This window comes from Schistocerca piceifrons, chromosome 3 (assembly GCF_021461385.2).
Source record: "Schistocerca piceifrons isolate TAMUIC-IGC-003096 chromosome 3, iqSchPice1.1, whole genome shotgun sequence".
Taxonomy (NCBI): domain Eukaryota; kingdom Metazoa; phylum Arthropoda; class Insecta; order Orthoptera; family Acrididae; genus Schistocerca; species Schistocerca piceifrons.
The window spans coordinates 845902814-846009961 of record NC_060140.1 but is presented as its reverse complement, the minus strand read 5'-3'; the positions used below and the strand labels follow the sequence as shown (position 1 = coordinate 846009961).

The 107148-nt window shown below is 42.8% G+C and overlaps 1 protein-coding gene across 2 annotated transcripts; it reads left to right on the top strand.

Moving 5' to 3' along the window:
• The first annotated feature begins 11352 nt into the window (after positions 1–11352).
• LOC124787957 (COP9 signalosome complex subunit 1) lies at positions 11353–106878 on the top strand. Of its 2 annotated transcripts, none has more exons than XM_047254962.1 (11): positions 11353–11560; positions 12116–12205; positions 33670–33851; positions 38115–38247; positions 38333–38530; positions 43321–43398; positions 49851–50086; positions 74099–74204; positions 77754–77972; positions 84774–84908; positions 106382–106878. In XM_047254962.1, exons 1-11 carry the CDS (start codon positions 11528–11530, stop codon positions 106460–106462), a joined length of 1491 nt encoding a protein of 496 aa, XP_047110918.1. In that variant the 5' UTR covers positions 11353–11527; the 3' UTR covers positions 106463–106878. The 2 variants fall into 2 exon arrangements, with proteins under 2 accessions (XP_047110918.1, XP_047110917.1); XM_047254961.1 differs by having other exon boundaries at positions 11543–11674.
• Positions 106879–107148: the final 270 nt, after the last annotated feature.

Sequence of the window (107148 nt, the reverse complement as noted above, 5' to 3'; positions counted from 1 at the left end):
AAGGATACAGGATACAACAAGCAGAGGAATAAATTTGTTTAAATGAGGTCGGTATGACTATAAAGTGGCAAAAATAATAGTTAAAATCAAATAATAGAAAACCCAGGAGGGAATAACAATATAATCAAAAGGACAAATTGCTACTCATCGTATAGAGGAGATGTTGAATCGCAGAGAGGCACAAAAAACAGACTACAACACACGTGTGCTTTCGGCGAAAAGGCCTACTTGTAACACAGAAAACACACACCCATTCTTGTAAGAATAGCTCAGACACACATGATTATTATCTCTGGCCACTACGATAACATATATATGGTGATTTAAATGAACATGGGGATTCCCAAAGTCCGACAAATGTTTCGAGTAAATGAAATATTTTAATTGGAATAATTAACGAAGTAACAAGTTGTTTTAGTATATATTCGTTTTTTTGGAAACGGAACAATGGAACGGAATGTTAAAATATGCTTGAAAAGGTCCAGCAGAGCTCTCTCAAATCTCTCAGTGATCGAATGAAGTGGTACCCTGGTGCACAGAGACACAGTGTGAAAACTGAACATCATGCCTGTGTTGGAGATTCGTAGGTCTTTGAGATGTTCCACGAAGTCCGTCGTGTTGCGGATGTGGTGAACGCACTTTCCCACATATGGCGCTAAATATCTTCTTACAGTACGTGGCTGTAGGGTAGATGGTGCACCGATATTGCCCACGATCAGACAAAGCAGTACACCCTCTTTATGGATCTTGAATAATCCACGTAATCTGGATGAAACTGGTGCCCTAGCTTTCAGTTGCTTGACAACTTTTTCAGGCCACCTTGTTTTCCTAAGAACAGCCTTGGCTATTTGTTCACTCTTTCGATGGGGTCATTCTCTTGTGGATTGTAAGCAGGGTTCTCTAGAAGTCGACAGATCTTCAGGTCAGAGTTGGTCGTCTGCAGTATGAAGGTAGAAATCCCCTTGTCCACTGGTAACAACACTAAGTTTTCATCTTCTCACAAATTCTTAAGTACCATCTTCTTGTCTCTTAAGATTTTCGATTTCGGCGGCATGGCCCTGGTTAGCGCTCCACATGTCTCTCTCCGAATCTCTTGTGCAACACTTGATGGTAGAGTGTTGACCACTTGCTCCACAGAGGTGATGAAGCCACAAACCGGTAGGTATTTACCAGTTCCCTACAAATGACTGCAAACTTGAGACTCCTTCCGAGTACCTTTAAGGTGGCGTCGTCTAATGTGCGACCACTCAGATTTACCACCTTGTGGGTTAATGTATTTGTTGCATATTATTTTTCAAGCAATCAAATTTCGCCAGTTATCGAGCTATAGCACTGTGTTCGATGCATGCCACAAGTGACCATGATGTACCGTCCATCCTGTCCCAGTCCTCTGGTGCTAAGTGGTTTCCCGAGCACAGATGTAGACATAGTAGCTCTCTAGAGGTGACGTCCAGTGCATGCGCATTTCACAGATCCTTTCCCTTACCAGAGCAATCCTGTTAGCCGCCTTAGATGTATATGATGTTTAATTTTGTCAAATGCAGGCATCACACATCCTTCTCTGTATCTGAGCAAGAAGTTAAATGAGCTCGCTATCCTCTCTTTGCACTGTAGGAGATTGTCCAATACCTTCATCTTCATGCACATTTCCTCTCCATAGAGTCTTGCAATATAATTCCTTAGACTTTCCTGGCGATTTGTTGTCATTAGGCAGAATTTTGTAGAGGGCATTAGGGGGATAGCTCTAGCGTTTGCCTTACGGCTGAGGAGAAACCTCTGAAAATCCTAGCTAGAACTGCTGGTGTTGACACTTTATGTATTATGCTGGGATTGATTCCTACGGTATTTCTCTTGTTTTCAGCGATGATACTGGTCTTGTTGGTTGAATTCCTCCAACTCTTGAGGGCTTCTCAGAACGTTGCCTCTGCTGAGCACCTCGAACGTGTGCACTGCTGTGGTCAACATTCTGGATGTTTGTCATGGATATCTGATGTTGTTTGTGTCTCACGGTGTTGAAGGTAGCCCTCTATTTGGGAGGATGATGAGACGAAGTTGATGAGCGCCGGTTTGGTACACTCATGACTCTGTTGGCTGAGAACGGTGGTTTGCCTCCCTCAGTAGGAGGCAGGCAGCCCACATCTCCACACAGAGCGCCATCCTAAAGTTGGACTCAGTCTCTACTAGGTCGGCATCGACGCTACTGCGCCGGTCGTCTTCCTGCCTGATGGTTGATGTGCTGCCAGCTGCTACTGCGATGTCTTGCCCCTTGCTATAGGCCAACGCTGACTGCCTGGACTCTGCACTTGGCGGTCGGCTTCCTCCTCCTCTTCTCTCTCTGATGGAGGCGGCTGCTGTGCACGTGGGAGGCCGCTGCAGGCTCACCACAGCTCACCACCAGGGGCGAAGTAACGAGTTTTCCGAGTCTTCTTCCTCTTTGGTGGAATTTACGCTTGGTTTGACCGGCTTCTGCCGGTTTAATCTGGGCTGCACTGGAATTTTGCGACGTGTGGCCCGACACAGCGGACATTTGTCGCCATTTCTTCTTTTTTTTTTTTGTCACAATGCGCGGCTGTCATGCCCTCTCGAACACATCAAGCACCACAGGGCATTGCAGCAAAACTTAGTCACATTGCGTTCTCCCTGGTGCCTGAAGCACTGGGGCTTATGGTCAAGGCCAGGAGACAGAGCTTCCACTTGTATCCGGGCGTCTGGGAGCTTCTGCAGCGCAAAGATGTATTCTGCCATTTGTGTTGCCACTACAAACAGCGGCGGTTTCCGCCAGTTTTTTCCGGTTGTACAGCTTGACTGCTGTTCTTGAGACCAGCACGCAACAGTCATTTCTTGGCTGCCGCCTCGTCACATATCCAGGACCATCTGCAGAGGAGCATCTTGGTCGTCTTTTCACGCGTCTTTGATGGCATCTTCTTCTTCTCATCAGGCACTTCCAAGATGTGGGCGCCCATAGCACTCTTGGGTGCACTGTGATCGGGCATGCTCGCTGCTCGAAGCGCGATTGTGGCATCAGAGTCCACAGACCCGATACTGATCTCGTATTTGCAGCAGATGGCTACCTCATCGTACACTTCTGTCCATTGCACCATTTGTAGTGGGACACGAAATTGAAGAGTCACCCATCCACCAGTGTCAGCCCAGTTTGCAGGTGAATATAAGTTTAATTTAGTGTTTTGTTTATGTATTTTGTAATATTTGTAATGTTTGTGAATTATCTAAAGTTTTGTATTTATTTTTATGTTTCATGTACGGAGAGGGCGACACAATGAACGGAGACAGCATCTTCACTGCCGGGACCAGAGAGAAAATTGCTGGCCACTATATGTCGTGGGTCGACAGCCAAAGAGCAACAGAAGATCCTGAAACCGAGTTGTTGCGTTGTGCTTCTAAAAACTGAAAAAATAAGAATTTGTAATGTTTCTACAACAATGACGTCATAGAAAGTTTAATCATGTTGTAAATGTTCAGTCCTATCTTGTCAAGGCTCATGTTCACGTCTATATGTAGTATATATGAAGATAATAAACTAGTGTATACTACAAAAGTTTAAATACATGTTCCAAGAATTTATTTATGAAGAATTATATTAAGGAAGAAGTATTACTGATTTATTTGATAAGATTGGTAATTTTTGACAATGTTCATCGCGAGTTTGAGTCTTAAAAGTTTATTCAATGTGGTTTTAATATTTATTAAAGCAGATAACTTGCATTAATATAATTTCTGAGAAGAAACAAACGACATCTAAATTGAATAAAGTTTGCGCAAACCAATTGGACTGAGTGACGTAATTCTACATATACGACTCAAATGATGATGTTTTAATTACAGTTTCGTTCAAGAACCATTCAGAGACAACTTTAAAAGAATTTAAATAATTTTGAAGTGTTTTGTAACTGACATAGGTGACGATTAGTCTGCACATGGTCATATGTCAAAACAAAATCATTTAAACAAAACTTACGTCGTTACACTACACATTGCATTTGATGTATAGACGAGGGACAAGTATGATATCGTCATCTGTTGTCTGTCGATCGCAAATCTCGATGAGCTGCACGACTGAAGGCTCAACTGCTCAATCAGCTTTATTCTGTTCACCTCGTCCGACAATGCTGTGGTACAAAACACAACAGATTTTCTTTGTGTCGTGAAAACTACACCAGACAATCTGCTCTTCACGCTCACCACAGCACAACCACTCTGTCACAGCTCTTTGTCAGCCTTGCTAGCATAGCGCAGTGCAGACACAATACCTCGCTGACTCAGGCTGAATTGTCCCTTTGCTGACTGGAACCATATCTATGCCTGGGTGGTGCCTGGCGTTCACTACGCCATCCGCGACCCCTGCGGCTGTTTCTTTCAGTCGTCAACCTCTCCAGGCGTTCGCTCTTCCGTCTGCGCCCATTGCAGCTGTATTCCGCGATGGTGACCGTCCCATGGCGTTTCGGATCAGGTTTACACCCGCCAGGCGCATTCCTAGCACTACGTTGACTCTGCAGATGTTCCTTATGCTTTCGCGAGCTCTGCAGCTTTCTCTCATGGCCATGTCATCCTCCCGGCAGTCTGAATTTGGTATGCGACTGCGAAATGCGCTTTCTGCGGTATCAGGCTGATGTTGGAGTTACATATTATGTCAACTATCGCTGTAGCAATCCCTTGTGGTGGTAACCGCAGTCTAGTGTTCCGTATTATGGATGCTCCCAGTTTGTGCGATGCCTGAGGTTTCAAGTGGTTGATGTTCCCCATCTCGTCCATGGCTACTGCGGCTGTCTCCCAAGGAAGTAGTTGCTGCCTGGTGCTTCATATGAGGTTTGATCCTGTTAATTAGACTACCATTCACCTGAGATTCTTTACCAAAGAAGAGAACTTCCATCCATTGTTTCTGTAGTACTTACAAAGCCGGATTCCACTCCACACTGATCTAGTATTCTGATTTCCAACTGATCAGGTTCTCAACCATCTCGATTTCAATAGATTCATTGATGACAGTACCCCAGAATCAGGGGGTTTGGTTCAAATGGCTCTGAGCACTATGGGACTTAACTTCTGAGGTCATCAGTCCCCTAGAACTTAGAACTACTTAAACCTAACTAACCTTAGGAGATGACACACATCCATGCCCGAGGCAGGATTCGAACCTGCGACCATAGCGGTCGCCCGGTTCTAGACTGAAGCGCCTAGAACCGCTCGGCCACTCCGGACGGCCAATCAGGGGGTTTGAGCCAGGGTCCTGGTTTTGTCATAATTCCGGGTGTATTCAAGATTAAGGCAATGTTCTGCTATTGCTGATTTAGTGGCTTGTCGTAGTGTCATATGTCTTTGCTGTTCCTTACATCTTCCAGCCACAGTTCTGGTGGTTTGATCAATGTAAGACACACCTCATTCACATGGTATATTGTAAATACCAGATTTTCTTAATCTGAGATCATAATAGGCCATTCCGAGAAGCGCCCTGATCTCGCTGGGTGGGAAGAACACACTTTTCATTTCTGAACACCAAACAGTGGGTAACATGCAACCCCAACAGCAGTCTGATGCTACAAGAATTCAGAACGCCAGGAGGATGACATGACCAAGAGAGAAAGCTGCAGCAGTCGTGAACAGCACAAGGAACGCCTACAGCTTCATGATAGTGAGGAACGCCCATGGAGGGCGCAGATCTAATATGGAACGCCAGGTGAGGCAAGAGCGAACGTCTGGAGATGGATACGACCGCAAGTAACCGCCATACTGGACGCTCACGGCACAGTGAACACCAGGCACTGCCCAGGCATCAATACAGGATAGCAAAGCAACCAGTCGCAGTTACTACATCGAAATAGCGTGCTGGGTACTGGTAGTACACCCATTCCTACGAGATGACAACGAATTGCGAGAAAAGTCTAAGAAATTATTTTGCAAGACCCTAAGGGGAGGAAATGTGCATGAAGATGAAGCTCTTGGACAAGTTATGAAAATGCAAAGAGAGGATGGTGAGCTTGCATAATTTCCTACTCAGATGCAGAGAAGGAGACATGGTGCCTCTATTTGCCAACATCACATATATCTAAGGCAGCTAACAGGATCAAGCATCGTGCTAGTAATGCTCTGGTAAGGGAAAGGATCCGTGACATTCGGCCTAGACTGGACGTCTCCTGCAGGGAGTTATTAAAGATCCATAACGTGTGTGTACCACTTCATCCGATTGTGAGTAATATTGGTGCAGTCACCTACCCTTCGTAAAGAAGATGTTTGTAGCATATGTGGGGAAAGAGTGTCCACCACATCCACAACTCCTCAGACTTCTCAGAATGTCTCAAAAGCCTACGAATCTCGAACACAGACATCATGGTTAGCTTTGACGTTGTGTCTCTATTCACCAGGGTACCACTTCAGAACACACGATTTGATCAGTGAGAGATTTGATGGAGCTCTGCTGCATCTTTCCAAGTATACTTTAACGTTAACTTACTTCCTATGTGAAGGCTAAATCTATGAGCAGACTCGAGGAGTAGCGATGGGTCGGCCCTTATCTCCAGTAGTGGCTGATCTCTTTATGGAGAAATTCGAGGATGATGCTCTTACAATTGCTACCTACCAGTCGATGTGTTTCTTCAGATGTGTTAATGACACATTCGTCGTCTGACCATATGGATGGAAAAGACTGAACTCAAGACATCCCAACATTATGTTCTCCATAGAAATAGCGAATAATGGTCAACTCCTGTTCCTGGATGTCATTGGGAGGAGGAACGCATGGGGGAAATTCAGCCACAATGAGTATAGGAAACCAACTCACAATGGCGTGTATCTATAGGTTGACTGCTGCAACCATTCAACGTAGAAGAACAGGGAGCTCGGAAAGATTGTACACCGAGCCAAGACAGTGTCTGACACAGGCAGCAGGCAGCTTCACAACAGAGCTACAACATCTTCAATGTGTGTTCATGGACAACAGATATTCAATGAGAGATATCTGCAAAGCATTACATGCCACCAGGCGACCTAATACAGAAGAGGAACAAGAAGAAGAGACTAGGAAGGTAGCCTTTCTACCATCAGGGCCTGTGTTGGCTATGATCAGCAGCACCCTGAAGAAACATGAAATCAGAAGTGTGTTCTGCCCACCCAGCAAGATCAGGGCGCTTATTGGAACGGTCAAGGACAATCTGGATTAAGAAAATGTGGTATTTACCTTATACCTTGTGAATATGGTACGTCTTACATTGCTTGAACCACCAGAACAGTGGACATACGATGTAAGGAACACCAAAGACATATGAGGCTACGACAGGTCACTGAAACAGCTGTAGAAGAACATTGCCTTGGTCTTGAATGCACAACGAATTATGACAAAACTAGAATCCTGCCTCTGGCCCACATATTCTGGGATAGTGTCATCACTGAGTCTATTGAAATCAAGATGGAAGAGAACCTGATCAACTGGGAAACAGGATATCAGCTCAGTATGGCGTGGAATCCGGATTTGGAACTACTACAGAAACACACAAAAATTTTCTTTCTCTGGTAAAGAATCTCAGACGACCAGGGACGTAATTAACAGGATCTGACGTCGTACAGAGCACCAGGTGGCAACTGACTCCTCTAGAGACAGCTAAAGTAGTCATGAAGGAGATGGAGAACATCAACCATCTGAAACCTCAGGCACCGTTCAACCTGGGAGAAGACATAATACAGAACACCACAGCAGCTACTCCCACAAGGGATTGCTGCAGTGTTCGCAGACATAATATGCAGCCCCAACACCAGCCTCATGCCACATAAGCACGTACTGAATTCAGAATGCCAGGAAGAACACATGGCCAAGAGAGAAAGCTGCAGCGGTCGCGAGCAGCATAAGGAACGTCTGTAGTGCTACGGCAGTGCTCATGGCGGGCGCGAACCTAACACAGAGCTCCATGGGATGGCCACCACTGCAGAAGACAGCTGTAACAGATGCAGACAGAAGAGCGAGCGCCTGAAGACGTTGACGACTGCAAGTAACAGCCACAGTGGGCCGGAAGATGTAGTGAACACCAGGCACCTCCCAGGTATAAATATGGGACCCGCTCAGCAAAGAGCGGTGTTCAGACACAACCACTCATCTAACGACCCACTTTCCGAAGTGATCGATAGCATAACCAAAGTATTCGACCAGGGACACTGCACACTTGCAGTGCTCCTGTGTTAACATGGGTATACCAGAGAAAGCCATCAGAGTAATCAAAGCGTACATCACAGAACTGACCTGCAGGGTGCATGTCGCCACCCATAATTCTGAAGCTTTCACCCCACAAGCTGGTGTCCCTCAGGGTTGCATCTGGTCCCCAGTCTAGCACATCCTACACACTGCTGGCATACTTACCATGAAGACAGAATACGAAACAATAGGTCTCTACATAGGCGATACAGTCTGTTCTTGCACTGAATTACAGATAACAACAATACAATGTAAGACATACTTGTTCTTCCTCTGCCTAGGCAAGTGGATGATCAAATGGAGGAAACTACCTAATCTCACAAAAACACAGATAGTCCTTTTCACACACAGACACCTAACCAAAACAAGACAATAAAAAGAAGACGACATTCACCTAACACTATGGGAAACCCCCTTAAGCCAAAACGATGCTGCCAGATGGTCTGCAATCCATCTTGACAAACACCTGGAATGGAAGACTCACCTAAGTCGCCTCCTAAACAAAGCTAGACTCCAACAAGTGCAAGATTCCGACAAGTGTACGGTCACTTCAGTGGCTGCAATACAAAAAACGCACTGCATGCCTATGAGACTTTCATGCAACCAGTCCTGGCATATACTGCAGCCCCCCTGGGAGACATACATGCATCAATAGGAAATAGACTTTACAGCACAGAAAGGAGATTCCTTCATAGCGTTGCAACACTCTCCCAAATCATACCCAGCACTGAGGTCTACCAAAAAACAGTGTAGAACCCCTCCAAATCAGATTGGCCAGATTGAGAACAAGGTATGGAAAACATATATTAAACAAAAGGCCCAACATAGAAGGCCACATTGCCACCAACCAAAGAATGCAACGAAAACCTGTGTTCAAGTACGTCATCCTATCCCTCACACTAGCCCAGAACACCACTACAATGTACCCACACCATCCTGGAACCTCTCACTGCAAACACTACAACCCACCACCCCTCTCCCTCCCACACATCTACATGAGAGAACAGGTGACTGAAAAACACACACACACACACACACGTACACACAGAGCACCATGGCCACAACAATCTCAAGACATTGCCAAGGACGACTCAAGGACCAATCACAGTCAATCAACTCTGAGTAAGTAGTAATTCATACACCTCACCTCTGTACAAACACTTTACCTGAACTCCATACACTTTTGAAATGTCCTAACTCTTCCTTTCTCCTCACATCACTCTCCATAAGCACTATACTACTGTCAATATATTGTAAGTAATGTACATCAAAAATATTTCAGTTAACTACATTCAGAAAATAAAGAAAGTGCAAAATAAAAATGTGATATTTGTAAAATTTTTATAGTAATGCCTTAATAAATTGCATCAAAAATTATAATATAGTCTCAATTAATTATATTGTAAATTTATAATAGTCTCTAAATGCATTATGCTCTATATTGCAAGAAAAAGTAAATAAATGCAATAAAAATAAATTCTAAAAATCCAAGGGCTGAAAAGGGTAAACAACAGCCCACTCTGTCCCCTCCTCAGAATAGAGTATGAGAAAAAGAAGCAGAGAGATCAGTGTCTGGGAATACCTGAGGAAGACACCAAGTTACGATGTCAAAATATCATACTGGGAAGATGAGGACCACTGGCAGCATACCCGATTGTATGAGATGACAATGAGTCACTGGGAATGTCTGAAAAATTGTAAAGATGCAGCTCTTTGCTCATTGAAAATTTCACATTCTTTTTGTTTGCATATGTAGTAACCCGTGAGTATTTCTTTAAGTAAAACATTTCTATGTGAACCATCTATAAGCCTACTACTTTCTTCTGTATTTGGAAAATTACACAGTGAATAATCAAGTGTTGTGACTCACTATTTGAACAAGAAATTAGATATTTCAAGTAACTATTGTGAACTTATTATTAACAAAACGAGATCAAACAAGGGAAAAACCAATATTGATGTCAGAGGTGGTATGCGAACAAGTAGGACAGTCCCACCATGCTCTGTTACAAGTGGCAGTAATATGAGGTTCCTTACGCAAGCTTCCTAAATCTCGTTTTCTTTTATAAAGTGTTCGATTTTCAAACAAATATTTTTTTCTTTAGTTTACCAAGAGATTCTAAAGGGAACAATAAGAACTGTTAGTAATTATTTTAAGAATGGAGAAAAAGAAGTTGGCTGCATAGTAGGGAGGTATTGAGAAGAATAGTAGAGCAGAGATAACTATTAATTATAATTAGAATAAACTGTATAGAGTACTTATTAACAAAGGAGAGAGAGAGTGTCTTGTAAAAACAGTCTTAGAAGGATATATAGCATGACGGTTGGGAAAGAAGAGATTTCAGATTCTGAACAATGTCCTGGAAGGCAGAACATACAGCAGCATTAAGAAGGAAGTGATGGGCTGTCAGTAAAGAGAGAATCAAAGAGGCTGCTAACCAGGGCCAGTTTAAGCCTCAAGCAACACAAGCAGCCACTTGGGGTGCCAAGCTGAGAAGGGAATCAGAGGCGCCTACATGAAAAATTTCTATACGGGGTGCAACTTAATTAGCAGCGAAAACTGGCATGAGTGAAAGCACGCCCCAGGGGTGAGGGGAAGAAGGGCGCCACATTGTATATCGTATGAGCGGGAAAATGTTCTCGAACTGGCACTGCTACTAACATAGTAGAAAACTAATAATGATGATGATGACGAATAAATGTTAGTTGTTGAAGTTCGTATGAACTTTATTTCCTCTGTAGTAAGGGACTACGGAATTTCTCTTAACTGTATAACTCTAATAAAGCATACCTATTTACAGGTTACAGTTTTTGGGTATAAACTTTTTTGTCTCTTTCATATGCGTTAAAGCTTCACTATTTATTTTCTGTAATGTTAGGTATGACAACTTTATATTGTTGCCTGAAAAATGTTAGTTCCAAAGTTACGTGACTAAGTGGTCGATAACCAAGTGTGTGTTATGCTTGCATTTTGTTTCTGATTATGAAGATAAGTGATTCAGTGAGAATAGCAGTATTTGCTTTTCGATTTATAACAAGAAATATGTTGACTTTTGCTTGGTTACCGTATCGCTCCTAGTTCACGTTTACACGCTACTGTGACACAAGAACACCTCGATCATCTGTCACTTCTTTGGAATCTGTAGATAAAATCCACTGCAACATCAATAATATTCTCGTTGCTTATAATTTAGCAACAAGTTAAATTAATTCAGAATATGAACAGTTATGTAACATATTCTGCTGTGAAAATTTTGTAGGAGGACCCAGTGATAATCTTCCAAATAAGTTGAAGTCTATATCTTTGATCAAGTGTCCGCAGTTTACATCAAAATGCCGCTGCCGATGCAGTCAGCTTTGTACCAAGTGAGTGTGGAAGGGGTTGAGAATTGACAGAAAAGAGAAGTTAATTGTTTTGTGAGAAATCTCGAATTTTGTTTTGCTATGCGGCGCCTCGCGAAGTATTTCAGTGACAGCCATGCAAGTATAGTTCGTGATTTTCAATGAAAATCTTAATATGATTTGATAATAATGTGTCGTAACCTCAAGAGGCAGTATGTCATTCGTCTATTTGCATACATTGAATTGTTTTATCAGAGTTGTATCGTCGTTAGTAATTCTTCACGCTTGCGTAGTACAGAAAAGTGCAGAGAGGAATCGATTTGGATATAAGCAGATCTCTAAGGCAGTAAACGCAGAGCTGTAATATAAACACATACTATTAGAGATTGGTGCTGTCAGTGAAATGCGTGTTTTTCTTTCGAAGAGAGATGTTGTTTTTGTTACTATTTGATTTTCTTTGGTCATAATTAGTAAACTCTGTGATCATAACTTTGACCGTGTAGCGTATACTATGAGGTTAATTATCACTCATCGGTGTTGGATAGAGTCTATTTAATGTTGGGAGTATTTGGTTTTCAGAGTCCTGTTGAGCCAATGCAAGTAGATGCACCTCCGGAGGATAACGATAATAATGAAGAGGAACCATATATTGTGGAAAACCCAACGTTGGTGAGTAGTAATACAGACTGCTGATTTGAAATTACGTCATCTATATAAGGGCGTGTATAAAGTATATGGAATATAGCGTATACGGTATTGCTGGTGTGAGTAGAAATGAAAAATGTAAGTTTGATTTTGGTCCAGCTGTTTTATGCTGCCCAGTGGATAAAAATAAAGAAGACTGGGTAGTATTACTGTCAGGAAGTTGTTCAGAAACATGTTAACCAACACTGGCATTAAATTATACTTTTTAACTGGGCTGTTATCGTTGCCATTAGCTCCTTTATGCAATTGAAGGTATGGATGTTCATCTTTGTCCTTTGGCACATTGTTCTCAACAGTACTCTATCTCGGCATAAGACACTCTGTTGAGAGATTTGGCACATGCTCTGCTCATTTGTGATTTGAATGTGAGCTTGTCAAAAACAAGTAAGGTGTTTTCGATTGAGCCTGTAAGATGTTATTAGTATTAGATGCTGATATGCAGTTCTACCTGCATTTGTTTACATATTTTGTTGGCATATGGTTACACAAAGTATCGGAATAGCAGTAAATCTTAAACATACTTAAATATATTTTGAAAGTGAACAATGGTTTACAGTGTGTGTGTAATTTCCCAAACATGAAAGCCAAAGTCATGCTGTTGACAGAAATAAATTGTATGGTATATTTGTCCCTTATTCTTGTACCTCAGCAATTACCGATAGTGTAACAGTGATTTTCTTGCCTCAGTTAAAGGTTTTGGAATAAATGCTATTGTGACATCCCAGTGTAGGAGGCAAACAAGCTGTAGTATGTAGTGCAGTAAAGGAAAGTGTGACTTAGATTAGATTTACTTTCATTCCAATTGATCCGTAGTGAGGTGGTCCTCCAGGATGTAGAACATGTCAGAAAAACAACAGTGCATGACAAATATTTACAACTCAAACAAATAAGCTATTGTACCATTCCACAGGTCCCAAGTGGAATGATAGTCATTTTTTAATGAACACTATGTGAAAGAATCATTTTACAAATACTAACGCACTGAATTTAAAATATGAAAAGTTTTTTAGTTATTTATAAGGTAATAAACGTGTAATACAACTACTATAATATCTATTTACAATGAACACATTACTGCACTGAAATTCTGCAGAAGTTATATTGTACTTATATATATATTTCTCCCACGTGGAATGTTTCCCTCTACACACACACACACACACACACACACACACACACACACACATACACACACCAGTTGGTTCTTCTGAGAAATTCATCAGTGGAGTAGGAGGAGTTGGCCACCTATAAATCCTTTAGGCTTCTCTTAAACCGAATTTCATCGGTTGTTAAGTTTTTTATGGCTACTGGCAAGTTATTGAAAATGCGTGTTTCTGAATAATGCACACCTTTTTGTACAAGGCTAAGTGACTTTAAATCCTTGTGAAGATTATTCTTATTTCTAGTAGCCTATTGATTCCATAAATTGAGCTGTTGGTTTGAAAAAGTGATATATTTTTAATGAGAAATTTCATTAAAGAATAAATATATTGGAAAGCAGTAGTTAGTCTCCATAGTTCCCTAAACAGGCTTCTGCAGGATGTTCTTGAGTTCAAACCGCATATAACTCCTACTGCACGTTTTTGTGCCCAGAAAACTTTAGCTCGGTTTGGTGAATTACCCCAAAAAATAATCCCATATGACATTATGCATAGTATGCCAGCTTTTTCATTTTTATATCTCCTATGTCTGACACAATTCGCATTGCAAGTAGAGATCCGTTAAGACGCTTCAGCAGTTCTGTGGTGTGCTTTTCCCAGTTGAATAATTAAATACACACTTTGATGCTAAAATGATGGTTTCTCGAGCAATCTCACATTCACAGGAATTGGGATGAAGAATAGTAGAAATTACAGCATCTATAAAGTAAGGTTAGGGCTATTACTGAATGAGGTGGCACATTAATTCCCTGGAAGATTTAATTATTCCCTGATTGCCAAAAACTGATTATGGCAAATGCTAGAATGGCTTTTGAAGTTTTAAGAAATACATGCAACAAGAGACTAACGAATTATCTCACTTATTTACACACAAAATATATAGAATAAAACACTGCTGACACTTTGCATCAAATTATATTTCTGAGTAGATACTCTGTGCAGTGAGGCAACAATCTTAAGTAACAATTTGACCAGTAACTGGTGCTTGTGCAGTATTATTTTTCAATAAAGAGTAAAATAAGTGTTTTAGAATGTAGATATTTCTTTTGTTCAAAGTATCCATGATTAATTTAATATGAAAATGTCCATTTTTAAAAGTCGTATCGATCCCTGAAAATGAAAGACCAGTAACAAAATCTTGTCTATACAACACGAAGTTATAGTTGAACAGAACAATAGATGTTTCATTAGGCTACATGATAAGGGCATATTAGATCTGAATGTGCACAGAACAAAACATAAAATTTGTAACAAATGTTGTGTAACTGTGTGTGAAACTGTGTAGATGACTGAAAAGGCTTTTCTGACAATTAAGAACATGCGAATCATAATATTAGTACTGGAATCTGGGGGCAAATATTGTCATTGTTCTGTGCACATTATATTGTTAGTTACGGACGTTGTCTGCAGTCTGCATGCCTATTTTGTTTTTCTGCATGTAGGTACTTTCCGAGGCCACTTATGTACATGAGGTCTCTAAAGTAGACTGCAAAATTTCTGTCCCTTTGATTTGACAGAGCTATGAAAAACCTAAGGCGAAACAAGACACATACAGTATGTGACATTTCCTCAGAAATATTGAGAGACTTGGGAGAAACCATACTTGACAAAACTATTCTTAGTATACAAGATATGAGACAAGTAAAATACCATCCTACTTAAAGGTGAATTTCTTTATCTGAATTCTAAAGAAGACTTGTGCTGACAGTTGAGAGTAGAACTGAACCATCAACTTGATAAGTTATGGTTACAAAATACTGACACATATTTTTCATAAAAGAAGGGGAAGACTGGTAGAAGCAAACCCCAGGGAAGATCAGTTTGGATTCCAGACAGATGCAGCTACACTCGACGCAATACTGACCATATGACTTATTTTAGAACATAAATTGTGAAAGGCCAACATACGTTTATACTATTTGTACATTTAGAACATGATTTTTGACAGTGTTTACTTTAATACACTCTTTGAAATTCTGTAAACAGCAGGCATAAAATACAGGGAGTGATAGGTTATTTACAGATTGTGCTGAAACTAGACTCCAGTTCTAAGAATCAAGGGGAACAAAAGGAAATTACCAGTTAAGCAGGGACAAACAGGATTCATTCTGTACATTGACTTAACAGTAAAAGAAATCGAAGAGAACTTTGGAAAGTTCAACAAGAAGAAATAAAGGCTGATACTTTGCTGATAGCAAACTGGCCAGCTTTAGGTGATATCACTTTCTTGTCACTGTCTGATGAATCGGTTGCCATGTTGTATCTGTCACCTATAGATTGCATTGATGAGGTTGTGGAAGACTTCTCCAATACAGTTGTGCTGCTGGAACTACTATTTCCCTTTCTACAGGCCCACACCACTGCTAGCTGGTGTCGTGATGGACCAGAGACATTGCAACAGCTATTCAGTATTGTTGAAGGGCCCAGCAACGTCTTGAGTGACATCCTTCATGTAGACCTTCATTATCTTTAAGCAGCTTTGTGCTAGTTCACACTATCTAATTAAATGTCTCCTCTTTCAGAAGATATGCCACTTCATTCCAAGTGTTGGCCAAGCTCTGCAATCTTCTAACCGGCAAAAATCAGCAACTGGTCCAGGTCTCATCCTAATGGTGGTATTTGTACCAGTGTCTGTTCTTGCTAAACACCTTGCAACTCACTATGCAGCAGCACTGACACCAACTGCTTACTCAGCTACCTTTCAAACGCATAGGCAAAAAGTTGAAGAAATCTCCCTACCATTCACCTACCCCACCCCCCTCAGTTTTGCCAAATTACGTAATACACCTTTCGCTGATTGGGTAAATGCTTCAGGCTTCACATGCTACAGCTCCAGGCTGTGGGGTGTGATTCAACTCATAATCAGATGATACAACTTCTGAATGTTACTTGGAGACTTCATCGATTCATGTTCTTCACCTGTATTTGGCTAGGTGTTTTCCCTTTGCAGTAGCGAGGTAGTATCATAGCCCTAATCATTAAATTACGTGAATCCCCCAACATCCATTCAAAGGTATTGGCCATTTACCTCACCAGTATTCTTAGCAAACAGGTTGGAAGGATGGTAGCCTGACAATTACACTGGGTTCTCAAGTCACAGAGGCTTTCATTCCCCTGTCAGTGTAGTTTCAAAAGGAGGGACGATCTATTACCAGCCATCTGATTAGGAAACAACAATCTGACAAGTCTTTCTAAATTCCAGCACCTCATTGCACTCTTTTTTGACTTACATAATGCAAATGGCAACACATGATGGTATGATATTTTTCTTACCCTCTGTGAATGGGATTTCAAAGCTCGGTAAAGATATTTGTCAGAGAGCTAGTACATCACTCAGATCCCTACAGGTTCTAGAGAACGCCATGCAGCTGGGCTCTGTACTGAATGTCACACAACTGAATGTCACACACTTCCTCATGATCAATGGGCTTGTGACATCCATCAGACAACTTTTCTCTCCTATGTCCTATGTTGGCGATTTTCGCATTTGGTATAGCTCCCAGTCTTTGACATTGGCTGAAGCTCGTAGGTGCCATATATGGGACCTCTTCTTGGACCCTTTCCCCGTGACTTCCACCTTTCTCCCCTAAAAATGCGAGTTGTGCACTACTGGGTCTCCTCTTTGCTAAAAAGCTGACTTGACGGCCGCGTATTCGTCAACTAAATACTAGCTGCATGTAAACGTTTAACTCTCTCTCAGCTTCATCTTGGGTTGCGAATCACGCTAGTCTCTTCCATATTTACTGACCCCTGGTCTCGTTCCGATTGGATTATGGTTGTCATGTTTATGGCTCAGTGGCTCCTTCAGCTTTGGAATTGTTGGACCCAGTCCATCATTCCGGAGTAAGACTGTTCACTGATGCCTTCTGGACTAGACCCACAAACAGTATCTCTTCCAAAGCAGAGATCCTCCCTCTTCAGTTCCAGTGATACCAACTCTTGCTCACTTAAGAAATTACCATCTGAGATTTTCCTAATCACCCAATCAATCAAATTCTTTCTGTATACAATGGGCATAGTCTCCCTGACACCCACCCTCGGGTGGGATTACCAGTGGGAATGTGCCTGGAGGCTGTCTGCCGTGACCTCCGCCTAACTTCCTCAGAAAGTGCTCCACACACTTCCCCACTTGGTTAGTACCCAGACAACATATTAGGACCAATCTACTTCAGGGATCTAAAGTTTATTGCCTCTATGAATATGAGGGTGCTGCTGTAATTTTTGCTGGTGGCTCTAAAACCACAGATTGTACAGGATGCGCTTTTACATTTCCTGCCAGTCAAGAAGAATATTTGTTGCCAGGAACACTTAGTATTTTTACAGCAGAGCCCCTAACAGAGGCCTATGTTTATTAAACACACACACCTCATCTGTATTTTAATTTGTAGGGATTCAACAAGCAGTCTTCAATCTGTTGTTTGGTGTTACTCTTGTCCCTGTGATCTCTGCTATTTCTGACTGCCTGACTTCAGCCATACTGCTCAGTTCTCATTTTCTGGGTCCCCAAAACTTGGGTTCCCTAGGGGGTGAACTGGCTGACAATTTGGCTAGAGAAGCAATTCTCACCAGCATTCACTTTGATCATCTTGGGTGTGAATTTGCAGGTGCAAACAAAACCTCTTATCACTTGTAGATGAAACATCTGGTGGTCTACTGCTGCTTCTAATATACTCTATACTGCCAACGAGACTGCTGATGCCTGGCACTCTCCTGCTGGCTGGCACTCACTTCCATTCCTCCTGGAAGGAATCCATTTTCTTACATCACCTTTGCATTGTCATATTAGATTGAGCCATAGTTTCATTTCATGCAATGAACCACACCCTGATTGTGGTTACAGGATGTTATGGACAGTACCTCACACCCTGGTGGAATGTGCCAAACCCCCCCTCCCCTCCATTCTCTATGTCAATGCTAAACATAGTCTTCAACAAGTAAGGTGGCCGAAGCTTTGCATGGAACTTTCACATGGTCCTAAGGACACAGTTAACCCGCTGTCACTTCCTCTAGATTCTTGACATGTGCCGGGACCTTGAAGTGGTTTACACCAACTGCTCGATGGCTGATGGTCACATTGGCTTCACATATGTTCATGGGGGACATATTGAACAGCACTCCTTGCCAGATGGCTGCAGTGTTTTCACTGCAGAGCTGGTGGCCATTTCTTGTGCTCTTGATTGCATCCACTCATGCCCTGGTGAGTCATTTCTTCTCTGTACTGACTCCTTTAGCAGTCTACAAGCTATCGACCAGTGCTACCCCCGCCATCCTTTGGTAGCGACCATCCAGGAATCCATCTATACCCTGGAATGGTCCAGTTGTTCCATGGTGTTTGTGTGGGCCCCAGGCCACATCAGAATCCCAGGAAATGAACTTGCCAACAGGCTACACGGAAACTGCTTCTGGAGACCAGCATCCCCGTAACTGACGTATCATTATTATACCACATTTTTCAGATTTGGGAGATGGAATGGCGTAATCTCAGTACGCACAACAATTTGTGACCCATTAAGGAGCCTATGAATGTGCGCAAGTCCTCCAAGCGGGCCTCTTGCAGGGATTCTGTGGTTCTCTGCCAGCTCCGCATTAGCCATACGTGGCTAACACATGGCTACCTACTTTGTCGCCAGGTCCCACCTCGGTGTTACTGTGGCTCACATATGACTGTCATCTACATCTTGCCGGACTGCCCACTTTTAGCCCCTCTGCAGTGGGCTTTTAACCTTCCCAGCACCCTACGTTCGGTGTTGGACGACAGTGCCTCAACAGCAGATTTAGTTTTAAGTTTTATTAGTGAGGGGGTGGTTTAATCGTACCATCTAAGGGTGGCCATTTAGCCTTCTCTCCAAGGCCACCACCATTCTTCCATTTTAACTCTGTCACACTTTCTTTGCATTTGTTTGTCTTGGTGGTTATCTTTTCCTTACATGTATTCATCCTGCCTTGTCTTTATGGGTTGTATTGCAGAGTAGCTGGCTCATCCTCTTTTATTATTGTAATTAGCCAGCCCAGACCATCTGCTCTAGGTTTTTAATACCTTCTTCTACTTTTCCTTGTGGTGTATGTTTTCCCCATTTTCTGTTCATTCAATTTCTTTTTAGGTGTGGTTCCCCATTCCTTTTCCTCCTTTTACTTTCTCAAACCTACTTTGGATGTTTTTGTTCCTTGAGCCTTGCTTGCGTCAGGAAAAAGTGACTGGTGATCCTGTAGTTTGGTCCCTTTATACCCCAAAGCAATCTCCCAACTAGAAGGCATTCTATACCTTTAACTGTCTTCCGCCTTAGTCAGGTTGGTGGGGGTTGGATGCTGGTGGGGCTTCTCCTGCCGCACGTGAGCCCTGGGAGACCCCTTGTCTGCTATGACCTGTGTTCTTAAATTATTGCTCAGTTCTGGTATCATTATTGCTTCCAGTACCTTGATTTTATCACTGCTATGTACTTTCATTATTCAATCTGCTTTCTGGTGGATGTCACTAACTTTCGATGAGCTACCTGTTGACCAAGAGACTGATTGCATCTCTGTTTAGTCCCTTAACCCCCAACCAATCAACAGCGACACAGTAAGGTGCATGTGTCCATTGAACCTTTTTGAGAATACATGGTAACTGCACATTTTCCAGGTGTTTGGAACACCCAATTACTTCCAAATTTATGATAAAACCTCTGTTGCTTCACATTATCTGCACCTATACCATTGAACTTCACTGTTGAGCTCTACAAACATTTCTCCTTGTCCATAATTTTTTTATGATGTGACCAAAAGAGGAGTTGTTGGTGTTCTTCAGTGAAAACATTTGAGAGAAAAAAATTCTGTCATTTCCCAGTTTGCTGCCATTGTAGTCAGTGAGCAATTGTATGAGTGAGTGCATTTCAAAAGTATTTGGCTGCTTTTCAGTTTGGTAGAGAGAGATTACATTATAATTCATCAAAAATTTGTCATAATGCTCTTTCTGCACTCATTTAATCTTAGTCCTATTTATGCTTTTTAAAAAGAGGAGAGTCTGAAGTATGTGATGAAATTCTTTGTCCTCACAGTAACTTTCTACAGTGACCATTGAAGCAAAATGGATCTTTCCCGTGTGTCACAACCTTGTTCACTCGTACATGTTTGTGTGTTGTGAGGTGCTTTTGTTGTACTTTTGCCATTTGAGTGTTCACATATTGCAGATTTGGTGATAAATTTTTGATGCTGAATATTTTTTGAATGAAGGAAAACCACACATTATCATTGATGAAGGGTCTTCAAAACACGCGAAAGTTATTTGGGGTGTATGCCAAGCAAATGTTCTTGACTCATAGTTGTTCATGACACGTATTATTGGCAATGTTAAAAATATCACGTACAGTCCGTCTCTGTATTTCAACATGTTAATGACATTGGCTACATTTTGTAAGGTTATACATTGTAGAAAAGTGTGGAATAATAGAAGTCATTCTGACTAGACAGACAAATGTAAATAATTTAGGAGCAATGGTAACAACTCGCTGAAAAGTGGAGGCAGTAAGTCTTCCACAGGTTTTGTTATATGCCTTTTGATGACTCTATGCCTCTAATATTAACGAGCTGTTACCCTTGCCTGTAAATTATTTACATTTTACCAGGACTTGCCAGCACCATGTGTAATACAAATACTTAAAACTAACAGACTGATCTACTGCAGCCTTTGGTCGGTGGTCCAGCCTGGCTCCTATACTTCCCACCTTTTTATTCTCTTTTATATTTGCCATTTTTAATGTTTTCTTTCCTAAAATTTTATTGTCTTGTCTGAGCTGCTCGTTTTCATGGGGTAACAGAGGGTGAGTAGTGCTGGTCAGATGCAGAGGGTGCTTCTCCCATTGCAAACCATATCTGGGTGACTTCCCAACTGCATCCTGGTGGAGCGACTCTCCCACCTTGCTCCCTCTCACTCCTCTCCTACTTCTCCTTGCTTTTACCTCTTTCTTATTATACCCTGGTTGCAATCGGGCTTCTCAGGATTTGTCTTTTTTATGCTTCCTCTGACGATCCGTGGTTCGATATGTATAGGATGAAGGGACTGGTGACCTCGCAGTTTGATCCCTTTAACTCAAAAACACCAGCATACTAATCTTTTGCCAGAATTGGGTCATCCATTTGTGAGCCTCCGGGTGTCTGTATGTAGGTTTGCTTGGATGTTGTTAGTTCCTGAGTTCCTCTTCAAACTGCACCGGAAACAATGGCCGTTCAGATCCAATTGGACTCTGCAGTAACAATAAGCAATCTTTATCTCCCACCAGGCTGATCTCCCAAGCTTCCTGCTCTTCTTAAACTTCCTAGACAGTTCGTTACCTCCTCTTTTGCCTCCTTGGGAATTTTAACACCCATAACCATCTATGGAGTGGTATTGTGACCACTAACTGGGGCAAGACTGTTGAAAACTTGCTGGCAGCAATTGATCTGTGCTTCTTCAACATTGGAGCTCTCCCACACTTTAGTGTGCACACATCACTTTCTTGGCCATTGATCTGCCCATCTGTAGCCTTGGATTCTTCCCATCTGTTCAATGGACAGTTCCTGTGCTTCTTCAACATTGGAGCTCTCCCACACTTCAGTGTGCACACATCACTTTCTTGGCCATTGATCTGCCCATCTGTAGCCCTGGAGTCTTCCCATCTGTTCAATGGACAGTTCATGACAGTTTGTGTGACAGCAATCATTTTCCCATCGTCTTATTTTTGTCAGCATCACTCACCTGGGTGCCTTCCCAGGTGGGCTTTGACTTACCCAGGTGAGCCTTAACTAATACGGATTGAGATACCTTTTCGTCGGCTGCCATCCCAACTGCTCCATCACATGACGGAGTTCGCCAGACTCCATCCTTTCGGCAGCTGCTTCGGCATTTCCTTCTTCTACAGGTTCTCCCCGATAGAAGACTATCCCTTGGTGGACCCCAGAAATTGTTGCAGCTATTAAGAACTGCCATTGTGCCTTTCATCACAACAGACAGCATCCATCTCTCGACCACATCCTGGCCTTTAAATGGGATGCTCAGACCTGTTATTTTCTTAAGTGCGAAGTGGATTTGTTGGGAATGATATGTTGCTGCCATGGGGCAGCATAATCCCTCTTCATGCAGGTATGGTGAAGTATCAGGTCCATTTTCGGCTGCCATCCTCCTACAGGTGTTCCAGGAATTTCCCTGAACACTATTATCCTCACAAGCTTGGACTCATATTGCTGAGAATTTTACTCAAGATTTCACCCATGCCTCAGTGTTTGCTATGTGCCTGTATTCCATTATCTCAGATACCATCTGGAATGATTCCCTTTATCACAGACTGCGAGGAGCAATACACAGAGCGCAATCTTGGACTTTCATTCATGGCTTCCATTTTTCAGCTGCCAAGACCAGCATTATGCATTTCTGTCGTTTCTGTACAATCCATCCCCAACCATATCTGTACCTTGATGGCCAGTTCCTCAATGTGGTGGACTGGTCTTTGATACCCAGTTGACATGGCTTTCCCATCTTCAACTAAAGCAGACGTGTTGGTCACACTTTCGAGATTTTCAATGTGTCTGCAACACCAATTATAGTGTGGACCACTCTACTCTGATACTGCTCTACACAGCATTGGTTCAGTCCCATCTATGTTACAGGAGTCTCGCATAGAGCTCGTCATCACCTTTTACATCGCGGGTGCTGGATCTGATACATTTCTGTGGGTTACGATCATCAACTGGTGCCTTTTGGACTAGCCCCATGATCAGCCAGGTTCTGCACCAAAAACAGTTGATTGCTTATGCATTATGCATCTGCTGCTCCCAGGAGCACCCGAACCACTGTCTCCTCTTTCCAGGTACAGAGATCAACTTCCCACAACAGCAGCCCAGGTGTGGGGGTTACAATCACCATCAACATATTGTCCCTTTTTTTCTCTTCCCCCATTCACAGCTCTGTCTTGATCTGTCACAAGGTCTGAAAGCCTCAGCTCATTCTGAGGCCTTCCACTGCCAATACTTCTCCATTCTTGGTGTGTTTTGGTTGCCAGTCACGCAAGCTTTGCTTACGTTCGTAAGGATTGTAATGAACTCTGCTCCCTGTCAGGTGGCTGCAGTCTTTTCAGTGCAGAGTGGCTAACCATCTCTCGCCCCCTGGGTTATATCTGTTCCTGCACCAGTGAGTCCTTCCTCATCTTAGCAACTGTTTGATAAGTTTACAAACTCATGAAAAGTTTTACCCTTGCCATCCCTGACCATCCAGGATTCTCTTTTTGCTCTTGAACTGTGAGCACGCTCAGTGGTCTGTGTGTTGACCCTGAGTCACGTGGGGATCCTGGGGAATGAATTCACTGACAGGCTGGCCCAGTTGGCTACCAGCAAGCTGCCTCTTGAGATTGGTATATGGAATCAAATCTTCAGTCAGTTTTATGCCATCAGATTGTAAGGATTTGGAATACAGAATGGTGTACTTTGACTTTGCTGAGCAAACTACGGGTGGTAAAGGAGATCACAAATTTGTGGAGGTCCTCCATGTGGGTCTCTCACAGTTAAGCTATCATTATTTGCTGACTCCGTATTGGCCACACTTAGCTGACTCGTGGTAATCTCCTCCATTGCGAGGATCCACCACATTGTCATTGCAGTGTCTGTTTGATGGTGGTCAACATTTTGCTGTTCTGTCCTAACCTAGCCACCTTGCAGCGCATTCTTAATCTTCCTGACCCACTGCCAGTTGTGTTAGCAGACAATGCCTCAGTGGCTGACCTAGTTTTATGGTTTATTTGTAAAGAGTTTTTTCTTGCCACCCTCTCTAAGGCAGAGTGCGTCAGCCACATTGGCCCAATGAGAGTTTGGCAGGGTGCCCTGTTGCCTCCTCTGCCCCAAATGGGCAGTGGCTGTCTGGGCTTCGTGGTCCGCCCCAGTGCTGCCCTACCCACTCTTTTGCTCTTCTTCCCCCTTCTCACATGTTCTGTTTGACTTGGTACTTTTCCTCAGTTTTCATGTGCTTCTCTTGCCTTGTTTGTGTCACTAGTTTTTCTGGGTATTGGTGGGTGCGGAGATCTGGTAAGTGGCAGGGAGTATGGCCTCCATTTCACTTTCTGCCTTGGGGGTCTCTGGCTGCTCCCTGGATGGGGCACCTTGCGTGCCTTTTTTTCTTTCCCCCTTCTCGTCTTTCTTGTTCCCTTCCCTAGGCTGTGTTGATATTAGGACCTTAGGATTATCTTTCCTCGAGTTTTGCGCACTAGGCATGTCTTTGTTGGGTGGTTTTCTTTAATTGCCTGTTCCAGGTAGGAAGGACTGATGACCTCATAGTTCAGACTCTCTAATCATTAAACCAACCAACCAAGGCCATGGTGCAATTCGAAGGCAGGCACGAGGATTGGTTCATGGCCTGTGGTGATGTTGGGGCAAAAAGACCTAAGATGGACTGCTGTGTGAATAAAGCACCATGGTAGAGGTAAGGTGAAAGGATGAATTTGCAAAGGAAGTCAGCCACTATGACGAGTTCAGCCATGTTGGCAACGGAAAGTCAAAGGACAACATAGCCTGTCCATAAGTTGGATGACTAGGTCCACAGTGCAGTTCTCATGGATATTGTTATCATTAGCTGTGTGCAGCTGTGGTCTGAAGTTTTCAGTGTGTGGTTCAAATATCTGACGAGGCACTGTGCACGCATCTGAACCCGTGTCAATGAAGTAGTGTAAATCTATGGGATGGTCAAAGAGATACAAGCATCCTTTGGAGGATGACTTTTTTGTAGAAGGGAGGCGACTTGGTGAGCCAGTGCACCCAACATGGTTCATGTTTGTCATTTGTTGTAACAGTAAGGCTGCTGGCAGTTGCAAGCAGCTACATCATACTGCACTGGCTACAGTGAATGGGAATAAGATGGCACAGCGTTTGCTGCAGGTGGTGTGGTGCCATGTGCAATCAGCATTCAGTGCTTGGAGAGGGGCCCCATTACGTCAGCTTCGCTGTCTGGTTGGGTCGTGGCGGTAGTGGTACCTGAATTGATGTGCTCCTGTGCTGTATCACTAAATAAAACCTGTCTTCTAGGGTGAGATTTTTGTTTGACAGATTCACTTTGTGCACAATCATTGAGAGCTCTAGGCGAGGTGGGAGTTTGACAACCGCTAATGTTGGGTCCAACATATAAGCAGAGTCCACAAGCAAACATTATCGATGCCACAGTAGTGAAGGACATCCTGCAGTGTGCTGCTCATCATAAATCACGTGTCATATCTGTTGCTCAGGGGTGTGTACAATTAGTTGTAGTAGTACTGTTTTTGTTGCATCATACTTGTTGTGTACCAGCGGTAATGGAATAATGTTATTGATTATTCCTACATGTTCGGTAAGGTGGCATATTTACATCACAAATTCTGAGTTATCATTCACAATTCCTAGCAAAGGGAATTCACACTTGGCCATCACTAAGCATAATGTCATTTTATAAGACCAGAAAAGTGGGAGTTTATATTTTGGTGTAGTTTTATATTGTCCTGTGAGGTTGAGAAGTAGCTGCACTGCCTGAACTGAAATCGTTGTTTGTGCCATGATTGACTCTGGGAACATGGCGACAACATTGCACAATGGTTGTTTGTACAAAACAGTTGTGTTGAATGTCAGCGATGGTGTAGCAGTAGACATGGAAGACACTGTTGGTACCATATCCGTTTGCATAAAAACCAAACACGAGTTGTCCTCGAAGCTGGTCAACATAGGGTCAGCATGCAAGTTCACTAATAAAGACTCCAATGGTGGGCATTCTGAGTTACAGTCATTGTCTCTTACAAGGCAATGCTCGTGCAAGCTTCTTGTACAATATTCCGCACTGTTGTTTGGTGAAGCCAATGAGAACACTGGACCGTAGCCACTGATGATGAATTCAGAGCAGTAGAGCTGTGAGAAACAGTGATCACAGTAAATTTTGTCCATTGTTAATGCACAATAAAGTAATGAGAAATTGTATTTTTCAAATAACTCTGCAACCACTGCAGTCACAGTCACCAGTGTGGGTGTCTTTCTCTGTGTAGTGGAAAGTAACACATCCATAACATACAAGCACAAGTATTACTGATTTAAACATTATTCATGACCGCACAGTACAGAAAGCCACATTTCTGTTGTGTTGGTAAGCACAAACTGACTGTCCAAAGCACAGATGCTCCACACCTTCACTCGGATACGTTGCTCAGTGATCTTCTTTGACTAAATGTCCCCATTTTGAGCCAATTTTCATTTTGTACTCATTTCTTAGTATTATGTCCGTAACTTCTAATCTTGTTAGCAAATTTCTTTCATATAGAGCTATCTTAACTAAGTCATCTGCAAATCTAAGTATCTTTATGATACCTACACAAATTCTTTTCACTTGTTTGATGCATATTCTATGTGGATGTTGAATAGGGATAGGAACAGCATTCTACTCTAGCAAATTTTGGGATTATGTCTTCTTTTTGGGCATTTCTTATCTTTATCACCACCATTTGTTCTTTGTATAGCATCTTTATTATTTTTCTGTATCTTTAGTCTAGTTTAATCATTTTAGAATTTCCATTAGTTTGTTTCAGTTGAGTGTCGAATGTTTTCCTGAGGTATACAAAATCCAGTTAAATTTTCTGTTGAACGTGAAACTTCCTTCAGTTGCATTGTGAAGGCATAGGATAGCTTCCTTGTGTTGCTGCCCTCACAGAACCCAAATTAGTCTTCAGCTAAATTGGCTTCAGTTTTTCAGTCTTGTTCTAATGCATCACTATATTATTTTTGTTAATATTTTTGAAGTGTGACTTAGTGCACAAAGCAATGTGATCTTCACATGTGGTTGCTTTGGCCTTCATTGGAATACTTATTGTGGTAATTTTCATGTTGTTGTTGTGGTTGTTGTTGTTGTTGTTGTCTTCAGTCCTGAGACTGGTTTGAAGCAGCTCTCCATGGTACTCTATCCTGTGCAAGCTTCTTCATCTCCCAGTACTTACTGCAACCTACATCCTTCTGAATCTGCGTAGTGTATTCATCTCTTGGTCTCCTTCTACGATTTTCACCCTCCACGCTTCCCTCCAGTACTAAATTGGTGATCCCTTGATGGCTCAGAACATGTCCTACAAGCCAGTCCCTTCTTGTCAAGTTGTGCCACAAACTCCTCTTCTCCCCAATTCTATTCAATGCGTCCTCATTAGTTATGTGATCTACCCATCTAATCTTCAGCATTCTTCTGTAGCACCACATTTCGAGAGCTTCTATTCTCTTCTTGTCTAAAGTATTTATCGTCCATGTTTCACTTCCATACATGGCTACACTCCATACAAATACTTTCAGAAACGACTTCCTGACACTTAAATCTATACTCGATGTTAACAAATTTCTCTTCTTCAGGAACTCTTCCCTTGCATCACCAGTCTACATTTTATATCCTCTCTACTTCGACCATCCTCACTTATTTTGCTGTCCAAATAGCAAAACTCATCTACTACTTCAAGTGTCTCATTTCCTAATCTAATACCCTCAGCATCACCTGACTTAATTCGACTACATTCCATTATCCTCGTTTTGCTTTTGTTGATGTTCATCTTCTATCCTCCTTTCAAGACACTGTTCATTCCATTCAACTGCTCTTCCAAGTCCTTTGTTGTCTCTGATAGAATTACAATGTCATCGGCGAACCTCAAAGTTTTTATTTCTTCTCCACCATGGATTTTAATATCTACTCCGAATTTTTCTTTTGTTTCCTTTACTGCTTGCTCAATATACAGATTGAATAGCATCTGGGAGAGGCTGCAACCCTGTCTCACTCCCTTCCCAACCACTGCTTCCCTTTCATGTCCCTCGATTCTTAGAACTGCCATCTGGTTTCTGTACAAATTGTAAATAGCCTTTTGCTCCCTGTATTTTACCCCTGCCACCTTCAGAATTTGAAAGAGAGTATGCCAGTCAATATTATCAAAAGCTTTCTCTAAGTCTACAAATGCTAGAAACGTAGGTTTGTCTTTTCTTAATCTAGCTTCTAAGATAAGTCATAGGCTCAGTATTGCCTCACGTGTTCCAATATTTCTACGGAATCGAAACTGATCTTCCCCGAGGTCAGCTTCTACCAGTTTTTCCATTCGTCTGTAAATAATTCGTGTTAGTATTTTGCAGCCGTGGCTTATTAAACTGACAGTTCGGTAATTTTCGCATCTGTCAGTAACAAATTTAGCAGCCTGCCTCTGAATTGCTTTGATTTCTTCCTTTAATCTGACCTGGTGCAGATCCCAAACACTCTAGCAGTACTCAAGAATAGGTTGCATTAGCATTCTTTATGCGATCTCCTTTACAGATAAACCACACTTACCAAAATTTCTCCTAGTGAGCCAAAGTCAACCATTTGCCTTTCCTACCACAATCATCACATGCTTGTTTCATTTCGTATTCCTTTGCAACATTATGCCCAGATATTTAAAGAATGTGACTGTGTCGAGCAGGATATAACTAATGCTGTGTCCACACATTATGGGTTCGTATTTCCTACTCATCCGTATTAACTTAGATTTTTCTACATTTAGAACTAGCTGCCATTCATCGCACCAACTAGAAATTTTGTCTAAGTTGTCTTATATGCTCCTATAGTCACTCAACTTTGACACCTTACTGTACTCCACAGCATCATCAACAAACAACTGCAGATTGCTGTCAGCCCTGTCCAACAAATCATTTATGTATATAGAGAATAATAGTGATCCTATCACACTTCCCTGGTGCACTCCTGACTGTACCCTTGCCTCTGGTGAAAACTTGCTGTCAAAAACAACATACTGGGTTGTATGATTTAAGAAGTCTTCGAGCTGCTCGCATATCTGTGAAACTATTCCATATGCTCTTGCCTTCTTTAACAACCTGCAATGGGGCACCATGTTAAACACTTTCCAGAAATCCAGAAATATGGAATCTGCCTGTTGCCCTTCATCCATAGTTCATAGTATATAGTGTGAGAAAAGGGGGAAGCGAAGGTCTACACAAGTTATTCTTTCTAAAACCATGCTAATTCGTGGAAATAAGCTTCTTGGTCTCAATAAAATTTATTTTTTCCTTTATCTTATTGCATCATCATCAGTGGCCTGTACTTCTAATGGGAGATTAAAGTACCATCATAAAGGAACTTTCTTTGGTAAATGTGAGAGCCTGCTTGGTGCACACCAAAGTAAAAGAGGGGTTCGTCAGAGGCACTTGTCTGCACACTAAGTCTGCTGTTGAGCCAGGTGCTATGCTTGATGAGTTTCCTCCATCAACTGCGGTCTTCGGCAAGCTCCTCCCATTTGTCGAAGTCAGTGTTAAAGGTGTTCATATTGCACTTGACGCGGTCTTTAAAGCACAAAGCAGGACTTACATGGCGTGTGCTATATCAGTCACTAAGTGGTGTGTGTCAGGAAATATAGGAGTGGTCCATATGGTGTAAGTATCCTAGCCGTCACAGGTGATGTTCCTAGAGAGCGGCAGTGGTACTTGGTAGATTCACAGTATTCATGACCATCTCACTTGTCACTTAGTCCCTCCATGTCATGCCTGGAATATTTCAGATGTACAGCAGATGAAAACTGCTGAGCTTACTATCTTGTTTGGCATATGCTGTCCAGGTCTCAGCACCATACAAGAGGGTACGCATGCAGCACACGTGCTTGGTAGACGAGCATTATTGTGGTTGCTGTAAGGTGTTTGTTTTGCCATACTCTTGTGCGGAGCTTCCCTGAAAGTGTTGGACGCATTACCAATTCTCGCATTTATTTTCTCATTTAGAGAAAGGTCTTGTGATACTAGTAATCCAAGGTAGCATAATTTGTAGATTGTATTCAAGAAGGAGCTGTCTAATATTATGGCAGGCATATCTTTGTCTGCTTCCACCTCACAGTTCTTTCATGAGTTCGTGCATGGCACACACGGGGTCCGAAGCTATTGCAGCTAATTCTTCATTCCTTAGCTGCATTTCCTTCTCCCTGCCCCCTCCTTCCCTATCCCACTCCATTGCCACCACCTTCCGCTCTCCTGGTGTTCTGATTTATGTCGACGTGGCTATTCCCCTGGTTTCCTGTATTGGTTGCAATTTTGTTCCTTTTGCCTGTTCTTTCACCATTTTGGCATTTCTGTCCCCACTTGAGGTTTCACCTCCACTTCAAACTTTCGTGCTTTTAGTGTGAGCCATATTGGGAAGAACTCCCTCCCTAGCATCTACAGTGTGGATTCCTCTCTCCCCTACCTTCCCCTCTCCCATCCCCACTGTAGCCCCCTTCCGCCCTGCTAGGTCACCAGCATGTGTAGCCAATCCATGTGGTGGGGCTGTTATGTACCCATATGGCTGAGCCTCCTGACAACACAGGGATCACACTACTGATACCTGAGCTGTTCCCTCCCCTATGCCAAGGAGTGGTTGCTTGTCTTCTTGGAGCATTGGAACTCCCAGCAACAGCCGCTGTGCCAGACGGCCCTTGCTGTGGCTGGGTGGCACACATGGGGAGAGCCTCTGGCCAGAGTGGGTGGTATCAGGGCGGATGCTTGGCACATGAAGCGTATCAAGCTGCAAAAATATGGCCATTCTCACACAACTGTCTCTTCGAATGGTGAAGGATTCTTATATGCTGCCTCATATGACCTGGCAGCCTTCCCTTCCTTGGTAACTAGTTGTTCTAACAAGCAACAAAATTTTTGTAAATTGAATTTCTTTGTCTTAGTTACTGAAATCAGATAAGCTCACCACTTTCAACATTTTACTAGTCTCTCACTGGTAGTCAATGATAGTTATAGGACACCATTAGATAAGTGATTGAGGTAAAATTCATTTACACTGTAACAGTTTCTTTATTAAACACTGTTATTCAATTAGCCTATGAAAAACTACTAAACTGGCTAGCTTTGTACAATTGAAAGATAAAACTGGTCAGATTTTATGTTGATGAGTTGCTACTGGCGCAGTGTAAGGCATCATTCGCCGACAGTGTATGACAGCAGGCTTTTCTTTATTGTCACTCCATATAACAAAAGTTTGGGCCCACAGTACTCTTCTTGAATATTAATTCTTCTTGATGACAATGTACTGTCCCCATTTACAACCACATAATATGTCTGGCTGTGTGTTAAAAATCTTGCAGTTTATTCCTCACATTCCCGCTCACCGCGTTTGCACTAGTTCAAATGCCTCTATCAATTCCCTCCACCAACTACTTCTGCCCGACTACCTGCCCAGCGACAATACTCCTTACCTCAAAGGTATTCTTTGGCTCTATACAATAACAAACTTCCCTGACTAGGCTTACATATTATGGGATCTTTCACTTTTGTGAAGCCTATTTTCACAGAAACAGGCATAATTGGTGAAACAAAATGAATAAATCATAATTACGTTATTATTTCATTTTCCTCTTTTATATCAAAGTACTCAGAGAATATCTCCAAAATGTTGTCAAGAGTTAGAGGTTCGCCTTGTGTAATATAAAAATAAACATAGATTATTAATATATTTTTAAAACTGTTGTGTTACACAAATTATGAAGTAAAATCTTTTACAAAACCTTTCTCATGTTAATTGAACACAACTTGATCCTGTCCTACTGTTCCATCCCACTTCCACAGCTTTGAGCTAAATGTTATCCATACTGTCGCCAATTTGCCCAACAACCACAAAAACCATGGTTCAGAGTTTTAATTACTTTTATAAGTCACATCCACATCAGACCTCTAAGGCCGAATACATCAACAAAATTTTTTTTCTCCCACTTCCAAGATAGTAAGTCCTACAATGATATGGGATTTCTCAGTGTGATACAAGAAAGAACTTAAGCCATACACATGCAGATATGTTTAACAAGGAGATCACATGTGATCAACCATAGTCGTGTTGAAGGAACCATCCCAGCATTTGCTTAAAGTGCTGTAAGAAACCCTAAATCAGGATGGTTGGACAAAACATGAACTTGACTTGCCTTCTAATCTTACTTATCACCCTTTCTCTACCCTACCATGGAACTAATAGCACCAGAAGCTGTAATGGCTTCTTGCTGTTTTGTGTCTTTGTCAACAGCATTAACAAAGAGAGGTTACCAGCAGTGGAATTGGCTTTGTGAAACCATTTATACAGTGATGTAGGTTAAGATCCAAGGTATCACACCCTGCAGTAACCCACACTGGTGAGCCCTTGTTTGCAAGTAACCAACGAAAAAATATTTCAGATTTTAACATTACACTGTACAGCTTTAAAAATTGTAAAGCAATCAGAATGTTGCCATAGTGTAACGGTTATCGTCCATTCCTTACACAGGAAGGATGGGGTTCAGATCTTGTCAGCTGCATTGAAATTTTTTAAAAATGTTTCTCGAAATGATTTTGGTTATCATCCTTGTTGAATTAACTGGTTTAAATGTAATTTTTTATTCCTATTCCATTGTTCCGTCATTTTAACCAGTGTATTAACTGTTTGAATTACTCTCATTTTACCTTCGTATCATTCTTCTTCCACTTGGAATTTTTGTGCATGTGAATTTAATTATTGTTATTTATTGATTTCAGTATAATTCTTCCCTTTTATCATATATGCTCTTCCATGTGATTGCATTCGTTCTTTTTATTCCTCATTTTGCTGGAACTGTGTTTTATTCAAATCCCTTCTTTCATTGTAATCTTCATCTGTGTTATGTTCTGCATGGTGAAATAAGAACTTATTTTAAATGTTTGGTGATTGTCATCCAAAAAAATATGTTCCTTGGAACAAAAAATACATTTTTCAAAGTGTTGCACAGTCAGTATGAACAGATTATTTAATCTTTTTTAACCCATAAATTGGCATTTTCAAATGTTTAAATATTCTGATAGATAAAATAAAAATAATGAAATTAACATGCACAAAAGTTCCAAGCGGACAAAGAATGATAGGAGATAGAAATCAGAACAGTTGGAACAGTTAATACGCTGATTAAAACGATGTGACAAAGAAATAGAAATTTAAAAAATTGCTTTCAAACCAGTTAAATGATCATTAACATCACTATTTTCCAAGGCTGTAGAGAAATTCTGAAACATTTTTTCACTGATTAGTTGCAAATGGGGGCCCACCAGGGTGGATGGCTGCATAGTGTGATACCTAGGACCTTAACCCACATCACTGTAGATGGTTTCAAAAAGTTCATCCCACAGTTAGGGACCTCTCCTTGTAAGGCCTGAAATTCAGAGCTTAATGAGCAGTTGCAAAACTGTTCAACTAGTTTTTTTGTGTGTTGTGTACATATTATTGTAATAACATTATTTCTACAGGACTTGTGTAATATACTTCATTTTCCTTTCCCTTAGGATCTTGAGAATTTAGCAAACAGTTACACTGGGCTTGCACGCTTGTACAGACTGATGTATATAGCAGACCACTGTCCATCTCTGAGAGTGGAAGCTCTGAAGATGGCAATCACATACGTTATGTGCACATACAATGTAGGACTGTATCAGCAGCTGCATAAAAAGCTTCAAGAAGCACTTGGGTAAGAAGCCAGTGTGTTGGCATTTTTTTTACTAACTCTTTTATTTCAAAAGTTAATTTCTGTACAGCAAGAAACATTCGGTACGTTATACCTATTTTTGTGGCTTTAGTAGCTTGTGAGTTGGAAAATTAAATTTTGTTCATCGGGAGTATTTTGTGTCTTTCTTAAAGTAATGACTTGGAACTAGTTCAATAGAATTAGTTAAAATAAAATGAAAACAATACTCTTTTTTGAGTGTGTACTCACAAAGTGGTGGCAGAACACACACATAAGACTGTTGTGATTGGCAAGCTTTAGGAGCCAGTGGTTCCTTCTTCAGACAGAAGGGTTGAAGGGGAAAGAAGAACGGTGAACAAAAAGGACTGGAGAGGTCTAGAAAAAGTGGTAGATTTTGCGAAAGCCACCCAGAATTGTGGGTCAGGGAAGACTTACCATAGGGGATGAGAAGGAAAGACTGATTGTTGGAGACTGCATCAGACGAGATTTGAAAACCTGAGAGCTTAAAGGTGGAAGACAGGGTAATATACAAGACAGAGATTACTATTAAAACATCGTGCACAAGTTAATAAGGGTGAGAAGCTAAGTGCATTGTACGCAACAGAGGTAGGAGGGAGTGGTGAAAATAGCTGAGAAAGACAATGAAAGATGTAGAAAACTAAAACAGAGTGAAACAGAGTAGTTATTGTGAAGAAAAGCTGAGACGGAAGAAATTACTGTAAGTTAAGGCCAGGTGGGTGGTGAGAACTAAGGACATGTTGTAGTGCTTGTTCCCACCTGCAGAATCCTGAGAAACTGGTGTCTTGGGGGAAGAATCCAGATGACTCATGTGGTGACAATGTCATGTTGTAGAGCATGCTCTGCAATAGGATATTGAGAGTTGCCAGTATATACCCTCTGCCTATGCTCATTCGTCCTAATTGATAATTTGGTGGTAGTCATATGGATGTAGAAGGCTGATCAGTGTTTACATAATAGCTGGTATATGACAAGTCATTTTGCAAGGGGCTTGCCCTTTGATAGTATATGTTTTGCCAGTTGCAGGGCTATTGGTTGTGGTAGGAGGGTGCACAGGGCAAGGCTTGCAGCAGGGACGGTCACGGGTAGGAGCCATAGAGTAACGAGATGAGTGCAGAAGGAGAATAGGGTCTGACAAGAATATTGTGGAGATTGGGAGGGCAACAGAAAGCTATTCTAGGTATGGTGGGCAAAATTTCAGACAGAATAGATCTTATTTCAGGGTGTGATTTTAGGTCATGGCCCTGTCAAAATAGCTGATTAACGTATTCCAGACCAGAATAATACTGAGTCACCAATGGTGTGCTCTGAAGCTGTTTTGTTGAGGTATCAGCAGTACCAGGATTGGATGTGATGGCCCGGGAAATCTGCATTTTATCTGGGCTGTGGTGAAGGCTGAGGTGAGAATGATGGTGTATTGCCATAAAGTGTCTGCATCCAAACAAATATATTTGCCTTGGATGCCAAGGCTGTATGGGAACATTTGACATGGAAAGGATGGCAACCGCCAAAATGTAAGTACTGTTTGTTGGTAGCTTTAATGTGGACGGAAGTGTGTAGCTGGCCTTTGGCGAGGACAAGATCAACTTCAAGTAAAGTGGCATGGGATTCAGAGACTCTAGGAATTTTAGCAGGTCAGCCTCACCACGATCCCATATGGCAAAGGTGTCCTCAATGTATTTAAACCAAACCAGAGGCTGAAGACTTATGGATCCCAGGAAAGCCCGTTACAAGCAAACCATGAAAAGGTTGGCATGGAAAGGAGCCACCCTGCTTCCCATGGCCGTATCCCTGATATGTTTGTGTGTCTGACCCTCAAAGGTGAAGTAGTTGTTGGTAAGTATGAAATTAAGGGTGTAGGAAGGATGCCATAGGTTTGGAATCAGGTGGGTGCTGAGTGGGGAAATTTTCAGCAGCAGACAGGCCATGTAGTAGGGGGTGTTGGTATAGAGGGAGGTGGCATCAGTGGTGACAAGCAAGGTGTGTGGTGGGAGTGGGATGGGCATGAATTTCAGATGATCTAGGAAATGGTTGCTATCTTTGATGTACGAGGGGAGTTTTTGTACTATGGGTTGCAGGTGTTGATCAGGCAGATCTACGTTTGGTGGGTGCTTTGAAGCTAGCAACTATAGGATGGTCAGGATGATTGGGTTTGTGGATCTTATGAAGAAGGTAAAAGGTGGGGGTGCATCGTTTGGGTGGGGTGAGAAGTTCTGTTGATAGATGCGTTAGTCCTTGCGAAGGTCCTGAGGTTTTGAGGAGGGACTGCAGGTCAGTTTGAATCACAGTGATGGGATCTTGATGGCACACTGTATGTAGAGGTGTCAGACAGCTGGTGTCGAGCTTCACTAACATACTCCTTTCAGTCAAGTACTATGTAAACACTGTTTGGCCTTCTACATTGGCGTGACTGCCATCAAATTAACAATTAGGATGAATGGGCATAGGCAGAGGGTATGTACTGGCAACTCGCAATATCCTGTTGCAGAGCATGCTCTACAACATGACATTCGTGACGGCGCCTGTTTCATCGCACGTGCCATTTGGATTCTTCCCCCAGACACCAGTTTCTCGTAACTCTGCAGGTGGGAATTAGCACTACAACATGTCCTTGGTTCTCACCACACACCTGGCCTTAATGTATGTTAATTTCTTCACTGTAACTACTCAGTTTTAGTTTTCTACATCTTTCATTATCTTTCCCGTCTATTATTCGCCACCCACTCCCACCTCTGTTACGTACAATGCACTTAGCTTCTCACTCTTATTAACCTGTGCATGATGTTTTAGTTGTAACCTCTGCCTTGCATATTACCGTGTCCTCCACCTTTAAGCTCTCAGGTTTCCAAATCTTGTTTGATGCAGTCCCCAACAGTCTGTCTTTACTTCTCATCCTGCATGGTAAGTCTTCTGACCCACACTTCTGGGTGACTTTCCCAGAGTCTTCCCCTTTTCCTAGACCTCTTCAGTCCTTTTCCTTCAACCTTCTTCCTTCCCCTTCAACCCTTCTGCCTGCAGGAGCAGCCACTGGCTCTGAAAACTTGCCAATGTGTGTGTTCTGCCACCACTTGGTGGGTAGATTTTTATTTATCCAATTAATTAATTTCATCTATAATTGATTGTTTCAATTGTTATGTCTTTTAGTGTGCTTTTTCCAGGTTGGGTGGTTGTAGCTAGATTCATTTTATCCACAACCTTTGACTGTATTCAATCATACACTGTTTTAATGTCAATAAAGAAAATAATGTATCACCATATTGCCACACACAACTTTCAAAGTATCTGGTATTTCTGAACCATATATGGACATCCTTAAAATGTGGTGTGTAAAGTTTTTATTTATGTTTTGTGGTAGACCTTGCTCTTTTTAAGTGGTGCAAAATTTTTAGCTGGCATTGCTTGAGAGATTCGAAAGACTTACTGAAAACCCTAAAAGAGAACCTTATTGTAAGACTTACATTGTTTTAAAGTGTAGGAAAGCCTTTTTCCTTGTTTGGAACATTCTGAATAAATTTGCAGCACATTCTGAACATCCCTAATTAAGAAAATTTTCAAACTTGGTTGTTTACAGCAGACAGAGTGATTATATTCATGTTAGTTGCAGCATTTATGTTAAGGAAGCAAGTATTAAAAAAAGAAAGATTGGTACTTACCATAAAAAGGACACGTCAAGTTGCAAACGTGCACAATTAAGACTCTTACATGAAGATTTGGGCCACCGCCTTCATAAGTAAAACACACACACACACACACACACACACACACACACACACACACCCCTCGCACACACAAGACTGCCAACTCCAGCTTTCCAGCCCGAGATGTCGGTGTTGACAGTCGTGTGTGTGCGAGGTGTGCTTGCTCATGTGTGTGAATGGTATTTATCTCTCTTTTACTGATGAAGGCTGTGGCCGAAAGCTTTATGTAAGTGTCTTCTAATTGCATCTATCTGCAACTTGACATGTCTTGTTTAGGGTAAGTAGCAATCTGTCTGTTCCTACACTGTTAAAAAAACTTGGTTAGTTTTGTTGTGGTGGCAGGCATTTACACTCCAAGAGGAATGCTGGATGAAGACGCAGTCAAATGTGTGGTTGAGATACATGAGGAGAAAATACTAATGACAATCATGCAATTAATAAACACTTAGGATTTGTCATAAGTTTTTGCTTAACAAGTTACTTGTTGAATTTCTGCATCGTGTTCATCACATCGGATTTCCCAGATCAAATACAGAAAGTTTTCTTACAGAACCACTGGAGGTTGTCCAGGAGGGCAGAGTCTGCCAGATATTGCAGGTGGTGGCGCACAATCCACATCGCAAGATTTGCCGACACTTGATCTTGTGTGGGTTGAATCAAAGTCAAAAAAGGCTGCACTGAAGGTATTCATTTATTTTCTTTTAAATTATTACACTTGCAGATGTGTTCTACACTAGTCTCATTTTTTTAATTTCTGTGTTCTTACAGTTGGAGAAACTGGATACAGACTTAAAGAACTACAAATCGAATTCAATTAAAGAGAGTATAAGACGTGGCCATGACGACCTAGGAGACCATTACCTAGACTGTGGTGATTTATCAAATGCATTAAAATGTTATTCAAGAGCCAGAGACTATTGCACCAGTGGTAGACATGTGGTCAACATGTGTCTCAATGTTATTAAGGTCCTAAAGCAATTTTGTTACATTATTTTATTTTTAGATGTTACTGTCTACCTTGTGAATTGTTTGCCAGTGTAGAACTTGCCAAATAGCTTCACTGTGACATTAATTTTGATTGCTAGCTATTTGCTCTCCTGCTTGTCCTGTTGCTGCCTGATGATGATCAGGAACAAACTTAAGTTGTGTAGTGGCTCATCTTAACTTTATAATTGATTGCCACTGTTCTGCAGTTTGCTATCCTGTATAAACTTTTTTATTATGAGAATGTTTCAAGTTAAACTGTCCCTGCTTCACACAGTCAAAACACTAAAATCAGTTTAGGCCAGGGAAGGAGATTATTAAGCCTAAAAGCAAAAACTGAACCAAATATTCTTCATGACAGTTTGGTGGAGATGCAGTGGTCTCTAAACACCCTGCTCGACCGACATGTGATATTAACACATTAACGTGGCCCCTCTCTCTGACACCATAGCGCCAAGATTCTTCACAGGAAACAATAACCCAGAATATACTCTTATGCTTATTCAACATGATGTTATGGAACAAACTGAATCTTCATCTTTGCAAGGAATTCAGACTTACACTACTCGCACATCTGTCTGTAAAGTTTATTTCTCTACCACGTGGATCTTGAAATAAAGTAATGGAGCACTGCACACTCAGTTATATGTTTCACTGTACACCTTAACAGGATAAGAAAGATATTACACATTCACTGAGCACACCTTACTGTGACCATTCATCATCAGGAGTAAAACTACTGAAAGCAAAAAATGAAATGAGGCAAGACAAAGTGCATAGCATACATGTACTTGTTCCGGTGGGACATGGAGTCTTCACTGTGCAGTTCCTTTTCTGACCACATTAATCACAGATATGCAATCAACTTCAGACAAAACTCTGCACATGAACTGCATCTGAAAGCTAACAGCTATTTGATTTTTTTACTTCAGCATATGGAGGAAGCACATGTTAAACTTCTACTGTGTAATCTGTGCATTTCCTTGGCAAGCTCCTGAGACGTCAGTCTTCATCCATCACCTGCTACTGAGTCTCCCCCCCCGTGTGTGTTCCCACCACCTCCTGACGTGCTGGTGACTTTGGTGTTTAGCATCCTTAAACACTAACAACCACCACCACCACCACCACCACCACCACCACATCCACGGTATACTTGAGCCATCCACATGTTAGGTCTTTAATATTTCCTCATTATTGCATCTGATACCACTTCAGATGTTTCTACGTTTTTCTCAGACATCAGCCTTCAGTAATCAGTTATCACAAATTTTATTCTTATTTTACTGGTCAGAGAAATAACTATCCACTGCACCATTTTCCCTCCAACCCACTGAACTTGGACAGGGTGGCACGGTGCAGTGGTTAGCACAATGGACTCCCATTTTCAAGGATGATGGTTCAATTCTGCATCCAGCCACCCAGATTTGGATTTTCAGAGATTTCCGCAAATCACCCCAGGCAGGTGCTAGGATGATTCTTTTGAAAGGGTATAGGAGATTTCCTTCCGCATCTCTGAAACAATCCAAGCCTGTACTCCATCACTAATGACATCTATGTCAATAGGACAGTAACCTCTAAGCTTCCTTCCACCCAACTTGGATGAGACCACTTACTTGGCTGAGAGGTGTCTTCACTGTGTCTTTGAAACTTCTGTAGACCTGAAAGTCAACTACTCAGAATGTTCTCGAAGCTCTTGGAGGCCATCCATGTGGCTGGTTTCCAGTCACAACCTGACCACATGCCCATCCCTCCTCCAAGTGAGTGTCTCCTACATCACACACTGCATTCTGTTGCTCTGCTGAAAATGAATACAAAATTGGCTTCCCTTGTGCCCCCTGTAGATTGTTTACTCTTCACAGTAGCGTGGAATGCGAAAAGACTGGGTTTCTGCATTTCAGATGTGTCTGCATATATTATATCTGGATATTTAAGAGCTGCATCAAACCAGTCTCAGGACTGAAGACCACAACAACAACATTTAAAAAAATCTTTCATTCATTTGTAATAGATTTTGATTGCAGTCATGCCTGCTTTCAAATTAAATTAATGTTCTTTAGTTGAAATAAGCTAACTTACTGAGAAATATGCAAGTAGAAAACTCATAGTGAGAGTAACAGCATACATTTTACCAGTAAGCATCTGTGTTTTACTGTGTGTTAGTTATTAGAAGAATTTTAAACACAATTTTTTATTTACATGTTTTACATGGTATTACACTCCAGAAACAAGTGAAAGTAGATGGTTTCAGTGATGGTGGCTGCTGCAGAATTTAGTGACTAGAGATGTATTATTTAGAAGTTAACTTCGTGTGTAATAAAATAACCTTGAAATATCCAAGAATGTTTTCTCAAGTGTAGTTTCTCTAAAAAGGTTACTCTTCCTGATAAAGGATGTGCTAATAGACTGTGTGAACTCTGTCTCCCCTCAGCAGAAAGGGGAAACTTGATGACCAAAATACTACAGAATGAAAACAACACAACACAGCTTCAGCATGGAATGGCAGTAATCTGGTTTGAGCCTCATCTTGTTCATTTCACTAGTGCAAAAGTTCATTGTGTTGGGACTGAAAACTTTGAATATTGATCAATGTTATTCAAAAATTGACAGAACACCACCGTTTTGTAGTTTGACTTTGTCATCGTCACACATTTACTAACTTTAAATTGACTTGTTGGATAGTCTACACCTTCAGTGACAGTTTGTGACAATAACTGCCCTAAACTTCATTCCACAAATCTGTCTACAAAAACACACAGGGTCAGTTTTAATATTTTGTGCAGAACAAGAACAAGAATAGAAAACACAACCACAATGTGAAGACTGATAAAAGCAATTTATATTTGCAACAACGAAAGAAGTCTGTGAAGACACTTGACACATGCATGGTAATGAGAGAGATGATGTGGACAGGTGAATTATTCTGATGGCGGACAAGCTTTTATATTTCTCATTCCTTAATTTAATCTGAAAACATACAAACTTGCATCAAATTGTTTACCCACTACTTTCTATGCACAAACATTTCTACATAACAGTTAGTAAATTACAGAAGATTACAGAACTATTTTTTTCTGTCTACACTGGAAATTGCCTATTTTGAGTACAGTTGCCACATACGAAATTATGACGTTATGCAAATTCTTAGTGACTTAATTGATTAATGAAGGGTTCATTTGGTCTAGAAAAATAGTGACAATGAAAGTATGGTGTCCAACTTGGGAATTACACAGGTAAAACAGAACAAAAGGCAACAGCAATTTTGATTGTACCTATACTTCTATACTAATTATCTTTTAAGTTAAATAAGATTTTCAAATCTCATCCAGTACAGTCCCCAACAATTAGTCTTTCCTTCTCTTTCCTTCTCATTCATTCTGGTAAGTCTCCACTGACCCACAGTTCTTGCTACTTTTCTGACACCTGTTGGCAGTAATCCTTGGCGTGTGTTCTGTATTGCATGGCGCACTTTCTTAATGGTCTTGCAGTAACAATGTGCGTTGATTGTTTGGCCTCGTGGTAAGAAATCAATCGGCAAAATGCCTTTTTCTGTCCCAAAAAAATGGTGCACATGACGTTTTGAGGTGTCAAGATTTGCTTAGGCTTAACCTTCGTTGGGGGTGAAGTGTGTCGCCATTCCATTGATTGCTGTTTCGTTTCAAGGGTGTCGTACGATACCCAAGTTTTATCCCCCGTGAATACCAGAGAAAGAAAACCACCGCCTTCTTCGTTGTAGTGTGCCAAAAACTGAAGTTTTGTGTGTTGTTCAATCAGAATTTTGGGTACCTAACATGAGCAAAGTTTTCGAAATTTCAGTTTTTCAGTAAGTTTCATTAATTAGTGATCATGAGATTTGTGGAACTTCCATAGCAAGGGCACTACGTGTGAACTTGTGGTTGTGCTTAATCTTCTCTTAAATTGTGTGAACCAGTTCATCAGTAACCACAGATCGGCGTCCACTTCGTTCTTCATCGTGCACTTGATCACATCCTTCATTGAACAGTCTAACCCATCTTCTAACCATTGAATCACTCGTAGCATTTTGTCCGTAAACCATGCAGATTTGCCGATATATTTCTTTTGGTTTAACTTTCTTTGCATTTAGAAACTGAATCACAGACCTGATTTCACATGCGGCACATTTTCAATTATGGCTGACATTATAAAGAAGCACTACAAAGCACATGTCGGCAGCAGCAATCTGAAAATGGCATACATGTCTTCTCCATGAGTCACAGTAAGTGCCGCGCATGCTCGGAACTGCGATTGTAGCGCTGCCGCGAATAGAAATAGAAACGGAACTTACTTTGTGGACAACTCTCGTATTTCTAATAAGGATTGACCACTTGAGAAAAGTTTATATTAATTATCTGATTCAGGTTTCATTAAGGAAACTTATTTTGAATTGAAGTACTGTTACATGTCATTCTGATAGTGTCCATAATAAGAATTCGGTCCTTCCCTGATTTGGAGCTGAAAAAGGCTAGAATATCTTGTTGGTGACATTGCCTTTGCTAGTCAGCGTGGTAGCATTGGACCAAAATTCATATCCGAAATAAATAAAAAATATATAAATGCAAGTTGAGAGAGTGGAACTTGTGTTTCTCATTCTTTCTTATTGCATAAACAGAACCCTATTGAATAACATGTTAAGAAGTTAAGTTTTAAAATATGCAGTCAGACCATCATTATGCTTACCATGCTTTCTTAATCACCTAGTTAACTGTTGTAGAGTTTCTCAGGTATGTTGTTATAGTAAGCTCTTGATCCAACAGGTGAGTGTCTATCTGCAGAACTGGTCCCACGTTCTGAGCTATGTTAGCAAGGCTGAAGCAACGCCTGACTTTACAGAGGTAAGCTTCTGCAGTGATATAATTTTTGTATACATTAGATATACTTAGGAATTTTGTGAAATCACTGCAAAACAAGTTGTTAAAACTGTGGCTTCCCACACACTACTGTTACGATTTTCCTCAATATCTTGCTTGGTTTGCATTTTATGGATCAAACCAATGCAACAGTGTTATTTAATTGTTTTCACCACTTTTGCATTGCATTACATCATATTCTAATGTAGCAGTTTCATAAGTTATTGTTCCTATGTTATCAATATGCTTTCTCTGTATTTTTCATGCTTTCTAGTTCTAACTTCAAAAAAAATTTGTTAACATACACTCCTGGAAATGGAAAAAAGAACACATTGACATCGGTGTGTCAGACCCACCATACTTGATCCGGACACTGCGAGAGGGCTGTACAAGCAATGATCACACGCACGGCACAGCGGACACACCAGGAACCGCGGTGTTGGCCGTCGAATGGCGCTAGCTGCGCAGCATTTGTGCACCGCCGCCGTCAGTGTCAGCCAGTTTGCCGTGGCATACGGAGCTCCATCGCAGTCTTTAACACTGGTAGCATGCCGCGACAGCGTGGACGTGAACCGTATGTGTAGTTGACGGACTTTGAGCGAGGGCGTATAGTAGGCATGCGGGAGGCCGGATGGACGTACCGCCGAATTGCTCAACACGTGGGGCGTGAGGTCTCCACAGTACATCGATGTTGTCGCCAGTGGTCAGCGGAAGGTGCACGTGCCCGTCGACCTGGGACCGGACCGCAGCGACGCACGGATGCACGCCAAGACCGTAGGATCCTACGCAGTGCCGTAGGGGACCGCACCGCCACTTCCCTGCAAATTAGGGACACTGTTGCTCCTGGGGTATCGGCGAGGACCATTCGCAACCGTCTCCATGAAGCTGGGCTACGGTCCCGCACACCGTTAGGCCGTCTTCCGCTCACGCCCCAACATCGTGCAGCCCGCCTCCAGTGGTGTCGCGACAGGCGTGAATGGAGGGACGAATGGAGACGTGTCTTCTTCAGCGATGAGTCGCTTCTGCCTTGGTGCCAATGATGGTCGTATGCGTGTTTGGCGCTGTGCAGGTGAGCGCCACAATCAGGACTGCATACGACCGAGGCACACAGGGCCAACACCCGGCATCATGGTGTGGGGAGCGATCTCCTACACTGGCCGTACACCACTGGTGATCGTCGAGGGGACACTGAATAGTGCACGGTACATCCAAACCGTCATCGAACCCATCGTTCTACCATTCCTAGACCGGCAAGGGAACTTGCTGTTCCAACAGGACAATGCACGTCCGCATGTATCCCGTGCCACCCAACGTGCTCTAGAAGGTGTAAGTCAACTACCCTGGCCAGCAAGATCTCCGGATCTGTCCCCCATTGAGCATGTTTGGGACTGGATGAAGCGTCGTCTCACGCGGTCTGCACGTCCAGCACGAACGCTGGTCCAACTGAGGCGCCAGGTGGAAATGGCATGGCAAGCCGTTCCACAGGACTACATCCAGCATCTCTACGATCGTCTCCATGGGAGAATAGCAGCCTGCATTGCTGCGAAAGGTGGATATACACTGTACTAGTGCCGACATTGTGCATGCTCTGTTGCCTGTGTCTATGTGCCTGTGGTTCTGTCAGTGTGATCATGTGATGTATCTGACCCCAGGAATGTGTCAATAGCTTCCCCTTCCTGGGACAATGAATTCACGGTGTTCTTATTTCAATTTCCAGGAGTGTAGTTTAAGTAATTGTATTGCACTGTTTCTGTTTTTGCATGTTGCATTGGTTACAGTTAAACATACAGTTACAAATAACAATAACTACACCCGATAATCGTTCAAATTACCATACAAATTACAACAATTAAAAATAAAAGAATGATGGGTTACCAAAAGCTACATAGCTGTATGAAGGTGAAGGTGCTTTATTCACAAATACTGGTTTCACATCATTATAGACGCTTTGTTTATCTGTTAAAAATACAAATCACTGTATGAAATTCTTGAAATAGAGATACATAATCATAGTGTTCACATAAAACAAGAAACAATGATGAGTACTCACAATAGTTACATTCATCTGGCTCATTCAGCAGGCATGCTTCGCACATTCTTACAAGTATCTTTTGGGTGTACTCAATTTTATTATGGCAACCCACCATTGTGGTTTGACTTTTAACTTGGATAACTTCCCAAAAGCTGGGACACTGCAGTTGTCAGTCTACATTATGGAAATATGACCATTGTGAGTACTCATCATTGCTTCTTGTTGAATGTAAATATTATGGTTCTGTATTTCTACTGTTTCAAAAATTTCATACAGTGATTTGTATTTTTGACAGATAAACCCGAAGATGCATCTATACTGATGTGAAACCGGTAGTTGCAAGAAAGCACCTTCATACAGCCATGCAGCTTTTTGAAACACTTAGTCATTCTTGACTTTTGAATTTTTGTAATTTTTATGATAATTTGAACAGCTATTGAGAGTTCAGTGGAATTATTGTTATGCATAATGTGCCTGAGCTGTTTTTGCGCTCGCCAGAAAGTTATGTTAAGAATTTTTTATTGATAGAATTATTGTCTTTTCTTCGTTTATGTGGTCAGTTAAATGTTACTGTTACTTCTGATTCCTAAGTAGCCATTTCAAATAGCACTACTGTTTTATTGTAATTATGAAAGTAAAAATTTTCTTGTTTATGTACAAAGTAGTGTTCACTTAAAATTGTCTCTGTTCCACGTTTCAGCTTTCTGGTGTTTGGTTGTAATTTCATTATCATAATGATCATTATAGTCATTCAGAAGCATTATTTCCTCCGTTAGTTCTACACAAATCTCCGTAATAGTTGCAGGAGCAGCTAACATCCATATGAAGAGGGCATCACTCTTTCTTTGGAAATAATTCTTACGAAGTGGCATTTGCCTCAGTTCAGGACCTTCTCAGGACTTCACATTTCTCTCTCTCTCTCTCTCTCTCTCTCTCTCTCTCTCTCTCTCTCTCTCTCTTAACTATTTCTGCTAAAATCACTCTAGCTTATGTTCCAACATCCTACAGAAATTAGATTGCTTTGATGCCTGATGCAGTTCCTTATACTTCAGTGTGCCGCCACCGCCGCCCCCCTCCCCCCCCCCCCCCCCCCCCCCACCACCACCACACACACTTTTTTTTTTTCTCCAAGTCTACGAAAAATCTAATACCAATTTTACATGTCTTATTGTGTTCATTGATGATAGCATTATCTAGTCTGTTGACATCAGTTGTCTTATCAGTAAATTCTGGACTCTCAGCTCTCTGAGACTGTGTGTGTGTGTGTGTGTGTGTGTGTGTGTGTGTGTGTGTGTGTGTGTCTGCTGCTGACAAAGGCCTTAATGGCCAAAAGCTTTAATTGTGTGAATGTTTTTATTGGGCCTATTGCGACTCAGCATCTCCACTATATGGTGAGTAGCAACTTTCCTTCTCTGGTATTGTTAAATTCTGGACACTTGTAATACAGCAGAAGTTTAGATTCCAAGACAGCAACAGGGTTGTATTTATTATATTGTTGTGTGTTGCTTCCCAGTAATCCATACTTAATGACCAGTTGCTGGTGCAACTAGGTGCTGACTAGTCATATCTGCCCAGTTATACAGTTTTTGAAAATATTGGTTGCCCCTACGTTGTATTTTGAATTGAGTCATTAGCTTGCTTACTTTTTCTGCATCTGTCCGTAACTTGTCAGGATGCACTTCCCATAGTTCTGCATCTTTATTACTCTAGCCTCAATTTCCATCACGTTGGCGACACAAAATACCATCCTAGAGGCACTACATTTCAGTTGACAAAAGGTTCTTCCAGAATAATTCCTTTTCTTATTGAGTAATTTTATTTTGCTTGAATGCTGTATAAAAAATGACTTGCCTCCTCCCTGTGCTTCCCCCACTTCAGGTGGTACAGGCAGAGTGATTTAAATTGGATGAAAAAGGTAAACAGAAAGCTGTATAAAGGAATGAAGCAAACAATCTAAAATTCTTGAAATCTTCTCTCATTGACAGAAGTGAAAATTTCAGAAAAGAATGTACCATGTGTCTTTTCTGAGAATCTTCACACACATTTCCCTGCTATTTTGGCAGATCTGCATCTACACTAATACTTTGCAGACCATACTGAGGTGCATGGCAGAGGGTACTTTCTGTTGTGCAAGTTATTAGGGCTTCTTCCTGTTCCATTTGTGTCTGGAGCAAGGGAAGAATGATCGCTTAAGAACTTTTGTACACTCTGTAGTTAGTCGAAGCTTGTATTTGCGATTTCTGCTGGAGTGATACATTGGATGTTGTACTATATTTGTAAATCCTTCACTTAAATAAATTGTTCTAGAAACTTGGGAAGTATGCTTTCAAGACAATTACTGCTTATCTAAAAGCATCTGCCATTTCAGTTTTTCAGCACCTCTGTGGTGCTCTCCCATGAGTCAAACCAACCTGTGATCGTTTGTGCTGCTGTTATTTGTGTACGTCCAGCGTTCCTACTGCGTTTTGGTAATATCCTACCAATGAACTGAAGTCTGCCAGCAACTTTACCTACAACTGAGCCTTTGTGAGCATTCCATGTCCTATCCCTGCAAACAGTTACACCAGGAATTTTTATGGGGTGCCTGATTCCAGCTGTTATTCATTGTTATTGTATTCATAGGATATTATTATTATTATTATTATTATTTTAGTGAAGTGCAAAATTTTATTGAATATGTGCAGCTTCTTCCAGATAGTAATTCATTACACATAATTGCATCATCCATGAAATCAATATTTTCATGCATTTCATTATATAACAGATCATTAATGTACACTGATGAGCTAATACATTATGACCACCTGCTTAATAACTTTTCCATCTTTGGAACAAAATACATAACTGATTCTGCATCAGGGATCACACAGTTTGTTGGTAGGTTTCTGGAGCCCATGCACAGGTCATGTAATTTGTGTAAGAAATGGGCAACTGATCTGCATATGTGATGTGGTGCCTGGCAGCAACCCAGATGGGTTCCATAGGATTAAAATCGGGTGAATTTGATCACTGAGACACCAATGTGAGTTCACTATAATGCTCCTCAAACCATTGAAACACAATTCTGGCTCAGGGACACATGCGATTATACTGCTGAAAGATGACATCTCTGTTGGGCAAGACATCAAACATGAAGGGATGCAGGTGGTTCGCAGCTGTGTCTTCGATTATTACCACAGGTACCGTGCAGCTGCAGAATGTCTCCCATAGCATAGTACTGCACCCACCAGCTAACTTCTGTGGCACGCTGCACACGTCGAGCCCCCACTCACCTCGATGACGGCGTTTGTGGAGATGACCATCAGTATAGTGTAGCAAAAACGTGATTCACATGTAGAGCTGACACATTTCCATTGATTGATGATTGAAACCCGATAGTCTCGTGCCCACTGCAGTTGTAATTTATGATGTCATTGGGTCAATGTGTGAACATGTAGGGGTGGTCTGCTGTAGAGCTCAGTATTCAACAACATACAATGAATGGTGTGCTTTGAACACTTGTGCATGCACCAGTATTATGCTCTTTTGGCAGAGGTGCCACAGATCAGTATCTATCCTACTTTATAGAGCAGACAAACCTCCAAACTCCACATTCTATGAAGTCGTGCATGTCCAACCATTTAACGCCTAGTGGTAGTTTCACTGTCCGTGTACCTGTTTCTGTAGATGCTCACGACAGTAGCACATGAATATACAACCAGCTTCACCATTTTCAAGATATTCGTTAACAAGCTCTGTGTAATAATAATATGCACTTTGTCAAAGTCGCTTACGGCAATGGATTTCCACATTTCCAGCCCAGATCTTCACTGGGATGGTTTCCCATCTGTTTCTGCTCTCTGCGTACACACTTCTGTTACCACGCCACATGGCCGCAATGCCACCAGGCGGCATCAAATGTTGTGGTGGACAGTTGTCATAATGTTTTGCCTTATCAGTGTACAACATGAACAGCAAGTGTTCAAACCCTTTCCATGGGCCACTGAAGTTACTTCTACATCTATTAAGGACTCATGATCCAAGATAATCCAGATAATCCCTACCAAAAATCTTCAGTGCAACCTAAATTTCACTTGATATGGATTGCACATATCATACTACTGATGATAAATGTAGGTGTGCTACTGAGTTAAATGGTGTTTATATCATTTTTGTAACTTGTAGGAGGGGCTCACTCTAACGGATAGTGTTCGTATGTTTTTCACATTGTTTCTATGCATTATTTGCCCTCTCCAGTGTGTCATTGTGTATCTTTGCTATTTTCTGACTTACAGCTTTTTCTGTTTTTGTACTATATGTAATGTGTAATTTATTATGTGATTGACAACATATTTTACCACATTTGTGGGAATGTAAATATATTGATAGTGTATCTTGAAGTGAAACCCTGATGTTGCTCATGTAGGTACACGGCAAAGATAGCAATCAGACGATTCTCACCAGGCTGAAGTGTGCCTCTGCTCTAGCGGAACTGGCCACCAAGAAATATAAGTCTGCAGCGAGACACTTCCTGCAAGCAAATTTTGATCACTGTGATTTCCCGGAACTGCTGTCTGCCAGCAATGTTGCAATGTATGGTGGTTTATGTGCCCTCGCTACCTTTGATCGCCATGAACTTCAGAAGAATGTTATATTCAGCAGGTTTGTAACAAAGGATTTTTAATACAAAAGAACTTCATTACTGTTGAAGCATGGGTACTATTTACACAATGTAACTTGGCAGTTCATGTGGGTGGTACTGGGAGCAATCCCTGCCTTCCACCAACATGTCTTTCACAGGACAGGCAGCATATACGTAAGGGGAAACGTGTGTTTCCATGAAAGTGTAGGTGAAAGATAATGATCATGTATTGAGTTTCTATAAGTGAAACAGAAATCTTGTTGCTACAAATTATAAAAATACTAGGATAGAAATTTTGTAGCAGAAATGAGTCAATACTGGCCAACTTGTAGCAGTACAACTGCACTCAGCACCCGCCACAAAAATTGCTGAGCTATATTACACGAATGAATCCTGTTTAAAATGTAATAACTACAGTGAACTGTATGAAGATAATCTCAAGTGTCAACTTTTAAGGTAATCGATCTGTGGCAAATGCACAATCAATATTTATAGATTTGTAAAAGTTCCAGCTCCCAGTCTGCCTTTCTTCCAGAGCTAAGAGGGAAAAGATACATTTAGAGACTTGCAAATGCAATCAGTTTTTGCGTTAACTGAACAGTGCTGAAAGTAGAAATTAGATGATGGGATAAAAAGAAATGTAGAATTGTTAAACCTAGTTGTTATGGCATCGTTGTTGTTGTTGTGGTCTTCAGTCCTGAGACTGGCTTGATGCAGCTCTCCATGCTACTCTATCCTGTGCAAGCTTTTTCATCTCCCAGTACCTACTGCAACCTACATCCTTCTGAATCTGCTTAGTGTATTCATCTCTTGGTCTCCCTCTACGATTTTTACCCTCCACGCTGCCCTCCAATACTAAATTGGTGATCCCTTCATGCCTCAGAACATGTCCTACCAACTGATCCCTTCTTCTGGTCAAGTTGTGCCACAAACTTCTCTTCTCCCCAATCCTATTCAATACTTCCTCATTAGTTATGTGATCTACCCATCTAATCTTCAGCATTCTTCTGTAGCACCACATTTCGAAAGCTTCTATTCTCTTCTTGTCCAAACTATTTATCGTCCATGTTTCACTTCCATACATGGCTACACTCCATACGAATACTTTCAGAAATGACTTCCTGACACTTAAATCTATACTCGATGTTAACAAATTTCTCTTCTTCAGAAACGCTTTCCTTGCCATTGCCAGCCTACATTTTATATCCTCTCTACTTCGACCATCATCAGTTATTTTGCTCCCCAAATAGCAAAACTCCTTTACTACTTTAAGTGCCTCATTTCCTAATCTAATTCCCTCAGCATCACCCGACTTAACTAGACTACATTCCATTATCCTTGTTTTGCTTTTGTTGATGTTCATCTTATATCCTCCTTTCAAGACACTGTCCATTCCGTTCAACTGCTCTTCCAAGTCCTTTGCTGACTCTGACAGAATTACTATGTCATCGGCGAACCTCAAAGTTTTTATTTCTTCTCCATGAATTTTAATACCTACTCCGAATTTTTCTTTTGTTTCCTTTACTGCTTGCTCAATATACAGATTGAATAACATCGGGGAGAGACTACAACCCTGTCTTACTCCCTTCCCAACCACTGCTTCCCTTTCATGTCCCTCGACTCTTATAACTGCCATCTGGTTTCTGTACAAATTGTAAATAGCCTTTCGCTCCCTGTATTTTACCCCTGCCACCTTTAGAATTTGAAAGAGAGTATTCCAGTCAACATTGTCAAAAGCTTTCTCTAAGTCTACAAATGCTAGAAACGTAGGTTTGCCTTTCCTTAATCTTTCTTCTAAGATAAGTCGTAAGGTCAGTATTGCCTCACGTGTTCCAGTGTTTCTACGGAATCCAAACTGATCTTCCCCGAGGTTGGCTTCTACTAGTTTTTCCATTCGTCTGTAAAGAATTTGTGTTAGTATTTTGCAGCTGTGACTTATTAAGCTGATAGTTCGGTAATTTTCACATCTGTCAACACCTGCTTTCTTTGGGATTGGAATTATTATATTCTTCTTGAAGTCTGAGGGTATTTCGCCTGTTTCATACATCTTGCTCACCAGATGGTAGAGTTTTGTCAGGACTGGCTCTCCCACGGCCGTCAGTAGTTCCAATGGAATATTGTCTACTCCGGGAGCCTTGTTTCGACTCAGGTCTTTCAGTGCTCTGTCAAACTCTTCACGCAGTATCATATCTCCCATTTCATCTTCATCTACATCCTCTTCCATTTCCATAATATTGTCCTCAAGTACATCGTCCTTGTATAGACCCTCTATATACTCCTTCCACCTTTCTGCTTTCCCTTCTTTGCTTAGAACTGGGTTTCCATCTGAGCTCTTGATATTCATACAAGTCGTTCTCTTATCTCCAAAGGCCTCTTTAATTTTCCTGTAGGCGGTATCTATCTTACCCCTAGTGAGATAGGCCTCTACATCCTTACATTTGTCCTCTAGCCATCCCTGCTTAGCCATTTTGCACTTCCTGTCGATCTCATTTTTGAGACGTTTGTATTCCTTTTTGCCTGTTTCACTTACTGCATTTTTATATTTTCTCCTTTCATCAATTAAATTCAATATTTCTTCTGTTACCCAAGGATTTCTACTAGCCCTAGTCTTTTTACCTACTTGATCCTCTGCTGCCTTCACTACTTCATCCCTCAAAGCTACCCATTCTTCTTCTACTGTATTTATTTCCCCCATTCCTGTCAATTGCTCCCTTATGCTCTCCCTGAATCTCTGTACAACCTCTGGTTCTTTTAGTTTATCCAGGTCCCATCTCCTTAAATTCCCACCTTTTTGCAGTTTCTTCAGTTTTAATCTACAGGTCATAACCAATAGATTGTGGTCAGAGTCCACATCTGCCCCTGGAAATGTCTTACAATTTAGAACCTGGTTCCTAAATCTCTGTCTTACCATTATATAATCTATCTCATACCTTTTAGTATCTCCAGGGTTCTTCCATGTATACAACCTTCTTTCATGATTCTTAAACCAAGTGTTAGTTATGATTATGTTGTGCTCTGTGCAAAATTCGACCAGGCGGCTTCCTCTTTCATTTCTGTCCCCCAATCCATATTCACCTACTACGTTTCCTTCTCTCCCTTTTCCTACACTCGAATTCCAGTCACCCAAGATTATTAAATTTTCGTCTCCCTTCACAATCTGAATAATTTCTTTTATTTCATCATACATTTCTTCAATTTCTTCGTCATCTGCAGAGCTAGTTGGCTTATAAACTTGTACTACTGTAGTAGGCGTGGGCTTCGTATCTATCTTGGCCACAATAATGCGTTCACTATGGTGTTTGTAGTAGCTTACCCGCATTCCTATTTTCCTATTCATTATTAAACCTACTCCTGCATTACCCCTATTTGATTTTGTGTTTATAACCCTGTAGTCACCTGACCAGAAGTCTTGTTCCTCCTGCCACCGAACTTCACTAATTCCCACTATATCTAACTTCAACCTATCCATTTCCCTTTTCAAATTTTCTAACCTACCTGCCCGATTAAGGGATCTGACATTCCACGCTCCGATCCGTAGAACGCCAGTTTTCTTTCTCCTGATAACGACATCCTCTTGAGTAGTCCCCACCCGGAGATCCGAATGGGGGACTATTTTACCTCCGGAATATTTTACCCAAGAGGACGCCATCATCATGTAATCATACAGTAAAGCTGCATGCCCTCGGGAAAAATTACGGCTGTAGTTTCCCCTTGCTTTCAGCCGTTCACAGTACCAGCACAGCAAGGCCGTTTTGGTTAGTGTTACAAGGCCAGATCAGTCAATCATCCAGACTGTTGCCCTTGCAACTACTGAAAAGGCTGCTGCCCCTCTTCAGGAACCACACGTTTGTCTGGCCTCTCAACAGATACCCCTCCGTTGTGGTTGCACCTACGGTACGGCTATCTGTATCGCTGAGGCACGCAAGCCTCCCCACCAACGGCAAGGTCCATGGTTCATGGGGGGGATAATGGCATCAGGTGTGATAATATTTTGATATTTGTAAGGCGTTTCTGAGGGATGAAAGGGAAAAGGGCAAAAGAAATGACAGCAAGGAGACATTATTTATAGGAAATTATTTTTGGGTCTTGTATTGTTATTGTGCAAATAGGTTTCCAGTTGGAATGGATTTTTAACATCAGCAACGAAAACTGTTAAAGGTTAAGTACACTGAGAATTGAGTATTAGATTTGAAATATCCTTCAAAGTGCCTCTGCTACATTTGACATTATTTACTTTACACAACAGTTTTTATCTCGGGGTATTAATAACTACTTCAGCTGTATGTAGTCCTTTATCATTGGATCACTACAGTTGGTGTGTGCGCTAAACGCCACATCTTTAGGTGAACATATGACTAAAACATCAGAGTGGAAAAGCTTAGACACTTTCTACCAAATATTCGTTGTCTATCAGAACAAAACACTGCTGAAAGGCAGTTATGACGGACAATGAATGTTGGGTAAAAAATTTCCAAGTTTTTTCGCACTAATGTTTTGCTCATATGTTAACCGAAGATGTGGCTTGCAGTGCCACGAAACCGGTAGTGATCAAATAATAAAGGACTAAATACAGCTTAAGCGGTTATTAATACCCAAGATGACTATTCATAGCTGTGGTTGCCCTATCTACAAGGTTGTCTACGCAACAGTCTTAGTTTTAGCTTCTACTAAATAAATACTTTATTTAATTTAGGTGGACTGTGCCAAAATATAATTTCATAAGATAACAAAAAGGGAAAATATCCAAACCCAAGGAACACTCTTTGCCTTAGTTTGTGAGAAAAGACATGTATCGGTAGATGGTGGTAGGATATTACAGGGTGTGTCAAGATGAAAGGATGATTTTTAATCAATAATACCATGTTTATTACACAACATTTTAACAAGTTTATTGATTCAGCATCTGTTTAAGAGTACTAAAATGTCCGTAAAACATCTTATGATTTGAAAATGACACAGTGAGAGTGGTGTCTGTTCCTAGCTGTGCACTCTTGACTCTTTCCAAAGGTGTCGCACACACCCAAACTTCTTTTGGTATGCTAGAGTGTTCCTGGCAAATAGTACCTTGACATTTTCCAGTGTATAAAATAACTAACACGAAAAAGAAAGAAAAAACCAAATGCTGAGATCTGATATTGATAATTCTTTGAGTCAGGCAATGTTGCCATTGTGAGAAACTAATGACCAGGGAATTGAACACTCAATGAAGTCATCTTTTTTTTAAGTGTGTAAGCTACTGCCCTACCTTACTGAAACATGGCCCAGTTATGTACTACTGTACTTAACAATTCCACCTCTCAGTGTCACTTTGTCAGTGTGAAGAAGACATTCATACATCACTTCATAGGTTTTGTCTGTCTGGCAGCAAAAGTTCTGATTGCTAACATAACCAGATAAAAGGAAATGAGTTTAGCCACTCATCATGAGAACTAAGTCTTCACTTGATTAAATTGCTGAACCATGACAATTCTGTGATGCCAAAGTCTAATTTATAATAAAATATTTGCTGTACACTGCAATCAGAGAGGTGCACATCAGAAGCGAGTTTACAAGCTGGCTGGTATTAATACCCACCACATATCTCACTTGCCAATCTCTTCTTGTGCTCTGAATGACTTTTGTTTTAGGGTTGAACTTGTTGCTCTGAATTATTTCACCCATAGCAGAACATCAACAAAAGCAAAACAAGGATAATGGAATGTAGTCTAATTAAGTCGGGTGATGCTGAGGGAATTAGATTAGGAAATGAGGCACTTAAAGTATTAGAGGAGTTTTGCTATTTGGGGAGCAAAATAACTGATGATGGTCGAAGTAGAGAGGATATAAAATGTAGGCTGGCAATGGCAAGGAAAGCGTTTCTGAAGAAGAGAAATTTGTTAACATCCAGTATTGATTTAAGTGTCAGGAAGTCGTTTCTGAAAGTATTCGTTTGGAGTGTAGCCATGTATGGAAGTGAAACATGGACGATAAATAGTTTGGACAAGAAGAGAATAGAAGCTTTCGAAATGTGGTGCTACAGAAGAATGCTGAAGATTAGATGGGTAGATCACATAACTAATGAGGAAGTATTGAATAGAATTGGGGAGAAGAGAAATTTGTGGCACAACTTGACCAGAAGAAGGGATCGGTTGGTAGGACATGTTCTGAGGCATCAAGGGATCACCAATTTAGTATTGGAGGGCAGCGTGGAGGGTAAAAATCGTAGGGGGGGACCAAGAGATGAATACACTAAGCAGATTCAGAAGGATGTAGGTTGCAGTAGGTACTGGGAGATGAAAAAGCTTGCACAGGATAGAGTAGCATGGAGAGCTGCATCAAACCAGTCTCAGGACTGAAGACCACAACAACAACAGCAGAATTATGTTGTAGGATGGAAAGTGCCCTCTTTGACCTATATTGAAGTGCTGGCTGAACTGTTGCTGTGTTGCAAAGCAAGAGTCATCACATTTATAAATGTTCTCACAAAAGGTGCACTGTGCTTACACAAGCAGAGCTCCAAGGCTAGTGAAACGGCATCATGCAGGCAACAAACAATGTGTAACAGTGCGGTAGTGGACATGTTGCATAATACATGAGGTCTTATTAATTAAATACCCTCAGGTCTTTTTGCCCCACACTGTACTTGGGCAAATATTTTTGTGATTGTCATTTGTGGAGATTTGATCCATACCTTATGGAAATGATTTAATGGGATATTGTAGGCACTTATGAAAAGTATTTTCAGGACAACTATAAGTTACTGTTCTTGACAAGTTGTGACTAGTACATAGGTTGATCCTTGTCAAGGAACAGGACTTAAGAGAATTATAGTCCTGGCAGCGAAGAATATTGATGCATCCTAGTATACTATTTAGTAATGAGAGTTGGACCCTCTTTAAAACTGCTCGTTCAGTGGTACTTGATGCCTTAGAACATAGCTCCACCAGTAGGAGTTCTCGACATAAAATTTGCTGTCCACTGTTACCGGTGTGCCTCACTGGAGTGTTAGTTCACCTGCAGTGTTCTAGTAGCACAATGAACATGCAGAATCTCTCTATCTGCCACTGTCAGCAGCCCATTTAACTTTTGCCTGCCGCAGTGGGCAAAAATGGGTTCATCTGTTGTCAGAGCTTTAGCTGAGACACAAAGATACTCAGTGTGGCAAGGCTGTAGTGCCACATGAAATAATAATAATAATAATAATAATAATAATAATAATAACAGATAAAACAACACCACATAACAAACCTGACATCATACTCACCAATAAAAAGAAGAAATTAACACAACTAATCGAAATATTCATACCCAATACAACAAATATACAAAAGAAAACAGGAGAAAAAATTGAAAAATACATCCAACTGGCTGAGGAAGTCAGAGACATGTGGCATCAGGATAAAGTTGACATCATACCAATTATACTATCAACTACAGGAGTCATACCACACAATATCCACCAGTACATCAATGCAATACAGCTACATCCAAACTTATATATACAACTACAGAAATCTGTAATTATTGACACTTGTTCAATTACCCGAAAGTTCCTAAATGCGATGTAACGTATACCATACAGTTAAAAGGAAGTCACGCTTGATCAAGGTCCGCGTCACCTTCCATTTTTAACCAGACATAACGTCTGAGACAAGGAAGAAAGAAAGAAATAATAATAATAATAATAATAATAATAATAATAATAATGGCTTCACTCCAAGGACACCACAGAGGAGTTCTCCAACATTGCAGTGGACCTTAGAAAGAGGTGACTAAAATTTTATGGACACAGCAGACGTCATGGACAAAGGTGTCCATAGACTCAAAGTGTACTAGTGGGAAGTGATGTCAGAGAAAACAGCACCTAAAGGCCAAAGTGGACTGAAGAAAGGAAGAGAGCCTTTAGTGAACAAATGGAGTAGTACTGGAAGAACAAGTAGTCATGAATGTTTTGTGTGATCTGATAAAAGGCCTGTAATGTGTGTAACAACAACAACAATAATAATAATAATAATAATAATAATAATAAAAGTAGTTGTAATCAGTGTGTACAATCACTCTTTGAAGTGACTTCAGTTCTGGATACACCCTTGAATGTGTAGGCGGTCTGTTTGTGTACCATGTTGAGAGGGTAATTGCAAGAAGTGGTGGTGGTGGTGGTATTGACTGTATGTTTTGTCAGACTGGCTTCTTTAACACAAGCGTGTCCCGTGTATGCTAAGGACAGAATGTGTGAAGGCGATGTAGTTTTTAACTTGTGTTGAAAGATTGTGACGTTTCTGAGATAATTCACTTGCAGTGTGTAACATAGGCAGTGGCGTTCACTGGCTTTACTGATAATGGCTTGTTGACTAGACTTTGTTGCCAACATGTATGGGGACAATGAGCACAGAGGTGGTGCTCGTGGCAATGTAAACACAGGTACTACTTCCAACCAAACATCAGACACACATACTTGTAGTCACAACTATTGAAATGACTAAAATTCTATTTTCAAAACTCATTCATTCAACAAAATAATCAACATGAAGAGATTTTTGTACAGTATTCCTCGTCTGTGACTGTCCTGCTTTGGGCTAAATCCAAGTATCGCTTACTGCAGTTTTCAGTCTGACATATGCACTGCTGTAGCACTGTCTTCTCTTGTCAAAGAGTGGTGGGACTCCTTCAGATAGGAGATATGTGATTAAACCAGAGCAGTGGCAGTGAAAGCAACTGGAAATGCAACTTCGATTGGTTCATGGAGGAGCGCACTCTCGATCACATTAGACTTATATCCTGGTGGACAGTAATACTAAGCTCCGCGCTATTTGTTCCACATGGTACATGACATGAAACATGTTCCACTCTGCCTGTGACCTCTGCAGCAGGCCGCTAGAGTTTGTTGGACTCACTGTCTGGTGAGCCAGCCGTGCTGTGTAGTTAGTATTGTTTGAGGGAAGTCTAGCTTACAGGAGTTACAACTCGGCCACAACAGTAACTATGTGAACACAGTTTGAGAGAGTACATTTTAATAGATCAAATTATCATGCAGCGTACTAAACAGGAATAACTGATGAACAAATTGAAGAATGAAACTTCCTGGAAGATTAAAACTGTGTGCCGGACAGAGACTCGAAACTCGGGACCTTTGCCTTTCGCGGGCAAGTGATCTACCAACTGAGCTACCCAAGCATGACTCACACCCGGTACTCACAGCTTTACTTCTGCCAGTACCTCGTCTCCTACCTTCCAAACTTTACAGAAGCTCTCCTCTCATTCTAGAAACATCCCCCAGGCTGTGGCTAAGCCATGCCTCCGCAATATCCTTTCTTTCAGGAGTGCTAGTCCTGCAAGGTTCACAGGAGAGATTCTGTAAAGTTTGGAAGGTAGGAGACAAGGTACTGGCAGAAGTAAAGCTGTGAGGACGGGGCATGAGTCGTGCTTGGGTAGCTCAGTTGGTAGAGCACTTGCCCGCGAAAGGCAAAGGTCCCGAGTTCGAGTCTCGGTCCGGCACACAGTTTTAATCTGCCAGGAAGTTTCATATCAGCGCCCACTCCGCTGTAGAGTGAAAATTTCATTCTAGAAACATTGAAGATTAATTATTACAACAGTAACTGAAAAGATGAGGCACAGATAAAAGTATGATCATGTATAACATATGACAAAACTTGAATAAAGAAAAGTGATACTGAACTCTCAACAACATGGAATAGGTATCAACTGTTCTGTTAAATGCCGATGGCCCAAACATGTCAAGTATGGCATTTTTTGCCAATGAGATGTTCAGAATTGAGGAAAATAACTTGAGTAGAAATAAACAATCAAGTGCCAGTTTAATCCACATATGCAGCTACTAAAAATGTTTATACGCGCGCGGCAGCGCGCGCGCGCGCGCGCACACACACACACACACACACACACACACACACACACACACACACACACACACACACACACACACAAGTTTTATTGGTTTAAAACCTTGCCAGTTGCCAGGAATCAAACAAATTTAAAAATTGTTTTGGTTGTAGACTCTACTTACTGCCTTTCATCAGTTTTCTGCTGACATCTGGAAGGGTCGTCTGTGTGCACATTTGTCAAGTAGTCCTGCATCTGGTATTTGTCCTTTTTGCCTATTTTCACTTTGATTTGCAGCACTACCCGTTTCTTAATGTAAAACAAAACTGAACATTGCACCATTGTCACACGTAAATGTAGCCTAGCGCCCCTTATTAAAGATACAAACCACTTCTTTCTCAGAATGTTCACTGTACCCACCCCATACCACCTGGATCCCTATTCATCACTGTTGATGCCACCACCCTGTTCAGAAACATCCCCCATGATGATGGCCATGACCTTGCTGCTACCGAACACTACCTCTCGCAATGTCCTTCGGACGCCAAACCCACTAACTCATTCCTCATACGTCTAACTAATTACATCCTCACACATAATTACAGGGTGGCGCACGGAATGTGTTACCAATTGTGAATGTATGCTTTCCTGGTGTATACAGATGGCGAAGAGTTCTCGGGCTTCCAGCCGGGTGGCGGTGTCTTCAAACTGTGACGTTTCGACGAGTGACATACTCGTCATCTTCTGGCAAAGTGCCGAGACTTTGTGGATACCGGCATCCGCAAAGTCTCAGCACTTTGCCAGAAGATAACGAGTATGTCACTCGTCGAAACATCACAGTTTGAAGACACTGTCACCCGGCTGGAAGCCAGATAACTCTTCGCCAGCTGTGTTACCAATTGTTTCTTTAACAATTTACGACGCACATTAGATATCCCGCTGGGATCTCTACAGTAGTACCAGCAGAGCTTGGAAAAACAAGTGAGTTACAAAATGACTTGTAATTCACGATACTGCCACTAGGAGACTAGTAAGCAGCAATGGCTGACAATGGAAGACTGACGACACAGCAACGATCGGCAATTGTGTTACTTTTTCATGAAACGAAAAGCCTTGTTGTGACTCAGAAGTGTTTTCGACAACAGTTTAACACACGATGGGTCCCTTGCAAGAAGACCATCCACAGGTTGTATGATAAACTCGTACAGGAAGGAACAGTATTGGAAGCGAAGCGACCTCGGCCTAAGCCTTTTTGTTCGCCGGAGACTATTGAAGTGGTAAAAGTTGCTGTAGAGAGAAGTCCTGGGAAATCGTGTACAAAGGCAGCAGTGCAACTGGGAATAGCCAGACGCTCTGTTCAACACATTCTTAAGTGACCTCCATATGTACCCATACAAGATGACCTATGCACAGCTCACTGAAGAACACAAGCAGCAGAGACTACTGTTTGCTCATTAGGCATAGGATAGGGAAGAAATGTTTTTGGTTTTTAGACAAGGCGCATTTTCATTTAGATGGTGTGGTTAATAAATGAAATGTATGCTTTTGGGCCACTGAAAACCCACAAGTGCTTCATGAACAACAACATTATGCTCCGAGGATTACAGCGTGGGCAGCAATTTCCAGTCACGGACTTATTGGACCCTTTTTCTTTGAAGAAACTGTGAACAGCGAGTGTTACTTGAGCATGCTTTGCAATAGCTTCATTCCACAGCTTCTTGCTACTGCCTTGCCCTTCAACACACAGTGGTTCGTGCAAGATGGAGCAAGGCCACATACTGCAAACACTATGATGGAGTTTTCACACGAGCATTTAGACATGCAGATCATTTCACTCGGGTTTTCAGGTCGCTTCAATGATGGACAAAATTGGTCCCCCAATAGTCCAGACCTCAATCCATGTGACTTTTTTCTTTGGGGGTACTTAAAGGGAAAAATTTTTCCAAAATGTCTACGTGATTTAATGGAGCTCAGAAGACTTAGTCTTCAAGCTTGCAGTGAAATTATGGAAGACATGTGCCATAGGGTAATCACTTACTTCAGTCCCCCTGCGGGTCCGGGGATTAGAATAGGCCCGAGGTATTCCTGCCTGTCGTAAGAGGCGACTAAAAGGAGTCCCTCCCCCTCAAGGGGGTAGTTAGCGCCTGCATCTGGAGACGGACAGTTCCATGACCTCTATTTGCGGTCATTTTGGTTTTTCACTTCTTCTCGTTTCTTCCTTCCTTTGGTTGGTTCCTTTCTTTGCTCTTCTCCATCTCACTGTCTTCCTTACTCTTTCCCTTGTCTTCTTCTCCTTGCCTTCTCTGGTCTCCGCCTTGGCATTTGAGACAGTCTGTCCTCTCTCTCCCTCTCTCTCTCTCTCCTTTTTCCTCTTCTTCCGTCCTCCCTGTGCGCGCCTGAAGGCCGATCCACGCATTGGCACGCGTAGCCGGTGACGGGGTAACGCGTAATTCCCCGTCCTTGGTAGACAAGTAAGGCACGCACGTACCCCTGGTAAAGGCCAGGCCCAGGAAGGGGTGATTGCCTGAGCTGATACCTTCTGACCATGCCAATTGGTCCCTCCGTCTGTTTTTCGGGAGGTGTGACCTGAGGTGTAAACATTCACCTAAGGCGGGAGTGCCCTCTGAGAGGGTCCCCACAAGGAAGGAGCGTGCCATTGGAGACGCTGGTAATCATGGGGGATTCCTCCGCAATGGATTTCTCTTCTTCTTCACTCTTGACTTCTGCCCAAAAACGGAAACTTGACCAGCCACCAGTGACAAAAGTACTACCGCCTGCCCCACAGTTCCTCGTAGTTTCTCGATCTGAGGACGGCAAGGATTTTTCCTCTGTCAACCCTTTCGTTATCCAGAAGGGTGTAGATGCCATAGCCGGATCTGTCAAGTCGTGTACCAGGTTGCGTAATGGTACCTTGTTACTAGAAACAGAGCGCCTTTCAGGCACAAAAACTGCTTCGGGCCACACTCCTGTACACGTTCTCTGTCCGGGTGGAGGCTCACCGCACTTTGAATTCGTCTCGTGGTGTGGTATATACTCGATCACTCGACGGATTGACTGACGAGGAGATTCAGTCTTTCCGCGCTGAGCAGGGCGTGACGGCTGTCCATAGGGTCATGAAAAAGGTCAACAATGACCTTGTACCGACCCGGACAGTTTCCTTGACCTTTGATAGTGTTCAGCTGCCGTCGCGTATCAAAGCGGGCTACGAGGTTATTTCTGTTCGCCCCTATGTCCTGACACCTATGCCCTGCTACCAGTGTCAGCGTTTTAATCACACTCGCCAGTCTTGTTCCAATGCGGTTAAATGTGTCACTTGTGGCAGGGATGCCCATGAGGGTGACTGTCCACCTCCGTCTCCTCGTTGTGTGAACTGTCAGGGTGACCATGCAGCGTCCTCCCGCGACTGTCCCATGTACAAGGAAGAACGCTGTATCCAAGAAATTCGGGTCAAAAAGAAAGTGTCCACCTCGCCTGCTCGCAAGCTATTTGCTAGTAGGAAGCCCACGAAAATACAGTACTGTCCTCCTCTCCTTGGACTACCAGGGAGGTGGCGACACAAACATGCGATCTGACCTTCAGCACCACGGTCGTCCGTTCGGCCAGTGCTAAGATCACGCGGTCGACGTCTCCTCTTCCTCCCGTCACCCTTCCAACACAAGCACCTTCATCAGCTTCTGCCAAGACGAAGACCCAGAAGTCAAGAAGGAACCGTCCCGTGCAGACTTCCTACGTACCTCGAACTCCCAGCCGTCGACCAGTACTTCCACTAAAAGACCTTCCAAGAAGGCTCATAGGAAGCACAGTTCTCCTTCTCCACCACGGTGCATTTATTCTCCTGCGCCACCCAGCGGTTGCCGCCCCAGGCCGTCATCCGTTTCGCCTGGCCACACCGCTGGTAGCCAAACATCTGGCCGTCCACCGGCGGAGGAAGCTCCTCCTCCCGGCCATCTTAACGAGATGGCCGATGAACCTATAGAACCAATGGACAATGACTGTCCGCCTACTGATAGCGGCGGCAGTACTCGCTCGAAGCCAGGCCCTCAGCGACCTTCGAGGTGACCCCTTCTTTCATCTTGCTTTTCTTCTCACGATGGCACTTATTCACTGGAATATTTGCAGCATTCGCTCCAACCAAGAGGGCTTGAAGTTGCTGCTCCGCTTGCACCGTCTGCTTGTCGTAGCCCTCCAGGAAACGAAGCTACGCCCATGCGATCACATTGTCTTGGCACACTACACCTCTGTGCGTTTTGACCTACCCCCTGTGGTAGGTATTCCGGCTCATGGAGGGGTTATGTTGCTGGTCCGGGATGATATTTACTACGATCCCATCACATTGCACACCGGCCTGCAGGCAGTTGCCGTCCGAATTACTCTCCCCACTTTTACATTTTCTATTTGTACCGTTTACACTCCACCGTCGTCTGCCGTTACCAGGGCAGACATGATGCAAATTATTGCTCAGCTACCTGCACCATTTTTGTTAACTGGAGACTTAATGCCCACCATCCCCTTGGGGCTCTCCAGCATCCTGCCCAAGGGGCTCCCTGTTAGCAGACCTTTTCAATCAGCTCAATCTTGTCTGCCTCAATACTGGTGCCCCTACTTTTCTTTCGGACACATCTCACACCTATTCCCATTTAGACCTCTCTATATGTACTACCCAACTTGCACGCCGGTTTGAGTGGTATGCCCTTTCTGATACATATTCGAGCGACCACTTCCCGTGTGTCATCCATCTTCTGCATCATACCCCCTCTCCGTGCTCAGCTAGTTGGAACATCTCCAAAGTAGACTGGGGGCTCTTCTCTTCCAGGGCGAACTTTCAGGATCAAACCTTCACAAGCTGCGATAGTCAGGTCGCACACCACACGGAAGTCATTCTCACTGCTGCTGAATATTCCATCCCTCACACTACTTCTTCTCCACGTCGCGTACACGTCCCCTGGTGGACCGCAGAATGTAGAGACGCTTTACATGCTCGTCGACGTGCTTTACGCACCTTTAAACGCCACCCTACAGTGGCGAATTGTATCACTTATAAATGATTATGTGCGCCGTGCCGCCGTATTATTAAAGAAAGCAAGAAAGCCAGCTGGGCTGCTTTCACAAGCACCTTCAACAGTTTTACTCCTTCTTCTGTTACCTGGGGTAGCCTGCGCCGTCTTCTGGCACTAAGGTCCACTCACCAGTTTCTGGCTTGACTGTCGCGAATGACGTCCTTGTGGCCCCTGAGGATGTCTCCAATGCCTTCGGCCGCTTTTTCGCAGAGGTTTCAAGCTCTGCTCATTACCACCCTGCCTTCCTCCCCCGAAAACAGGCAGAGGAGACTAGGCCACCTAACTTCCGCTCCTCGAATCGTGAAAGTTATAATGCCCCATTCACCATGCGGGAACTCGAAAACGCACATGGCTGATCACGGTCCTCCACTCCAGGGCCTGATTCTATTCATATTCAGATGCTGAAGAACCTTTCTCTTGCGGGTAAAGGTTTCCTTCTTCGTACTTATAATCGCATCTGGATTGAGGGATATGTTTCCGCATGCTGGCGCAAGTCTATTGTTGTACCAATTCCTAAGCCGGGGAAGGACAAGCACTTGCCTTCCAGTTATTGACCCATCTCGCTTACCAGCTGTGTCTGTAAGGTGATGGAGCGAATGGTTAACTCTCGTTTGGTTTGGCTGCTCGAATCTCGACGCCTGTTTACCAATGTACAATGTGGATTTCGTAGGCGCTGCTCTGCTGTTGACCATCTGGTTACCTTGTCGACCTTCATTATGAATAACTTCTTGCGGAAGCGCCCGACCGCGGCTGTGTTCTTTGATTTGGAGAAGGCTTACGACACCTGTTGGGGGGGTGGGCATCCTCCACACCATGCATACATGGGGCCTTCGCGGTCGCCTCCCTCTTTTTATTCGTTCCTTTTTAATGAATCGACAGTTCAGGGTACGTGTGGGTTCTGTCCTGTCGGACACCTTTCGCCAGGAGAATGGGGTGCCACAGGGCTCAGTTTTGAGCGTCGCTCTCTTCGCCATAGCGATCAATCCAATAATGGATTGCCTCCCAGCTGATGTATCAGGCTCACTTTTCGTGGACGATTTTACCATCTATTGCAGCGCGCAGCGTAGGTGTTTCCTGGAGCGCTGTCTTCAGCGTTCTCTTGACCATCTTTACTCCTGGAGTGTCACCAATAGCTTCCATTTTTCTGCCGAGAAGACAGTCTGTATTAACTTCTGACGCTACAAAGAGTTTCTCCCACCGTCCTTACGACTCGGTCCCGTTGCTCTCCCTTTGTGGAGACAACAAAATTTTTAGGTCTTACATTCGACAGGAAACTTAGCTGGTCTCCACATGTCTTATTTGGCTGCCCATTGTACCTGTTCTCTAAATGTCCTCAGTGTTCTCAGTGGTTTGTCGTGGGGAGCGGATCGAACCATCCTACTTCGCCTATATCGGTCGATCGTCCGCTCAAAGCTGGATTATGGGAGCTTCGTATACTCCTCTGCTCGGCCATCCATCTTACGCCGCCTCAACTCCATACAACATCGGGGTTTACGTCTTGCGATCGGAGCATTTTATACTAGTCCCGTCGAGAGTCTTCATGCTGAAGCCGGTGAATTGCCACTGCCCTACCGGTGCGATATACTGCTTTGTCGGTATGCCTGTCGGCTACTGTCAATGTCCGACCACCCGTCTTATCGTTCCTTTTTTGACGACTCTCTCAGTCGTCAATACGGGTTGTATGTCTCTGCCCTGCTGCCCCCTGGAGTTCGCTTTCGTCGCCTCCTTCAACACCTTGATTTTTCACTCCCCGCAACCTTTAGAGTGGGCGAGAGCCACATGCCACCTTGGCTCCAGGCTCAGGTTCGCGTTCACCTTGACCTCAGCTTGCTCCCAAAGGAGGTTACCCCCGGTTCGGTATACCACTCCCGTTTTGTCGAACTTCGTTCAAAGTTCATTAATATGACCTTCATTTATACAGATGGCTCTAAGACCAATGACGGGGTCGGTTGTTCTTTTATTGTCGGGGCACAAAAGTTTCAAATACCGGCTCCATGGCCATTGTTCGGTCTTCACAGCTGAGCTCTTTGCCCTCTACCAGGCTGTTCTTTATATCTGTCGCCACCGACATTCTGCTTATGTCATCTGCTCCGATTCCCTGAGCGCCATCCAGAGCCTCAGTGATCCGTATACGGTTCACCCTTTCGTGCACCGGATCCAACGCTCTCTTCAGCAGATGGTGGACGACAGTTCTCCGGTTAGCTTTATGTGGGTTCCTGTCCATGTCGGTATCCCTGGGAACGAAGCTGCAGATGCCGCGGCCAAGGCTACGGTCCTCCAGCCTTGGACAGCTTCTTGTTGTGTCCCTTCATCAGATTGTAGCAGGGTCATTTGTTGGCGCATTTTATCACTGTGGCATGCCGATTGGGCTGCACTTACGGACAACAAGCTTTGGGCCTTGAAACCTCTTCCCGCGGCTTGGACATCCTCCTCACGCCCCTCTCGGCGGGAGGAGGTAGTTTTGGCCCGGTTACAAATTGGACACTGCCGGTTCAGCTATCGCCATCTGCTGACGGCTGCGCCGGCGCCGTTCTGCCCATGTGGGCAATTGCTGACGGTCTGCCACATTTTAATGTCCTGTCCGGATTTTACTACACTGCGTCTTGATCTTGGCCTGCCATGTACTCTCGATGCCATTTTAGCGGATGACCCAGGAGCAGCTGCTCGCGTTCTTCGTTTTATCAACTTGACCAACCTGTCTAAGGACATTTGATTATGCTGTTTTTTTAATCCTATGCCTGTCAATCTTTTATTGTGTTTTCCCTTTTAGTTGCTGTTTTAAACTTGTGCCTCGCAGTGCATTCCTAACGTAGTCTGGGCGCTAATGACCGTTGAAGTTTTGCGCCCTAAAACCACACAAAAAAAAAGAAAAAAACTAACTACAGTGTTCATTTGAAGGAAGTTAGGAAACGAAATGGACATATTGAGCATGTGTTGAGTTAGAACAAATATCCATGGACGGCTCTTCATTGTAGTATATGATCCTTTCAGATTGTATTGACAATAAAGTTTATATTCAAAAACAAAATGGTAACACATTTCGTGCGTCACCCTGTACATTTCCTATTTACCCGAGTATAAGTTAACCCAGAATGTAAGAGGAGTACTCACATTTTTTTTAAGTTGCTTCTGAAGAATTTTATTTTTAACATATTCTGACTAATTACAAACTGTTTTATCATGAAGTATCTAAGAAAGATTCTAAACTTATTCTGTTTATTATTTGTCAATATTTAAATTGATACAAGGGAAATGAGATAAACAAAAACAAATGCTATAGATTAATTTTTATCTTCACTTCCTTTTTTGGTTACTATCTAAGCCAGTTGTAATGACCTGGCCTATATCTAAGCCAGTTGTAATGACCTGGCCTATTTCGGTCTGCTACACTTCAGGATGGGTGAAAGAAGCTGCAAGGGAGAGGGCAGACTTGCACCAGGATGTACCATCAAACAGTAATTGTATTGACAGCCTTATACTGCACTCCATCTGTCCTCACGGCCGTGCTGTGTGCTTGCATACACAGCCGATCACAGAATGTGCTGATGCCCCAATCCGCTAGTGATGTCCATTGTCCTGGATCGCAGGTGGCAGCTACCACCATGCCAAACACCCCACCAGCCGGTGATGCAGTGCGTGCCACCAGTGGCAAGGAACGAGTGTGACCAGCACAGATCCTCTGGAGTCTTGCCATCTACCCACCCGCTGCACTTAATAATTGCTGTCCCCATGTTGTGCGCTTGGGTGCAGTAGCCAACACCAGATGTCTACTGCCGAGCAGCAATGCCTGGTCATACCCCCCACCTCCCAGCCCTATCCCAACAGAGCCAGGACCACCTGTGAAACCAGCCATTTCAAACATAATTTCTGCACATTTTATGTGGGCATGACCACCAACCAGCTGGCTGTCAGGGTAGGTGGTCACCACCAAACTGTGGCCAAGAGCAGTGTTGACCGCTGAGTGGCAGGACGCTTTGCTAAGTGCAACATGGTAGAGTTCAGTTGTTGCTTCACAGTTAGTGCCATCTGAATCCTTTTCCTCCCCAGCACCAGTTCTTCTGAACTACACAGTTGGGAGTTACCCCTGCAACATATTCATTTTTAAAGTTCTCAATCTCCACTAACCCTCTGCATCTATACATTTTGCCCTACTATCTCCCCTTCCTCAGTCCTAACACCCTCCCAGTCCATTCCTCTGACGTCATCTTGTGCCACATGAGCTCACAATCTCCTTTGCCTGTTTTTCGCACCTGCCCCTGCGTAACTGCTGCCCTGTCCTCCTGCATTCCTGTCCTGTACACATGCTGCCTTCCTCTGAGCTGTTAGCCAACCTTACCCAACCCCATCCCACTTTCATGCCTCTTTTCTCTCTCTACCCACCCCACCGATCACAAATTGTCACCCCAATCTACTTGCTGAGCTGCAGTCACGGCATTGTGTGTTCAGTGGACACAATGTAGAGTACTGCAAAGTTGTAATTCGTTTTTGTGCATGCCTGTCGACAATTCAGCAGCTCCACTATTTTATGAGTTTTCTCCTTCACTCCAAAATTATTTAAATAGAGAACATAGATGTTTGTTAATGGTCTCCCCTTATCCTCACTACAGGTGAATTTATCTCATCGTAGTGTTTGTAATTTGGCTTTCATTCTTAACCTCCACAATGTATCCCTCTTTCCTTAACAAGGAAGGAACATATAGTTACAAAAGTTAAGATAGTATGTAGCACAGTACTTCTATACTTACCTCTGTGCAGTACTAAAACGTCTGCTTCATGTTGGTACGTACTGGCCAACAATTGTTTCATTATGTGTGGTCAGTGCTGCCAACTTATTTGCTAGATTCAGTGTTCACTTTATCTGAAAATACTTACTTCCTTGCTCTATACTTCTCTTATGCAGTATGTTACAGTTTGTCTTTTACATAAGACAGTTTGGGGAAAAGCGAGCAGGGTCCTCTAAAGACGTGTTTAAGGTGGCGAAGTGGAGGTAGGGGGGCGGGAGGAGGTGATTTGGAGGATGAATGGAGAGTAGTAGTGGAGCTAGAACCTTTTTTAAAATAATTTTTCGGGTGATGTGTTCACTGACTTCGTGCAGTGTTTGGTCTCCAATGTTTATTTGGTCAGTAAGCAGCTGTTTGCTGTGTATTAGTTCTCTATGTATGTATGTAGAAGTTTTTTGAAATGTAAAGGTACGTTTTCAGTGGGTGGTATTGCTCACGTACATTCCTATTACACTTGGCCTGTGATATGCTTGTTTACGGTGATGTGCAACTGTTGAGTAGTTTGTACTGTATTTTCATGGCCAAATATGTTTGTTGTAAACATAAAGTTCTGCCAGTGTCCCAATGTAAATATTGTCAAACTATCTGCAGTTGGTCTTCATAGATACCAGTTTGTTAGTATTTCTTTAGTTTTGATTTTAGATTGAGACTTATGCTTACAAAACAAACATGAAGTGTAGGTAGGAATTCCAGGCAGGAATATCAACAATGTAGGGAAAGACAGATTGCTACTTACTGTAAAGCAGACATGTTAAGTTGCAGGCAGTGTAATTAAGACACTTACATAAAGCTTTTGGCACAGCCTTCATGAGCAAAAGAGAAACGCACACCATTCATACACACAAGCAAGCACACGTTATGCACACATGACCGCTAACTCCAGCAGGCCCGAATGCTGCTCTCTGAATGTTCCATATGCAGTTACTACAACTTGGCACTTGCTAAACAAGAGTATGATATAAGCTCTACAGAGTGATGATGCAGTGACTCTGTGCGCACTAAGAAGTGTACTCGATTTGAGCTTCAGATGGAAATCCCACAATTCTCCATTGTGACCGTATTTCATAATCAGTGCATGGTGGTGGCACCTCCCAACTCCCAGGAGGCGTGGGTCAAGACTTGTCTGGATTGGTGCTGCTGGCTTGGACATGCAGCATCTTTGCAATGGTTGGCTGATGGAGTGACATTATTGATGACTGACAGCACCATATTCCTTTAAACGACCCCCCCTCCCCCCCAGTGGAGCACAACAGCAGGGATGGAACACCCATCTGCACCCTCGGCGTTCATCCTGAGCATGACTAGAAACCAGCAGTCTGCAGAAATACTTCCAGTGCACGTCTCCTTAGTCGATGTGGAAACAGAAGCCTTCTGATGAATCAAACTTCGCATCAGAACACACTAGTAACTGCGCGCAGCTGGTGCCTTGGTGCAGCAGAACGTGGCCAATCAAAGTAATTCTGAGTGGGAGTAGCCTGATGCTTCATACATGTGGCCCACTATGAAGTCATTGCCGCCTCAAGCTATGTGTCCATACCTGACCATGGAAAATGGCGTCTGGCTAACTGTTTCGTCTGGAAGAAACCATAGTGATCCTTGTGTAATGGTTTGAGTACTTTCCACTGGAGGGACTGAGGAACTATTACATGAGCATTGCCACATGGAGGGGGAGAACGCCTGGTTGCACCAAGATGGCTGTATGGTGCACAAAGCAGTGAAGTATCACAGGGTCGTGGATTCAGTTTGTGCTAAGAGGCCACCCATGGCAAACAAAGTCAAGAATACTGCTTAGCAAAAAGTCTGCAGAAATACTTCCAGTGCACGTCTCCTTAGTCGATGTGGAAACAGAAGCCTTCTGATGAATCAAACTTCGCATCAGAACACACTAGTAACTGCGACGATAGGTCTGCATTGGAATGCTTAGTGGTAGGCCAATATGTCAATTAATATTGGTAACTAGACAATAATAAGGCCCAGTCCTGTAACTACTGCACTTGCCAAGCTGAGGCAGGCTGAGAGGAACCAAACAATGCTGTTAGTGGCCTATGGTCCATAATTAAGTAAAAACAGTGTCCATATAAATACTGATTTAACTGGGTAATCCCATAAATGATGGCCAAAGCCTCCTTTCCCAATTGGCAACAACTTGGTTGTGCCTTATTCAGTGTCCTTGATGCAAATGCAATCAGCCTGACCCCCAAACTTGCTCACTCTTTACTACAGAAATGGCCGGACCTTGCATGTCAAACTCAGTAATGCCTGCTATGCCCTGAGACTCAGTTATGGACAACAGTTATCAAGTTTTGGTTCGGAAGCTTCATAATATAGGACCAAATGCGTGCAGGCCAAACATTGACACTGATAGCATAGTGAAGCATCACATCACTAGAACTTTTGAGCCGACAGTGTCTTGTTAATCCACACAACTCTGACCGATTGTTTATAAGATTGCCCAGGCTGCTGTTTAAGCCAAAGGAGTTCATGTCTAGTGGCTGCGACACGTACTTGGGCACTAGTTCATCATACGGGACTTCGGCAGGAAGAATGTCCAGGAATAACTTAACCACCAAACAATACACTTCTGCGCCTAATGTAGAAAAGAAATGATAAATGCATTGGTGACTGATGGCATTGTAGGTGCAGAAATGCACTGTAAGCTGGGCCACATATGCTGCTCATTCTTTGCCTTGACTCAAAAATGCTTGTAGCTTAGATGCTTGAGCCACTTGTTGCATTGGTTGAACTCGAACAAGTGTGGGTGGCAGTTGTGCTGCTGCTGCTGCTGCTGCTGCTGCTGCTGCTTAAGCTTGTAAAATGCCTTGAAGTGTTGTAATAACTAGTCAGTGTGTTGCCCTGTTAACTAAACAGTTTGAGTCAGTGACAAGTCTGGCACTGGAGTGAGGGCAGATATGATATGATATGCACTATTAGTTAAATAACTAACAAAAACAATGATGGAATAAAAAGCAGCTAATAAATTACTACAGCAAGCAGCAAGTGCCCAACTAGTTGCCTCTGTTATGTTTTTTCATAGGTGTAGTTGAATTCAACACAGTTAGTGAAGTAACACAATTCTGTACTTAGTATGGAAAGAAACTTACCTTTTATAGCTCTCCATTGCTGTGACTGAAGTGAACATATATAAAATTATTTGTAAAGATGTAACTGTTGATTTCAAAGTACACAGAGTAGTAGTGTGATGTGGCAAGTCTGCAGATTTAAAACTCTGAATGTTCTAAATGCAATTAGCTACAACAAGTGTCCACTGTAAGAGAAAGAAGACTCGATCTGAACATCAGACAGACATGCCCCTTGTGGCTATATTTCATAACCACTCGTGGCACCAGCGCCTCACATCTCTCGGGAGGTGTATCTCGAGTCTCGTCCAGATTGGCACTGCTGGTGATGCCGCACGGACATGTAGCATCTTTGCAGTGGTAGACCTGGTGTGACATTAACTATGATTGATGACCCTGCAGAAAGCATTGATATTACTATTTTCAACTATTTTTTTATATTCAATCATTTGCAGATGGACAATACTGTCAACATTACATCAAATGAGCACAGAATGTGGATTGAGAATAAACTAAAGAAAGATGAAAGGAATTAAGAGCAGTACAAATGAGAGCCACATAGTATATGAAATGAAGGAATTCTTGGAAGCAAAGTAACGCATGGTGGGTGAAGCATAGATGATACAAGAAGTGGACACGCACAGGAAAAAGGGCATTCGTTGCTAATGTAGTTGTACTAGTATTGAACACTGGCTTTAATTTAATGAAGAAATTTTTGGGGATTGGTGCCTGGAGCACAGCTTGCTATGGAATTGAATCTTGGACTGTGGGGAAAACCAGAAAATAAGGTACTTGAGGTGTTTAAGATCTTGTGTTAGATTAGTTCTGAAAATTAAGTGCACTTTTTTTGAGATAATAAATGAGACATTTGGATAATTTGCAAGGAAAATGTGAAAACACTGACTGTATGAAGGTACAGGATGATGGAAAAAATCTGTAGACAAAAGTTTTGTTTCTGAATTGCAGTACATTTATCTTGCAGAACTCTAGTTGTACACAGGCTAGCTGTATTGTATTATGGGAACACAGCGACCATCTGGTAAACCGTTGTTTTTGATTTATTTTCAGCCTCAGGTCTCACAAATTTGTGGGATAAACAATAAAAAGTTGTACTATTTAATAAATAATAGAACGTCACCCGAAGTTTTCTTAAGTTTAAACACAGTTATGTCCAAACAATGTTAGTTGTCAATGAATGACAGTTCCTCTGTCCCCTCTCCCTGTTGAGATTAGTGTACTGTATCTATTTCTGTGGACGAAATTTCATTGTCTAACTTGTTTTTTTTTTATATTTACAGCTCATTTAAATTGTTCCTTGAATTAGAACCTCAGCTTAGGGATATAATTTTCAAGTTTTACGAGTCTAAATACGCATCGTGCCTGAAGCTCTTGGATGAGATAAAGGTAAGACAATTTTAATTCCTGAGATGAAGTACTATTTAATGTGCAAATAAATTTCAAAAAATATGAATAGTTGCTTTTACAAAATAGAACCATCTGCTTACAAATTGCTAAAACAAGAATAGATGGAGTAAGGGTCATAGGCTTAATAAATTTAGAAGTGAAGGTAGAAATGGGTATAAACATCGACCTTAAAAGCAAAATAAGCCAGTCTAAATAGAGACTCCATTAGGAAACTGCAAGAAATATCAGTTGAGTTACACAAACAGCTGTAACCAGTCACTTTTTGTTGATGTTTGTGCTACACGTTTCAGATATTATGTCTCTGTCATTTCTATATATTAACTGAATATGTACAATTTTTGTGGGTAATCTGTAGCACTGTTTCCAGCAGTCATGGGCTGGTTTTGGAGTTGCACCTACGCGCCCCCCCCCCCGTCCGCCCCCCCCCCCCCCCCCCCCCCCGCCTCCTCTCTCTCTCTCTCTCTCTCTCTCTCTCTCTCTCTCTCTCTCTCTCTCTCTCTCTCTCTCTCTCTCCCCCCCCTTCTCTCCCTCCCTCGCTCTCCATATTTATACATTTCCCTACTTTCCTCCATCTTTATTTTTTATGTGAACAACTCCCACCTCCTGAATCATTTTATGAAATGTGAAGATTGTTATGACCACACAGTTTCCAATGCACAGGGACACAAATGGGCACACTGCACGTGACAGTCCAGTCGAAAAGAGTATCTCGAGAACAAAATGAGGTATCATTCTGCCGTCAGTTTTAAATAAAATTTATATATATTATCTACATTTTACATGCAGCAGCCTTTGGGCAAAAATCGACCATATGCAAAGTTTACACAGTGTATTTCTATCTTTGCAAACTTTTTCAAATTTTGTGCAATGCTTTGCTTAGTTTGATGCAGCACAGTAACTGTGCTGAATAATGAAAATAATTCAGACATTTATTGAGTGAAGGTACAGGCTGTAAGGCGTGCAAAAATTTTTTTTTAAATTGGACAATAAGTATTTCTTAGTGGCCAAAACACACACTCAGCACAGGCAGCAGCGTTAAACGAGCAGTACAGGGACAACAAAGCCACTCTCAGCGCAGAATGTATAGAGCACTTCTGTAGGAGTCAGTGTTAAATTTTGTAATTAATAGTTAACATTGTGAGGAATAAAATAAAGTGGAAAAAATTTTGCTAGCAGCGGGATTCAAACCCGAGCTGACAAATTACCAGTCTACATTCTAAACTACTCGGCCATGGTGCTGGGAGGACAATGGCTGCTCCAAAATCCCTCATACCCTACTCTTGTACAATCCTTTACACACATCTACATCTACATTTATACCCCGCAAGCCACCCAACGGTGTGTGGCGGAGGACACTTTACGTGCCACTGCATTACCTCCCTTTCCTGCTCCAGCCGCATTTGGTTCGTGGGAAGAACGACTGCCGGAGAGCCTCCGTGCACGCTCGAATCTCTCTAATTTTACATTCGTGATCTACTCAGGAGGTATAAGTAGGGGGGAAGAAATATATTAGATACCTTGTCCAGAAATGCACCATCTCGAAACCTGGACAGCAAGCTACACAGCAATGCAGAGTGCCTCTCTTGCAGAGTCTGCCACTTGAGTTTGCTAAACATCTCCATAACGCTATTCACGCTTACCAAATAACCCTGTGACGAAACGCGCTGCTCTTCTTTGGATCTTCTCTATCTCCTCTGTCAACCCGACCTGGTACGGATCCCACACTGATGAACAATACTCAAGTATAGGTCAGAAGAGTGTTTCGTAAGCCACCTCCTTTGTTGATGTACTACATTTTCTAAGGACTCTCCCAATGAATCTCAACCTGGCACCTGCATTACCAACAATTAATTTTATATGATTATTCCACTTCAAATCGTTTCGCGCGCACGCTCCCAGATATTTTACAGAAGTAACTGCTACCAGTGTTTGTTCCACTTCTTTATATGTATTCACAATACATTACATTTGTCTATGTTAAGGGTCAGTTGCCACTCCCTGCACCAAGTGCCTACCCACTGCAGATTTTTCTGTATTTCTCTGCAATTTTCTAATGCTGTAACTTCTCTGTACACTACAGCATCATCCATGAAATGCAGCATGGAACTTCCGACACTATCTGCTAGGTCATTTATATATATTGTGAAAAGCAATGGTCCCATAACACTCCCCTGTGGCACGCCAGAGGTTACTTTAACATCTGTAGACGTGTCTCCATTGAGAACAACACACTGTGTTCTGTTTGCTAAAAACTTGTTAATCCAGCCACACAACTGGTCTGATATTCTGTAGGCTGTTACTTTATCAGGTGACAGTGCGGGACTGTATCGAACGCCTTCTGGAAGTCAAGGGAAATAGCATCTACCTGGGAGCCTTATCTAATATTTTCTGGGTCTCATGAACAAATAAAGCGAGTTGGGCTCACACGATCGCTGTTTCCTGAATCCGTGTTGGTTCCTACAGACTAGATTCTGGGTTTCCAGAAATGACATGATGCACGAGCAAAAACATGTTCTAAAATTTTACAACAGATCGATGTCAGAGATATAGGCCTATAGTTTTGTGCATCTGCTCGACGACCCTTCTTGAAAACTGGAACTACATGTGCTCTTTTCCAATCATTTGGAATCTTCCGTTCCTCTAGAGACTTGCGGTACACGGCTGTTAGAAGGGGGGCAAGTTCTTTCGCGTAGTGCTGAAAGGAAAATACTGACCTGGCACTGCAAGCAACATGGCAGTGTCAGGGCTGGCAGGGATGACATCACATCAAAGCACGTGCAGTTGAAAACAGACAGCAGAATCCCTTCTCCGAGTTGTTTGAATTGTGGCTGGGTGTCATTTCAGCACTCTACACTGGTTTCTAGCTATCACAGAGAGATAACTAGAAAACATGTTTTTGTCCAGTGGCGTAATTTTAGTAAGATTTCCAGCTGCCATTCAGAGAGAAATGCTTTAGCACATGATTACCAGTTGCTGCTGCTTGCCTCACTAATCATATTTACTGTGCCTCTCCTAATCGAGGATTTGAAGTGATGTTTCCTTCCCTTCAACACAGTCCATTCATTTCCTCTTCTAAACCTGTATTTATTACCTACCAAGTGCAGTGAGTCAGTAACAGAACCAGTGGACCTGCATCCAGGAGGAGTGGGATGCAAAATTGTTAGGCTGTCCAAGTTTAGGTTTTTAACGGTTTCCATAAATCACTTGAGAGGAATGTGAAAATAGGTCACACCAGTAGGGACACAAAACATGTCTAAAGATAATATAAAGCTAATGAGAGAGAGAGAGAGAGAGAGAGAGAGAGAGAGAGAGAGAGAGAGAGAGAGAGAGAGAGAGATATGCAAGATATTATGCCATTGTATATTAACTTCAGGTGGTGTAAGTAATTTTGTGCTGTAGTACAAAAAAAGTTTCTCCATCTACATAGTTAATGTTTTTCATCAAATTGTTGCTTTAGTCCAGTATTACAAAACTTATTACGCAGCATTTCACTCAGATCTTCCAGATTAATTCTTTTTTTCTTTTCAGGATAATCTCCTTTTGGATATGTATATTGCACCACATGTGAATGCATTATATACACAGATACGCAACCGTGCACTGATACAATATTTCAGTCCTTACTTGTCTGCAGACATGCATAAAATGGCAGCTGCTTTCAATACTACTGTTTTAGCCCTAGAAGATGAACTCATGCAGTTGATTCTTGACGGACAAATTCAAGCTCGCATTGATTCACACAACAAGGTAAGAATTTTTTATCCCCAAGTTTCTGCTTTACATAGTTTTTTGTTTGTACCAACATCACTGGAGCCATCTGAGATACTGCTTTTTTCTGTTGCCGGAATCAAAGTAAGATTTCTAAGACTGTGCCATGTGGTGGTAAATTAATAGTCGGCATGTTAACATTTATTTAAGCAATCTGAAACTGTGTAGGTGCTGCAGGAATGTGTGTGTCTGTCCAATCATTTGAACATGCTGTTCAACAAAAGCCTTTGGCCCCTAGAACAGGTCATTTGCATCTAGGCTTACTATATTTATCCAAGTATGAGACAATCATGAATTAAAATGACCCCCGTTTCTCAGGAGGCTCCTTGAGAAAAATTTATTTTTAATATATTATGACTAATCAAAATTACAAACTTTCATGGACATAAGGTATCTGCCTAAAAAGTTTTCTAAACTGGTGCCACTTGCTCATTGTTCACATTGCGATAATACAAGAAAAACCAAAATAAACAAAAAGAAATGGTACATGTTAATTTTTTGTTCACTGTCATTTGTGGTATCACTGTTTTTGGCCATCATTCTCTTCATCCTAAGAAGTGAGCTGTGAAACTTAAATCTCCGTTGTCACAAATATTTGGCTATTTCTTCTAAATATGTTGTGGTTTCTGAGGTTGTGGTTATGGTGGGACCTGAGAACACAGCCTTTCTTCGCCCTCTGAACAGATAGTGGATTTTGCTTCTATACTGACATGAGAATGATAAATTTCTCTTGCTTCCAAACATATTTTCTGCCCACCGCTCTCTCATTGACTCTGTAAAACCCGCAGCTGACATAGCTATTATCATTCCCGCCATACCTCATGGTGAGTGTCAACAAAATTGATGCATGAAATATGTATTGCTGTGCGTAAGCAATAGTGAAATGACGGTGGCAATGTCTTCTAGGACGCAAGTCGTATGCAACAAAAGCAACTAATATATTCACTCCTGTGATCTAGTTACAGCTGTTGGTGTTATCTCCACAACATGGTTTTTCGCTATAATTTATTCTTGGCAATAACAATTGTAGTTGGTGTAATGTGATTTGTTTCATTTGTTAGTCATTTAATTCTGGTTTATTATTTTTATCATTATTATTAGCCATTTGAGTGTCACCTTGTAGTTTTCAAGCTGATTGAAAGTTCATTATTTTGTTCTCCAGTATTCTAATATGTGAACAGTGACTGAATTTCTGATTTTTAACCCACTGTGAAAATCATGACAGCTTCTCATAACCAAATAAAATATTGACTTGGTTTCAGAATAAAGTAATGGTTTTTGAAGAGCAATATTTTCACTTTTCAATGTTTACTTTATTAAAAAACAGCACAAATGTATGTGTATGGTATCGATAAATTTGACAAGTTTTATTGCAGACCTGTTAAAGTACAACAACAGTTTGTAAGTTAATAGAATTTAATGCTATTTCCTCCTGTGTTTCACAAAAGTGTCAATTTTTAAGCAGAGCATTAGATAGTTGTAGAGGCTAGTTCATAGCTTCTCATGTATCCCTTGCACTAGTGCCAAGAGTCAGTTGTCACACAATTGTTCAGACAAGTTCGGTACTGTATAAAGTTCTTTGGCATATTGGGAAATCTCGAGCCTATTTAATGAAAGCATTGCTATGCCCTAAATTCAGAATTCGTAAAAATAAATGTGTACAAAACCTCATTAGCCGAAGTGTTGTGTGTAAATGTTAGATGATCAACGTAATCTATTAAACAATGTAAAAACTTTGACCTCAGCAGCTATACTTAATGTGTGAATATAAGGTGACCTCATATGTTTCGAATGATGAATTTGGGGAAAAAGCTTCATCTTATAATTGGGTAAATACGGTATCTGTATATCTTCACCCATAGCTAAGTATCACCATGTTCATTGTCATTGATTAAATCTTGGATTGAATCTTTTACTTATTTACCCATCTGATTCCATAGGACAAAACTGAGGAGCTATTCTCCAGGGTTATGAAGAAAATCAGTACAGGAAATTAACATCAGAAAAATTAATAATAGATCAAATAAAACTCACATGATCCCATGCAGATGACAACTTTCTGAGTGTATATTAACATAATCAAAAAAGGAACTCAGAAGTTTGCCTACATTTTTCAAGAAACTGCCTGACAGAATAGTAGCAGTGTGCAATGAAAGTTCTAAAATTTAGACCTGAAAATGTGAAGATTACTGCTTAAATTCTTTTGGTAGCTTACTGAAAATGGATGCAGCAGAATACTGTACACCTTCCTGCCATTAGCCAAGGTAGTGTGGTACAAATGCAGATTAGATTTCTGCCTAGTATTACGTAAATGAAAGATGCTAATTACTGGGAATAATCTCATATTCTTAACAACAAATGACTTTAAAGCAAATATATATCAAGAGGCCGATTTTAAAATTGATACTGCAGGACAAAGAGGTTGCTTGAACTGCCCATTACTGAGTAAAAAATACTTCGTGAATTGGAAGTTACCCCAGAATATAATGCCATGTGTCATAATCAAATGCAAGTAAGCAAAGTAGACTTACTGCAAATAAGTAAATATAGCAGCTATCCAGTTTTTATACAAGATCTTGAGTATGGGCTTTCCATGACATTTTACCATCTCCACAACCAGTAATTGAGATCAAGACTCAGTAATCATTTGCCCATTCTGTGTAATCAAAATGTCAGTTTTAGCAGAGTTGTGTGTTAGAATCTGTAAAAACTGAGGCATTTTGTGATTTAGCATCCATTTATTTTCTACAAGCCAAGAACTTGTCATTTGATACATTACTTGTGTTGGACTCTACATTCTTCACTACCAAGCTAGTGTCTTCGGAAAACAAAACATTAGAAGCACCTGCCACATTAGAAGGAATATCGTTTATATACAGGGGAGATAGAAGTTACACACTCTGAATTCAAATCGTCATTAATGTACTTACAATGCACGCGTGCGTGCACGCACACGCACACACACAAACAAATAGATACTGAAAATGTCTTCTATATACTGCCACACATGCCTCAACATGTTTCTCCATGTTAGCTAGATGGTTACTATACCTATGTTGAATATTTCATCTTAGATGTTGTAATTCAGTTACTCAGTTTTGTGAGAGTTGTAATAGACCTTCCCCCCCCACCCAATTAACCATAGGTCTTGGCAATGGTGGGGAAGCCTGTGTGCCTGAGCAATATGGATAGCCCTACTGTAGGTGCAACAACAACACAGGGGTAGCTGTTGAGAGGCCCGACAAACGTGTGGTTACTGAAGGAGCCGCCTGGTAGAATTTTGCACATAGCGTAACTTAATCATAGTTAACACTATGTTTGAGAATCATGAAAGAAGGCTGAACACATGGAAGACATCTGGAGATACTGGAAGGTTTCAGATTTATTATGTAATGGTAAGACAGAGATTTAGGAACCAGGTTCTAAATTGTAAGACTTTCCCAAGGGCAGATGTGGACTCTGACCTCAGTTATTGGTTACAAACTGTAGATTAAAACTGAAGAAACTGCAAAATGGTAGGAATTTAAAGAGATGGGACCTGGATAAACTGAAGGAACCAGAGGTTGTAGAGTGTTTCATAGGGAGTGTCAGGGAACAATTGAGGAGAACAGGGGAAAGGAATACAGTACAAGAAGCATGGGTAGCTCAGAGAGATGAAATAGTGAAGGCAGCAGAGGATCAAGTAGGTAAAAAGATGAGGACTGGTAGAAATCCTTGTGTAACACAAGAGGTATGCAAGTTACTTGATGAAAGGAGAAAACATAAAAATGCAGTAAATGAAGCAGGCGAGAAGCAATACAAAAGTCTCAGAAATGAGATCGACAGGAAGTGCAAAATGGCTAAGGAGGGATGGCTAGAGGACAAATGTAAGGATGTAGACACACATCTCGCTAGAGGTAAGATAGATAATACCTACAGGAAAATTAAAGAGACCTTTGGAGAAAAGAGAACCACTCGTATGACTATCAAGAGGTCAGAGCGAAAACCAGTCCTAAGCAAAGAAGGGAAAGCAGAAAGATGGAAGGAGCATACAGAGTGTCTATACAAGGGTGACTTACTTGAGGGTAATGTTATGGAAAGGGAAGAGGACATCAATGAAGATGTGATCGGAGGTATTATACAGCGTGAAGAATTTGACAGAGCACTGAAAGACCTAAGTAGAAAGGAGGTCCTAGGAGGAATCAGCATTCCGTTAGAACTACTGATAGCCTTGGGAGAGCCAGCCATCTGGTTGCCAAGATGTAAAAGTGAGTCTAAATACCTTCGGACTTCAAGAAGAATGATAATTACAATTCCAAAGAAAGCAGGTGCTAACAGACATTGGGGAAGATCAGTTTGGATTCCATAGAAATGTTGAACACCTGATGCAGTACTGACTCTTGTCTTACCTCAGAAGCTATGCTAAGGAAAGGCAAACCTACATTTATAGCATTTGTAGACTTAGAGAAAGCATTTGACAATGTTGACTGGAAAATTCTCAAATTCTGAAGGTGGCAGGGGTAAAATACAGGGAGCGAAAGGCTATTTACAATTTGTACAGAAACCAGATGGCAATTTAAGAGTTGAGGGGCATGGAAGGGAAGCAGTGGTTGGGAAGGGAATGAGGCAGGGCTGTAGCCTATCTCCAATGTTATTCAATTTGTATATCGAGCCAGTAGTAAAGGAAACAAAAGAAAATATATAGATTACGAATTAAAATCCAAAGAGAGGAAATAAAAACTTTGAGGTTTGTTGATGACATTGTAATTCTGTCAGAGACAACAAAAGACTTGGAAGAGCAGTTTAACAGAATGGACAGTGTGTTGAAAGGAGGATATCAGATGAACATCAAGAAAAGCAAAATGAGGATAATAGAATGTAGTCGAATTAAATTGGGTGATGCCAAGGGAATTAGATTATTACATGAGACACGTATAGTAGACAGGTTATTTGGGAAGCAAAATAACTGATGATGGTTGAAGAAGAAAGGATATAAAATGCAGACTGGCAATGACAAGGAAAGCATTTCTGAAGAACAGTAATTTGTTAACATTGCGTATAGATTTAAATGTCAGTAAGTCTTTTCTGATAGTATTTGTCTGGAATGTAACCATGTATGGAAGTGAAACATGAACAATAAACAGTTTAAACAAGAAGAGAATAGAAGCTTTTAAAATGTGGAGCTACAGAAGATTATTTCTATATTAGATGGGTAGATCACATAACTAATGAGGTGGTACTGAATAGAATTGGGGCGAAGAGGCATGTGTGACACAACTTGATTGGAAGAAGGAATCAGTTAGTAGGACATGTTCTGAGGCATCAAGGAATCATAAATTTAGTACTTCAGGGAAGCATGGAGGGTAAAAATCATAGGAGGAGATCAAGGGATGAATATACTAAGCAGACTCAGAAGGATGTAGGTTGCACTTAGTTACTCGGAGATGAAGAGGCTTGACAGGACAAATTAGCATGGAGAGCTACATCAGACCAGTCTTTGGACTAAAGACCACAACAACAACAACAACGACAACATCATATACATAATCCTTCAGATGTTCACAAAGAAAAAGAATCTGGGAATTGAGGCTGCTATAGCTAATGTGAAATAATGTCCCCCACCCCCTTCCCCTCACCCTCCACTTCCCCCAAAGAATTCACCCAGTATCATCATGGTGCTATTCCCCATCATGCTACAGCCAGCAGTGTTGTTCGTAAGCCTCTGACAATGCTAACAATTGCATGATTGTGTCCTGATAAGTCAGCAGTTATATTTTCCAAGAAAAAAATTGGGCCTACAATTATTTCGCACAAAATCGCACACTGAACTTCAATCTTCAGTGAATGTAATGGGTTCTTGTGGAAAATGATTTTTCTGAATTGCAGTATGAGTTGTTCTGGATGCACTTAGATGAAATCGTGTTTCATCAGAGTAGAAGTCGTTATAAACACCTATCACTTTTGCAAATAAAACACAAAATCCACTGACAGTAATGTAGTCTTTATCCTCTATCATGTTCTTGAAACTTGTGCACAATGTGAGTGCGATATGAACAGAGTTTCGGTTTCTTTGTAGTTCTGTGAACATTTCCATAAGATATTCCAGTTTGCTGACACAGTTTTGGTATAGACTTTTTTGGTGACCTTAGCAAAGATTGATGTATATTTTCTGATGAGGTCTCATGTAATACCACAGGTCGGCCAGAACATTCGTATTCATTCACACTACCACTTTCTCTGAAAGGAGTGATTATTTGTGAAATTGTGTATTTGAGTGTAATTAGTGTATTTACATTTAACCCCATAAAGAATTGCAGCTGTCTCAGCTGTTCTGCTCGGGCCTTACACAATTGCCACACTTGTATTGTTTGGTTAGCCAGATACCTTAATAACCTGTCCTATGCGTGTACGTTTACAATTATGTATATTCCAATAATGAATTAGTCTGCTTGCACAAGCGATGTAGTGAATGCTGTGCCTGGTCTGTTTGGTGAGCGTGTTCAGGTGTTCTAACATCTACATACATGTACACTCTGCAGGCCACTATGAACACCTCTGTACGTGCTATACGTGGTCTAATCTTGTCTTCATGATCCGAACGAGAGTGATACGTAGGAGGGTTGTAATATATTCCTAGATTCATTTCTGTGTGTGTGTGTGTGTGTGTGTGTGTGTGTGTGTGTCACTTCTCTCTCTCTCTCTCTCTCTCTCTCTCTCTCTCTCTCTCTCTCCAATGATTCTGTGTCCTCCTTTTTTATTCTCACCTTGAGATTATATATAATCTGTTTAATTGTTTTACAGATACTTTATGCAAAAGAAATTGATCAGAGGAGTACAACATTTGAGAAGTCACTGGCTGTAGGACGCGAGTATCAGAGGAGGACCCGTATGTTGATTTTGCGAGCAGCCATGCTGAAGCACCAGATCCATGTTAAAGTCAGTATCATTACTTATGTTGTTTTCTACAGTCTATTACGCTTGAGATAAGTACTTCATAATAACAATAAGGCTTACTCTGTTTTCATACAGCAAGCACATAATGTTCTCTATTTTGATTGATTTTGAGGGGAAGTATTGTTTGTTCTGCTGAAATGGGTATGTCAACCGTAATTAAGATTATTTTCACAGAAAGTGCGCATTTTAAAACTTTTTTCCACAAGAGAACAGAAGATAGAAGTAAGTAATGAATCCAATTTCTCTGCTCACACTTCCTCACTTACTGGGAGCAAAGTTGAGTATTTGTTGTGTTTGTTACTAATGCAGTAATTCATGTTTTCTCCATAAATTATGCTGTACAGAATCTTAACCGTTTGATGCGGACATCAGGAGGCTCCATTAGTTCATGGGCAGTTCCTAAAAAAAAAAAAACTGAAAAAAGTGATTATTTTCTGTATTTTCATCATCACTAGCAGACCAAAACTCAGATGCAGGTTCGGAGATGGCTATGCACAGGAAATGGCTGTAGTTTTTATGATGTATTCCTAAGATCCCAGTCTTGTACAACTTTGAAAATTTTCCTCATATCTGTATCTGTTTTAGAGATATAAAGATTCAAAGTTACGCTACATGTACACTTAAAACCTGGTGAGAGGCAAAAATGTAGTTCATAAAGTGATGTAGCACGGTGAACTAGGCAATAAAGTGACTACTTTATCATATGTGAACCCCATGTTGTAGTACTGAAGCACATGCAAAAATTTTTTACACATAAAATCCAATCTGAGGTGTGAAATTAGTTTCGTGTTATTTCAGTTTCACATAAGTAAACTATCTAAATTTTACTGACCAATACATTGCTTTTCATAAAAGGTACATGTCCCGCAGCAGCAAGGAAAGGAAGGGAACCAGCAGAAAAATGCTTCTATCAGAGCACAAAAAACACAAGTGTGTTCCTGTTTATTTAAAAGACTGTCTGAAAAGTGGAGAACCAGCTGCCTCAGTCTACATTCATCAGCACCTTTAAAAATTTTCCCAAACATTTTAACATGTGAACATTTTTTTTTCTTAAACTCCCACAACTCCCCTGACTCATTCATGCCCATTAGTGCATCATTGGAAGTCCCTCATACACTTGCTCTGTCTCTTCCTGCTAATATGCCATTCCTTCCTTCCTATTACTGCTGTCTCTTCCTGCTAATATGCCATTCCTTCCTTCCTTCCTATTACTGCTGTCTCTCTCCTCACTGTCATTATCCTTCCCTTCCTTGTCATTGTCATATGCTCTCTCTCTCATTATCACTGGCTCTCCTCCATTGCCATTTTCTGTTTCTCTTTATTCCTCGTCTACCCCATCCCCACTATTCCTCGTCTACCCCATCCCCACCCCGTTCTGGTAGTGCCTGCTTCAATCTTTTCATAGCAGTGTTGCATCATGGTCAGCTATGTTCCACTGCCACTGTTCCCTCTCTTTTTCCCACACTGCCATTGTTTCCTGTCTAATATCTTCCAGTATCTATTACTTTTCTGTCTCTGCCACTGCTACTGCTACTGTTTTATCCTCTCTCAGCATAAAAAACTGCAAATGTGTTCGCATGCCAAAATTTGTGGAAAAATTTTTAAAGGTGCTGAGGAATGTAGAATGAGGCAGCTGGTATCCCACTTCTCAATAAGTCTTTTAAATAAACAGGAACATACTCGCATTTTTTGTCACTGTCTGGTATTACTTCTTCAAGCTCAAGTAGGTAAGGCCTTCACATTTTACTCGTGCCCTTTATTGGATAAATATATGTGCAATTTATAGTAGTCACATAAAAATCATAAGCAAGGACATTTAACATGTGCAAACTTTGAGAGGAATGTAATGATGCCATCTGCAGTGTAAATAATGCAGAACATAACATAGGTATTTGTATGACACTGAAGAGCACTGCATGGGGAAAGTTTGTGTTTATGGAATTCCAGCATTGTGCTGGTAAAAGGATCGGCAGCTGTTTTCAGTGTTACTATTTATCATTAGTAAAAATGTAAAATATAAATATTAAGCTAGATAAACAGTGTCTTGACATTCTGTATTTCAAATCACAGTAGTTCACTGCAGTGGTGACAAAATACCTGAGTGGTTCTGAAATGATCAGTGAATTAATGTTTGTGCATTTTGACGTATTAACAACTGTTCAACTTTGAACCTTTCGTCCTTAACACAGTGCCTACTATAGATTGTCACCCATTAGTTGAATGTGGTTGGAGCATTTGAGAGGCTCCATCTGTGTTTGTGAGGCCTCACCATAGCACAGCATTAATATACTTCCGCTAATTTTCAACAGTATCCTTTAGTGTAATATTCGGTATTTGGCAGTAAGAATTTGACAGTTTATATGGCTTTTACACAAGGTTCAAATAGTATGACTGTATGTTTGCACAGTAAGCATAAAGTTCTTTTACAACCTTTAAAATCCTTTTAAATTCACAAAAGTGGTTTTAAAACACATCTAAAATCGACAGAAATGATTTTGAGATCTTCTAAAAGTAATGGAGACTCTGTTCCCATCACTTTGCCTTTGGATCCCTATTTGTCACTGTGGATGCCAATTCTCTATACACCAACATCCCTCATGCCCATGGTCTTTCTGGTATTGAACACTACTTCTCTCTTAACATCCTTCATACTTCAGGTGTACTACCTCATTCCTCATACACCTTAGTAACTTTATCCTAACACACAACTACTACTACTTTGAAGGAAAGGTATATAAACAAATCTGTGAGACAGCCATACACACTCTCTTATCCCAATGTGTTTACGGGCCATCTAGAGGCTAGGGCCTTAATCGTGTGTGCACCTTCCTAGATGTTGACCATCTATGACAGCTCCACCCATAACTCTGTCCACATTAAACCACCAACCACTGACAGTACCTGCATTTCGACAGTCTCCATCCCTTAAACACAAAATTATCCCTTGCATACAACTTGGCCACCTGGGGATGGCATATCTGCAGTGGCAAGAACTCTCTTACCCAGTAGGTTGAAGGTCTCACAAAGGCCTTGACAGGCACTACCCCCCAGACCAAGACCACAAACAGATTTTTCGTTCCATATTCCCACATGCCCCCAGTCCTCCCATTGCCCCTAAGAATGAGCTACAAGGGAGCACAATCTTAGACACAAAGTACCACCCTGGACTGGAACAACCGAACCACATCCTCCATCAGGGCCTTATCTATCATCATGCCCTGAAATGAGGGACATCATTCCCAAGATCCTTCCCACCCCTCCTATAGTGGTGGTCTTTCACCCATCCAACCTCCATAACATCCTATTCCACCCCTATGCTACTCTAAATCAAATCCCTGTGGAAGACCAAGGTGCAAGAACTGCCCAGTTCAACAACCCAGCACTTCCTATTCCACTTGTCACAGGCTTATTTTTCCCCATCAGATGTCAGGCCACCTGTGAAAGCAGCCATGTCTTGTACCAGCTCTGCTGCAGTCATTGAACAGCTTTTCATATTGTTATGATGATCAACTGGCTGTCCACCAGGATGAGTGCCCATTCCCAAACTGTAACTAAGAGCAAAGTGGAGCATCCTATGGCACAACATGCAGCTGAACATAACATGCTTGATTTCAGTGGCTGCTTCATAATCCGGACCATCTGGCCCCTCCCTCCACCACCACCTTTTGTGAACCCCGCAGATGGCAGTTATCGTTACAGTACTTGTTTCCACTTATGAAATCATTCCGGCCGCAACTTTTGGCGAGCTACTGTCCCCACACCCTCCACTCAACAGTTTCCACCCCCCTATGTCCTACCACTTCCTCCTAATTCATGTCCCCTCACACTCATTGTGCACTGCTCTGTGCGAACGCACCCACCAATCTTTTCCGCTTCTCTGCTCCTCTCTTTTTCTGCTGCCTATTCCAACCCCCCCTCTCTCCCCCACAGCCTCCAGACATTGCCCATAGCAGCCTTGGTCTGCCACCATCCAGTCCTTGCACACTCTGCCAGGCAGTGCTCACTTCTCTCTCCCTCACATGTACGGAACTCTCTCTGTTCTACTCTGGATTGCTGTTTTCGTTTGACGCAACACAGTTACAGTCTGTGCGGAGATAGCGGTCTCCTGTGCGCATACTTTGCGCAAAAGCTCAATGTGTAACAGTCTTTTTGATGTGCATGTCTGCAACTGTGTGTCGTCCTTATGCTGAGTAGAACTCTATCCTTTCCATAATGTTGCTGATTTTCCAATCTGGACCTTAGATTGTTTGGTTTTAACAATAGATATTTGATTTAAAAACATTTATAATTCCATTAGTAACCACTGCATTGTATTGAATGCATCCACAGGCACTGTCATAGTTGTTCACAGCTTTCTGGGAGCTGTGCCATGCTACGGCCACCATAGCTGACTGCTGTACTGGGTCATATTGTAAATCGCAAAAAGATATTGTGTTTGAATTTGGGCTCCTCATTCTTTAATTTGTCCGGCTCCTCTGTCTTACCTTTAAATAGCTCCCATTTCTCTAGTATGCCCAATTTCATTCCCCTAGGTGCTACATGTAGAATTTTCAATATTACCTCCTACATGTTTTGTACTTTGTGAAGGAGGGCCTTAAGCGATCTTATTGTTCAGGCTAATGTGCTCCTTAAATGTAGTGCTAAAATTACTACTATTTTGGTCTATTGACAAGACTCAGTTCAACTTAATACTGTAATATTCTTCAGCATCTTAATTAAAACATGCAAATGCTTTACCCATAGTCTGTTCACAGTAATTGGCACCCTTTTAAAAATGCACACCTCAGAATTTCTTTTGAACTCAAAACTAGATGAAAATCAATCCTTTGTACACTAGCAGTCGATTTGTCTCAAGCTTGCTTCGCCTCCTGTCCGTCCATCATCCCCCCCCCCCCCTTTACACACACACACACACACACACACACACACACACACACACACACACTGAAAAACTTACGTTGTGTAACTGACAGACTGTTGGAGTTTCTGAGCCTTTCATGATTTGCAGCCAGTTATCCAAAATTGCTCTTCCTTTAAAAGCATCTCTTCAGAAAATTTTTGATGTTACTTTGACTTCTAAAGGCATGCTGAGTATTTTTGTAAAACTATGCATGGCAATGTGCAATCTCCTATTCCCAAAGAGTTTGTTGACAAGATTGTTGAATTACCAGATTATTTTGTCATGTATTATGCTATTTGATGTACTGTATCCTGTTTATAAGTCACCCATGTACAGATAGCATGAAATGTTCTCTGTATGTCTGTTTTAATTGTTATCACTTTTGATAAGTGGAAAGGAACTAAGGAACTGCCCAGAGCTAATAGAGTCCTAAAAACTTACATGCTAACCATTTGTTAAATACTATAACAAAGCAGTGGGAATGAATCTGGCACTCAGATTCCATCTGGGACACTTAGAAGATGAAGATCAAATGATAAAATTTAGATCTTGTCAGGCCTGAGTTTCTCCTGGTGTATACGACATTCAAATAACTTACAGGAATGCTTCCAGGAGACGTCATCAACAACCACCAATATTTAAACAGGATCATACCTTGCCATTCTTGAAGTAAAAATGCAGTGCATGAGCTGAGCATAAATGCCACACTTGCTCAAGACAGTCAAGCAAATCTGATGTTGCAGAACATTGTCTTGTCTCCAGTCATCTTATGGAATATAACAATAATGGGTCACCAGCATGCACTTCCAGCTGTTGGGATAGTGTTATTAAAGAAGCTGTTGAAATTAAATTAGCAATTAATCTTGTAAATAGATTGTAGTTTTGTTTAAATTCTGAATTGCATCCTCGTCTTTCCCTTGCTAGAGAGAGAGAGAGAGAGAGAGAGAGAGAGAGAGAGAGAGAGAGAGAGAGCGAGCTTACTGGAGTTTTTCTGAAAACAGGTTTAAAATTCCTTTACCCAGCACTTATTTGCTGCAATTTTATCTTGAAAGTGGCAGGGTGTGCTCCTGTTGAAATTTGGGCAGTTGTCAACAATGTCACCATGCTGCATTCCTGTAAGTTATTTGAATACAGGTCTTGTTGAACAGATGACACAAGAAGGAAAACTGTGCAGTAATAAATTATGTAAACATACAGCTGTTGTTTGCGTGGAAGTAGACCAACAGAGTGTTGTTGTGGAGAATGCAGATTGCCCCAGAGTGTACACTTCGTTCACTTGAGACAGAAATAATTGGTTTACTAGTTCTGTAGCCAGCAGATTATAGTTTTAACATGGTAGCTTTAGTCATAAATGACCAGATGCATGTTGTGTAGCTATTTTTCTTAATGCTGAATGTGATTCGTATGGCAGTATCAGCTGGTTCTTCGCGGTATTGATACCACTGTAGTAGCAACCCACCGAATGTTCCATGCTATAAATTCTTGAGTCATCTCTGTCTTCATTGTATGACCTGTCTCCTCGTTATACTCCTAATCTTTTTAATTACAAGGTACTCCTAATGTTTTTAATTACAAGGAAACAGATTGGCTGATTGGAACTTACCTTCAGGGTTCAGAATTCGAAGTACAGCTGAGAGACAACATTAAAGTAGGAGGAGGATGTTGACGACAGGTGGGCCGCTCTCGTCCTGGGCTCTGAGTGAGCTGCCCCTCCATTCTAACCTTCTTCAACCTACCCTTCTTTCCTCCATGAGTAAGAGACAAACAGTTCTGAAACCTAGATTTTTTTTTTTTACATCCATAGGTGTCTACTGGCAGCAATTGGAATTTCACCTACTCAGCATAAGTACAGGCCAGTTGTATATTTGGTTATACAGTAGTAGCATGTAATTCTAGTGTAATGGTTTGTGGTCTTAATTAACAATTAGTTTCTAAATCTACTATTATACCCCACAATTCACTTTAGGGTTCCTGAAGAATGCTTTGGCTGAAAGCTTATTTTTATAACAGTCTTTTCATTGTGCCTGGCAGCAACTGAGTAGCGTTCTATCCTTTCCATAATATTGTTAACATTCCAACGTGGACTTTGCATTGGTTGAGTGAGGGTTTTGTAAGGCATCCGATTCATGGAGAAAAAATATTTCCTTAATGTTATTCCAATGATTCAGTCTGGCATCGGCTTTTCCCCATGAATATTTTCATGTGGTTCTCTTTGACATACAGACAGTTCGTGGTTCTTAGGTTTACATTTTTTATTTTTTATTAATTGTGGAGCAGAAGTATAACAGGACTTTCCCTAGATTTCTATACTGCATTGCATGTTACTTTTAACCTGTAGATAGCTGGTAGTCTCAGAACTAAGAGTTGATCGTCTGTAGGTCTTCATTACATTTCCTGCCATTGTGGCATTCTTACATACAGTGTTGTTACCTGTCAAAATTCTCACAAAGACACAAAGGAATTACAGACATTGGCTGCAAATGGGCATTGATTGAAGACCACGGGAAAGTTGAAGATTCATGCCGGACGGGGATTTCAGCCTGGATCTCCTTATGAATCAGACCTGAATTCTGACCTTATCCACACACTACTAATGTAGTACACTTGCCCATTCCCCGCATTCCTTGCAGCATTTCACTAATGCCTGTAAGAGTTCGAGCCTAGCAGAACTTCCAGTGATATTCATCAGTTCTTGCGTGCATAAGATCTCTAGCCATGACAGCACTGACCCACATTTTGCAAATGTTGTTTTGCTTACACTGTAGATGTTTGGCTGAAAAGCCCTTACACAACTTCTATATAGTCCAGATCCTCTGTATGCAATTTCTATATTTTTGGAGCCATTAGGAAAGACATACATGGCTGTCAATTAGCTGTAGATGAAGAGGTTCGCATCCAGGTAGTCATGGTTCCATAGGCAACTGCAAACATTTTTCAGTGAAAACACTATCTTGTCTCATAGTGGGATAAATCTATTAACAGTTAAGATTATTACTTTTCCTTCCTTTTTTTCTGTAAGTCTCATTTTTGTTTGACAACTGTATATGTGCATGCTGATGTTCAGAGGAGAGGTGCTGCATTTGCTGTTAGAAGAAAAAACAAACTTTAAAGATAAATGTTTTATGGCTATTTTGGATAGTTTACAAGGCCACATCAACATAGGAACACATCAAATATTTTTTGCACTAACATATAAACAGTAGATAATATTACAAAATACAACAATTCACAAATAACTTTCAAGACACTGTAACTTTTCTTGTTCGTCACTACTGCTGTTTACCTTTATTGGTACGTGAACCAACAGATATGTAAAACACTGCCATAACAACCCCCTTTTTACGGGAGGCTCCTTGGAAAGATAAAATTTTTAATGTATACTGACTAAGGAAAATTATGAATTTTTGTCGACTTGAGGTAGCTGGGACCACCATGAAACAAATATGAATAGTGCGCAAGCACGAGTCTCTACGAAAGGAAAGTTCAATGCTTTACAGTATGACCCCGAATCGTTCCCTTCCCTGCCTACACCAGGGGAGGAACGGCAGTCTAAATTACCTAGTGAGACGTATTCCTCTCGATTTCTGGTTTGCAGCCGAACAGATGGGGACTCATTTCTGACCACAAAGCCTCAGTTTTTTGTGGAAAATTTAGAGGACAAATTTGGAGAAGTTGAGGGCATGTCTAAAGTGAGGTCTGGAGCAATCCTCATACAGACAGCATCCCCAGCACAGTCACGGGCATTGCTTGCCTGTGACAAGCTCGGTGATGTTGCAGTCTCCATACGCCTCATAAGAGCCTCAATATGGTTCAGAGATATATTTTTCATCAGGACCTGTTGTTGCAGTCTGATGACGAGCTCGGTGCAAATCTGGAACGCCGCGGTGTCCACTTTGTATGACGTGACTTCAGGGGACCTAAAGATAGTAGGGTCGCCACCAGCGCCTTCATCTTGGCTTTTGAGGGAGACACCCTGCCCGAGAAGGTCAAGGTGATGATATAATGATGTGATGTTAAGCCTTACGTCCCTCCTCCCATGTGCTGCTTTAAGTGCTGGAGGTTTGGTCATACGTCATCGAGATGTGACGCCAACCACACCTGTCAGGATTGTGGACGTGCCTCCCGCCCCAACGTCCCGTTTTCGCCGCCCCCTGTTTGTGTCAACTGCAGACAGAAACATTCACTTTGCTCGTCAGACTGCGCGGTTTATCAAAAAGAATGAAATATTATGAAGTATAAGACCTTGGACAGGCTGCTAAACGCAAGTATGACTGACTTCACTCTGTGCATATTTCATCGACGTTTGCTGCAGCAGCTTCGATGTTGCCATCCCTGGGGACGAGCCCCCAAGGTCAGCCACTTTTTGTGGGCCCTCCAGCCCAGCCGTCAATTCCTGCCCCCTGCTAGTTGGGGGAACACCCTCTTCTGTTGCTCCCCTGTTATCAACATCGGGAGTAACAACCCCTCCTTCTTTGGGAACTTCAGTCCCCACCTCTGAGCCGGAGAAGTGCCCGCCTCCTCCGGCTCCCCTCGCGCGGAAGGGATCTCTTGGTGCCCTCCCTTCCACAGTTACTGCCCCTCCAGATGTCAGCCAGTGGCTGAAAAAGCCACCACCTGAGGGCCATAGGGCTTCCAGGTCTTCCTCGGTCCATGAGACTGGGTCGGAAAAGCCCACCCAGCCTGATAAACGGGACCCTACCAAAAAGAAGAAAAAGCAAAAGGAGAAGGACATCAAGACAGAAAAGTTCCACTGCACCTGAAGATGATGTAGAGCATCTAGCGTCCCCTCAGGAGCTAGATGTTGCTCGACCCGCAACTCCTATGGAAGTTGATCAGGCTACTTCGCAATCGGTGGCGGTGAGCACTTCTAAGGCATAACCTATCACCCCCCTCCCAGGTTCTTTCATGTCTTCAGTCGGATACTATTATCCTTCAATGGAATTGCTGTGGTTTTTTCCACCACCTTGCTGAGTTGAAACAGCTTTTGTGCCGCTTGCCTGGCCCTACAGGAAACATGGTTTCCTGTTCGGCGGACCCCCACCCTCTGTGGCTACCGGGGTTACTATAAGAACTGCGTAGAATACGACAGGGTGTCTGGTGATGTCTGTGTTTATGTTCTTGTCACTGTTCCTAGTGCCCCATTGCCACTTCACACGGCTCTCAAGGTGGTGGTGGTTAGAAACCGGGCAGGAGTGGAGCTTACCATCTGTTCCCTCTACCTCCCCCCCCGCCCCCCCCACACCCACCCCCCACCCCCCGTATAAGGTTGTCCCTCTTGCCGACCTAGCTGCCTTGTTCGCCCAGCTGCCCCCCGTCATTCCTCCTTTTGGGGGACTTTAATGCCCGCCACCCTTTATGGGGTGGGGCCCAGATCTCGGGCCAGGGTAGGAACGTTGAGGCTCTCTTGGCACAGCAGGACATTTGCCTCCTTAACACTGGTGCTCCCACATATTTTAGCTTGACTCATGGCACATATTCGGCCGTTGACCTCTCTCTTAGTAGCCCACGTTTTCTTCCATACCTCAATTGGAGGGTCCACGATGACCTCTGTGGTAGCGACCACTTTCCTATCCTGGTTTCTCTTCTTCAATCCCAACCCCCTGACCAGCTGCCACGATGGTCTCTTCGTGGAGCTGATTGGGCAGCCTACACCTCAGCTACTATGGCCATCGCTCTGCTTCCTGGTGACGTTGATTTGGCGGTGGACGAGGTCACTATGGCCATTGTTTCTGCTGCCGAGGCAACTGTCCCCTGCTCTTCCAGTACCCTAAGGTGTAAGTCAGTCCCTTGGTGGACACTAGAGATTGCAAAAGCTATCCGGGACCACCGGCGAGTTCTGCAACGACACTGGCGTCATCCTTCCCTAGAGAATCTGGTTGCCTTTAAACGGCTGCGGGCCCAGGCTCGGCAGTTAATCTGGCGGAGCAAACAGGACTGCTGGGAACAATACGTTGCCACCATAGGTTCTCGCACCTCCCCATCTCAGGTATGGTCGCGGGTTCGGCGCATTTTTGGCTTTCGCTCTCATGTGTCTGTCCCTTGCCTTTCTTTTTGGGGTACACTTTGTACTGACCCAATCGCCATCGCCGAACATCTGGCAGAGTACTTCACTCGTATTTCCGCGACAGCAGGCTACAGTGCAGAATTCCACGCCATTAAAGAGCAGGCTGAGCATACGCAGTTGTCATTTCACACGCACCATTGGGAACGATACAACGCCCCGTTTAGTGAATGGGAGTTCCAAAGTGCCCTTACAGCTTGCCCCGATACCTCTCCAGGTCCAGACCGAATTCACAACCAGTTTCTTCGCCATCTCTCGGCGCACTGTCAGGGTGAATTACTCGCCCTGTTAACCGCATCTGGACTGAGGGTGTTTTCCCAACTCGTTGGCATGATAGCTTTACCATCCCAGTGCTGAACTTGGTGCAGATCCGCTGGTGGTTGATAGCTATTGCCCTATCAGCCTTACCAACATTACGTGCAAACTCCTGGAATGGATGGTGAGTCGGCGGTTCATGTGGATCCTCGAAGCTCGGGGCCTCCTAGCCCAGCAACAGGGGGGCTTCTGTGAGGGCTGCTCAGCGATCGACAATTTATTCTCGCTAGAGTCAGCTATTCATACAGCTTTTACTCGGCGAGAACATCTAGTTGCTGTGTTCTTTGATCTTCGGAAGGCATACAATACCACCTGGCACCATCATATCCTTGCTACGCTGCACGAATGGGGCTTACGGGGTCCACTTCAGATTTTTCCACGGAATTTTCTCTCCAATCGCTCCTTTAGAGTTAGAGTTGGCACATATTTTAGCTCTACCCATATTCAGGAGAATGGTGTCCTGCAGGGCTCAGTTCTCATTGTTCCCCTCTTTTTGGTGGTGATTAATGGTCCTGTGGCAGCGGTGGGCTCATCGGTCTGTTCCTCTCTATATACTGATGACTTTTGTCTTTATTACAGTTCCCCAAGCATCAGCGTCGCTGAACGGCGGCTGCAGGGAGCTATCCGTAAGGCACATTTTTGGGCATCCAACCATGGTTTTCAGTTCTCAGCCTCTAAGACCCGAGTGATGCATTTCTGTCGTCGTCGAATGGTCCACCTCCATCCAGAGCTCTACCTTGCCAATGAACTCATTCGTATTGAGGAGGCGCATCACTTGCTTGGCATGCTGTTTGATGCTCAGCTGACTTGAACACCTAATCTTCGCGAGCTTAAACAATGGTGCTGGTGGCACCTCACCATCCTTCACCGCCTCAGCCACACCGTTTGGGGGGCTGCACGAACAACCCTCTTACAGCTCTATAAGGCCTTAGTCCAGTCCTGTCTCGACTACAGGAGCATGGTGTAAGACTCAGCAGCACCTTCAATGTTGCAGATCCTCGACCCGATTCTCAATTGTGGTGTCAGACTGGCGACAGGTGCCTTCCGCACTAGCCCAGTGACTAGCCTTCTTGTAGAAGCTGGAATCCGTCCCCTACGATTCTGCCAACAATAGTTGCTTGCGTCATACATCGCCCGCGTCCGTGCTTCGTCCGACCACCCAAACTGCAGGCTCCTTTTTCCATCTTCTGCACTCCCCTCCACACGATGGCGGCCTAGGTCGGGTCTCCCGATCGCGGCCCGCGTTCGTTCCCTTCTCTCGTCACTCGAGTCCTTTCCCCTTCCTCCATCCTTCCAGCTCTCTTCTTCTACCCTTCCAAGTCCTCCGTTCCACCTGCCAGTCTTAGTCAACAATTCCTGGCTCTTGTTGCCTTGTTTCGCAGTGCAGATGTAGTCTACATCGATGGTTCTGTGGTCTATGGATGCACTGGGTTTGCTTTCATCCACGGCGACTACATTGAGCAGCATTCCCTGCCGTGTGGGAGCAGTGTTTTCACTGCGGAGCTGGTTGCTCTTTATCGTGCACTCGCTCACCTTTCCTCCTGCCCTGGGGAGTCATTTGTCATATGCAGTGACTCCCTGAGTGGATTGCAAGCACTCGACCACTGTTTTTCTCGGGACCCTTTGGTGTGCGGTATTAAAGATGCTGTTCCTGCTCTCGCAGAGTGTGGTCGTTCAGCGACGTTTGTGTGGACCCCGGGCCACATCGGCAGTCCAGGAAACGAACGTGTCGATCGGTTGGCCAAGCAGGCCACCACTTAGCCACCCCTGGAGCTTGGTCTCGTGGAAAGAGACCTCCGGTCAGCCCTATATCGCAAGATTCGCGATGTCTGGAGCTCTGAATGCTCTGTCTTGAACACGCCAAATAAGCTCCGCATGGTCAAGTCGTCCACAGCCGTATGGAACTCCTCCTTGAGGGGCACGCATAGTGACTCAGTTGTTATCTGCCGTCTGCGAACTGGACATACGTGGTTGACCCACAGCTATCTCCTTCGTCGTGAGAACCCTCCCAAGTGTCGCTGTGATGCACGGCTGACCGTGGTCCATGTTCTGATGGACTGCCCCCTTTTAGCCCCCTTGCGGCAGTCCTTTAATTTTACCAGCTGCACTTCCTTTAATTCTCAGTGGCGATGCCTCTATAGCTGACTCAGTTTTACATTTTATCCGTCCAGCTGGGTTTTATCACTCGCTCTAGTGTGGGCGCTCTCGCATGATTTCTCAGGCTACACCCACTCCAGTGACTTTTAATTGTGGCATGGGTACCAAAATAGTGTCTTTTATGGTAACAAGTTGTGTTGGTACCTCTATCAACACTCACCAGCTGGAGGTTCTTCTTTTGTAGTTGAGAGGTTGACCTTTTACCTGATCCATCAACCACTGTAGTCTGTTTTACTCTAGTCAACTATTTGCTCTGCTCCTTTTAAGTGTCCTCTGTTTTGTGTTACTGCAGTGTTCATTTCAGCTCTGTACCCGTTGGTGTTCCCTCCCTCTGGGTGCAGAGGTTACGCTTTTACTGTATAGGCCTTTTAGAAGTTTGTCTGTTTGGAACAGGGGACTGATGAACTCGATGTTTAGCCCCCATCAAACCCCAAAGCCAACCAACCCTTCAGGAGAAGTTAAGATTTTAAGTAATTTATTGCTTGCTGATGGCTCGGGAATGGAGACAAGTTTTAATTTTTTGATTAATTTTTATTTTTACTTTTTGATCTGCTTTTGCTTATGGTCATTAGAAAGGTGTTCTTTACACAGAGGAATGGTTACTAACTGTGCTCCCCTGATTATCGCGAGATGCTCAGTTGCTCAGAAAACAAGAAAAGTAAAATACGAGCCATATGTCTTCATTGTTAGGTTGCTATGACTATTGATTTAAGTATGTGTATTCTACCCGTGCCATATACAAGCAACCCAGCAGGCCAAGTGAGCCCATGTGAAGGCAACAAGTGCCAAGTGTACATCTCAGATCGGCTAAGCTCACTGAAAACAGCAGAGATTTGGCTCAGTGGCTCAGCATGTGCTGATAATCCAACTGGACTGGCAGAGTACACCAGTGCTTCTCTGAACATCAGCATGCACATATACAGTTGGCAAACGAAAATTAGACTTACGGAAAAACAGTAAGTAAAAGTAATAATCTTAACTGTTAATAGATTTATCCCACTATGAGACCAGACACAGTGTTTTCGGTGAAAAATGTTCCTGGATGCAAACCTCTTCGTCCACAGCCAATTGACAGCCATGAATGTCACTAGTCATGGGCAAAGCTAACTATGGTACATTTCAGTAAGTTTCTTGATGGTGATCCATTTACCTACACGCATTTCCTTCCCCTTCCCCTCCTTTCCCCTTGTTGCTCCTTTCCCCTCGCCCTCTCCTCTCCCTCTCTTGGTGTCCTTGCTTACGTTAGCCCCCGCTATCCTCCTGGTTCTGTTGGTTTTACAATTCGGCTTTGTTGCATAATCATTTCCTCCTTTTGGCATTCCTTGGTCCCCCTCTGGGGTTTGACCTCCATTACAAAATTTCTCCTCTGTAGTGTGAGCCATTTGGGGAAGAGCACCTTACAAAGTGTCTCCGACGTGCGCCCTCCTACTACATTCCACCTTTTCTTTCACATCATTGTCTGATGCTAGGGTGCATAGCCAGCACGGTAGCCAGCCCGTGTGGTGGGGTCGCTATGTACCCTTTTGGTTGAGCCCCCTGAACACAAAGGGATCACACTTCTGATACCTGAGCTGTGACCTCCTCATGCATGCCTTGGAGTGGTTGCTTGTCATCCTGGAGCATCGGAACTCCTGGCAATGGCCGCCGTGCCAGATGGCCCTTGCTGTGGCTGGGTGGCACCTGTGAGGAGAGCCCCTGATCGGAGTGGGTGGTATCAGGGCGGACGCTATGCAAATGAAACGCATATGGGTCCAGAACTCTGGCTGTTCTTCTGCAGCCGTCTCTCTGTGTGGAACTGATTCCTCAAGTGCTGCTTCTCTTGCCCCTTCGGCCTTCCCTTCCGTGGCTACCCCCTGGGAAGAGGGTCAGGACTGTCGGCTAGGGGCGAAACCTTTCCTCTGTTATCTAGTTTGCACCAGGACTGATGGAGATACTTTCACCAATACCAAACCTTTATTCTTTGTGGAACACCTTGAAGACAAGTTTGGCGAAGTGGACTCCCTGAGCAAGATGCGGTCGGGTTCGTTGCTGATCAAAACTGCTTCAGCTGCCCAATCTGCGGCCCTTCGTGCCTGTACTCATCTTGGCACAATTCCTGTGTCCATTACCCCCCACCAGTCTCTAAATATGGTACAAGGTGTGATTTTTCACAGGGACCTCATCCTTCAAACTGATGAGGAATTTCGGGACAATCTCGGACAGCGGGGTGTTCACTTTGTTCGGCGTGTTCAGAAGGGCCCTAAAGACAATCGCATTGATACTGGTGCCTTTATCCTGAAGGGGATACCCTCCCTGAGAAAGTTAAGATTATGGTTTATCGATGTGATGTGAAGCCGTACATCCCACCTCCTATGAGGTGTTTTAAGTGCTTGCGTTTTGGACACATGTCTTCCCGCTGTTCACAGGCCCCTCTATGTGGTGACTGTGGACGTCCACTCCATGAGGGGAGTCCCTGTGTTCCCCCTCCTGTGTGTGTAAATTGTCATGGTAGTCATTCTCCACATTCACCAGATTGCGCAGTATATACGAAGGAAAAGAAGATACAGGAGTATAAGTCCCTCGATCGTTTAACTTACACAGAGGCCCGTAAGAAATATACACGTCTTCACCCTGTGTCCATGACATCTAGTTACGCCTTGGTTACATCTTCACCCCTTCCTCCCCCTTCCTTACCCCCATCCCGGACCCCTCTCCTCCCCCCTCCCCTGCAGCTCCCACGCCTTCTCCTCTGGGTGCTGCTCCCCCTCCCCAGCCGGAGAAGTGTCCCACTCCTTCGGCATCTGCCGGTCAAGGGCGCCTCTCCCGGGATGCCCCTTCCCGGCACCTTCCAGGTCAAAGGTCTGCTGCCGCGCGACGACCACTGAGAGCCGCGGTCTGTCGGCCCCCAGGTCGCCCGGTCTCTTTCTGTTCCTGATCTTGCTGCAGCTGGCTCCTTTATGCCACACAGCCCTCCTCGATCTCAGCCTGAAAAGAAGAAGAAACATAAATCCCGGGACAAAGAGCCTCTGGTGTCACCGGAGGTCCCTTCCCCGACTTCACAATCGGATTTTGACCTGTCGTTCATGGATGTCGCCCCCCTCCTTGTCGGTGACGGGTGGGGACCCAGCGGTATGACTGCCTTTAGCGGGTTCAGCCCCCATTTAAATCATCGTTCTGTGGTTCTCCAATGGAATTGTAATGGATACCATCGTCACCTTCTGGAATTGAAATCCCTTCTTTCTTCTTACTCTGCAGCTTGTGTGGTTCTCCAGGAATCTCATTTTACTGATGCTCACTCACCGACCCTCCGTGGGTCCTGTGTTTTCTGTCGAAATCGGGTCGGACCCCTGCGGGCTTCTGGTGGCGTCTGTACATTGGTCCGTACAGACATTGCTAGCACATGGATTCCTCTTCAAACTACACTGGAAGCGGTTGCTGTTAGGGTCCACCTAGACTCTGTGGTCACAGTTTGCAATCTTTATCTCCCTCCTGACAGGACTCTTACACCTGCTGCCTTAACTGCCCTTCTTCAGCAACTTCCTCCTCCCTTCCTCCTCCTTGGGGATTTTAATGCTCATCATCCCTTGTGGGGCAGTGCCTTTCCATGTAGACGAGGTCTACTTATTGACCAGTTTATTGCAGACCACGACTTGTGCCTTCTTAATGATGGCTCCCCTACTCATTTCAGTGCCAGTCATGGTACCTTTTGTGCCATTGATCTTTCTCTTTCTTCTCCCTCTCTCCTCCCTTCATTACACTGGTTGCCACATGACAACCTTTGTGATAGCGATCATTTCCCGTTGATTATCACGCTCCCTTCCCGCTCCCAGATGGACAGGTTACCTCATTGGTCTTTCCAACGTGCCGATTGGCCTCTATACACTGCACAGGTCGTGTTTTCTCCCTCTTTGTCGGGTTGTATTGATGACGTCCTATGTGACGTGTCTGATGCGATTGTTCGCGCTGCTAACCTTGCTGTCCCGCTCTCATCTGGACCATTTCGTCGCCGGCAAGTCCCATGGTGGAGAACGGCCATTGCCACTGCCATCCGTGATTGCCGTCGAGCTTTGCAACACTTTAAGAGGCACCCATCCGTAGCCAGCCTTACTACCTTTAAACGCCTCCGCACTAAAGCCCATTATTTAATGAAACAGAGCAAGCGGATATGTTGGGAACGATTCGTTTCTTCCCTTGGTTCTACTGTCCCTCTGTCACGGGTATGGGCTACACTTCCCAGATGGCCTTTGTACGTACCCATTAGTTCTTGCAGAACATCTTGCGACCCATTTTGCAGTGGCATCAGCATCAGCCTCCTATCCGGCTACTTTCCTTCGCCAGAAACAGCAGGCTGAAGCTTCCACCTTATCTTTTACCCCTTGTGACTCAGAATCGTACAACGAACCTTTTACTGAATGGGAATTTCTTTCTGCTCTATCTTCGTCTCATGATATGGTCCCTGGCCCAGATTCCACTCATAAGCAACTGCTTCAACATCTCAGTGCTCCACAACGGCAACATCTTCGGGTGTTTAACTGTATCTGGCTCCAGGGTGACTTCCCTTCTCAGTGGAGGGATAGCATCGTGGTTCCTGTCCGTAAGTCTGGTAAGAACCCCCTATCTGTTGACAGCTATCGGCCAATTAGTTTGACCAATGTTGTTTGTAAGTTACTTGAAGGGATGGTAGCCCGTCAGCTCAATTGGGTCCTCGAATCTCGGGATCTATTGTCCCCTTACCAGTGTGGCTTTTGAGAGGGATGGTCTCCAATCGATCATTTACTTTGCTTGGAATCCGCAGTTCGGCAGGCTTTTTCCCAGCGCCGCCATTTGGTTGCAGTGTTTTTTGACCTTCGCAAGGCATATGAGACGGCCTGGCGCCATCACATCTTACTTACCCTTCATCAGTGGGGTCTTCGGGGCCCACTCCCGATTTTTAGCCGCCAGTTCCTGTTCCATCGGTCATTCAGAGTTCGAGTTGGTACTGGTATTAGTTCTCCAAGGACCCAGGAGACAGGCAGCCCACAGGGTTCTGTCTTGAGTGTCCTTCTTTTCCTCATTTCTATCGATGGACTTGTGGCCTCTGTCGGACCTTTGGTCACCCCTGCCCTGTATGTGGATGATTTCTGCATTTGGGTTAGTTCCTCCTCGATGGCATCTGCAGAACGGCAGCTCCAGGGGGCTATATGGCGTGCTTCTGCGGGCTATATGGCGTGCTTCTGCATGGATCCTCTCACATGGGTTTCAATTCTCTCCTTCAAAATCACGGGTGGTCCACTTCTGTCGCTGTACTATGACCCACCCCGATGCAGAGCTCTATCTCGATGCACAACTATTGCCTGTGGTCACACAGTTTTGTTTCCTGGGTCTTCTTTTCGACAACAAGCTCACTTGGCTGCCCCATATCAGACTTCTGAAGGTAGGATGTTTCCGTAAACTCAATGTCCTTCACTTCCTTGCCCACTCCTCTTGGGGTGCGGACCGTACCCTCCTTCTCCATCTTTATCGTGCTCTAGTTCTGTCTCGCTTGGACTATGGTTGTCAAGTTTATGGTTCAGCTGCTCCTTCCACACTGCATGTGCTGGATCCAATACACCATCGTGGTATCCGTTTGGCTACCAGTGCCTTACCTACTAGCCCTGTTGATAGTCTACTGGTTGAAGCTGGGATCCCCCCCCCCCCCCCTTTTCTGTTCGGCGGTCCCAGCTTCTGGTGTCTTATGCACTCGCTATCCGTTCCTCTCCCACTCATCCTTCCTATTCTATCCTGTTCCCAGACCATGGACGTCGCCCACCCGACTCCCGCCCTCAGGCGGGTTTACCGGTTGGGCTCCGCCTTGCGTCTCTTTGCTGTGATTTTCAGCTTCCTTCTTTGTCCTGTCTTCCTCGCTCCCTCCCCTCCACCCCCGCTTGGTTAGTTCCTCAGCCTCGAATTGGGATGGATCTCCGCCGAGGTCCGAAAGATCCCATCCCCCCGGTGGTGTTCCGTTCCTTTTTCTGCCAAATTTTATGGGAGTTTCGGGATGCTGTTGTTTTTTACACTGATGGCTCTAAATCTGCTGATCATGTGGGGTATGCCTTCACGTCCTCTGTTGGAACGGAAAATCATCTGCTGCCACCTACATGTGGGGTGTTTACTGCGGAATTAATGGAAATTTCCCAGGCTCTTACCTTTATTAAACAGTCCCAACACAACCGCGTTTTGTTATGTACGGACTCAATGAGTGGCCTTCTTGCTATTGACCGGTGTTTTTCGCGCCATCCCTTGGTCTCTGCCATCCATGACCATCTCGCTGATATTCACCGTGCTGCTTGTTCCATTGACTTCCTTTGGGTCCCTGGCCATGTGGGTTTCCCGGGTAATGAGCTCGCTGATCGTTTGGCTGGGGGAGCAGTCACTTACCCCTATTTTCTTTAACCCGTCCTGCAGTGGATTTACGGCTTCACATCAAATCCAACTTTGCACAGTCATGGGCCAATTCTTGGGAGGCTACTCCCCTGTCTAATAAACTTCGTGCGATTAAGATGACACCAGGACCGTGGCGTTCTTCCTTTCGCCTCTCCCGAAAGGACTTGACCACACTGTGTCATCTCCGCATTGGCGATACCAGGCTGATCCATGGTTTCCTTTTGTGTGATGAGCCACCCCCACTTTGTGGTTGTGGAGTCTTCCAGTCAGTAGCCCACATTTTGGTTGCATGCCCCCTTCTTTTGGCTCTGCGTGATAAGTACAGACTCCCCCACACTTAACCTTTGATGTTGGCTGACGATTCCCGGATAGTCTCTCTGGTTGTCGGTTTCCTCCGGGAAAGTGGTTTTTATTCTCAGTTTTAAGGTTTTTAATCTCTCTCTGCTGTTGGCAGGGCGGTGAGTGTTTGGGTGTCTCCCACTGTAAGCAGTGTTCGGAGATTCCTGATTCACCTCCCTGGCCGAGACCTTCTTTTCTTCCTCTTTTACTCTGTTTTTACCCCCCCCCCCCTTTTTTTTAAAAAGGATTGGTTGGTCTCCTTGTTGGGTTCGTTCTCTTGCTGACTTCTCTCATTTTGTTTTTACCATTGACAACATGACTGCCCTTTTACGTTTTTAGCCTTTTCCCTTTTATTGTTCTGACTTTCCTGAGATGTCACATTAGCGGAATGGACCACATTTGAAACAAGGGACTGATAACCTTGCTGTTTGGTCCTTTAACCCTCAAACAACCAACCAACCAACCTACACGCACACACCAGCACATCCTGTCCCAATGCTTTTCCGGGCTTATCCAACCCTGTCTGAGGCAGGGTCACCTGTGAAAGTTGTACTATTGTAGACTAGCCCCGATATAATTCTTGCACAACCTTTGGTGTGAGTGTGACCATCAACCGGACATCCTCACAAATGGATGGCCACTGCCCAACTGTGACTGAGAGCAGTGGCAGAAGTCACAGCTGAGCACAATTTGCTAGACTTGAATGGCTACTGCACAGTCTGTACCATCTGGATGTCCCACTCTCACTATCAGCTCCCCAGAATTTTATAGCTGGGAATTGTTCTTCAACATACTCTTTGATCCATGCCTGTCTCCACCTCTGTCACTATTATTCTGACTCAAGTAATCTAAACCCACAGTGGTCTCTCCTCATAGTCTCTCTCTTCCATGTTCTATCTCCCCTTGCAGTCCACTCCTGCACATACTTGTGTGCCACACATAACTCTCACTGCTTCCTTCAGAGGGAGCACACTATTACCGCAGGTGTGTGTTTGTGTGTGTGTGTGTGTGTGTGTGTGTGTGTGTGTAAAATCCCCTTTAGCTGAGCAATTCGCCCTATACACTCGCCCCTTTTTGGCTGTAAAGATATGACCTGCGTAAGTACTTCAGGTGATTTAATTCACTTAGACAGGAACACACACCTGATTTGATTGCATAAGGCATACCTGAAAGTGAATAGCAACATTCACTTACTCTGCGAGAGCCATGTGGAACTATTCCTTTATGACTGATGTTATCGTAAGAAATTATTAACTGTGTGTGTGTGGTTCAGTCTGAACTAAAATGGATTTTATTTTCCAGAGCCCACAGAGGGAGACCACTCAAGGTGGGGAGATGGCTGTCGCTCCAGGAAATAGCACCACTCTGCCACCGAGGAACTGAATGAGACAGTGGCAAGACTGTTCCATACTGACTCGAGATAGCCTATGGAGCTGCTGTGGACAGTGTTCATAGGAGTCGTGCTGTGCTGCTACCGATGAGGGTGTATTTAAGTGTGACTGTGGGGGCCGCTGGGTTGGTGCAGCACTAAAAGACATAATATGCAATTCCATTTTTTACAAGCCATTGGCTACAGCGAGATCTTTGCCTGGGTTTTACAAGGCAGTTGATGTGATTGTTATGATGACTTTCGAAACTTGTTGTGTCATGTGAAATCAGCACCGCAGCCTGTAACATTTACTAAAGCAAATTAGTGCGATTAACTGGTGCACTGCCAGTTGCATTCTTCGACTTTGTTTTGAAACAAGACTTGTGCTTATGGGCTAAATACAAATTAAACATTATGTTGAGACATTTTACTATGTTCAAATATGTTTGATTTCTTAAGTGCTCCTGTATCCATTTTACAGTGTGAGTAAACGGGTTAAAATAAATATATTGAACAGAAGGTAGGTAATATTGCAAAATCTACAGCACTCGTCTAAGCATCTGTTACTGCAGAACAGTGGGCAGGTGTGGGAATTTTCATCCCGTACTTAGTTAATGCTACTTTGGGACTGTTGATTTTAAAAGTGTGTATTGCTGCTATAATACTATGTACATGGCGTGTTTTTTAAAATAATTACTGT

Excerpts from the sequence above, each read along its gene's own strand:
- LOC124787957 (XM_047254961.1), top strand. The coding sequence starts at position 11,639 with ATGCGGCGCCTCGCGAAGTATTTCAGTGACAGCCAT. Across the intron at positions 12,206-33,669 it reads TTGTGGAAAACCCAACGTTG|GATCTTGAGAATTTAGCAAA; the intron begins GTGAGTAGTAAT and ends CCTTTCCCTTAG. Across the intron at positions 33,852-38,114 it reads AAGCTTCAAGAAGCACTTGG|AACCACTGGAGGTTGTCCAG; the intron begins GTAAGAAGCCAG and ends GTTTTCTTACAG.